The following is a 131,316-nucleotide window of genomic DNA, read 5'->3' as shown; positions in this document are numbered from 1 at the left end:
AAATGAGACATAATATTCAGTAGATGAACAGGTATATAGCACAAATCTGTAGTCCCTAGTTGTGTACTATGTGCCGTCCCTGTTATTAAAGGTTTTGTTATATAGACCATATGTGCTCTTATTTCTACTATTATTATGCTGGTCACTCCATTGAACACAGTGTTTAATCGAGACATGTGCCTATATTAACACACTTATGATGACATAAAATTTGACTACTGTATAGAGGATCCAATCCTAAATTACAAAGAAAAAAATAAATATCCCTAATATATATATATATAATATATTTTGGACTGTCACATGCTCTGTTGTATATAATATATCCTCTTTCTGATTTACATGTATAGTAAGTTCCCCATTCTTTCACACACTCATGCCTTGTATAGGTCTGTAGAAATGGGATTGAAATATCAGCGGCTGTTTAAATCTCGACGGCAGATGTCCAACGGAGGAGATCCCGACAGAGGTAAGTATGTTACCTATCCCTAATTCTCTTACCCCCCTAACCCAAACCCTCCCCCCCTAGTGCCTAACCCTAACCTCCATCCAGGGGTTCCTAAACCTACCCCCCCTCCCCGCACCCTAAACCTAACCCTCCTGGGGGGGTGCCTGACCCTAAGACCCCCGAGGGTACCTAAACCTAACCCCCCCCCCATCCCCGGGCTAAGTGTAATACCTACCCCATCAGCGACGATCGGGATGGCGGGGGTCGGGGTTCCAGCACTGGGATTAACATGGGCATCGGTATTTCGATGCCTATGTTAAATCCCTTGCCGGGATTACACCGCCGGTATTGAGACCACCAGTCTCATAACTACATACTGGTTTGGAGCAGTCTCTATAACTGTGTAATACCCTTAAACATCTCTTCAAATTCTGTTATATAATAAATATCCACTGAATTACTGAATGTCACACAATTCCTCATGCAACACTGCGCTGTATACAATTAATTGCTGTGCCTAACAGTTATATCATCACTGTAGATACTGTAAAAGAACTTAGATAAACTATATCCTGTCATTATTTCCCTCTGGAAACATTCCAATAAGGTAGATTATATCATCATCTACATATACTGTATGTATATATATATATATATATATATATATATATAGTGTGTGTGATATGTAATTTAGAATTGGATTCTCTATACAGTAGTAAATGTTTGTCATCATAGGTGTGTTTAATCAAGAAATGTGCCTGTGTTAATGTTAACACAGTGTGCTCAATACGGTGACCAGCATAATAATAGTAGATATTAGAGAATATATGGTCTATATAACAAAACCTTTAATAACAGGGACGGCACATAATACAGAACTAGGGACAACAGATCTGTGCTATATACCTGTTCATCTACTGAATATTTCGCATCTCATTATTTTTTATATGATACACTTATGAAATAATGTGACAACATAAGGAGTCCGTATGAATATGTGATGAGACCCCTGATACCTCTTTTTAAACATTATTATTTTTTCTTTCTATTTCTGTAATTGTTTTTAAATACTTTGCCATTTTATTAACTCCTGGTGGAGGTTCTTATTTTAATAAGTACTTAATAAAGGTTATTTTTTATGTTGTAATAACACGATTCTTTGACTAGTGCACCACAATACCCGTTTTTGTTTAGCGATGTAAATTTGTAGGTGGTAGCACATCACCAAGACCATATATACTACACAAAAATATACAAGTGGGGATTGTCGAAACGAGCAAGTGCGATAGTCTTTTTTGTTGCTTAGCACCTGCACGTCTGTATGTTTAGAAATACACATCTTACGATACCTACAACCTTAAATATAGCACCTAGATCCTGTGACAAGGTGTATACTTTGCACTCAGAGCTGCGAGGTTATAGCCAACATAATGATTTTCACCTACTTCCCATAACCATTTTTGTCAAAAAAAACAATAAAAAAAAAAAAAAGAGTTAAGGTACACTGGACGCCTTGGTGAACACCCAACCAAATTGGCAACAAGTCATTTCCATGCTGACCAAGTGAATCAACCAGGCCCCCTTAACGAAAGGCAGGTGCATTAGATAAAGGGACACCGGACAATTCCTTGTGTCACTGCATACTGGCAAAGACACCCAATGACCCCTTCCCAACTGGTCAGTCTTGGACCCATGAATTTGGCACAGAACCACTGCATCATCTACAAAAAACTGAAACCAGCAAAGAAGGTGGTCCCCTCCTAGCGGGAGGTATCAACTCCGAAACACTGAAGTCTCCATGAAAAGCAATAACATAGGCCAAACTAAAGAGCAACTTGTACTCTAATATACAAACCTTTGGGAAGGTTGAATCAAACAGGGAAGAAGATGCAAGTCAATTAGATATCAAGAGTCTAGAGGAGCAAAGGCCAACCTGGCCCACCCTTTCAAAGCTTTCTGGACCAGAAAGGCCTTAGTAAGGTCCTCTCTACCCTTTACCTGAAACAAATGAGAGAGCCCAGACAAAATTCTTATTGCCACAGCTCTGAACCTACCAGCCTTGTACAAACTCCAACAAAGGCAAGAATACGTTTACAAAAAACTTTTCTGACCCAGCCGAGTGGTAACTTTGCAATGTCCTCGGAACCAACACTGATGCACTATCCTCTCCATGCCGGCTTGATAACCTGCCAGAGGACGTGGCCAGGTGCTGTGAAACACTCAGCAATTTCAGGTAAGAAAATAATTTCTCTTTTATGCTTTATTTTTCTAAGTCTGATTTGTAACTTGATCTACTGTGTTTTATGCAATGCCCCCTGTATTAGAGCCCCTTATGCAATGCCCCCTGTATTAGAGCCCCTTATGCAGTGCCCTTAGCAATGCCCCTCATGTTGTGCCAAATTATGCAGTGCCCCCCAATAATGCCTCTAGTAGTGCCCCTTATGCAGTGCCCCCAGTAGTGCCCATTACACAGTGCCCCTAGTAGTCCTCCTTATGCTGTGCCCCTTCCCAGTGTAGAACAGGCCCCACTCCCCTGTGCAGTACTTATCTCTCTTCACGCTGGCTGTTGGGCACCACCATCAGCACTCTCGCGTGGATGCTGCCACTGACTGGATCTAACTATCGAAGAGGCTTATTTAGTGTCTGATCTCTTCAGATACCAGCGTTCCCAGTTTTAAATACAGTAAACTCTGCCAGATCGGAGCTGAGAACCGATTGCGGCAGGGGGTGTGGGCCGCACAATCTATTTATTTGTGCCCACACTGTCGGGCCACATAAAATGTAATATTGAGCTGCGTGCGGCCCGCGGGCTGCATGTTTAACATGCCTAATCTATGACAATAGTGAGTTGTATTATAATGCCATTAATCTAATTAATAAATAATTTTATTATTAATCATCTATTTCTTTTTGTGTCATCCCTTATTTAATAATTGCAGCTCATATTTCATGTTTGGGTATGAGGGCGCTTGACCACTTATATCTTTATATGCTGACACTGCCTGTAACAGTCCTGTAATGCTCGGCTCCCATTTCTGGAGAGTAAGTGTCACAATGAAGGTTTGATCTATAAAGCACTTTTCTCAGCGCCGGCAAGCTGGTCCAGACTTATTTTGGCATCCAGTGGGGAATCACAGGGTCACTTGTTGGGTAATGATATACCTGCTGGCAGTATAAACCTAAGTGACCCTGTGATTTCCCACTGGATGCCAAAATAAGTCTGGACCAGCTTGCCAGTTTTCATTACCAATTTGGAATTCTTTACATGTGTCATTCCTGACCAAACCATCTATGTACACCGGGCTCTGAGTTATTGTATACCATCCAGAAGCATTTACGGGAACAGGCATTGCTCCCGCTGTTTCTTTTGCTACATCTACACTCGCGCCCGCTCAGAATGTTGGTGCTTTTATTGACAGGGACGATGTTGGTTTGAGAGATGCTGCCTCTGTGTCTTCCTTTTCAGGGGACAGTGTGGTCGACGCTCACTTGGTCACCTATCCAGCCCATGTAGCCACGTGGGGACTGCGTACATGGGTTAGGACTCGCATACACAAGGGTCGCTATGTTGACATGTTCACCCTCATTGCTAAAACAAAAAAAGTTTTTTGCGGCGGCAAAAGCAAAAGGGGGCATTGGGGTTGAGACCTATAAGTTCTATACCAATTGGCTGTCGGGTTTTTGTGTATATTCTGCCTCCTACCTGAAGACTAGACTGTCTGAATATCTCAATGTTATTCTTTATCTCCACTTGATCCATGGTCTTTTCAGGTCGTCTCGGGGTTTGGTCTGGCGGCAGTATGATGAGGAGTTTTTTAGGAAACAGGATAGAGTATTAACTTTGGATTTGGGCTGCAAAAATGTTGTGGTGTGGATAGAGGTTTCCCAACCCACCCGGATGTCTTCTGACCCAACCTCTGGGCGGCAAGTACAGTCTTCGTTTTGGCACACTGGACACCTGGTCCTCCTCAGACAAAAGGGAAGTTCTACACTTTCAAGAATGGCAACTACACCATGGGGAGCCGTTGTCATCTTCGTCATCTCTGCCTCCGCTGTAATGCAGCTCACCCCAGCAAAGATTGCTCCAGAAGTAGTGGTGGGTCCCCAGCTGCTGCTTTAGTGCCCGCTCCCAAACGCCTTGGGTCTGGGCCCTCTAAGTAAGGCGTTATCTCCGATACGTTTGGATGCCATGTCTAAATGGCTCGAATGGTATCCTTTGTGCGAGGATGCTGAATTTTTGCGTAAGGGGTTTCCAAGGGGTTTCATCTTCCGGTGCCAGTGCATTCAGGGTTCCCCAGGAACCTACATTCTGATTATGATCTTCCCCAAGTTGTCAAAGACAAGGTCATGAAGGAGGTTGGTCTGTGGCGCATGATTGGGCCTTTTTCCGAAACTCCAGTGCAGGGCCTGATTCTTTCACCTGTAGGAGTCATTCCCAAGAAGGCATCAGGTAGTTACCAGCTTATACAGCACTTGTCACACCCTTCTGGGAAATCAGTCAACGATGCCATTGCGTAAGAGGTCTGTTGTGTGTGCTATCAGTCTTCGCTTGAATTAGTCTGCGCTTCTGGAGCTAATTACCTTTTAGCTAAGGTGGATATTTAGTCTGAAGTGAGTATTGCTCACTACTATGTGCTGGACCTTCAGGCTACGATTGTTGCATTCACCTCTGCAGGCTCTCCTCGGAATTTGGGGTGCTGATTGCGCATGACATGACGGAGGGCCCTACCACTTGCTTAGTTTTCTTGTTTATTGAGATCAATACCTCCAAGGGCTGTTGCCCATTGCCGCAAGAAAAAGTTCAGTTTGTAGAATGCCATTCTTCTTGCGCTGGCGTCAGGGAAGGTTATGCTGCGACAGGGTCAATCCTTACTGGGATTGCTGAACTTTGCTTGTAAGGTTATCCCAATGGAGAGGGTCTTTTGTCGGAAGCTGCAATGGGCTTTGGTGGGTTTGCGCTTGCCACATAATTTTTTGCGTCTCTCTGCGGAGCTACAGTTTGGGAGTCCTATTTGTTCGATTTCAACGGGGTGCGCCTCTAGCCTTCCATTCCCCAGCCTAATGCTTGCCTTCAGCTCTTCATGGATGCTGCCGGCTCATCAGGCTTTGGCGCCTTCTAAATGTGGCTTGGTGTTTCTCGGCGTGGCCTGAAGGGGTGGGTGCTGTCAGGCATGAACAAAAACTTGCTCCTCCTTGAATTGTTTCCCATTTAGAGGCTCTCGAGCTGTGGGGTCCTCAATTGAGTGACCGGTCCGTGGTGTTCTGGTGCAATAACCTGGGGGTCGTGCAACAACCAATGCTCATATGCCGGTGCTCCGCCTCCTATCTTGCCTGGTGCTGCACGCTTTGCAGCTTAATATTCTTTTTACAGCTCGGCATGTGCCTGGTGTTGACGACTCTATTGCAGACGCCCTGTCCAGACAGGACTGGGTTAAGTTTCGGTCCTTTGCTCCATCTGCTGCCTTGGTTGGTGACCCTTGTCCATTTCATTGTTGGCAGATTATCGAACCGGCATGGAGGGTCTTGCACGTCGGTCCATGGCTCCTCAGACCTTGAATGCCTATCAAGCTTCTTGGCAACAGTGGGAAACTTTCTCGCAGGGTTGAAGATCGGAAGGTACCTTGCTGCGTTCTCTTATGCTGGCATTTGTTTAATGATGGCAAGTCGCGGGCTTATGTGGCCCAGAGTCTTGTTGTCATTTCACTCTTTTTGCAATTGGCAGAGTGTAGGGATGTTACTAAGGGCTTTTTGATTTAAAAAGGCCCTTAGGGGTTTGTCGCGCTTGCGTCCTGTGGCAGATAATCATCGTCGCCTTACTGGTCCTGACCTGTTATGTTTGCTAGATAGTCTACAAGTTTTGTTCATCCCCCTTTAAAGCATCTCTCTTTCTGCTCGCTTTTGCGGTAGCCTTCCATGGGGCCTTTCACATCAGCGAGCTGGTTGCGTCGTCAAGTTCCACCCCTCCCCAATTGCTGCACTCTCATTATCGATTGCATTACTGGGCTATGCCGAATTCGACAATTCAAACCGACCAGATGGGAAGGAGTCGCTGGGTGTCTCTAAGATCCTGTCCGGAGGAGAGGATTTGTCCTGTACACCTTGCTTCCCTGTAAAATAGATGCCGTCCTCCTCTGGCGGCTGCCTGGCTTATCAATGAGGTTGGTTCTCCTCTCACTAAATTTAAATTCATGTCGGTTTTCCATTGTTGCATCTGACACCTCAGCCTCCCCCCCCCCTCCTCCTCGGAATTCAGCACCCATTCTTCTAGAATTGGTTCCTTGACTTTTGCTACTTCACCAGGTTTTTCCTCACAGGAGATCCAGTCCCAGGGAAGATGGAAGTCCATTGTATATCAGAGATATATATGTGTGGAATCTTGATGCTTTGTCGACTTGAGTGCTTCGGCCAACTAGCCACCTTTTAGGTGGGGATTTTGAAAGATTTTGCCCTGTTTTTTGCCCTGCTTTGGACAATGATTGGCTATTAAAAGAAAACAATAATACATAAATAAAGATACAACAATAAAAGCAAAGAAAGAGAACATGATAGTACAAAACAAAAAGATCGAGCAGGTTTTTGAAGGATTTTACCTCTGGTTAAGTCCCCTTCCCCTTTCTCTGTGATTAGTTACATTTACTCATATATTTGTTTTCTGTGTACTGCAGGTGGTTTCCTGGACTCTAGGCCCATTTGTCTTGTTGCCCACTCTTTTATATTCTGGGCTGCTCAATCCCGCTTTGCATCAGATGCCTCTAGTTTTCCCCGATGGGATAGTGTTAGGTGGTTTGGGCATAGAGGTATGTGTTGGGAGGCTTTGTGTCCTTGTCTACAGACTGCAGCGGACTCATTTGGGCCACCTTGCGTATTAGTGATCCATCTAGGCGGGAATGATTTGTGCCAGCGTACGTCTCAAGAATTGCATCACGCTATTCACGTGATTTGAGGAAGGTGGCGAGGTTTTGGCCTGACTGTTATTGTGTGGTCCGACATTATTGCTAGGAGGTGTGGATATAGTGGGGCCGGGATTGACAAGGCCAGGAATAAGGTTAATAAATGGGTGGCCAGACGAGTATTAGACATGGGAGGTTTGGTGGTGCATCATCCATTAATTAGGGTTCAGGATGCCCATCTTTTCAGAAGAGATGGGGTTCACTTAACAGTGGAGGGGAATGTTTTGTTCCTTAAGAGTATTTTTCTCAGTGTTAGGGGGTTTAAGGAGTTTGGCAGTATTGTGATGGGCCGGTTTCCCTACCAGGAACCATGTGTGTCGGGAAAGAACGGCAGTCTGTAAAGCACCCATCTTCCTGCAGTATGAGTGGTGCACTCCCCTTCAATGCACTGGTTAGGCTGATTTCACCCTACTGGGGTCAGCGGCACCTCTCAACAGAGTGGGCCCAAATAGTGCATTGGCATGGGTGTTGGATACCACCTCACTTGCTTTGAAAGGGAGAGTTGGCCCTTGCAAGTATTTAATTTCACAGTTTCCCTTGACTTGGGATAGTTGACCCTAGTGATTTTAACATGTGGGCGCCAGTTGCTTGCCGTTCTTTCTTCTGCCGCCATACTGATTATTGTACAAATAAATAAAGCTGACCCATTATTTTTGAATGACATATACTTTGTGTCTTTATTTTTAGTTAAGTATGGGTTAAGAAGTTTATGCTTTACATCGATTATCTGTCAATAGGGAGTTTAAAACCGCAATTATAGATGTACCCAGTTACATTGTGGCTAATCGCGCCACAAATGTGCGCACGCATCGCGTCATGTGATTCCCGCGCCTACATACGCTACTGTGATATGCACTGTGATTGCACCATGCACTCATATGTAGGCGCGGGCACAATCGCAGTGCGTGTATCCACTTGAGGGAGCGCGTCTCGCTATTTACCGCGCAGCGGCAAGGATGTAGCTGGGCATATCTGTATCACACCAACAGTACTTTCTGCAGCCAAAATCTGAAGATCTCCCAAAATGGAGACTGACACAGATCCACAAAATGGCCCTCAAACCCACACTCCCAATAACCAGCCATAGTCTAACGCAGTCAACAAACCCGCCTCCCACAAACTCAGAGCCTGATTTAGAGACGGACGCTCTGAAAGAGCGCTCGCTCTGAATCAGGGCGTTTTTTTTTTTTTTTTGGAGCGGCATTGTATCATTGATGTAACCACAAGATTAACCTCAATTAATCTTGCGGCTATGATGTAGCGGTTCCCACCATAGACTTCTATGGGGAATTCTCACCATAGAAGTCTATGGGAGACACAGGCTGGCTGCATTCAGCTAATCAGGGAGCTGCTCCGACGGAGATGCTCCCTGATTGGCTGGCAGCCCCTTCAATGATGGGGCACACGTGTGCCCCGGTCATTTACGCGGAGCAAAGGTATGTGTGCACACATACCTTTGCTGTGTCCGGCATGGATTGTTTTTTTGCGTTTTTTTATTTTAACCCCTGGATTGCCTACTTGGACAAGTGGACGTGATCTACGCATAGGAGAGGTGAGTATATATATATTTTTTTTTGGTACACCCCTATGGATTACTTCGGATACTAGGTGAGTAAGTGTGAGTGTGCATGTATGTTTTATTAAAATTTTACTTTCACAGTGTATGTTTGTTTATTTACGTATTTCTTTAGTTGTGGAACTACAAGTGCCAGCGGGCCCGTAATGCCCCGCATGCTGGTATTTGTGGTTCTCCAAATACCAGCATGCAGGGAAGGCTTGCTGGTACTTGTGGTTCTACAACTAAAAACAATATGGAAACTTTATTTTTACACTATCATCCCGGCACCCACCACCCTAGGGTGCTGGGGATAGCCCCGGGCTATCAGTCTAGGCCTGGGGTGCCCTGGAGAGGGGTACCCCTTTATTGGGGGGGTCCTCAACTCCCCAGGGATCCCCGGCCTGGACTGACTAGTGGTCAGGGATAATGCTTTGGCCGGGGAAACCGGTGAAAGGTTTTCCCTGGCTGTGGCATTATCCCCCCGCTAGAAAGAGTTCGGTGCTGGTTTTGGAATTTTCAGGGGACCCCTACTCATTTTGTCCCCTGATTTTCCAGAACCAGGACCAGCTCAACAAAGCCCTGTGCTGGTTCTTAATATACAGGGGCCCCAACGCATTTTGGCCCCTGTATTTTTAGAACCAGCACAGGCTTTAAAAAGCCTGGGGCTGGTTATGCTTTTGGGGAGGGGGTGCACGTTTTTTTTTTTAAAACACACACAGAAGCCATCACGGATCTCACTGATCTGTGATGGCTTCTCTAAAGCTCGCACCTTTTAATGCTACTCGCATTAAAAGGTGTCAGTTTACATAGTCCTAAACTCGCCTAAACTCGCAAATGCAGTAGCCTCGAGCTGAAAAGTTCGCAGGCTATTGAATTTGCGAGTTTCAGTACAAACTCGCACTTTTTAAAAGTGCGAGAAAGTGCGAGTTTGTACTGTTACTAAAACTGACTACCTATTACATTTGGCCCTCTGTCTCCCATCACTGCACATACGTACACCTGTGTTGTGTTGTGACACTGACCAAAGTACATAGTTTTATTGCAGGTGAGCCTTTGACAAGTTATTTATTTATTTTTTTAAGTCTCCGTTAGAGGGAACATTGAGAAATAAGTGTTGTAGAGCATGCAGTTATTGTATTCCTTTGCATAAGGGTGGAGTTGGGGGTGGGGTAGGGGGCATGGCATTATGGTGAGCTGCATGGGATGGCACCATATAGTACCTCGCTCATCACTTCCTGCACAGAAACTTCCCTGCACGTTGCTTGTTTTAGGTCTCCAGTTGTGATCTAGACTTCTGTATTTGTCAAAGGAAATCCTCCATAACTTATTGCCTTACATCTGTAGAGAACTGTAACTTTATCGGCAACCCCAGTGCTGGTATTTGGAATGCGTGGCGTAAGCAGGAAATACTGTACTTGTTTCATTCTATCGCTGGGCAGTCTGCATGCAAGTTGTGTGTGTGCTCATGGACTTCAATCAGATTCTTGTGTTTGCAATAATTTCACACACGTTCATAGGTGAGTAAACTGTTTACGTTATGATGTCTCATTTTATTTCCTTAAACAGAGTTTTTATCTCGTCCTGGCAGTTGAATGTTTAGTTTGCTTATTTGAGCCTCTTTTTTTTTTTTACTGACTTGCAGTATAGCAAGGGTTAAACTATGTTCTGCATATCTGTAGTACTGTACGTAGCTGTCTCTGAGATATGTAGTTTGACAAGCCGCTCCCTTTTCCGCAGAGTTAGGCCGTTTGCTGTTCCGTCTCTGATCACTCTCTACAAAGATAAACACGTCTCCCTCACCTGTATCCTGCCTCAGACTCCCTACTCCCTACTCCCTGCACACTAGAAAATAACGTCCCACACGCTGCACTGGCTTGCAGACTACAGAATACAGGCTGGGGCCTACTGATGGCCTCGTGCTATAGGCCTGAGCCCAGAGTTTCCCAAACTTCACCATTACAGTCCAGGTTTTAGGGATATCCATGCTTGAGCACAAGTGGCTTAGGGGTCTATTTACGAAGACTCCACAGACCGTGGAGTTTATGCCACTCCTGCTACCGCTGTGAAGCAGGAGCTGCCTACCGTGGGTGTTTACTAATAATAGACCTGGTCTACGGAGACCCGTGCATAGGGAGGAGAGAGGAGGTTTTTTTTTATTTTCAACAAACTTTATTAACAAACCTCTAAAGTGACAGAGCTCAAGTCCTGCTTCTCCAGTGAGGAGTTTGTTATAGCAATACTTAGGCCAGGGGATACTTTGAATAAATGCTCAAATAAGTCAAAGATTTATAGTAGTAATCAATGCACACACTTTAGGGTGTACAGTACATGGCAAACACATATCCCGAAGGCGTACATAGGTGACTAAACCCATAGAAAATAATGTGCACCGTAAATTCTCATTTCAAATGCAAGTACATTATACCCATGATCACATCGGGGAAAGACGGGTAAGGCTAACAGCTTACTGAATGTGATCGGCCAAGTGGGTGTAGGCTGTAGAGAAATACAGATGGACGCCAGCTCCATTAAATCCACAGGGATGTACAGTAGTTACCAACCGGGATGCTGGCATATTGGCGCTGGAATCCCGACAGCAGTTGGAATCCCGGCGCCACAATCTCGACTGCCGACATCCTAAGTATTAGGGTTCGGTTAGGAGTTACGCACTAGGGGGGAGGATTAGTGTTAGGCTGCAGGAGGGGAGGGTTCGCATGCTTACCTTCAAGGTGTCAGGATTCTGACTGCCAGGATGCCGCATTCGGTGTTCTGACCCAATTCATCCACATAGCCGAGAATGAACAGTAAAGCAAAAATTTGCGGAACAGTAAAGCAAAAATCAAGGCGATCCTTTTATTCCATAAGTTGCCATCCATAGCAGGAGGCCTGTAGCTCTGATGTCTCGTTCTCCTCAAGTTTCCCGGTGAGCGGAATGGAAGAGAGCAGGCGACAAAACATAGATACTCACGGTTTATGGCCGACCGTGTGGCCATCTGGGTGGCTGGTCATCAATATGATCTCATAATGTTGGGCCTATGGTTATGTGGAGGCCTGGGGATGTACTCCCGTCCGCCCCATTGTTAATCTGGCCCTGCCCATATTGTGTGCACAGAACTAAGTACAGATGTTGTACGCATCATTGCGACCTGACTCTATCCGTACGTTTGGCTTTAGAGCCGTCTCATTATCCCTTCCACCAGATATATACTACAGTAGGTGCAGAAGGTCCACCTGAGAGCAGGCTCATGTACTGTATGTGTACACACAACACTGCATAGCCCTCACATCTGTCATCGCACCCTAAACGCCCCCTCACTGAGCTTAGCCCAAAGCAAACACCTCTTTACCACCTACAGTAGCTACACCCCAACTACTGAGATGCGTAGGACTGTGCATTCATTGTATTTATGTTCACTCTGGTCTGAATTGTGCGCAGTGCATACACACGCGATATACGGTTTGTTCACAAACCTGTTGGAAATATGTGTGTACAGGTTTGTAGGCCGCCGATTCCTGGCCTCGCATGCTGACCAGCCTTCAAAAGATTCAGACTTACTCAGCTGGACGCAGGGATTAAAGTGGTCCTGGAGAGGTGGTGGGACTCATCTCCCCTGCCGTCTACTCCCCAAACTCCATAAAAACCCCCACCACGCTAGTCTGACAGGCCAAAACAAGTGTGAAAACAGTTCTTTACACGCACACTATTGTGTATAGGAAACGGGAAAGTGATTGGCTGGGGGCTGCCTAGGCTCCAGAAGCTTTTGAGGCTATGACCGTGTGAAACACATTTTAGATGCTTTTTTTTTTTTGCACTCCTCCCATCAGCTGAGACTACAATGTCCTATATCAACAGTGTTATTTTTCTGCCATGTCTCTGAGTTTTTTTTTTATGGGGCGCCCACTAACTAGTCTATGTCATTTGGATGCCTAATGTTTTTTTGCAACCCCTATGTATTGCCTTCGCTTGATTCTTTCCTTACCTATATACTGGTTTCTCTGAAATGAGGGACCTCTGAAGTAATTAAGACTCCTCTCTGTGGGACTTCTGTGCAGGGTCTTGGTAGAGGTGGAACTAGTTCCACCTATCATTAGAGGTAACAGAACGCAGTTCCACCCCATTCCTGTCCACTTTAACCCCTGGCTGGCCGGCACCATCCCACATCGCGACCATTGATCCCAGACTGCAACCTCAGTCGTAGTGCTGTGACCACAGATGGAGCAGGGGGTGTCACCTCCGGCTGCTTTTGCATTTTAACAAGGACAGAGTTGCAAAGTTGCTTGTGTGTGCGGCTTTGCATTCCTGTCCTCTGCTACAGTAAATCAGGGTCTTTCACCACCACCATGTTTTGCCTCCTGTATACAGGTGCAGATATTTCCAGCCCCTGCAAAAATCATTTCAGCCATTGCATAGGAATGCCTATTTAACAAGTAACCCGATTTTACTGCTACATCTGCGAGAACTGTGCTCTAATCGCAACAGAATAAATCCCTGAATTAATACTTTAAAATATGAGAAAAATACTTTCTTTTAAATATTTTATAACTTTTTACAATTGTATCTATTCTGAAGCCATATTCTTTTGTTTTTGTTTTAGTGGAACCAAGACCAATACCTAAAAGCGGTAAGTGCACTATTATCATCCATCTCATTTTTATTGAAAATATAAGTATTAAGAATTCTAATTGACAAAATCAGTAATAAAACAGTATCCGCTTACAGTAATTTGCAGATTGTCAAATACATAATAAACACATAAAGGAACGTGCGCAGATTAAAAAGAATGACTGAAGTTGAACAAAGATCCGGTGATGAAGGTGACCTGTTGTGCACTTCTGAAAAGCTGTCTATGCAAAAATAACAGTTTTTCTGAAGCCATGTTTGTATACAGGCCGGGGAGGAACAGCTCCAGCTTTTAAGTGATACACAATTTTAAGCACATTATTCAATTATAATTTCGTGATGTAGTCAGCATCCTGGTTTATGGGATGCCGACGGTCTAATTACTGTCGCCAGATTCCCGTCAGCAGTCGGGATCTCGGCTCTAGAATACTGACTGCCATCATCCCAAAGGTAAGTATCGGGGGGTTAGGGAAGGGTTAGACACTAAGGAGGGAGGTTAGGGTTAGGCACTAAGGGGGGAGGTTAGGGTTAGGCACCAGGGAGGGTTAGGCACTAAGGATGGAGGTTAGGGTTAGGCACCAGGGAGGGTGAGGCACTAAGGAGGGAGGCTATGGTTAGGCACCAGGGATGGTTAGGGGGGGACAGGGGAGTGTTAGGCACTTAGGGGGGAGGTTAGGGTTAGGCACTAAGGGGGGAGTGTTAGGATTAGGCACTAAGGGGGGAGGTTAGGGTTAGGCACCAGGGAGGGTTAGGCACTAAGGAGGGAGGTTAGTGTTAGGCACCAGGGAGGGTTAGGCACTAAGGAGGGAGGCTAGGGTTAGGCACCAGGGATGGTTAGGGGGGGACAGGGGAGTGTTAGGCACTTAGGGGGGAGGTTAGGGTTAGGCACTAAGGGGGGAGTGTTAGGATTAGGCACTAAGGGGGGAGGTTAGGGTTAGGCACCAGGGAGGGTTAGGCACTAAGGAGGGAGGTTAGGGTTAGGCACCAGGGAGGGTTAGGCACTAAGGGGGGAGGTTAGGGTTAGGCACTGGGGAGGGTTAGGGTTAGGCACTGGGGAGGGTTAGGGTTAAGCACTAAGGAGGGAGGTTAGGGTTAGGCATTAAGGAGGGAGGGTTAGGGTTAGGCATTAAGGAGGGAGGGTTAGGCACCGGGGAGAGAGGGTTAGGGTAGGGAGAGGGGGAGGGTTAGCATACCGAACAACACGTGTCTGTATGCTAGCCCTTTCGGGATGCCGACGTCCGGATTCTGACAGCCTGGACCCCGAGCGCCGGCATCCAGTACCCGACTCATAACTTCTACTAGATACATTTTAAGTAGCTTCTGATTTGTTGCCATGAGGAACACCTCTAGTTTTCCATTCTAGAAGATTTGTTAAATCTCCCCCTCCTCCCCCTTAAACTTCAGGGGTCTTGGCGTACTATTTGCAGATACCTTTTAAAACATGCAAGAAGTAGAGAAATTAATGTGAGAGAAAAGCTATACTCATTGTCTTCAGTTGTTGGAGTATAGTTTTTCTTTTCTTTCTAAATAACGCTCTCTGGGCCTGATTCAGAGCCGGATGCTCGGAAACAGCGCTCGCTCTGAATCAGGGCGTTTTTTTTGGAGCGGCCTCCTGGCCGCTCGCATAGCTGTGGGTGACCACCCACAGCTATAGCGAGCGGCCATGATGATGGTCGCGACCATTGCGACCATCGGGCTTGCGACGAGACCCTTGTGGTAGGGTCTCGTGGCCGCAAGCCCCAGAGAGCTTCTGGCTCAAATTGAGCCGGAAGCTCTCCCACTGACATCACTGGTGATGTCAGTGGGGCCGCCCCCAAACGGTAGGCGTTTTCATGGGAACGCCTCCGTTTGGGCAGACACCCCCCCGGCCTGCCCACCAAAGGGGGCGAGCTGTCACTCAACATCGACAGCTCGCCCCCTTTGGTGCGAGACCCGGAGCGACGGAGTGCCCGTCGCTAGTGCATGCGCTTGCGACCGGGTCTGAATCAGGCCCTCTGTTTCTTATGGTAAATTTAGATGTCATATTACAGTGTAATGATGAGCTGGTGTGTATGACAGTACGTGATCTTACCATTACACAGGTATCTTCTGATTGCACAGAGACCTTTATATATATCTTCCTCCAGCTGCACCTTGTGTGTCCCCAAAGGGGTCTCTCTCTGCCGGTGCAGATTATATATAGAGGTATATAATATATTACATAACCAGCCAATGACTGTGTCAAAAGTCTCATATACTTCAATACCTCTACTGCATTGGTCTAAACCAGGTAATATGACGATGCCCAGGTGATTGGATTAGTTTCAAGCTGGGTACATACTTATACGTTGGCCGATCTTGCGATCCGCGACAATCGCAATGGCCATCGTAATGTACGTACCCCCAAATCCACCCAATTGATTGTTGGATGAATTAGGTGGTCACATCGTCCCATCTGACGTGCTGCACATCACGATGTGACGGATGAGGTGGTGTAGGTACATTAAGTATGTAACTGTTAGAGTCTGTGTTTGTTGTGGACCCGGGGTGGAAACAGGAGTAGACACCGGAACAGGTTTAATGTGAATGTTGGTAAACATGAACAACAAGATAACTAAAGTCCAGTAATAATCAAACTAATAACCGTAGCAGGAGGGAACTATAGTGAGTGGGAATAAACAAATGTCCAGATCAGTGACAGAGATGAATGAGGTTAATCCAGAAAAACTGTAAAAGTGAAGTGGATATGCTGAATAGTGGGAAATCCGGTAACGCTGTGATGATGGCTGAAAGGGAAATCCGGTAATGCTGTGATGATGGCTGAAAGGAGAATCCGGTAATGCTGTGATGATGGCTGAAATGAGAATCCGGTAATGCTGAGATGATGGCTGAAATGAGAATCCAGTAATGCTGAGATGATGGCTGAAATGAGAATCCGGTAATGCTGAGATGATGGCTGAGCAGGAAAGGGTTAACTGAGGAGACAGGTTCAGGCAGGAGTGGGTCTGGTGGAAGGTGCAGGGCAATCTCCAGCGGGGTGCAAGGCAAGGCAGAGCGGTGCAGTCTCTGCAGGAAGCCGGAGGCTGACAAGGAGCTAGGGCAAGCATCGGAGAACAAGACTAGGGTTCAGGAGGGCAGAGAATTCTCTCACAGCTGATGCTGTGAACACATTGCACTGGCAACTACAGGGTGCTCCAAACACCCTTAAGTACCCAGTAACGGAACGTGATAGGCCAGAGAGAGCAGATGACCCACAGACGATTGGCCTGCTATGTCACATGGCCAAAGACAACATGGTGGCGCCCAGACAGCCGTGACGTGGAGACACCACTAGTCTTACCCTTGCCAGGATGACCCAATGCTGGCAGACCTCTGCGTACATGCAATGCCAATCTTAACACACCAGATCCCCTGCCAGTAGGACCGCGCCACAGTGCCCTCACTGGTAAGAACCGCAAACCTCCACGCCGCAAAACCTGGGTCGTGACAGTAACGATATATCGCGTTGTAGTGTGTATAGTGATGTATTATATATCGTTACATTGCATCACTGAGGTGTGTGCCCAGCTTTAGTCTTAGAGACAGGAACCTCACTACTTCCACTCCTCCTCAGACTAAATCATCATATGCCCATTCGCTGATGCAGCTGTCTGTGTCTCACTGTGCTGATTGGAGTCTGTTTGAGCAGCTGTGATTGGTCGCCGGTGCTTTATATACTGACCTGTGACACCCACAGGTTGATGATTATTGTGTTCAGACCAGTCTGTTACTGCTCTTGGTCTAGCCGTGTTCCCGACTGACCCAACTTATCATTCACCGCTCTGCCTGTTCTCTACCTCTCATTTATTAACATTTTCATATATAATACCAACATATTCTGTTGCACTTTGCAATTGGGAGAAAAAGTAATAGAACAGTGTCAAAACAAGACTGGGTAATAACAGACAGACAAAGAGGTAAGAGGGCCCTGCTCACAGGCTCGCAATCTCCTGACCCGGGTTTGTTTATGTCTATTCTGTCTGACCTTTCCCGGCCCAGATTGTTTATTGACTACTCTCTGTTGCTGCCAGCCCTGAGCCTTGCTACAGTAGTTAGCTATTTTGCTCCTTAGTGACCTATACTGACCATTTGGTTACTATGCCGCTAGCCACCTGTCTTTGTACTCCGCTCCTCTGACCTATTCATTGTGCTGTTATTTTGTATCGCTGTGCTCAGTCCTAGGGGTAGATTTACTAAAGGTCAAATTTAATTGATTTCAAAATGATCTAAATCGATCAGCATCGATGTTGTGTTTCTGGGGCTAAATCCCACATTTACTGACACTTTAAAAGCCAAATTTCTTTTTTAAATGTATGTTAGTAAATTTGTGATTTAGCCGCAGAAACACTAATTGAAATAGAATAGATTAAAATCGACCTTTAGTGAACACACCCCCTATAGTAGTATGTTCTGCTCTTATGTATGTATCGTAGTTGTATTGCTGGAATTGGTATGATGTACCACTAGATGGGATGCTGGTAGTCAGAAGACTGACAGCGGCATCCTGATCTTCAAAATCCCGACAGAGGCCGGTAAGTACCCCAACTCTCCCCCTCCCCCTAACACTCTCCCTCTAACCCTCCTTCAGTAGTGCCTAACCTCCCCCCAGTGGTACCTAACCCTGGTATGCAATAGGGAAGCTGACTGCCTAAATACCGGCAGCCGGCTTCCCGATTGTCATATCCCGGCAAGGGTGAAATGCCGGGCGTCTAGATGTAGACGCCTGGCATTTCCCCGATCGTAGCGATGCCGGGCGCCGCGAGCGGACAGCCGTGGGGGGGGGAGGGTTAGGTTTAGGGCTCCCGGGGGGGACTTAGGGTTAGGCACCCCCTCGGGAGGGTTAAGGTTAGGCTAGGGGGAGGGAGGGTTAGGGTTAGGCACCCCCCCGGGGGACTTAGGTTTAGGCAGCGGGGAAGGGGGTGGTTAGGGTTAGGCACTTAGAGGGGGGATTAGGGTTAGGCACTTCGGGGGGAGGTTAGGGTTAGGCACCCCTAAGGAGGGTTAGGGGGGTTAGGTTAGTAGATACTCACCTATCCACGATCGGGATTTCCAGCGCTGTCGAGCTTCCGCTGCCGGGATCTCTGCTGATGTCGGGCTGCCGCTGCCAATTCCCTAACCCTAAACCCCCCCCCCTTCCCGCACTCTAAACCTAACCCTCCCAGGATGATGCCTGACTCTAACCTCAACCTGGCGGTGCTTAACCCTAACCCCCTCTCCCTGCAGCCTAACCCTCCCCTATCCCATTCTGGGGGTCCCTAATTCTAACCCCTCCATCCTCGGGCTAACGCTGGTATACTTACCTTTGGGATGCCGATGTCGGATCCTTTCGGGTTGCGGCGTCGGCTTCCTGATGAGAGTCTGTATACCGACATTCGGCATCCCGTCTGCCGGCATCTTAACCGCATCTCGAATTGCTAACTTGTTTCATACTAATGTAACCCCCACCTCCTTTTATGGACCATAGTCATCAGTGATTGGGTTAATGCAGAGCCCAGGACTATGGGCCTTATTCAGAGGTGGACGGAAAATCCGTCGTCGCTGCATCTTTGTAGGCAGCAAAATTGAGAAGATCTGCTAATGCCGCGGCCGCTGTTTTGTGTACAGAGACGCCCACCGTTGATGTCTCAAATCCGCCGCTTGCATTCAGAGATGCAGCATCAAAGTTCTGAGCAGCCCCACGGTTGCTCAGAATGTCAGTCGAAACTACGATACCGCTGCCAGTACCCTGCAACCCTGGAACAGTCGTGGCACGCATGCTTCTTACTCAGCCCCTTCTTACTCAGCCCTCCTCCGTTATTTCTCACAAATGCCCGCTACCTGTCCATCATTCTGTATCCAAATCCACACTAGGGACGTCGTCTCAAATCCATTGCCGCACATGCGCGGTGTGACTCAGACACATGCACAGTAGAAAAATCATTGGACTATGGAGGCTTTAAAGCAGATTCCACAGTTCCTCCATTTATTCTATATGCTAATAGGACAGAGAAAAGTGTCTTTACTTTGTAGCTGAGAAACTCCAGGCTCATCTCTGTGATATGTCAACAGATTAACCAACAGACATAGTTACAATAATCCTTCCATCATCTATAAATTGTTCCCATAAATACATTTTCCTGTGACTTACCAGACCCATTTCTAACATTGCTATCTATGTGCACCAACACATTTAATTCTAAGTGTATACTGTACGTAAGAGTACCAGGGACTTGGGTACAGAGTAGAGGTTAAGGATATTTATATATTTAGTGATTAGATTATGGGGGATTGTGAGATGTTGGTTATAAAGTGATACTCTTATTGGGGGCATTGTTAAATGTTACTTGATCCAATAATATTTCTAAAATAAGTCCTCATCCAAAATTTATATTGACACATAGTTTAAGTTAAGATATCAAGGAGAGCTATTGTATACACTATATATTTATATTTTGGTGAATTTAATGATAATTTTGCCATATGATTCATAATACACGTTACAAACCCCTTTTTAGTGTCTCTCTTCCATCCAGCGCATGTAATAGTTTATAGGGAATACTTTCTACCCACATATACACTAACCCATAGACACTTCTCCAAGCCACCCATGGTAGATCCCCTCTTTAATCATGAAAAATAGACTTAGGTGGAGGCACCCCCCGCAGAAGTGATAAAAATATAAATAATAGGAATCTCTGTGTGACCTGTCCCCTACACATTAAGCAGGTGAACAGGAGTTAAACTTACATTTCTTTCTTTACTGCACCAGCTTGTTGTGAACTTATACCAGCCACATTACAGTATGTCCTTGGGGCAACCGAGCACCAGTGAGTACATCGTGGACTATGGAAAAAGGGGCTGCTCTAGGTGAATTGAGTGTCTACTGTTCACATTAATGAGCAGAGAGGATCATGGGTTGCAAGCCAGTCCATACGGTATAGTGTAGAGACGACAGCAGCACAGACAGCACGAAACCGCCCCCTCTGCCGGTTTCACTGAGCCTGGGGGATTCTCAACAGAAATTATCTTGAAAGTTTCCAAAAAAAAATCATTGTCACAGTAAGAAACAACTTATAAAGAAGCACAGGATCCATGTAAGATGCAGAAATTGTTATCAGTGTGGTTTTTTTCTATTTGTGTCTTATTTTGAAATATAATTTAAATTAATTGTACTAAGCTATAAATTAAGCAGCAATGCATTTCTTTGAGGAGATTCTTTTTTGTATATTTTTATTATTATTATTATATATATATAATACAGGTTTACATTGTGCCACAGTGCCAAACAAGAGAAAACAGGACATACTGTAGCTAAAACAGGACATACATCTAACCGGATATACATAAAACAGGACATAGATAACAGGGACATACATATATAACAGTAATATACATATAACAGGACATACATGTTACAAGACATATATATAACAGTAACATATAACAGGACATACATGTAACAGGGACATAGAGATGTGTACACATACATCTTACTTCCCTATGTGTTAAACAGCCATTCTAGTTGTGGCATGCCTATATTCTGTGTGTGACTGCGGCTGAAATGCTACGTTAGTGTCACAGCGGCTTTGCCAAGATGCCAGTGTACAGTATGTGATCAGAGGCTGCAAAGAACGGTCTGCAGCAGGTGTTTAATTGCTGGGAGTCTCCCTAGTTGCTCTCCTATGTGCAGTAACATACGGTACCTGTAACTCACTTCACTTGCATGGTGTTGGTCTTAATTGATGTTTTGTTACTGGTCTGTGTTATAAGGGAGCCAGGCCTTCACCTCTTTGTCAGTTATAGCTTCATGCCTTGGTGTAAGCATGCTGATCTGAGTGCCTGGTGAATTCTCTGCACTGCTGGTGTGTTGAATATCTGTGTACTTTCCACTTTGATCCATTGTCTTCTGCTTCCTGCATCACCTGTTAGCTATCATGTTACTTAATATTGGAAAAGTGCAATTTGTTTGCAAGTACTATTATCAAGCTGTCTGTTACAGCTCCAGATGTTTATTTTAAAAAATTAGTTTATTATACAGTCTCATTATACTTGCATTTGTTATTCTGCTAATCCAGCATTAACCCTGTGATTACCTGATTGTATAAACCTCCACTATCCTGTTTTTAAGACCTGGTGGCATCTCAATACCGGTGATAGCATCTCTCTCTATGGGAAAAGGGCAGTTGTTATAGGCAGGATACCTCTGTTGTGTGGTTATAGTAGTTTTATGCAATTGCTCAGGTGTATCATAACACATAGTACTTATTATTTTATTTTATATACAATGTGTCATTTTTAGTTTATACTTCTAAACAGCTTCATGGTAAAAGGTGTATGGACTTGAGCAGGTAGCCAAGTCTGTCTGAAAGGTACCTACCCGGGAACACGTTCCCGGGTAGCCGCCCCTGCAATCGACCAGGATTTTTTCCTGGACTTAAGTCCCGGGAAATTACCCTGCTTCTGTCTGAATGGTGCTACCCGGGAATTTACTACTCCCAGGCAGCACCAAGCAGCTTTTACATGTAGTTGACAGCGCAGAGCGTCCTATAGGACGCTCAGCGCGGCAGCTTTGAGCTGCTGCTTTGAGCTGACAGCGCAGAGCGTCCTATAGGATACTCAGCGCTGCTGCTTTGAGCAGCCAGAGAGGGGATAGGCTAGGAGGAGCAGACGTCAGAGAAGAGGCAGGTAAGCAGAAAAACCCTGCTCTTGTCTGCAAGGGGTCTACCTGGGAATTTCCCGGGTAGACACTGTAGTGTGATAGGGGGGTCTCGACCAAATACCCGGGAATTTGCACAGGAGAAATTCCCGGGTCTGAGCAGGAAATTTCCCGGGTTGTATATCTGAAAGGCGTATAAGTCGGCCGCAGCGGCCATTTTCCCTGTACTGCGCAAACGATGAGAAAATGGCCGCTGACGCAATAATCCAGACGTTTTTACAGCGCTGGACCCCCGCACCGGCGTGGGACTCCGGAACGGTAAGTATATTATAGGTGCAGGGTGGGCGGTGTGAGGCCCGTGTGCCCCACACAACCTGCACCCATTATAGATACGCCCCTGCTTCCAATCATGTGACCTACAAACCGTGGTTTTACATGTTGCATATCTAATCTTCTTTGGGGGTTGCAGTTTATAGACCGGCGGACTAAACGCCACCGGTCTATTTCCCAACAGGAGAAGCCCGACGGGGGACTTAAGATAGGTGTTGAAATACCGACGCCTATCTTAATCCCGTTGGCGGAACGCCAAAGGACGATAGCCAGAATGGGAGGGTTAGGGTTAGGCACCCCCGGGGGTAGGTTAGGGTCAGGCACCCCCCCAGGAGAGTTATGATTAGGGTGTGGGAAGAGGGCATTACTTTTAGTCACCCCGGGGGGGGAGTTTTGGGGTTAGGCACCCCTAAGGGAGGGTTAGGGTACTTACCAACTGGCGTCTGGATCTCCTCTGTCGGGATTTGAAACAGCCGCCCATATTTCATACCGATTCCTTCTTATGTGTTATAAAGTCTAAAAGGACCCTAGTAGAGCGGGTTATTATTTTGCTCCTCTAACAGTTTAATTATGTTACATCTCTACTGGATTGTCTTGTCTAGACCTTAATATCTTTTATTGTACTGTATGTATACTACTGCCTGACTTGTATAACTTATCTCTACAAACACAGATGTTCATGAATCCTAATAGTCCAGTTTCTAAAGGACATCTCTGGACAGACTACTATCTACCTTGCCCCTGAAGAAGTTGATTGAGATGAGTGAAACGCATTAGGCCACATTACCTTTAATCTTGGACTTTGAGATTTATATTTAGACTCTCCATACCTCAGGCAATGGTGGTCTCTTCTGAGGAAACCCCACATTGGACTTTCAGCTGTGAGTGCTAGAGCATTACATGTACACTGGTTGCACATCTGGAGGTCTCTATTGAGGAATATCCGCACTGGACACCTTCATCATCCCCAAACCATTGTCCTGTGATGCCCTATGACTGGCCCCATAAAGAGTTCAGCATGGCTAATCATTCAGACACAGATGTTACACTCCTAACCTATATTGTACGGGTCCCTCCTCTGTTTGCCAGCTGACACAATCAATGACACACAGTTCAAACTAATATTGTTAATAGTAAATAATAGTTTCATTCCAGATAACACTGTATATATGCAATGAGACAGTATATTATCCCTAAATGGGATTTAAAGCCTTATCCCTTACTTACATGTATTCAAACCTTTAATCCAACAAGCATGCAGGATAATTACATTTGGAAATATAATTATATTTATATGAATACTCCTACACATTTGCTGCAGCAGATTTAAAAAATATTCCTACTTTCCAAATGTTGTCCTGGACAGGGCACTACAGGGGGGAAATTTACTAAAGTGTGGGCTTTTAGATGTTGCCCATAGCAACCAATCAGATTCTAGCTATTATCGTTTAGAAGGTGCTAGATAAATGTCATAGAATCTGATTAGTTGCTATGGGCAACATCTACATTTCTAAAAACCCGTACTTTAGTAAATATACCCTTTAATATTCAGAGGCTTGTCGCAATTTACAGTGGATGTGCCCTTATATGACTTGTTTTTACATTTACTTCATTAAGTGATTACTGCACAGAGAGAACTTGAAGCCCACATAAGCGTGTGGTATTATTAGTGACATATAGAGGGAGGCAGGGAGAGACCCAGAGGGGAGGGGATGTTATGAAACTGAGCGTGTAAAAGTCCTGCAGTCATTCTATCTTATTTGCAGCTGCAGGAACACAGGAAGGGATCAAAGGGATCTAATAGAACAGAAAATCTCCCTGCCATGTAAGAACAATGGAAATTCCCCTCCATAATAATTGTTTAAACAAACACATTATCTGTAACAGAACTTATCGCCTGTCTTGACAGATTTAATTAAATATTAAAATACTGTTTATATTTCAGGTATATTCAGTTCCACAACCAGTTTTGTTTGGGGGTTAACTGTTGGTTTATGGAAATGTTAGTGACACCGCAATGTTATTTGATATGCGGTTGTAACCATTGAATATTAACCTAGCTGAAGAGTAGATTTACTACAAATATGCTATGTAATACCAGTCTAATTATTTATTAACAATGTGTATGTATATATAATATGCATTGTATTTCTTTTTAGCTACTTCAATGAGATTGTTTGTGTATTCGGCAACATGTCAAAGTATTACATTACAGTGGTACAATGGGGTCCATTTATCGTTTAATATTTGGGGTGTATTCACTGAAATCACCCGTTTTGGGGGGATTGCCGCAGATATCTCCCTCCATTTCCGCCAGCACTGCAAACCCCCGTAGTATTCCGGAACTTGTTCCCCGCAGTTTACACCATCTGAAGATGGCGTACGCCGCCGCAGCCTGTGGGCTACACATCGCAATACTAGCTGGGAGAGGGTTCAATGGCTGACGCACATGTTGGGTCTGTAGACTGTGCATGCGCAGGAATCCTGGCACACGGGTGAAGGGACCGCTGGCACGGTCTCTTCACTTCCAGCACATCCTCAGGGGCTCAGTAATACATTCAGCCGACATGATTGCATCCTGAATTCATGGGTAGTAATGTCACGCTCAGATCACATTACAAATGTAATCATTAATACATGGGCCACAATATAACATAATACATTTTGCCAAATACATGTAATCTCATTAAAGTAGAGAAAAAAATAAATACAACAGGAGATAAACTTTGCAATGTAACCTGCCCTGTGCTGCTGTGTCACCACCACAAACCTGTACAAAGACCGACTGAGGACTACATTGAATTACAAGAGGAAATACACTGCGTAAAGATTAATGTTTCAGAATAATGAGCAATATTGATACAGCCTACAGCCACGGACAAGGATACATGAAGTGAGAAGGGGAGAACACTACAGGAATCATCTAACACACAGAATCTCACTCGATCCTCAGGACCCCAAACAGTTCATGTTTTCCAGGTCTCCTCACAGAATCGCAAGTAAAATAATTAGCTTCACCTGTGGATCTTTTAAAATTGATCAGTGAGTAATGACTACACCTGTGCACCTGCTGGGTGATCTGGGAAACGTGTCAGTGAATAATGACTACACCTGTGCACCTGCTGGGTGACCTGGGAAACGTGTCAGTGAATAATGACTACACCTGTGCACCTGCTGGGTGACCTGGGAAATGTGTCAGTGAGTAATGACTAGTCCTGTGCACCTGCTGGGTGACCTGGGATATATGTCAGTGAGTAATAACTACACCTGTGCATCTGCTGGGTGATCTGGGAAACGTGTCAGTGAATAATGACTACACCTGTGTACCTGCTGGGTGACCTGGGATATGTGTCAGTGAATAATGACTACACTTGTGCACCTGCTGGGTGACCTGGGATATGTGTCAGTGAATAATGACTACACCTGTGCACCTGCTGGGTGACCTGGGATATGTATCAGTGAGTAATGACTACACCTGTGCACCTGCTGGATGACCTGGGATATGTATCAGTGAGTAATGACTACACCTGTGCACCTGCTGGATGACCTGGGATATGTGCCGGTGAGTAATGACTACACCTGCGCACCTGCCGGGTGACCTGGGACATGTGACCAGTATGGGGTCTGGAGGACTGAGTTTGAGAACCACTGATCTAACGTATAAAATCACGGTGTCTGTAAGATATATCCCTAGCAGGATTAAGCACAGGGGAGTGAGAGGGTTGAGATAAAAAGAGAGGAAAGGATATATAACCTCATACTTATAGTAAGTATGGTTTTACATTAACTCAGGTATAGTATAAATCAGAGCAAATACTGAGTGTAGATCCTAAAGAAAATAACTTTTTGTCTATCTGCAGTGAAACCTATGTGACGTCTTCCTGTCCCAGAGGCCCCTCCCCCTTAACCCTCGCACTGCAGAGTGAGCTCAGAGCCTCGGTCGCTACGGCTTTTGTGATTTCACTCTGCGGGGCGTGGTTCTCTCTGTAAACCCGTCTCACTGACATGTAGTATTTCCTGTACATACATAGCATGTACTGTACATTGTACACCTTCCCACTAATACACAAAGTAATCACACAGCAATAACAACATCTCCTGACCTCATTCACCTGATTTTTTTTTAAAAGAATGTAGAACAGACATTGCCGGGGAAACATCTACAGTATTTCTACATCAGGCGCCCTGTGATATTACACTATAAATAAGAGCAAGTGTGCTTTACATCAGATGTACAGATACATATCCAAATACCACAGTATAGTGTGGCCGTAGTACCTCTCTCTCTCTCCCACCCCCCCCCCCCCACAATGCTTTCTCCTCATTCCACCACTGTCTCGATCAACCCCCCCATCGCCCTCCATCTCTCCTGTGCATCGCTGACACTGCTGGTAGGGGTCAGACAATACTGTTACTACATTCCAACGTGATGACATCATTGTTCTCGGCGGTCGCTTTTATTCTATAGATACCATTTAGCAATTCCTAGTTGGACTGTTTTCTTACACATTACCCAGGTGACTGCAGCTAAGGGCCTTATTCACAGTCAGGCGCAAATGAGCAGCACAGTGCGTCCAAAATAAAGTTGCATATTTGCGCCTTTTCTGTGTTGGTCGCTCTTTATGTACCAAGGTCAGATGCGCCACGGATATGACTGGAGGCGTGATCTCACTGTGAACTGAAAATGCGGAAATGATCAGGACTGAGGACCTCATTCAGAGTCGGTCGAAGTGGCCGCACGGTCGTACGCCACCGATGTTCGCTACACTGCGCATGCGTAAAGTTCGCAATGCGCGTGCGCAAACTAGCCGCTACGATCAGAAATTTCTCTCTCCTTGAACACAGCCAGGTCGGTAGTTTGAGTGACAGATTGCGGCGTTTGTGGGTGGTAACAGGGGAAGGTGCTTGAAAACGGGGGCGTGCCTAATTATGCGAACGGCGTTTTATGGGAGTGCATACGGTTTATGGGAGTGCATAATTAACAAAGTAGTGTCATGGCACACGTGACGGGAGGTTTTTACACTGACATGATCGTAGAGCTTAAGAGAGGGTATGGTCAACCTTAAGCTCTACGACCAGTTCCGATGGTTCCCGATGGTCTCGATTAATCCTTATATGCCCGGAGATGACGTGTAAGGCATACGAGAAGGGGGCGTATTTTTTTACTTCCGGCCGCTTCCTCCCCTTGGTCGGCCAGCTGCCGATCCGATCTTAGGGACGCAACATGCGAGTGCATCATTTGCATATCCGGCCCCTTTTCCTGTACGACCGTGCGGCCGCTTCGACCGACTCTGAATCAGGTCCTCAATGCCCGCTGCTGCCGTCTGTGTACCCATTCCAGTGATTAATTATTATTTGCATAATTCTAACAACTACAAGTGACACAACTACATTGCTAGTGTCCACTGACTGCTGAGGTGTGCGACATTTGTACATCCGAGTGCTTCATCTGCGACTTTCTACATGTGCAAAGCCAATTCCTGTGCAGTTAATGTCGCAGCCAGTGCCGGACTGGCCATCGGCATTTGCCAAAGGGCAGATGGGCCGGTCCAGTGCCAAACCCTGGCCGAGCTGCTTTACGCACGCTCAGGGGGACTGTACATCCCTGGTCACAGCTCTGTGTCTCTAGTACACTGTGAGCGGCTTTTTGCTGCGACGAAGATGCACAATTTAAAGAAAAATACGCTGCGCTACACTACTGTAACATCTTAGCCATGCCGGGTGTCTGGCGCCGTACGGTGTAAAGACACTCGGTGTATGAGGACACATCTGTACAAGGGCAGAACACTCATTTCAGTCATACAGTAGTTGACTTTTTGTGGATCCTGGTAAAGGGGTCCAAGAGGCCAGTGCTAGTGCCACAATGTGTGACATCACGCATCAGGGGGTCATTAGTGACATGGACGGGATCCAGGAGAGTCTCCTGCTCTCCCGAAAGTTCCGGAGGTCCCCCCGAGGTTCTGGGACAGGAAAGCAGTATACTATCATTTCACTAACAAGAATAATTTCAGAAGGGAATTAATTGTGTAAGATACATTGTTAGTTGTATGAAGTTCAGTGTATAAGAGATGGAGGTTGGAAATAAAAAGAGAGAAGAGCAAAAAAAAACCCTTACACATAATAACCCTCGTACAGTTTTACATTAACTGAAATATAGTACAGAGTAGGGCAAATAGCAAACGTTAGTCCTACAGCAAAAAAAAAGTCTGCACAGAAACAAGTCATGTGACGTCTTTGGGTCCCAGAAGCCCGGCCCCCTCCTCTCCACACACTGCAGTGTAACCCCAGAGCCTTAGTGCTGCTAATGATTTCTGTACTTTCACTTTGCACGGTGTCATTTTATCTGTAAGAGGGAGGTGTATGAAGCCTAGGAGAGAGATAGGAAGTGGAGCAGTTGCCCAAAGCAACCAATCAGCTTCTAACTCATTTATCTAGCACAGTCTTTGAAATGACAGGTAAAAGCTGATTGGTTGCTTTGGGCAACTCCTCAACTTTATATCTCCAAGACTTGATACATCTCTCCTCAACCAAATCTAACTACCATACTGTATATTTTCTGTATGTATGTACCCCGTACACTATAAGCCTCCTGGATAATGCACAACAAGCCTCACACAGCATTTAGCCAACATCTCATACACGTTGTCACCGATTCTTTAAGTCTCTTAAGAATGTAGAACAGACATTGCCCAGGGGAGGTGTGAGACGAGGCTCTGCTACTCAGACAGGAAGAGAGATGGAAGCTGTTCTACAACAATCGCAACACATTGAGAATAGGGGGTATAGTTACTAAAGTGCAGGTTTATAGAAGTGGAGATGTTGCCCATAGCAACCAATCAAAGTCTACTAAAAATTTATCTAGCACCTTCTACAAGATAATAGCTAGAATCTGATTGGTCGATACGGACAACATCACCACTTTAGTAAATATACCCCTAGGAATTCATTTAGAGATAGTCGAGATAAATCCCCCCCCCTCTATTTACCCCGTCTACTTACTCCTCCCCTTTTTTCTCACCCCCACCCAATTATCCCTACAGTCATCCTTGGCAGTTTGCCCCCCTTTCTTCCGCCACATTCACCCAGCGGCCACTTCATTTTCACCCGGTGGCCCCTCCACCTCCTACGGCTTCTGGCAACCCCGGGTTCCCGCTTGGTTCACCCGCGCTGTCCGGGTCTGGTCTCCCAACCCTGCCGTCCATTCCCCGTCCACCTACCCCTCCCACTCCTGAAGCAGTGTCTCCTATACTTTTTCTTCACCCGTCTCCTGTATTGCAGGTTCTATGGACTCCGCTCCTATTGCTGGCCATACACCTACACGACCAGCATAAGATCAGATTCATCATACGATTCCCCCGGAGCTCCCAGGCAGTCCCGTACACATGTTTGCTGTTTTTCTTAGCACACAATCTGTCGTAAGATCGATCCAATGTGTCTCACAGGCTCATTAGGGAAACAGTCATTGAAATGACTTGAATTGCTGCACGATGGATCGCATGAACAAAATAAGATACGATGGACAAGATGTCCTGCACATCTGATCATAAGATCCGATTACAGGAGCTCTGGGAGCGCGCATCGGATCTTATCTTACTAATATAATACACGATTTTCACAAGATCCATCTTATGACTCATCGAAAATCGGGAAATCGGCCCGAAATCGTGCAGGAGTATGGCCAGCTTAACTGACAGTATACAGGCTGTTTAAATAATGACCATTTTCACCATCTCAGACCGGGTAAAAAAAAAAAAAAGTCAAAATCCCCTTTGGAAACCCCCCCCTAATGATAAATAACCCTAACATTATTTTTTTTAGAGTTTCAAAAAAAATGACTGGTCAAATTTTTGGTGAAAAATAACCGAAAACATTGAAAACGGGATTAACGTAATGGGTCTCGTATTTCAGGGGGTGATATACGCGTCAAGTGTTTTAAACATTGCACGTGGTTGCAGCAGGCGCTTTTTTAATGATTTTAAAAAGTGCACTTTTACGACATGAAAATATACTTGCACCCAGTTTAGCGTACAACGAATTTACGTGGAACAGTAATTTCCTGGGAGAAAAATACTTTCTATTTTTTAATTTGTAAACATTTTTCATATACGCAAATTACCGCCAACCAACGCAATTTAAGTACCCTAAATACTTTTTATTACGGCCAATAAAAAACACTTCGAAATTATTTTCCGATGTACTGCACGTCAGCCATTTTTGGGGGGTACAGATGCAATTTCCGGCTTGTCCTGAATTTTTTCGCCTGTTTTTGGGGAAAATCTGCCCTGTTTTCAATTTTGTTGGCAAAAATCGGACAATTTCGCTGGCGAAACCTGGCGATTTCGCACCTACTGTAATTTAATTCGGCCCTAGTCTCAAGAATGTAGAACAGACGTTGCCATGGGGAGGTGTGAAACGAGGCTCTGCTACTCCGACAGGAAGAGTGATGGAAGCTGTTCTACAGCAATCGCAACACATTGAGAATAGGGGGTATAGTTACTAAAGTGCAGGTTTTTAGAAGTGGGACTGTTGCCCATAGTAACCAATCAGATCCTACTTATCATTATCTAGCACCTTCTAGAAGATAATAGCTAGAATCTGGTTGCTATGGGCAACATCTCCACTTCTAAAAACTCTCTCTCACTTTAGGTAATATACCCCTAGGAATTAGTTTAGATATAGACTATAGTCAAGATAAAGGATACAGTCATACACATAAATAAAAGCCGTTATTATTATTATCCTTTATTTATATGGCACCACAAGGGGTCCGCGGCGCCTCACGGTACATAAACAGTATGAACAAAACAGAAACAGTTACTTACAGTACAAAACATAGTTACAGTACAGAACATTGCAGGACATGGCCAAGGCTTATAGACTTTGGTGCATCAGCAGTAATAATACCCAAGGGACAGGAAACCAGTATACTATTTATTCTAGGGAATACTATTTATTCTAGGGATGAGCGGTCTGGATTCCACAGAATCTGGACCGCTCCGAACATCGGGGATCCGAGTCCACCCGGGCTGAGGTTCGGGTGTTCCCGCCAACTCGGATCCCCACTACGAGGCTGAACGTCAGCGTCCTGACGTCTGCAAGCTGAGCACTGCTCTGCTTATATTACTGCTGGCAAAGTGACAGTATAGAGGACACTGACTGCACGCTGATGTATGCTGCGCTATACTCTGCTGATTAAGTGGCTGTGCCCAGAGACTAGTGGCTGTGCTGGTAAAGTGACTGTGTAAGGGGGCACACTGACTGCACGCTGATCTATGCTGCGCTATACTGATTAAAGTGTCGAGACTCACAAGTGGCTGTAAAAAAAAAAGTTAAAAGTTTAAAAAGAAAAAGGAAACTTATTTTTTGGTGCTGTACCCCACTGTGTATACAGGCACCATGACTCCATGGACCTTAGCCTTATGTGTATACAAGCACCAGGACTCTTTGGGCAGTAGCTCTCTGTGAATACAAGCACCGTGACTCCTTGGGTCTTAGCAACCAATCAGCTTCTAACTTTCATTTATCTAGCACAGTCTTTGAAATGACAGGTAAAAGCTGATTGGTTGCTCTGGGCAACTCCTCAACTTTATATCTCTCCAAGACTTGATACATCTCCCCTCAAACCAAATCTAACTACCATACTGTGTATTTTCTGTATGTATGTTCCCCGTACACTATAAGCTTCCTGGATAATGCAAAACAAGCATCACACAGCATTTAGCCAACATCTCATACACGTTGTCACTGCTTCTTTAAGTCTCTTAAGAATGTAGAACAGACATTGCCCAGGGGAGGGGTGAGACGAGGCTCTGCTACTCAGACAGGAAGAGAGATGGAAGCTGTTCTACAGCAATCGCAGCACATTGGGAATAGGGGGTATAGTTACTAAAGTGCAGGTTTATAGCAGTGGAGATGTTGCCCATAGCAACCAATCAGATTCTACTTATCATTTATCTAGTTCCTAGATTTTTCAAGAAAGAATCTGAATTTCCTCTTCAGCCATTGGGAGACATGTATCAAACCTTGGAGAGACCTAAAGTACCAACCAATCAGCTTCTACAGTAACTGTCATTACTACTACTGGGGCACTGCATAGGGGGCTACTACTGGGTGCATTATATAAAGGGCGTACTACTGGAAGCACAAGGGGCACTGCACTGGGGGAACACTACTGGGGGCATTGAATAAGCAGGACCACTACAGGGGGCACTGTATAAGGGGCACTGGATAGGGGGGACCACTACCGGGGGCACTGCAAAAGGGATACCACTACTGGGGGCACTGTGTAAGGGGCACTACTGGGGGCCTGCATAGGGGGTACCACTACTGGAGGCACTGTATGAGGGGAACTAATGGGGGGCTGCATAAGGGGGACCACTACTGGGAGTACTGTATAAGGGGCACTACTGGGGGCCTGCATAAGGGGTACCACTACTGGGGGAACTAATGGGGGACTGCATAAGGGGGACCACTACTGGGAGTACTGTAAAAGGGGCACTACTGGGGGCCTGCATAAGGGTGACCACTACTGGGGGGACTGTATAAGGGGCACTGCATTAAGGTGCATATGGAATGGAAAGGAATGTTCAGAGTGACGAGAAAGGGGTGTGTCATGTTGACACACCCCATTTTAACTGGCCACGCCCATTTTTCGACATGCGCGTGCACATTTTCCATTTATACATTTGCTCTGGGCTCCAAATACCAAAGTTACGCCACTGGGTAGCAGTACAGGCGCGGGACATAAATTACTGGTTCTATAGGCTTAATATGTGCCTGGGAGGCAGTCACCTTCTGTTCGGTGAAGTTTATGTGAAACAGACACTAAGGGGTATATTTAGCAATGAAAAAGCAATATAAGCGCTAAATTTTAAGTGGCATCTGTGCAAAAAAAGATAGTCCAATATATACTCTTTTTGAGTGTTTTTTGTGGATGCGGGTTTGCTGTGGAGTGTCTCCGATATTTAGGTAATCTCCAGTCTCTTGGGTATCTTACTTTATCTTTCCCTACTTTGTTTGTACCTTCTGATCGGCAGGTTCTGCTGCTGGTACAATTGTCCATTTCAAATGCAGCATAGGGTCCGGGTGTGGTGGCCTGGGCCACCTGGCTGCTGCGGGCCAACGTTGATGACGTTACTCCAGCAGATGATGAAGCACGTGTTTCCAGCATCCACTTCTAATCTCCGATGCGTTTCGTGCTCTGTCTGCACTTCGATGATTTTTTAGAGCTAGTTACAGTATAACCCAGAGATTCCCAAATGCCGTCCTCAAGGCATTCCAACAGTTCAATGAGCTGAGTATTCATTGGCTGAGAGAGGCGAACCTCCACCTCTCTCAGCCAATGAACCGTTCCCACTATTGACTTCAATGGTGAGAACGGCTAGGTTACTAAAGGGTGCCAGAGATAGCCCCGTGTTATCAGCTCAGGCCTGGGGTGCTCTGGGCAGGTGGAATTTCTTTATTGGGATGGCCTGGGCTGACTAGCGCTCAGGTATAGTGCTTTCGCCGGGGGATCCGGTGAAGGATCCCCTGGCTAAAGCACTATACCTGACCGCTACACCCCCAGCTGTAGAATTACACCCCCGGTAGAAAGTCTGGTACTGGTTTTGGAAAATACGGGGGAACACTATGGGCCTGATTCAGAGCCGGACGCAATTAGCGCTCGCTCGTCCAGAAAATAGGGGTGGCTATTCAAATCAACCGTTCGCTCTTTGCGGTCTGTTCACGCCTCTAGGTCTGAACGAGCGAACAAAACTTGCGGTCGTTTTTTTAAAAAATACGCCCCCTGGCCGCTCGCATTCTACAACATGTCCGCTATTTATTAGATTAATCGAGTACATCGACCAGCGTATGAACTGCTCGCTATTCTTGGGGTTGGCTTTTGCTACCACAATTTTGCAAGCAGTTCTGGCTATAAAATAACCCAGTGACGTGGTCAATGACGCTGCTGTTTTAATTATGCACACCCATAAAACGTCCGTTTTGACCTTTAAGCACGCCTGCGTTCGGATCTCCACTCCCCGTTTTCAAGCACCTTCCCCCGTTATCACCCGCATACGCCTCCTCCTGTCACTCAAATTATCAGGCATTCGCTATTTTGCGAGCACATGAATTTCGACCGCACTGACTGGTTCACGCATGCGTATAACGATCCGTACGCATGCGCAGTTGGGCAAACATCGCTCTGAACGAACGAGTGGCCGCTTACGAGCGGCTCTGAATCAGGCCCTATGTCTTTTGTCTCCCATATTTTCAAAACCAGGACCGGCTCACTGAGCCCAGTGCTGGTTGTACAAAATACTGGGGACCACTACATCTTTTGATCTTTTGTATTTTCACAACCTGGACCGGTTCAGGAAAGTCTGGTGCTGGTTGTGCTTTTAGAGGGGGACCCCAATTTCTTCTTTTTTTTTTTTTTTTTTACATTTTAACACTTTACAACCTTTCTACAAAAAGAAGAATGCACGGATCTCGCTGATCTGTGCATGCATCAGTATAATTCACACCTGCTCATATAACATTTTTTAGAATGAAGCAGGTCTGTTATTTTCGGGGTTTTAAGTTCAATTTTGTGTTCGATTTCCACATGGTCATTCAAAAACGAACAAGAGATCACTATTAAAGTCAACTCAAGTCGAATTCGATTTAGAAAAGGCCTAAAAAAATTGAATTTATAGTAAATGTGGGATTTTTACAGGAATTTCTACATTTTATTGATTCGATTTCAGGTGAGCTAAGTCGAACATAAAATCGAACTTTGATAAATATAGCCCTAAGGGAGGCCATCAGTATTGTGAATGTCATTTGCCTTCCTAATCATAACTTCTTTATCTCACTGCCCTCAAAAAGGTGCTATTAGGACCATTATGTGTCGCACATCATTATTAAGTAAAACAAAAATTGCTCCTTTCCTTCCACCATTGTCAGAATGAATTCCAAATAATAAGTGCTCTTGGTTTTAGTTTTATGTATGTTTACTGCTTTTTATTAGAAATTTGGATGATTCGCATATTATATCGCTGTCAATTCATGCCTATGTTTTGCTGAATGAGCATAAAGCCTGAATTGAATTGATAATGCTCCATAGTAGAAAGACATGCACATGCAATATGCTTACAGTAGATGGTATCTTCCCTCCCATGTTGAAAATCTCTGGTTGTAAAGCTTGATACATACAAATTGCATACAGGTCTGCATAGGTGCATGTATATGCGCAGAGAGAAATGGCGCACTATATGCTCAGACTGGTGTAATGCACTGCACCAGCACTATTATATCTGCTGGCACCGATTCTATCTAGGGAATAATATTATCATTCATCAAAGTTTATTTTCTGGTTAGGGTAACATTAGCCCCTCTGACAATCTATAGCTGTTGCTGACATAGATCTGCTAACACTTAGTAAATTTGTATGATCATATACAGAGAGGGTGGCAGGGCCAGTAGCTAATACAGCAAGCCCCTCCCAACTGTGATAAGCCCCGCCTCATAGGAGCCCTGATCATCTAGTAATGACTATGCTAATCGGGCTGTTTTCGCAAATCAACTGATAAATGTGATATCTTTGTTTCTCAATGGGACATCTATATAAAAAATTCTGGTTTACAGTAACTGAAAAGGGATAGGTTACAAAAAGATGTCTGCGGTTTTGGTCTGATTTGCACTAACGATGTGCAGTTGAGTTTTCCTGATAAACACACACTCCCGAACTTAGGGGTTCCCAATCAAATCGATTCCCAGTTCGGAATCACTTAGGGGAGCTCAGGTTTTGGGTTGCATGTAAATAGGTCCACATTGACCGATTTTAGCTGTTTTTATTTTATTTCCTTTTTTTTTTTAAATCGAGTTTTACCGAATCCAAACGAAAACACTTAAGGTTGGTTTACCAAAACACGATGATGAATTAGAACCAAAACAAAGACACAGGGGTCCGAACACATCACTAATTTACACAAATTTTTTCAATTTTGCAACCGGTAATGTTGGTGGCATATGGGAGTACACCAGAACCTGGTGAATGTAATGTAATACAGTATGTAACAGGTATAAAAAGTTGAGGTAAAACTGTTTCATTTGTCCTGTTTAGGTGAAGAGCATAATCCGTATAACGTTAGTGGTGATCTGGGCCAGTCTACACAATTGAATCGGTCAGGTTCCGTTGATGATGATGTTGTTTGGTTTATTAAAAAAGGAAAAACAGAAGAAATATTTAAAATCGCAGAGTTTAAAAAACATAAATTGGTGATACACGATAAGGAATACAAGAACCGTCTCCAGGCACCGCACAATGGAACAGTATTACATATCCAACATCTCAGGAAAGAGGACAGCGGGATCTACATTGCTCAGGTTACTCACCCAGACCATACAATACACAAAGAATATTTCAACCTCATAGTAAACGGTATGTTTACATATTGTCATGTCTAAAGATTTAAGATGCTGTAGAATAGAGTTTGTGATAGTTGTGATTATTCAGTAGTTGTAATATGCAAGACGTGTTACCGAAATGCAGTATATTTATAGGGCATAGCTTGTACCTTTACCCTGGTGTTGTCATCCAGGGGACATTTCCTGAGCATGCAATCCCAGCTTGCAGACTGATGTTACAGTGCTGCATAGTGACTTAGGTATACTGCATAGCAGAGCCGTAACTAGACATTATGGTGCCCTGTGCCAGAAAGTGCATTGGCGCCCCCCTCATTTTTCAAAGGGACATAATGCACCCAAAAAAGGGCCATGGCTTCATGGGGAAGGGCCAGGGAAGAGATAGGAGAGGCCAGGGGATGCTGGGGATGAAATAAGAGGAAGCTACAAGCAAGAATGATAATAAACAGAAATTTAGCAGGCCCAAACAGTGCCCCCTAACCAGGGGCGTTTCTAGAGAGGAGGGGGCCTGTGTCCAGTCTCCGATACGGGCCCCCTCCTCTCCACCCGGTGGCCGGCAGCACACTGAGCTGTGCGCACCCAGCACCAGAGTTATAGACTCTGGGCACTAGAGTGTGCCCAGAATCTATAGTGTATGTACAGGGCACTGGGAAAATGGCCACGGCTGCCATTTTCCCTGTACTGCGCATGTGCAAATGACGGGAAAATGGCCGCCTCGGCCATTTTACAGTGCCGGAACCCCGCGCTGACGTGGGACTCCGGAGAGGTAAGTAATATTATGGGTGCACCCATTGTAGATACGCCCCTGCCCCTGACCTGTGGTGCCCTGTGCGATGGCACCGGCCGCACTACCCTAGCTACGGCCCTACTGCATAGTTGTAGCTTTGGTGCTGGGGTTGCATGCCTGTAAGACTAGGTTGAAGTGAGGCTATTTTCCAGCCTTTGCCGGCACCAGAGTGAAGGAATTTGAACCCTGAGCAGATTGCCGGTATAAGCAGCTGCTGCATAGTTTCTATAACAGAGGTGCTTGTTTTCCTTCCAGCCTGTAGTTCCACCTCAACATTGAGAGCCAGGCATGGAAGCTGTAAGCTGGAAAAGAACCCGTCCTGCCCACATACATTTGAACTATAACTCTCTTTATACATACTTTGTGCCTGCCCCCTCCAGGATGGGGCAGCCGATCGGGACAGCGGGCACATGGCTCGGCATAGGTAGGTGGTGCAGTGCGTGGTGGCATGTTTATGTCACTGTGGACTTGACCCCAGCTACAGTGCAGATTACCAGCATTTTAAAGCGTGGGGCATGGCTACAATGCAGGACCTGGAGACATGAATGTTCTTCAGGGCAGTTGGGAGCAGCAACAATTCAGGAGCCTTCTGGCTATTTCAGGAGAGTGGTCAAGTACTGTATGCTTTTAAAGAGCCAGGGATTCTATTTACTATATATTGAGAAGAAGTCAGAATCCAACTGTTCTCCCCTCCTCTAAGCTTTTATTGTCAGGACCCTCATTACTTATCCACTTTCCTGGCTTCCACTACTCATTGTCCCATCTCAGTGCTCGCACTTCGTTGGGTACAGGCTTATTGAGTGCACAGCTGCCTTCTCTTTCCTGTGTCCCAGCTCTGCTTCACCATCAAGATACAGGGGGAGATGTATGAAGCTGCTAATTGTCATTTAATTGACCGTGCTAGAAAAATGATTGGTTGCTATGGGGAAATTACTGCCTCACAGCACTGAGGTCATGGGTTCGATTCCCACTATAGCTCTAACTGTGTGGAGTTTGTATATTCTTCCTGTGCTTGCATGGGTTTCCTCCGGGTACTCCGGTTTCCTCCCACACTCCAAAAATATACTGGTAGGTTAATTGGCTTCCAAAAAAACAATTAGCCCTAGTGTGCATTTTGGTAGGGAATTTAGATTGTAAGCTCCATTGGGGCAGGGACTGGTGTGAATGGCTAGATACTCTCTGTAAAGCGCTGCGGAATATGTGTGCGCTATATAAATAACTGGTAATAAAAATAAATCTCTTTCGAAGGTCTGGTACATCTCCCCTATAAAGAGAAGAAGCAGTTATCTGCTGTGCTAGTCTACTCTGTAACAATAAAAGTTTTATCAACATTCATTAGAATATTGACTATAATTAAGTAGCAAAATAATTATAAGCTAGTGGGTGGGAGTCCTATTTTGCATGCAAGGACATCAGCCAGCCCATGAACAACCGAAAGGATTCCCTCTCCCGGGGCTAATTGCAAAACGAAGGCTGTAGGCTTCTGTAGGCAGTGCCATCTACAGATGTTGTAGCTGATTAGGCAGAAGCTTCTGAAAGTGAAACTTGTTGCATACGGGTACATCGCAGCCCCACAGTGTACTGGGGGGGGGGGGTGTTTGTGACTTTTGTCGCACAGGAATTTGTATAACATAAGTTATAAGAGATGGGAATAGAGTAAGAGAGAGGCAGTAACTGTGCATCTTGCTCTGCAAGGGGGGTGGGGGTTTGGCAGGTTAATTTGCAGTGTAAAAATAAAGCTGTCCAGCATTTGTGGGCTACATGCAAAAGCAGCCAGTATTTACCGCACATGCAAAATAAAATTTATGTATTTGCACCCCTTGCATTGCAGCATGGTTTGTCCTGGTTCACAGTTACTTGCTCTCTCACTCTATTCCCAAAGCTCCAGTGTACACTATCAATGTAGTCTTGTCATTTCTGCCGGTGTGAATAGGACACATATTTTCAGCAAAAAAGACTTGGCGCAGCTAAGTCCAAAGGAGACTGACTATTTGACTCGCCATGAGCCACGGTGTAAGGCCACATACAGTATGTTACCTTCAGGTTACTCAGGGTGGACAGTCTATTCATGCTGCCGGGGCCAGGAAATCTGCGTTGGAAGACGCAGACCCTGGCCTCGGTACTCCCACAAAACATTTTGTGGAACAGTCCCAGTCGCCGCCCGCCAAACAGCCGCAGCCTGTCAATTAAGCTGCAGCTTAGGGAGCACTGCATGTAATCACACAGGACCCCCATACTGCCCATGTGCAGAAAGGGTCCTGTGTGTGTGTGTAGGCACCCCGCCATTGGATTTGTACGTAATCCATCGGGTTTGCGTACGGAATCGGTATGATTTACCGCCGGACATGTTGGAATTTTTATGTTGATTGTTTTTTTTGCAAAATCAAACAGGAGAGAAGGAGGCTCAACCATCATGTTGCCTAGGGCCCAGTTGTTATGGATGAAGCCTTCTGCCAGTATCCTAATTTATTAGCCTACTATCAGATGCTAGAGTGAACTGAATTCACCAACTGGCCATTATCTCCAGTCTAAACTAAAAATGTAGTGAATATAGTGTACATAAAACTAAATATTTTGAGGAAAAGTGGACCATTTAGATTGTACACCCAAATACATAAAATATTAGCATATTTAACCCCATTGATGTAACTGGTGTCAAAATGCGTTGTCAGAATTGTGATGCCCCAGTGCGCTTTCTGGTTATGAGTTTGTATTATCTAAAGTAATCTGTATGGGTTGCCTGCCTTTGAAATCCTTGCCTACAGGCAGAGTGAATGGAGATGGGCATGGCTGAAGTCCCAGACATCCTTGTACTCAGACAGCGCAAGAGCACATTGCTGGCTGTCATTTGTAGTGGTAGCTCAGCAAGCAATCAGTACTAGGTGATTGCCACTGTTACGGTCTCTCCTGCACCCCATGCTCCTGTTAACATTATTGTGTATGGACATCAGCTGTAATTTCTGACCATTCTCTGTGCCTGCTTGCCTGTCTGTTGATTATAGTATATCAACCCAGCTATTGATATCTGATTTTATTTCTGTCTGCTCCTTTTCTACTGATTTAAACCATGTACAGATGTGTCCTTATACACTGGGATGAGACACTCTGCGTGGTAGAACGTACCATATTTTCCTTTAAATGTTGCATCTTAGTCGCATTGCCGATGCAGCAAAAAGCCGCTCACCATGTTCCTGAGATGCTAGGCTGTGAATTGAACCGCACAGGAATTGGTTTTACACACATACAAAGGCACAGATGAAGCACAATCAGACTTGGTGTGAGGAAAAGCCGTGGCTGGGGGCATCTGAGCCCTTTTTTCACAGATTCGCACACAGTTGAACAAGTATTGCATACCCTACTGTTCCGTCTATACTAGCAATGCAGTTCTGTCACTCCCAGTCTTTTATTCATGTGAATAAAATGCAAATTTTGAGCAAAAAAAAAATGCTCGGCCAGGTCAGGCCGCACAGGACCTGGGGTGCTTAGAGGGACTGTTTGGCACAACTGAAGCCACAGTATAACAGGACTCCTCTGTATCAGACAGGAATTAGAATAAGACTTTGATTAAGAAATCTCTGTGTCCCTTTAATTATGCATTTGCGTAACCGTTACCTGTCGTCATTGTGTTTCCAGTTTCTATACCAGATCCTGTGTGTGTATCTCTGTATCTATCAGTGACGTGGAGTGAGGTAAATGGCTGGGAAGGAACTGGCTAGTATCAGAGTCAGATTTACAGATACATACTGTATATGAACCCAAGGGTTAATGTGGGCATTATACAAAGGTGCAGCTGTATATAATGCTTGAAATTTGGTGAGCTTTGATCAGTGATGTGCAGAAAAGGTAGAGAGGGGAGGCAGTGCCTCACCTGCCATACACTTTTTACTCCAGAGTTTTGACTATAAAAATGATTGGAATGATACAAAGAAGATATTTATAATATTTTCTTTCATTTTATTATTTTTATAGTCAAAAATGTGGAGTATACCGAAGTATGACAGGAAAGGCTCTGCCTTCACCTGATCGCACATCATATCTATCTATCTATCTATCTATCTATCTATCTATTCTACTGAATCTATCTTATCTATCGTCCCCGGTTCAGGGGTCTGTCTTTTCAGACAAATTTTGATGGGGGTTTCACTATTCTATAGAGCATTGGTTGAGGAAGGTTTAGGTGTATGAACCATTCATCTGTGACAAAAGGTAGCTGAGAAGTCACGATTTTAGTGAAGCAAGTCACAGAAAAAAATCTTGCACCGAGCTGTATAGGAACTGTCCATGGTGCTGAAACAGCAAGAGAGCATCAAAAATTGAGCCAATCAGAGATGACAATGTGCTCTGTTGCTTAGCAGTAACCTAGAGAGGGGAGGGAGTCAGGGACTGAACAGGGTCATGTCTGATGCAGGCAGAAAGTGAGAGACTACCTCCAACAAACCCGTGAAGATGCCCTGATGAAGACACAGGAGCCAAGAGCCAAGGGCGGCATAGCTATCATGAATTTAATAAAAACAAACAGCCATCAGAACACCAACAAATGATTTACATTCGATGGCGGCAAAGATTGGACCACCACCATCAAATGGTAAATACATTACCATTGAAACAAAAATATTGATGGTTAGTAAAGATTCCGATGACAATCATTACACTGAACCTGCAGGCAGATTCCGCCCACCACTCCTCCACTGTGAAGTGCTCCCTCTCCAGAATGATGTTCCTACTTGGCCATACGACTTCGGTGAACAGGAGGCACCTCCCATGTTAGTACATTGTGCAAATGTTTGGCAGCTGGGGTGGGGTGCGCATAGAGACTGCGGAAATACTGCATACATAGGTGCCCTAGTAACAGACATGCAGCTGATGATGCTTATAATAGCTGCAATACTTTTCTCTCATCCTTGATCCTCCTGCCCTACCCATCACATTCCAGTGGTTGAGCCCCAGCCAGCATGGGGTTCGGGGGGGTGGGTGGGGCGCTTGTGATGACACTGGTGAAATGCAGGGGGCAGGAGTGAGATGCAGGAGGTTGTGGTCAGATGCAGGGGACTATTGTAAGACGTAGAAGAGAGAAGCAGGATCCTGTGGTAAGATGCAAGGGGCTGTGGTGATATGCAGGGGGCAGTAGTGAGAAGTAGGAGGCTGTTGAGAGATGCAGGGGACTGTGGTGACATGGTGGTGGTTGTTATGAGATGCAGGTGTGTGTGTATATATACAGTGTGTGTGTGTATATATATATATATATATATATATATACACACACACTGTATATATATATATATATAACAAATATATAGATAAAATATATTTATGCGATCTGCCACGGCTTTGCACGAGAGCATTTTCATCTCACTCCTGGTAAATAAGAGAGATTCCCAGCATATTTTCTGTGTACCTCTAGAGAAGAAAGGATTAAGGTATAGTTTCAGCACGGATGGCTCTGTATAATTGTTAGGGCCTGTTATTTATTTATGCCCAATCAATAAAACTCCCTATGATCTAAAAGCAGCCATTGGACCTAATGTATGACGTGTGCTCAATGCTCACTGGAAATCACTATAAGTTTTCAATCTGACTTCCATGAGTCAAGGTGCTGGGTGACCCATATAAGAGTTTATAAACAGGGAGGCGGATAACTCTGAAAAGGTGCCAAGTTAAGAAATCACATCCCAGTCCAGCCTTCTAACGTTTTAGAACAACACCTTCCATTAACTTCACATTTTCTATCTGTCTCCCCCCCCCACACACCTAAAATACAGCTTGTTTTTGTCTCTGTTTTGTCTTAATGTATTCATGAGAGTGGGCTGCCATTGGGACTCCTTATTCAGAGTGGCAATGGCTGTGCACCCTATGCACAGCAAGTAACGTCCTTATGTAACTATCGCCATCCCATTATCTTTCAATATTGTCTCATGATCAGAAAATACTCCTCACTAAGGGCCCTGATTTAGAGATGGGAGCTATAGCTTCTTCAACGCCCTCCATTGCCGTCCTGAAATGCCAGCAGTGTGACAATCCTGCTGCGGCATTTGGGGCGTTGCGAGTGGTGTTGCAGAACCTAATCTGCACACGCGCAGTGCAGCACAGCAGATGAGATGATGCAGTGAACAACCCATGGGCATTTGCGATCAAGTGTATATATTTTGTGATCCGCACAATATTAATTGTTCCGATCCGTGCTGGGTGATATACAGTATGGTAAGAGGGATCGCATAGTGTGTACCCAGGCTCAGTCTGTAACCTTACGCATTTCGCTGGAAAGCTTTGTGTTGAGCAACACTAAAGAACTTTTTGCACATGCTTCAGTGCACAGTTGAATATGGATCTTAATATACATTTTATAATATGAATTAATGCCTCTCTGCTCTCTACTAATTACAGATAAAGCACCGGATAAAGTATCGGACCAAAATCTCTATTATTATTGTTTCTTTGTGCTACTACTACCCCTCATCTTCGCAGCATTGAAATATAGGGGAAGAATTGGAAAAGGTATTTGCACTATTTTATCATGTACAGGAGCATCCTCATTTATTTATTTCACTGCCTGGATCTGAATTACACAGCACTGAATAGAAAAGGACACTACACCTTACGCGTGTGTTTATTGGTTTCGAATCACAACATCTATTATGTGTGCCCCTCTCCATTGGCTGTAGCCAAAAGATAGAGGCACACATAACAAAATACTAGTATTACTAGTATTGTGTGACTCCATCTCACCCTTAAGGGATGGAAGCGGGTGGACGAGAGGACATGTGACATTGTGAACAGGGTCCTACTGCTGCCATAGTCACATTGTGATGAAAGATGTTCCCATTGCTCTTCTCACCTGACTGGATCAAACCATCTAAAAAGGACAAATGGTGAAGTTGCCCCTTAACAACCAACCAGCCTATTTTTTTAACATGTACTAGATAAATGATGGCTAGACGCTGATTGTGTGTCCTCTTTAGAAGGTTTGATGCAGCTGTCCCTTGCTCATCTGTTTATCATCAGCAGCTATTTGGATGACTTAAGGACCTTAATTATAACAATTTGTTATTGACAGCTTTCCGTAATTTATTCTTGAAAACTGAGAGCACGAGGCAAAACAATGATGTTGAAAACAATGATGAAAACAATGATGATGATGAAAACAATGATGATGATGAAAACAATGATGATAACTTGAGAAGCCCTATTCAGGAAACAGGTAGGACATAATCAGTGGCAAGACGGTGGACAGGAGGCATAAACAGATAATCCATTAGATCAGTGTCTAGGGCCCGGTGGGCACTGAGGGCCTTGTATTACTTTACCCCATTTTCATGTTCATAAGGGAAGGGACCCAACTGGCATGTTATACAAGCATCCCTATCAGGGGATATATCGATGATATTCTTTTGTAAAACTACTTATGTGTGCTTTTTTTCTTGTAACTGATAAAGAAATGAAGGACTGTAAAATTTGGAACATACTATATGATGTATCGTACAATATATTGTTCCAAAGAAGATCATAATGATATATCATATACACCATATAGTGTGTACACCCAATCCATCATTCATCTCGGCGTACCACATGCTGTCCTGTACGGCAGATGGGGTGATGTAATGAATGACGCCATGCAGTTTGTATCCATACATTGTGCTATCGCACACCATATCGTGCAGTGTGTACGGTGCCCACAATGTTTTGTTACATCGCATTATTCCATCACTGGGTTTCACCATCATATGTCATGTACACAGCTCTTCACTGCATTGTATGGTCCATTGTTAAAAGATTATTGGGCTCATTTATCAGCGAGTTTTATCATACGAAACGAGTTTTACAACTAGCTGGGTATGATGAAACTCATTGATAAATGGGTCCCTATATATATTTTTTTCTCTGCTCATCAAAATCCCCATCACACAAACTAACCCAGTGATAAAATCATTAAATACACGAAGAACGTCCATGATGAGGAGCAGTTGGTCTTAAAGTGGAATAATGTGTTTAAAGGACGTTTACTTATCCCCAAAATGTTCAATATTTATAACAACTAGACAACAGCCAAACTACAGATATACATTTGATACTGTAGTTATTAAGGGTAGAAGAGCAGTGGAACCGCTGAGTCAGGCTGATGGGCATACCTGTACTGTAAGGGCTGGGGCGATGTTTTGTTATGTAGCGGGTATTGGATGGGATTTTATAGATGAAGCCAATGTCAGTGGATGAGTATAGGACTTTACACTGGAGCAGATCTCAGTGTGGGTTTAATGATAAAAATAGTTTTATTTATTTATGTCGGTTCAGCTGTCAGGAACAGGCAGCACCTCAGCAGCTCTGAGGGTGGCCGCTGATTGTGCAGAGACGAAGACAAAGCTGTCTCTGTCTCTCAAAAAAAAATATTCGTTGGGCAGGGGGGTTCTGGGTACTCAGAAAGCCCCCCCTGTGTGCGCTAGTGACTCTCCTACAAGAAGAGAAGCCAGCAGCAGGGGCTGGGCATTCCTGAGGATCGGCCATTATTTTTGCGGTTCTGCGTTGAAGAGAGGAGCAAGAAACTGGGGAGGAAGGGGGGGGGAGGCTGCAGGGAGATTCTGATTTTGTTAGGACCACTAATTACATCCTGGTTAGCCAAGGAGAGTCGCCTGTGGCTGCTCTGAGCTCGGCTGCAGGAAGTCTGTCCTCTGATGGGCTGCAGGAAGTCTGTCCTCCGCTGGGCTGCAGGAAGTCTGTCCTCCGCTGGGCTGCAGGAAGTCTGTCCTCCGCTGGGCTGCAGGAAGTCTGTCCTCCGGCATCCGCAGGTGGGCGATCCTGTTAGCTAGCTTGCCAACATCTCTGCAGTCTCGGGAATCCGGCACTTATATTTAATTTGTCCCTGTATGTTTATTGGAAATATCTCAATGGGTAAAATTTACTTTAGAGATGGAGACCTCAGTGGGTGGGTGTCACAATGGCGGCACAATGCGGTAAGCGGGGTAAGCATTGCAGGGGGGTCCCGGGCTGGTAGAGCCCCCTTCCCCCGCTCTGCTGACTATTCTTTCTTGTCACTTTCTCCTCTTTGAGACCCGGCATCATCTTTCTGTGTCTGATCACATAACATCTCCTCCCCATCCCCTGTCCCCTCTGCAGCTGGGCCACCCCTCCCTTCTGACCCCAAGCACCCCAGTCACATACTCCTAAATTTAACCCATCACCTCACCTTACCCCATGTGTAAGGTGCCTGACTACAATGTAAATGATGGTGATGGGTTCGAATCCCAGGTATGACATTATTGAGAAATGTGTGTTATATTAAAGGAGGTTGTAACTGAAGGTGCATATATTCTGCTGTACATAAAACAGACTTCCTACCTGTAAGCTGGGATTAAGTTCTAAGAAATGTGTGATTTAAAATAAAGGATAATGTAACTGTCAAGGAACTCATGAGGGGCATAATTATAATACATTAAATGGCCCGTTAACCATGCCGAAACGCTAGTTTCTGCGTATTTAACTTACTAGGCCATTCACCATCAGGGGTCCGAATAGGATCGCCTGATATTCAGCAAACTCCGAAAACTGTGGGTGGGTGTGACTTTAGTAATGGTACAGACATTTACCTTTATACCAGCATGTCAGGTACTGTATATGCAGATTACTTTGGTGTTTTTGGAACGGTTTGAGAAATCTGAATGGTGGAGAGAAATAACATGTATATTGTTACAGTTCCATTCTTTCAAATGATGTAGTTTTGCAAATTGGTATCAAATGGAATAGAAAGCTACTTGGAAACCACTAGTCAGTTACTAATCTTAATGTTAATTGTTGTCTTACAGAAACATACCAATCAGTAGAGAACAAAAATACAGAAAATACAAAGCATGGTTTACCTGAATTCATCAATATTCATTATATCAGCCAGGTGATCAGGGAACTTTGTGTTCTATAAAAGTATTTATATTTCTATATTTTATTTCTGTATTGCTGGATGCAAAATGCACTCAGGTTTTATATTTCATTCATAGAACATTTTATATTTTCTGCACTGTACATTACACCGATATTAAGGTTATGTAATAGGTTCCGAGATTACAGAACCAGGAGGGGGGGAGGGGGGGGGGGATTTCAGCAAGTTAAACGCTAAATTTATAGCAGTAATCCGTTATAAGGCCTAACCAGCCTTATAACCGATTGACGCTTTAAATTTAGCAGCAAGCTCTCTAAAATCCCACTGGTTCCGTAATCTCGGAACCTATTACATAACCCCTGTTGTCAGTCAAGTACTGGTATGTAATGTAATGCACACAGACGGGAGTAAAACTCACTGAAAATGTTTTTATACTGCAGATAAAGGGAGATCACTATCACAATGAGGATGATTGGCCAGCAGAGGAGGCGGAGTTATTATTGATGGTGAGTTATATGAGGACCATCATGTACAGAAGAGTCCAATTTCTAACAAATGGGGGTCACATTTTATTTTTTGACTTGCCTGCTGGAGGGCTGTAAAGCAGACTATTTTTGTGTTATAACATGCATGCTATGATTAAACTATACTGCACTGCCCTGTGTACAGCACATATGTACATATATACACTGGTTCCAGTCTGATTACTTCTGACCTATAATTGTGTACAGTAATTATTAGCATGCTCCCCGGGAGAAGCCTGGGGAGGAGAAGCTGGTGGGCGGAGTTGGGGGTGGGGCTGGTCGGGCACCTAATTCCCCCCTCGCAGGAATTTGCAGGGAGCGCCGAGTATTTATAAATAGGGGGTGGGGCTCAATGACGAGATTCTCATAGAATAGCGCCATTAGGCCAATCCCCGGTAATATTCCCTAGGAAGTGGGCAGAATGCGGGAGAAGTGCCTACCCTTCCGGGGGTGCAGGGGGTTATCCGAAAAATCGGGAGCCTCCCGCGACCTCGTGTTGGCGCATATCTCTGGAGTGTTTTGGTTTTAGATCTGAATTCATCTTCATGTTTTGGTTTTGTAAAATCGCCTTTACCTGGTTTGGTTCTGTGTTTAAAACAAAAAAAAAACAGCTAAAATCACGTCATCTGGATATGTTTGAAGGAAGAACATGCTCACTTGCAATCCAAGCCCATACTTGCCTACCCTACCGATTCGGCCGGGAGCCTCCCAAAAATCGGGAGCCACTCCCGGAACCCCGGAAAAGCAGGCAAGCCTCCTGGCGGACGCCGACCCATCCAGCTTCCCCCCCCCCCCCCCTGCAAATTACTGTAAAACTTCTGTGGCGGGGGGCGTTAAATCGCGTCATTGCCCCGCCCCCTGCTTCACAATGCCAAAAATCTCGGCATTGTGTAGCGGGGGCGGGGCCAAGATATGCGATTCCGTGTTCACTCCCCCGTCCCCATTGCCGGGTAGTATCCCCAGTCACGCCCCCCTCTACCGCACCATGCCCCACTGCTTGTCAGAGCTGGCTGCCCCCTCCCGGAGGGGACTGCCAGGATGTCGGCAAGCCTGTCCAAACCCCGAGTTCAGTCTTTAAATCAGAGTTCTGAACTGACTGCAGAACTGAACCGGGACTCTGTTTGACTCGGAACCCCTGAATTCAGTTGTTGTTGGTTCTCTGGGAACGGAACCCGCTCATCTCTAATAATTATACCCTAGCAGCCGGTGCTTGATGATGTCATAATCTATCTACAGATGTGATATCATTTATTGGAGAATCATACTTAGGATGCTATGTAAGATCTAATTATTGTGATTTTGTTTCTTTTCCAATACCAATTTTGTGTAATATATTTGGCTGATAATAGCCCATTGAGGCTTCTTTGATTGGTCAATTCCAGTCCTATTTATACACAGGTATAATACTTATTTTAAACATACTGTAAGTTACTGTGTGTATAATAGTTACAGTCATCTCTTTTGTGACTAAACCTCCACACATATGTGATGATTAATGTTTGTGAGTTTATATTTCTGCATCATTAAAAGTTACGTTTTTACTAGAGATGAGCGGGTCCGGTTCTCAGAGAACCGAACCCACCCGAATTTCGGGGATCCAGGGCGATCCGAGCCAAGCTCGGATCTCCCTGCCTGCCCCGGATCCCTCTCCTGAGGCAAAACCTCGCGATCCCGCTGTCTGGTTGCAAGGTTTTGTATTGAGTGGGCTTAACTCTGATTGGCTGAGAGAGTCGTCTGTCACGGCTCTCAGCCAATCAGCGTTAAGCCCATTGAATATGGGCACAGGAAGGAGAAAATGCTGCCGACCCATCCCCAGCTGCCTGATACCGCCAGCACCCCCCGCTGCCGACATCGCCAGCACCCCCTGCTGCCGACCCCCACTGGCAGCATCCCCTGCTGCCAACACCCCTGCTGCCGACACTGCTGGCACCCTGCATTGAGGACACCACCAGCAGCCATGCACTGCCGATACCATCAGGACCCCCACACTGAGGATACCACTGGCACCCCCGCTCTGCCGACACCACTGGCACCCTGCACTGAGGACACTGCTGGCACCCCTGCACTGCTGCCCCACGTACTGGGGACACCGTCAGTGACCCCACACTGCCGACACTGCTGGCACTCCCACACTGAGGACACCACCGGCACCCCTGCACTGCCGACACTGTCAGCACACATGCACTGAGGACACCGCTGGTACCCCTGCTTTGCCAACACCACCGGCACCCTGCACTAAGGACATTGCCAGCACTCGCACACTACTGCCCCACGTATTGAGGACTCTGTCAGCGACCCCGCACTGCTGCCACTCCCACACCCTGAGGGCATCCCGCACAGCCGACACTGTCGGCACTATGCACTTAGGACACTGCCAGGGCCCCCACTCTGCCAACACCACCACACTGCCAAAACTGACGGCATTTCCGCAATGGTAACACCACTGGCACTCTCGCATTGAGGACACCGCCAGAACCCCACACTGCCGACACTACTGTCACAGTAAGTGCACTATTGTTGTATCCAACCCACACTGTATCTGTGTTGGAACTTAGAAGCTGACCTGCCACATGTTAGTGCTGCCCACTGTGTCGCTTAGCTTGGTCAGCCAGCTAGCTGGATGCAACCTTTTGGCCTTAACTAGATGATAAAAATAATATTGTGAGGTGGTCAAAATTGATTGGAAATGACTGGAAATAAATGTTGTTGGTTAATAATACTGTAGGAACAAAACCAAAACCGAAAAACAAAACACGGAGGTGAGGTTTTGGCAAAACCAATTCAGATCCAAAACCAGGGGAGATCCAGATATAAAAACAAAACCAAAACACGAGGGTCGGTGCACATCTCTAGTTTTAACAGAACAATGATTTAAAGAGTGCCCCTAAAGAGTTTCTTCTTTAGATTACTACCTCGTTCATCTTCCCTTTCATGAGTATATATCTCCCAGGTACTCCAAGGGTGGTATCCAATTAACATCACTAAAGAAGAACTTCTAATTGAACACCCACTGAGATCTGCTCCAATTAGCCCCAAAGTGCCACCCGGCACTGATCGTGGATATTTGTGTGTCCTGAAAAATAATCCACGATAAGTGCAGGTTTTTCACCACCTAAATGGCGAAAACATTTGTAGGTCTGCGAGATTATCGTGGGTCCTATGTGTTTTCTGGAGAACTATCCTATTATAATTGTCAAAAATCCCTGTGTAGATTCCCAGGACCTTTGGCAAAGTGGGTTGTGGGAGTTGGCGATTTGTGGAATTTCTAGTAGAGGGGGTGGGGGTTGTCAGTAAACTGGGGGAGAGGAAATGTGTTTGACAAGCCAGTGAGCATTGTGGGGATAGAGGAGTGAGGTGACAGGGCCTCCCTGTAAATCTCTAGTGCGTAAGTTGCTACACGCCTTGCTGCATTATATAATGTACCCAGCATATATTGGGTCACGTTCACATGCTCCTGTTCTTTTCTGTCCCTTCTCCCATTTTATTTAACAGTCTTAGTGTCTTCTTCTTCTTGTAATCTGCCCTGTCCTTACAGTTTGAGATGGAGTTAGTCCTGAGATTCAATGTAGAGGTACCGTATACTGTACCATTCTATATAATGCTTAAAAAGAGCTCACTGAGGACTGTGCATCCATGATCAAAGTAACATGTAATATGTTATTTGAATCTGTGATTCCTACTATACCCCCTCTCAACCTACACTTTAAGTAAACCACCACAACTTCACAGTCCTCATGGAGTCCTTAGCAGTAAACACAAAATCCTCATTGTTCTGTTTGTATCTGGGGTAAATATCCTTGCCTCTCTGCTGTGTTGTGTGAGGGGGTAAAAGCAATTGCAGTTCCGAGAAGGAGAGATGGAGTAGAATCCAAACCCTGCTGTCAAATTATAAGATCAGATAACATTGTGCCTGTTAAAGATCATAACATAAAATATAAATGTTTTCAGGGTACCACAGATACATTATAATAGACACAGCTTATATGATGGTAGGATAAAATGTGAAGGTACTGTACCAGATTACTGCTGTACATGCGGAGTGACAATTACTTATACCAATATGAATATGTATTTATTTGCCACCAGTCTTCACACTTTTGCCCCCATGTGTATCTGCAGACTAAGAGAGCCAGCTCCCCAGAAGTGAATATTGGTAAACTGGGGAAGTGGCAAACAGTGGTAAGTACTGTAGTTGTAACAAAAATAGATAGCACTGATTCACTGCACTTGCCATATCCCTAACTAGTTGGGGGGGGAGGGGGAGGATGTGAGCACATTGTATATTATTATTATCCTTTAATGAAAAGGCATCACAAAGGTTCCACAGCACCTTACAGGGCACATAAACAAGTGAGCGAACAAGAAAACAGTCACTTACAGTACAAAACAATGCAGGACAAGGACATTGCTGCATTAGTGACCAAAACACTCAAATAAGAAGCAAGGCGTTGGCAACCAAGTGTTTCGTGCCGTCGTGGGTAGTTAGGAGCAGGTCATAGCATGAGTTAGGGAAGGCAAAGCACATGAGGGTAGAGGGCCCTACTCATGAGAGCTTACATTCTAAAGGGGAGGGGCAGACAGAGGGGTGACACAGATGGGGTAGACAGTGAGGAAGAAGCATGGAGCAGCAGGTTAGGATGAGAGCTGGAAGGCCTTGATGAAGTAGTGGGACTTGAGAGCCCGTTTAAAGACTTGTAAAGAGGTGTAGAGTCTGATAGGGAGAGGGATAGCATTCCAGAGGTTGGGAGCAGCAAGGGCAAAATCTTGGAGGCAGGAGTGGGAAGTTAACAGTTGGCATGAGAGGCGGCGTGCATTTGTTAAAGAAAGTCGGCGGACAGGTGTGTGAAGTGAGATGAGATCAGAGATGTAAATGGAAGAGAATTGGGTGAGGGCTTTGTAATTAAGTAATTAAGTGTAAGAACCTTGAATCTGGTTCTGAAGTTGAAGGGGAGCCAGTGTTGGGCTTGTAGGAGAGGGGAGGCAGATAATAGAACTTTTGAAGAGGAATATGAGCCAAGCAGCAGCATTGAGGACAGATTGTTGTGGAGAGAGGAGAGAGTCAGGGATGCCAGATAGTAGGATGATACAGTAGTCCAATTTGGAAATGACCAGTGAATGGATAAGGATCTAATGCAAGGCACACACTAAACATTGTGTACCCAGCGTGATGTCACTAGCGGCGTGACCTGGCAGGGTGCCCGCATCGGCAACTGCATTCGGCAGCATGGCCCCCGCTGACAATATCGCCAGTCAGACATGCATGCAGCGATATACTGGCCGATATGGATGATAGATCGTCTAGTGTGTACCAGGTTGAGATAGGCTTCAATTTTCCATCTCAAAAATATTTCCAGGAACAGACCCTGACTAAAATGAGTCAAGCAGTGAGTGGAAGGAAAGCAAGGTGGTAAGGCGGTTGTAAACAATATGCTCAAGGAGGTGAAAAGTAGGAGAGAGAGAGGTCGGTAGTTGGAGTGTGTTTTTTACGAATGAGGAGACAAAGGCATGCTTGAACGCAGAAGGGACAGTCCCTGATGAGAGTAAGAAATTGAGGAGGTGGGCAAGATGGGAACAGGCAGAAGGGGAAAGATAGCTGGAGGAGATGGGAAGGGTTAGGGTCAAGGGGGGAGGTGGTAGGAGATGAAGACTGGATGAGGGCCACTACTTCCTCTCCAAATACAGGGGAGAAGGATGTCAGAGTTGGTAAGATGGATGGGGACGTATGGAGTCATCTTTAGACGTAAAGTAGGTGGTAAAGTCAAGGGCAGAGAGCGAGGAGGGGGTGGGCAGAGGTAGGAGTTGAAAGTCGCGAAGAGACGTTGGGGCTAAGCCTGGGAGATAAGGTTCTTTAAATATGACTGTTTGGAGAGGGAAAGGGCAACAGTAAAAACATACAACATAGAATTCTGCACTAACCAAATACACCATGAACACTCCAAGCTGCACTCTGTATTACAATCAGGGGATGTTATATCCACAAACTGCAATATATATATATATATATATATATATATATATATATATATATATATATATATTAGGGGTGAGCGGGTTCGGTTTTACTCGGATTTACTCGGATCTTTTTATTGGCTATCGCCTATCATGTGTTTTGGATAGCCAATATAATCAATCCGAATTTGCGGTAAAGTGGCGATAAGAACCGAGTAAATCCGAGTAAAACCGAGCCTGCACATCCCTAATATATATATATATATATATATATATATATATATACATTAAGCTGCCCAAAGTCTTCCCCTTGTTGCCATTCCCACACTAGAAATCACTGAAATGTACGTATGACGGTTGCTGCGCTTCCTGTCTGGGCTGTAATCACCCGGCCATACTGTACCTTCTAAACGTAGGACCTCCCCAAAGCCAAGACGGCATTGTTGGATTTTTACACTGGTGCTTGTATAATTAACAATGACATATAATAACACTAATATTTATATACCGTCAGTCATCAAATGATTGTACCTCGGGGGATCTGAATACTCAGGGAACCAGCTGTGCAGAAGAGGAGAGTGATGTATTGGAACAGCAGAGGCAATCAGCGGTAAGTACAGTCGCAACACTCACTCTGCACCATGTACATCATTGTCAGCAGATCTGTGCTCGTATGACTGAGACACGTTACCACTGCTGGTCACTCCTTTGCTGATCACAGGTTGGTAGTAGGACAATCCAGGACACTGCATGTCAGGGAATGCACAATGTGCAGTGACCTGTAGCAACCAGACAACTACTCTCATTGTGGGGTCTATTTACTAAACCTTGGATGGAGATAAAGTACCAGCCAATCAGCTACTAACTGCCATGTCACAGGCTGTGTTTGAAAAATTACAGTTAGGAACTGGCTGGTTGGTACTTTATCTCCGTTCACTTTATCTCCACCCAAGGCTTAGTAAATAGACCCCGGTCTAATTTGGAACTATCATGGCCGCTGAGAAGCACAGACGCCTGAAATTGCAAATGGTCGACAAACTTTTTTTTTATCAATTTAGCCGAACTCTAATCCTAATCCTAAACCTCAGCCTAACCCTAACAATCATGTGTCGACCATTTGCATGTCGACCTTTAAAATTTGTCGACCTAATGCACTGTCAACCATTTACCTGTTGCCCTTTTAACCCTCTCGACCTATTCACTTTCTATCTTCTGGTCTCTATTGACTTTGTATCTTGTTACTGTCTATCGACCATCCGGATACCCTGTCCGCTATATAACACAGTGCTGTCTAGTTAGTAATATATGTATAATATACCACTGGAGTTTACTATACATCTTCATTAATAATGGTGGGGCCACCTGCCTGTGACACAAGCCCCGGTGATACTGTACCTGTAATATATACGTTTACAGTGCAGTATAATCATACATAAATAACCAATATTCTAATATTTGTTTCTCCAGAATGCACCAATGCCAGCAGAGAGGATAAGTGTTGAAGAACAGAGCCCGGTCCATTATGTGTCACATCATAGTCAGAGTAAGGAAATATTTACTATCTGTTGCTGTGATTACTCTGTTCTGTGGGCTGCCGGGATGCAGAAATGTACAGTACACACCACAGTATATTCCTTCAGTTCATGATAAAAGTGAGTGAGTCCTGTAATATGGGCAAAGAATACTGTATACTGTATGCCTTCAGCGCAGGGGCGTACTATAATAAGTGCAGGGTGTGCGGTGCACGCGGGCCCTTGGGTCCAGGGGGGGCCCACACCGCACAACCTACACCCATATTTTTAATACTAATGGTGATTTATGCAGCACTGGTGTAGCCAACGTGGGACTCCAGAGAGGTAAGTGTTGAAGAAAGGAGTGCAGGGTATGCGATCTGGGTCCGCGTAGACCCAGGGGCCCATGTGCACCGCACACCCTGCTCCCATTATAGATGAATGAGGCTCCCTGAGTGGGTGTGCTGGTGCAGCCTTGCACACCCCATGCACATTTTAGGTACTTGCATGTACTAGTATACAGCAAGAATTTGAGACTAACTTTATTCACAGCCCTTTATAGTTCTGTTTCCAATGATTGCTACATAGGAGTATTCTGTTTTATATCTCTCAGCTGTTTTTTTCTTCCATTCCTCAGGCTCACAGGATGCAGAGAGAACAAATATTGCCAACGTTACAGCGCCAGGGTCTACTCCAATAGTGGATCTACTGTCCTGTGACACAGAGGACCCTGATTCTGAAAAAGGTCCTGCAAACATTCCCTGCAAAGCGCAGACACCCGAATGAACTCACATAACTGAATAGGGGATAATAAACTAATATAGGATAAATGCTCTAGTAAAAAACCTGAAACTCGTATTCTAAGTTACTGTATAAGGAACATCACAATACAATAACTATATGTAAGCTGCTTGTAGTGCCTAGCCATTGTCATACTTGTATGTTACAAAAGGATCATAATCCTATATATTAAAAACATAAACCTTCTCATATGTAGGAACAATTCAAATTCGAAATGAGTAGGGGGCGTATTTTCCTGCCCTTCTGCAATGTCCGTTAGACTCTCAAATTTCGGGCAGATACTCCCACATCGGCAAAGAAGAGACTAAATGACACGTGTCCCATTATAATGAGATAGTATAAAGAGATGGGGGAAAGAAATGAATGACTTATCTATAGGGCCACTAAATAAAACGTTTCTCTGCCATATTTTAAATCTCATTATGAGCAGTAAGATTTTCACATTACCTATCAGGGATATCATTTATTTATTTAGTATATTTCTAATTTATTTGGTTATTTATCTATTTAAACTAATTTATTTTCAGTTGGGAATGGGCGCAGTATCAAAATGTGCGATGAAGCTGATTGTTGTCCATCTACCTTATAGTTACCATCTTTATAAGGGTCAGTGTTAGATAAGTATTACGCTCACAGCAGACACAATGTTACAAATCTTTAACAAAACAAGATTCAGGTATTCACCAGGAAATGGTTTCTTTTGAGGAGTTTTTGCCCATTTTGCTGCAAACTGTTCATCAGCCCCTATGTGTATAAGCTTTCTAGGGTATTTATCAAAGCTTAGAGAAAGATAAAGTAACAACCAATCAGCTCCTAAATGTCATTTTTGAAACAGTCTATAACATGTAACAAGTGTTGCAAGAGAATCTGGCCATACTACCCTCCCCCCTTCCTAATTATGTAACACATCCCTGTAGTACATTTATGAGGTGCACCAGAAAGTCTGAGTATGAAATTATGTTATATTTTTTAACACACAAGTTTTATATTAAGAATTTTTAACTGTGCCAGAATACACAACAAACTGCCTCACAGCGCCCCTTGTATAGGCCGGGTGGAACCCTGATAATGAGGTTATATTTTTTAACATACAGTACAAGTTTTATATAAAAAAATTTTTAACTGTACCTGAAGGTCCTGAACACACAACAAACTGCCTCACAGCGCTCCTAGTAATGGCAATTTAATGAAGTTATTTTCTAACACAGTGCCTGAACACACAACACAGTACCTCACAGCGCTCCTAGTAATGGCGATTTAATGAAGTTATTTTCTAACACAGTGCCTGAACATACAACACAATGCCTCACAGCGCTCCTGGTAATGGTACTCTAATTTTTTTTTTGTGCAGTGCTCAAAACAGTGTTTTATTTTAATTTTTATTATAGAGCAAAATGTTTTTATTAGACTTTTACATATGGAAAACCAGAACAAAACATTTTCAAGAACAGACAGGTCAGTCACAAAAAAAAAAATATCAGAGAATACAGATACACTGGAAAAGGTTTAAAACTCTGTAAAACAGCTGGAGAAAACATCAGTGAATCCACAGAAAAACAGAGACCCACAAATATATTAAAAACAGACTATGAATAAATGTTCAAATTAGAACAACGACATCAAGACAATAGGAAAAGGGGAGAGGGGAAGAAAAAAGACTAGAGAGAGAAAAGAAAGAGAACAAGAGAAATGATTGAAGACGCTCCAAATCTGATGCTATATACTAGCGGTGACCAGTCGCAATGTAAAAAGAAAATAGGACAATGGTCACCATACTAAATCACTTGCGTTAGATTTATATATTATCAGTATAAAGCTCGCTAGGCGCTACAAGTAAGGCGTGATTTGTACTTGGCTATTTATTTGTATTGCTGAAGTTCTTATGCTGTATACTCGATCATTAAAATTACGATGTTTAGATATCGTTACTAAACAATTTATTATATTTTAGTTTATGATCTGTTATCCTGTTTTGAGAGTTCATATCGGCATCTACACAGAAGGAGACGGGAAATGGCGCTGGATACATCGCTGAAGAAGTTGGCAGCTGCTGAGAGGGGAAATCTTGGCTCCTCGTTCTCCCCTGTTAAAGTGGCATTAGGGAAACTACAGTAGTTATCTCTCATCTTCCTTAGCTGCTTATGATTATTCTGTGGTTACCAATCTACCCTAGTGACCGATGTCATTGGTTGGACTTGCGCAGAAGTATTATTGTTTACTGCATGGAATGCAAATGGCATATCAGGCCAAGTCTGTCCGCATGGGTCCATCTAATTTTCTCTATTTAAACATATTTTATTGAAACATATGAAGAATTCACAAGGTTATTAGTTACAAAATAAATATGAATATATTTGAAACAGATATAACCTCATATATACTAGCAAAAAAATTGTGAATTTTTATGTTATTTATTTAATTTTTTTTAACTTGTTCCCTACATAATACAATACAATATTATCATCTGAGCTTACCAAATAAATTGAAAATAGGAACAAAGGAAGAGGGAGGTCAGCCTGAGGGGAGAGAGAAAAATAATAACCGGGGTAAAAATAAAATAAAAAAATAAAAAGCGACATTAGTATTGCCCATACTATTAAACCATTTAGATATGTCTGGATATTGAAAAGATCAAATGGAAATATCAAGGGGTATACTGTAGCACTATGTCATACAACATGTTGGAGAAGATACCAGGTCGTATTTTCAAATACTTTGTTTATACCAGTCTGCAATTGTAATGGGAGAGTGAGAAGGTACGGCTTCCCATTTAGTATAGAATCTCCGCTAAAATGCAGAGACCAGATTGGGATCATCTCATCATGCGTTTACACCATCTTATATTGGGTTAGAACTTCATCTCAACCTACCCAATTAGCTTCTACTCTCATCAGTATGGTTATGTGTTACCATGCGTGTTTAATTTTGCTATGTGGGACCTGTACTGCACTACTACTGGTCCCCAAAACTATGGCCAAAAAGAGTGAAAGTTACCCACTCAAAATCGGTGTACCAATCCAGCCGATGTTACCCAACCAACCGTGCCAAACACTAGCCTTTCATATACTGTACTGGTGACTGACACTCACCACAATCACTGCTTGGAAAGATCTGACGGGGTCAAACTGTGAAGCGGTCAATTGACCAGGAAACATGTTGCTATTCTCTGCTGTATATCTTTTAGAACAGGACTTTCATTCCCTTATCCCCGTGATCACATTTTTTGCTGAAACATTTTGCTCAAGTTGTGGTTTTTAAGAATTTATTTATATTGCGTAAAACTGTGTTTTCATTGGCAAAACTGCGCAGTATTGAACTTTCATAATAAAACTTTATATTCATTTATCTAACCGGACCCTTTTATTTATTGGGTCTTATAGTTCTGCATTTAAGTGCTGGTTATAGTAAATATCTTCAACACACCGACGGACATCGGGATAGATAAATGACTGTCCAAAGCTTCATAATTATTCATTAAAGCAGAGTTTCCCATTACAGTCTAGGTTTTAAGAAAATCCAGGCTTGAGCACAGATAGTTAAATCAAATTGACTTGAGGTACTAATTAAGGTGACTTGAGGTACTAATTAAGTCACCTGTGCTCAAGCATGAATATCCTTAAAACCTGGATTGTAATGGCGGCGTTTGGGAAACTCTGCACTAAAGTATTGGAACCAAGAGGACATTACGTTGTTGAGCAACCACTGCAGGACAACGGTTATAGGATTTCCCAGCGCCTACTGTTGTCATTTATATGGTGAGTGTGTCTGATGGTGGCACCTTGGACCTCATTCAGAGGCGGTCGTATGCATCTGATGTTTCCAAACCACGTATGCGTACGGTTAGTTGTGCACATGTGCGTACGGGACCTTGCGATCCAAAATGCTATTGATCGTACGGCTTATGAGCAGGAAGTGGCTTCCGGGAGTTGATTGACATGAAAGGCCGTTTGTGGGTGTTGACAGGGGTGGTGGTCTGAAAACGCAGGCGTGCCTCAGCGTTTTGAGGGCGTTTTAGGGGCGTACATAAATTACCTGCTACGACCGACATAGAAGGCCGGAAGTAGTAAAACGTCACTCTGCGAGCAGGTTAGAGGCCTGGCTGAGCGTATAGCTTGAGGTTGGGTACGTGCTCTCTCAAGCCCCAGAGTACAATCGATACTATCAAATTTTACTGATATTCGGAGTGATGTTTCTATTTTGAGCCATACAATGCAAGCAGCTAATAATCGTTTGTTGTAGCTAACAACACTGCTAATTGGCTTGTAATTGATTCTGCTACGTTTGCATTAGAGAATAATAAGAATAAATATATTACATGGGGATGGCTTATTCTATGCGTTTTTTGTTAATTTTTGGAGTAATTTGCAGATAACACAAGCGGCCGCAACCATCAGAAGAAAATTAACATACAGCGACTGACAATGACTGACAACGATTGACTCGATCGTTAGCTGCTATCACTCGTTAGCTAGAGGAGGTGCATGTATGGGCGTCACTTTTGTTACGACTGACCGGCCGTGCGATCGCTTCCTTTTTCAGTTTTGCGGTCGTTAGGCGTATGACCGAGCGGCCGCTTACGACCGACTCTGAATGAGGTCCCTTATCCCAATGATTATACCTCTATATGGATAAGTGGGAACCCCTTTGTGGCAAAACAAACTGTCCACATCCATTGCATGCGTTACCAACATGAAGATGCCATGCCAAGCGTCTGTGATAAATTAGAGACTGGTTTGTGAGTGAATTATCCCCCAGAAAGTCTCTAGAATTCTGATTCCGCTGACCCGAATCTTTCATCTCTCTGTAGGACACCAAATACAGTATTATCCAGCAGTAGCGTCTGCTGCCTCATTATTTGTCCGTGCTGCAGACCTCTGATGTGCGAGTCGTCTCCCACTTCAAAATAGCTTTATTATTGCACCCAGGTGTGTACGTTCCCTGCTTCATGTAAGCTTGAAGGCTCCTGTATACTAATGGGAAGGAAGATCCACAGTCATTGGCTTCATGGATGTAGGTTCCATGGACAACGATTGTCATGTGTTTTATATGGGTTGGGTATGAAATCCCGGCTGTGGGGATGCCGCTGGTCAGAATACCGACAGTGGCATCCTGACAGCCAGAATCCTGACACCCATAGGGAAGACAGGTAAGTGTTTTCCTAACCCCTACCCTCACCTTCCCTCCCTGGTGCCTAACCTCCCCCCTAGTGCCTAAACCTTACCTCCCTCTCCCTGCACCCTAAAACTAACACCCCCTCCCTGCTGCCTAAACCTAACCTCCCCCCCTAGTGTCTAAACATAACCTCTCCCTCCCTGCACCCTAATCGTAGCCATCCCTCCCCGGTGCCTAACCCTAACCCCGCACCCTAACCTCCCCCTCCCTGCACCCTATTCCTAATTGTCCCTCCCCGGTGCCTAACCCTAACCCCTAACCTCCCCCTAACACCCCGATACTTACCTTCGGGATGTCGGGATTTCGGTACAGGTATTCAGACCAATGGGCATCCCGCATGCCAGGATGCCGACTACATCCGTTTTATATAATGTATCTGGAAGTTGTCATATTATGCCTAGTTGTAACTGGCGCCAAATATACAGTACCAGCAGGTAATAAAATCTCTTGTTGACCATTGAAATAAATTTAATATACTTATTTTTAATTTTTTTGGAGTGCCCTGCAGCCTGCATGGTGATTGATGTTAGATCCCGGTGATCCTTAATTTGTTATGGCTGCGGTAACAGTAAGAGATTATAATGATCAGGTCCATAATTAATAGCTGTGCCCCTAAGGGCCTGCTGCGTCTGTGGGGCTGATTCAGATGTCGGCGCTAATGCAATCACAGAGCCGTGTGAAAATATGTTGCTGCTGTGGCCTCCCGAAAAAGTATTATTATTACGCCCACCGTCGGCTCCGCAGATCCAAGCAAGTGGGCGCAAATACGTAACGGCGGTTGCAGATCTTTCAACAATCAACCATCTGAATAATCCTATGGTCGCGCAGAATGGCCGCAGGCAATAAGACACTGCTGCCGTGTTTTCTGCGTACTGGATCACAGTTGTAGGCTAAGATGCACCCCGTAAATGCCTGTGACACGCCGGCATTTTTGCGGTCACTCCCGTAACCGCCCCAAAGGTCCCTGATTGTCAATCACTAGGCAAACATATCCTCACTGCGAGCGGCATCGCTAAGGTACCTTGTCGCGTGCGCAGTGCATCCGTGACACATGCACAGTCGGCCAGTAATCATTCAACTGCGTAAATATCTGCATCGTGTCCACATCTGAATTAGACCCAGTGTACGCAGCTGCGATGTGAAAACTGCTTCTTTGCAAATCCAAACATCTGCGTAAAAGGTCGTAGCATCTGTCACAGATCATTCGATTGATACAGTCCTGAGCCTATGGTCCCACAGAATGGCCGCAGGAATTGAGATGCACCATATTCCTTGCATACAAAATTACCCTTTGCGAGCCATCGTTATCAAAATTTATTTTCCGCGCCATGTTAAATGTTTTACTTTTTTACCTGCCTGAGGCAGTAACCCTGGCGCGCTGGGTGCTGAGACAGTTTCCTGCTCTGAGATAAATGTGGGCGTTAAATTACAACAGTAGAAATGATACTTACCACCAACTATTACAGACGAGTGTGGATTGAAAGATCTATAGTAACTGGTTAGACAGTCATTAGATCGACACCAGAAGGTTGATGAGGTCAAGAGGTTGCTGGGGCTCAAAAGGGCGACACACAAATGGTTCACAGAAAAAATTCACACATTTTTCTTATTTTAACCTCAATCCTCACCCTAATGCCCCCCTAAATGCCAAATCCCAACCCTCCCCTTCCGCAGCTTAATCCTAACCCTCCGCCAAGTGCCTGACCCTCATGCTCACCCTAACCCTAAAAATACTGAAGAATCATGAAAAACAATGTGTCAACTTTTTCTGTGTCAACCTTGAGTTGAGTTCATACCGACAATTAACTGTCAACCATATGCATGTCGACAGTCTGGTGTAGACCTATTGACTCTCTGTCTAGACACTGTCCATCTGGACAACATTACAGACAAATCTCACCCCAATGACTACAGTATGTGCTGATAACACTTCTTTGTGCCTCTGGACTAGTTATGTTCTAAACTTTTTACCCTACGACGGTCATAGTAGAATTACCAGGTCTCCTTACTTGATTGTGCAATGCGGTAACAATGCTCTCGGCAATTTAGGATGAGACCATTATTGTAACAGCATTGTTTCTACTGGTTCCAAAATTATTTAAAAAAAATAATTGATTTAAATAAAAACATTTTTTTTCTTCTTAAATATCTGATAAATGAAGTTTCTATTAAATATGAATTACATCAGTTGCTTAGCTGAGGATGGAAGGGGGAATTATCCCAAACAGGATAATAAATAAATAATAATTGTATTACATTACTATAATGTGTGCTCCATTTGTCTTGCATCCCTGTACTGTAAGCAGTGCTTGTTTTATATCCGCACTGTATAGTTTCGCAGAATATGTGGGTGCTATTTAAATAGTGATAAAGTTTATTTATTAACGTTTCTTATATAGCGCAGCATATTCCGTTGCGCTTTACAATTGTAAGCATTAATAGAACAAAACTGGGTAATAACAGACAGATATATAGGTAGGAAGGCCCTGCTCGGATGCTTACAATCTATAGGGAAATAGGCATTGATACACAAGGATAGGTGCTATATATTGCATTTTGGTCCAGCCAGAATGCACAGTTTCTTGGTTGGCTGCATGATCCAGTCACACAAGAATGTCGACCAAATGTCATGAGGATGTGAGAGAAAGACGATGTGTTAGATTGTGTGTGGACTGTAAAAGGGGATGTAATTAAATATGGAAGCTATGAAGGTTATGTGGGTGGTTCAGGAATCTGATAAGCTTGTCTGAAGAGGTGAGTTTTCAGGGAACGCTTGAAGGATTGGAGACTAGAGGAAAGTCTTATTGTGCGTGATAAGGAATTCCATAGAGTTGGTGCAGCCCGAAGAAAGTCCTGTAACCGTGAGTGGGAGCAAGTAATGCTTGGGGCTGAGAGAAGCAGATCTTGTGCTGAGCGGAGAGGTCGGGTTGGGAGATATTTTGAAATGAGTGAAGAGATGTATGTTGGTGTGGTTTGGTTAATAGCCTTATGTGTAAGTAAAAGTATTTTATATTGAATACGGTAGAAAACCAGAAGCCAATGGAGGGACTGACAGAGTAATATATAACCCGACCTGCCAGGATATCATAAATGGATTCTTTGCTTGTAAGTACAGTATATTGCTTCTAAGTATATATCTTTAGCATATGTGATTAAAAACTGTATATCAAAATTGTTGTTTATTGTAAATAACACTTAGTTTTGTAGGATATTGGTGACCAGTGGCCTATTCATCAAGCCCTGCTGCTCGGCAGTGGTATCTTAGCATTGAGTAGCAGTGGTGGATACTAAAACACCAGAGCAATTCAACATTGAGCAACTATCGGCCATCTGTGCATGAATCTCTGATCCAAAAACACCTCTACTTCCGTAGCATTGAAACTTAACACTGCAGAGTCTGACTTGGGTTCACACATGTGCCCGAAGATCCCGATGTCTGATGGAGGGAGACGAACAGGAACGTAGGGATCCAAATCGATCCCTCTTCGCAATCCCGGACTCCTTCCCATAGGAAGGGCAATGAGAACGGACGCCCACTAAACACTGCGTCCATTACTGCAATCAAATTTTGGAATTGATGTATTTTCGGAGTTTGAGGCATTGGGAAACAAGGAGGTCCCCATACTAGTGTATGGGAACTAAGGGCCTGGTTCAGCACAGGACGGAATTGCAAAGCTGAACATAAGCAGCTTTGCAATTCTGTCCTTGCAATTATGGTAAAACAGCAGGAGGCGTCATTCTGCTACAGGGATGACCGGTAAGCAGGAGAATTTACCTGTTTAATAATTGGCGCCAACACTCAAGTTTTACAAAAGTACTGTAGGTGAGAATTTATATTTACACACACTATTAAGGATACTATGTTGTCAGACACACGGATTTCCGTAACAGTTGTATTCATATTACTTGTTGGGACGCTAGTTTTACTGTTCACTATTTACTTGATTAATTTGATTTACTTGATTAATTATTATAATAGTTTGTTTGACCAGTTCTGATATGAATTTCATGTTGTACCCAATGGTTTTCTAAGAGCCCCAGGAAAGAGGAGTGCAGGGTCCATGGAAACACTGGCATCAAATTTGATCTAATACCCGTGGAACCTTCGAGATTCTCTTTGACAGCGCCAGGTGTGGACTAGGACAGCGGTTGACTGTGTGTGTGGAAGTGAGAGGCCAGGGAAGACAGCCCAGGTGAGTAGACAGGAAAATGAGCTGATAGCTGCTGCAGGACCTTTAAGGCTATTGTCCTGTCCGGAATCTGTATTTAATGCCAGCGGCTGAACAACTGCCAGATCAAATACCGCCAGTGGAACACCGACGGACCTAATTCTCGACTGGGGCTGGTAAGTATTAATGGTGCCTAACCCTAACTTCCCCCGCTAGTGCCTAACCCTAGCATCCCCATTAGTGCCTATACCGAACCCTCCCGGGGGGGGGGTGCTTAACACTAATCCCCCAAGTGGTGCCTAACCCTAACCCCCATTTCCCTACCCAGTGGCAACAGGATTTCTAGAGGGGGGGTTCCAAAAGCTTAATTGAGTGAGTGTGGCCAGTCCATGAAGAGAGCAGAATCAGTACTTAACCAGTTTTAATAAGCATCTTACGAAGTGTATTATGTGTCATAATTCCAGCATATACAGGACCAGTGATCACAGTAAGCCATTAGATGCGTCAGTAGAGCCATCCTGCCTGAGCTGAATGTTATTATTTTATATGTGGGCACCATTCCAGAGCATGGGAGCAAGTCTGGGAGCCTGGAGGAGCAGCAGAAGAACCTAGCACTGTCATCGACATATATGTACTGTACATATTGGGCTCAATAGCAGTACATCTCTAACAGTGCATGTTTCCAGATCTCCTAGTTGGTGCACAGGTTATTTATTACTGGCTGATACATGTTAAAAGATCTACAGGTGGAGCTAATGATTTCATTTGTGATACTGAGAAGAACATGAAGCACTAGTAAATTTCTATTTCTATTGAGGTCATGGGCTGGGGAGGGGGGTTTCCAGGCAGCCGAAACCCCCCTGCGTTTGCCTATGCTACCCTAACCCTCCTGGGAGGTTGCCTACCCCCAAGTGCCCACGGAGGTCCCTAAAGCTAACCCCCCCCTCCCTCAACCCCCTGCGGCTAGACGCTAAGACACCCGGCTTACCTTCGTTCGGTATGCTCGGTGTCGGGATTTTGTAGTGGGGCTAATGATAGGCGTCGGGATTTCAACAACCATCTTTAGTCCCATGTCTGGCTGTCAGTGTTGGGATATTGGCGGGCGTGATAGCGCAGGGTATCCTGACTGCATCCCCCGTCCTGTCCACATGTAGCCAGTGCAGCAGAGACAACACTGCTCCTGTCAAGGCCTGCCCCATCACCAGATGCGGATAGATGGATGTATCAGACAGGCATCAGGGGCAATAGGCCTAGGGAAACCAAAGCTACAGTAAGCAGCATATGTTAATTGAAAAAGATGATGTAGGGGAGGTGTGTGAGGAAGGAAACATACATCAGTGCTTTCCAGTCTCTTTCTGCAACTGTCACAAACAGACCAGGTTTTAATCATAGCCATGCTTTTAGCACACTGGATTTAACCTACCAAATAAAAAACAAATCATATTTGAAACAAAATTATTTCTGTGCTCCATGGTGGTTATCTTCAGGCCCGCCAAGCCGCGGCGAGCCTGGGTAACAGGGGGTGTGGCCTAATCACTGGGCTGCGCGCTGGGAAGGGGGGGGGCACTCTGAGCCCCCTCAGCCCTGCTCAAAGCTGGGGGTGTGTGATCAGTGTGATCGCTCCCCCCCCACAGGCATAGGAGACTGCTCGTGGCTGCTGCTCAGCAGCCACGAGCAGTCTCCACTGCAGCTCAGCACACGCTATGTGCTGGGCCGTTGTGAGGGAGGGGGGGGGGGCAGCACCGGGCCCCTCAAGAGACCCGGGCCATCAGTACCCGCTCCCCCCCCTGTCGGCGCCCCTGCTTATCCTTAAAAGCTGGAATTTAGGGGGCCTGATTATTATAAACTATTTGGGAGATAATCCTCAAGAACAGCCATTTTCGGGTTATACTCACAAATATTAAGGATCCCCCAGATGTACTATGGAGGGATCACAGCAGATATCTCCGATATGGGGGCTGTGGTCCTGCTGAATTTACCAAGCTCTATAATGTGAACAGTCAGCCGCTGTGGCTCTTGGTTCAGATAGGATAATGCCATCTCTAATGGTGTTATCCAATAGTAGCCTGTGAGTTACTATTTTGTATATGTTTCCGGAGAGGGAGCCTTCGGATCCCTCTCCATCATCCCCCGGTGACGCGTGCGTATTGTACTTCAGGGACCTGGTGAGACTTTACTAATGTTATCATGGAGTTTGGAGGAAAATTACAGGTAATATAAATAACACTGGTCCTGGGATTCAAACCAAAATCTATATGGTCATCACCAACTGTAAACCTGGCAGCCATTCAGCTGAGCCACCTCATGACCAAGTTCATGTTGAGACTTTTACTAATGTTATCATGGAGTCTGGGGGAAAATAACACGTAATATAAATAAGACTGGTCTTGGGGTTCAAACCAGGATCTCCATGGTCATCACCAGCAGTAAACCTGGTAGCCATTCGGCTGAGCCACCACATGACCAAACATATGGGGAGACTTTTACTAATGTTATCATGGAGTCTGGGGAAAAATTACAGGTAATATAAATAACCATGGTCCTGGGATTCAAACAAAGATCTACTGTATATGGTCATCACCAACTGAAATCCTGGTAGCAATTCAGCTGAGCCACATCATGACCAAATTTATGGGGAGACTTTTACTAATGTTATCATGGAGTCTGGAGGAAATTAGAGGTAATATAAATAACACTGGTCTTAGGACTCAAACCAGGATCTCCATGTTCATCACCAGCAGTAATCCAGGCAACCATCTCATGACCAAGTACTGTATATGGTGAGACTTTTACTAATGTTATTATGGAGTCTGGGGGAAAATTACAGGTAATATAAATAACACCGGTCTTGGGGTTCAAACCAGGATCTCCATGGTCATCACCAGCAGTAAACCTGGTAGCCATTCAGCTGAGCCACATCATGACCAAATTTATGGGGAGACTTTTACTAATGTTATCATGGAGTCTGGGGGAAATTAGAGGTAATATAAATAACACTGGTCTTAGGACTCAAACCAGGATCTCCATGTTCATCACCAGCAGTAATCCAGGCAACCATCTCATGACCAAGTACTGTATATGGTGAGACTTTTACTAACGTTATTATGGAGTCTGGGGGAAAATTACAGGTAATATAAATAACACTGGTCTTGGGGTTCAAACCAGGATCTCCATGGTCATCACCAGCAGTAAACCTGGTAGCCATTCAGCTGAGCCACATCATGACCAAATTTATGGGGAGACTTTTACTAATGTTATCATGGAGTCTGGGGGAAATTAGAGGTAATATAAATAACACTGGTCTTAGGACTCAAACCAGGATCTCCATGTTCATCACCAGCAGTAATCCAGGCAACCATCTCATGACCAAGTACTGTATATGGTGAGACTTTTACTAATGTTATTATGGAGTCTGGGGGAAAATTACAGGTAATATAAATGGTTTTAGGTTTCAAACCAGGTTCTCCATGGTCATCACCAGCAATAAACCTGACAGCCATCTAGCTGAGCCACCTCATGACCAAGTATATGGAGAGACTTTTACTAATGTTATCATGGAGTCTGGGGGAAAATTACAGGTAATATAAATATCACTGGTCTTAAGATTCAAACCAGGATCTCCATGGTCACCACCAGCAGTAACCCTGGCAGCCATCCATCTGAGCCACCACATGATCAGGTGTATAATGAGACTTTTACTAATGTTATCATGGAGTCTGGTGGAAAATTATAGGTAATATAAATATCACTGGTCCACGGATTCAAACCAGGATCGCCATGGTCATAACCAACACCAGCAGTAACCCTGGCAGCCATTCAGCTGGACCACCACATGACCAAGCAATTGTGGATACTATTACCAATGTTATCATGCGGGGGGAAAATTACATGTACTATAAAAAAAAACACTGGTCTTTGGATTCAAACCAGGGACCCCACCATTGATATGCATAAATAACCTTGTGAGCCATCTGGTATAACTAGTCGAGTCTTTTCACAATGTCGTTAACCACTCAGCTGCTATTTTACAGGCACTAAGATAAAACGAAGCCAAACAAGATTCTCACTATGCTGCATATAGAGGATCTTTTCTGATAGCTCACTGACATTCAGACCGAGGGCCAAACTGGCTCAGTGTACTTATACCCATGTACTGTACTTTGTTCACTGCAATTGAGGAGTCTCCATGGTCATCACCAGCAGTAATCCAGGCAAACAGCCAGCTGAGCCACCACATGACCAAGTATATGGGGAGACTTTTACTAATATTATCAGGCAGTCTGGGGAAAAATTAAAACTAATATAAATAACACCGGTCCTGGGATTCAAACCAGGATCACCATGGTCATCACCAGAAGTAACTCTGGCAGCCATCAGCTGAGCCACCACATGACCAAGTACATAGCGAGACTTTACTAATGTTACAATGGAGTCAAGGGGAAAATTACAGGTAAAATAAATAACTTTAGTCTTAGAATTCAAACCAGGATTTCCATGGTCTTCACCAGCAGTAATCCTGGCAGCCATTCAGTTGAGCCACCTCATGACCAAGTACATGGTGAGAATTTTACCAATGTTATCATGGAGTCTGGGGGAAAATTACAGGCAATATAAATTACACTGGTCCTGGGATTCAAACTTTACTGCTAGGCCAGTGAGTCACCCTATACTGCTGATCAGCAGAGAGATTTTTCTCAATGTCTTATACCATTAAGCTAGAATTTTGCCAATGTCATCTATCTGCCATATAAGGCAGTAACAGTGAAGTCACCATCCCCGGGAATAAGCAGGGACTCTACCATTACTGTCCCTAGAGCACATTGCTGCTAGCCCATGGAGCTGACCTGTGCTTTGGGAAGAGAGGACACCTCATCAGGCAGCATCCAAAGCATCAAAGAAATCTGAGCAATATACAAGTTTTCAAACTCTTATGCTCCTTACACACGGAGCGATCAGACAACGATAACGATATCGCCGTCTGATCGTCCTGTGCCCTCTTGGTGTGCTGGATGATCGATATCGATCATCCAGCACACCACCAACTTACCAACGACTAGCGATCAATGATCGCGGGTCCCTATAGTAATCTGGTCAATATCGACCAAGTTGACCTGCATGCACGGGCGATGGACAATATCGCTATCGTCCATACATGTCCACGAATTGCAGGTTGTTGGTGGGTTGGAAGGGCCAACCCACCAACATTATCGTTCAAATCGTTCAGTTTTATCATACCGTGTGTACGCAGCTTTAGTTGCTTTCAGTAGACACCTGCAGTATACTGAGCCATCATGCTCACTACAATAACAAGGGGTATATTTACTAAATTGATTTAAAATAAATATAAATCAATCAACACCGATGTGTTTCTGGGGCTAAATCACAGATTTAATAACACTTTTAAAAACAAATATTGTCAGTAAATGTGTGATTTAGCCCCAGAAACATAACAATTAAATCGCTTTTTGCTTAAAATAAACCTTAAATAAATATACCTACAGGTTTGTTTGAAGATACAAACCTCAAACTTTTCAAATGTAGTGGACAAGGCACATGAGTATTAGTTCGCTGAGTTATTTGGGGACCTACATAGTGAGAGTGACTTTTCTCAGTGTCATCAATCAGTATAATGCAACAGTAATAAACAATAAGACTAAGGGCCGTATTCAATTAGAAGCGAAAAGCCATTTTCCACGAAAAATGTATTGCCGATCGTGGCTTTTCGCGTGGTCGTAACTTATCTCCAAATTCAATTCCAGACAGTTTTCGCCTGCGCGGAAAGTCAATGCAATGTAATAGGCGAAAAATATTCGCCTCTGAATAGCAGGTAAGTGCAATATATTTCTTTTGGGGTGCAAACAAGGGGAACCCACTCAGAATCCTTGGGACAGCGCCGGAAAGGATAACTGTGTCAAAAAATCCAGGGAAAAAACATAAGAACACCCCAAAAAAGTACTTTCATTTTTGGGGTGAAAAAGTACAAAGTGGGCGGACAAGCATAAAAACTAGCGAAATAGCCTTCTTAGGGGTCTGCAAGGATGGGTCAGGTGTTTTTAGGATTGCAGGTGGAGGCAACAGGTGCATTTTTAAATTTTTTGTAAACTTCACCTTAGAGACTTTAAAAGATGCTAGTACAAATTTTCAAGCACCCCAAATTTGACAGGAGAACTTATTTTCACCAAAAAATACAGCTTAATGCCATTCTTCACCACTTTTACAAGGACGCTAATAACAAGGATTTTAAACCACTTCAGTACCCCAAATAGTTGTAATAGGGCTATTGGAACACTTCTACATTGACCCCCAATGTTTGTGCATCTTTTTGGGGGGGTTCAGACTGATTCCCCCAATTCTGACAGTACTTTCTACCTGTTCCGCATTCGCCGCTTGGCATTTTCGCTCGGTTAGTAATTGAATAGGGCGGAAAAACGGGGACGCGCATGATAAGTTTTTGCATCCAAAACATGCGATGTAGGCAAAAAGTTGGGTAGGCGGAACTTTTTCGCGGAGGCAAAACTAATTGAATATGGCCCTATGTTGGCATTTGAACCCCAGACTCCTCAATTGCAGTAAGTAAAGCAGATGGGGATTAGTGCACTGAGGGCCTGATTCAGACCCGCTCGCGAGCGCATAGCGCTCGCAAGCAGATTGATGGTGGGTCATCGCGCACGCGCGGCATGCACACCGCGCATGAGTGAGCCCCGGAGCGAGTGAGAAATCACTCACTCCGGGACTCGCTACAAGATGGGGCAGCTGTCGATGTTGATCAACAGCTCATGGAGGGGGGGTGGCTGCACAAACTAAGGTGTTCCCAAAGGAACGCCTGCCTTTTGTGGGCGCCCCTACTGACATCACTAGTGATGTTAGTAGTGGACTTCCTGCTCTATTAGAGCAAGAAGTCCACTCGGGCTTGCGAGACCTGAGACCCTACCACAGGGTCTCCTCGCAAGCCCGATGGTCGCGATAATCGCGACCATTGCCAGTCCGCACGCACACGCTGAGGGAGAAGACTCCTATCTATCTATATCCAGTGGTGTATTTCCCCGCTGTAACACCCGGTGCAGGGAGGGCTGATGTGGCCCCGCAGACAGTGGTTGTGGCCTCATGGGCAGGGGGTGTGCTCTCATGACCCGAACCCCCTTTGTTATCACTCCGGGGGGGGGGGCCTGAAGGTGTGGCATACACACCACCTCTACACTCCTCAGTCCACCTCTCATCAAATACCCTCTACACCAATACTCAGTGCAATATAGAACCAGTAGGGAGGTATTTATAGTGGAGAGACATAAAGCAGTCACTAATCAGCTGCTGGGGTTTATGTGTCATGCAGTGTGGAGAAGTGACCCAGTGGGGAAGTAGCCCATAAAAATCAATCCGTTTCTACTGTAGTTATCATTTTCAAGTACAATCTGTAAATGATAGGTAGAAGGTGCTTGGTTGCCAGGGCAGCTTTTCCACTGGGCAACTGCTCGGCTCTGTGATTAATAAACCCCCAATTTAAAAAAGGAGCTGAATGACGACTGCTTCATCCCTCTGCCACTGCAGCACACGGATGATGGCTTTGCAGGTCTCAGGGATGATGAGACCCAAAGCTTGAGGAGAAATGAGGGATCTAAACTTGAGATCAGCCAGTGGACCTGCCAGTAGCCAAGAAGCGTAGAGGTGCCACCAGTCTCTCCTCAGCAGGGATGGCCCTCCGTAACCTGGTGTCACCAGACACAGCAACTCCTGGGAGGTGGCATCATCCCTCCGCAGGAAATTCCTGAAGTTATCAGGATTTTTCTCCCGAATCTCCAGGAGCAAAGGCGTATGAGACATGGAGTGTCTGCATCAGCCACCCCTTGGACCAGCAGGCCCTCTCAATTCTTCTCTTCTTGTGAGCCTTCCTGGGTATCAGGGAGTGATGCCACAATGACAGCGTAGGCAGCCACAGCTTGAAAGCGATAAGAATCCATAACTTCCAGAGCACAAAAGCACTTTGCAGAGCTAAGCAAATCAAAGCAGAGCAGTAAGCTATGTAGAGCGTTCAGCAGGTAAACATAGCCTCAGCAAACACGAAGCAGAGCAGCTATGTAGAGTGTTGATCAGTAGCCTCAGCAAACACAAAGCAATACTGCACAGAGAAAATGGTGTTTTCCCTACTTCCTCTTTATTACAGCACAGCCCACTGTCCATTGTACAACCCATTATTCTAATTTCCAGGGGATCCAAATAATGGTTGTTCTAGTGTATACATGAGCATTGATAAATCATATACTACCAAACGATATGATATATCATTCGGTCGTTCACAAGAGTGCAATGTTTCTAGTTCTGGGCTCAAGGTAAATCATCTGTAAAGTCGATTGTCGGTCGCTAAAGTGTGTACTCAGCTTTAGTATGCAGGATATATGGCATCTGCACAGTACTACTTCTCCCACTCTGCATGCTGGATTTTTTACATCTGTTGCTCTATTCTCCATGTAAAAGTTGGTGACATTATTATTGCATGCTGTAATTTGGACCATCATTGTGTTGCAATCCAGTTGGAGATAGTTTTCGGTCCAGAGGTTTCCTTGGATCTAGACCTCAGGCCTAGAGCTTCTGATGTGGTAGATTGGGGCAATCAGACATGCCAGGATATCAAAGCTGGATTCTTTCCTTGTACGGTAAGCATATAGCTTCTAAGTATCTTTGCTATATGTTATTTAAAACTGTATATATTTAAAATAAATTAAACATTTGTCAAATTCATTTTACTTATTGTTGTTAACGTAACGCTAGTTTCAGTGTTTACTATTACTTGGTTAGTCAGTTATAATAGATTGTATAACAAGTTATGAAATCAGACAGTACTTGTCTATATTTCTCCTCTCTGGGAGAAGCCACATGAAGAGGCGCAACTGACCACTTTGGTGGTGGGGACGGGCAGCAATTCACGTCATTTTAGCCCCGCCCACTCCCTATGGACCTGCAATTCCCAGCATTATCTCCCCATCCTGTGTCATTCCACTGCACATCTTCCCTACTGCTATTCTGCTAATAGGTTATGAGACCAGCAGCCAAAAGCTAATAGGTACAGACTCCAACTAACGCAAGTGGGATCTGAACCCAGGCTGTCACCGTGCACGAATCCTGCTGCCAAAAGGCCAGATACCCCTGGTGTGGAACAAGTCAATAAGATACTGTAAATAAAGTTGCAAACAACATGGAGTAAGAGGATCTGAGTGAGGACAGACAGACCGTTATTAACCTGTATAAGAGAAATGTACAGTGCAGGGATCCGCATGAGTGTTATAAAGCTGACAGTTGCAGTAAACTATGTTACATTAAAATTGCCATGGAGATGCCGTTAAAGTAAGAGAAGTTATGAAAGTTCCTAGCAACCCTGGTGATAATCCAAGCTCAGAAGAAGTAGAAAGAGCTACTGTATGGGTACATAGCATTCCCGCTATGCTTTTCAGCGGGGCGCCGAATCCTGCCCTGTTTCTAAAGGGTAAAAAGCACCCTGCCCTCTGGTGCGGCGCCCTGCTGAAACAGACTGGGGGGTTCTGTCCCCTCCCACGGAGCGCAGTGTCCCGTGATCCATTCACCGTGACCGGAACGCTTGGGGGATGCCCGGCATGTCCATAAGTCTTGGGCACGCCCCCAAGAGTGTCGAAAAGGGGATGCATAATAAAGAATCGTCCCATTTTCATTGGCCACGTCCCCTTTTTGGGTGCGGGCGCGCCTTTGGCACTCATAGAAGTTCCCTTTCTCTAGGTCCGGCGCCCAGCCTTCCGCCGGACCTAGAGTGAACACTAGGTACAATTGGTCTAGCTGTGGAATCACACACTTATTCCATCATCCATAGTAAAGTGACTGCACATGAAGAGAATACATAAGAGGGGAGCGCTCTGCGGTATTGTATTGTAGTAGGCTCTAGATAACTGTTGGATGAATAAAATTGATAGCCATAGTGGTCTGTGTGTTATTGTCAAATGGTGTATGTGTACGATGCAGTAGTGATGATATGAGTATGGTGTATTTATAATCAGCACTTTGTGTCTGATCAGGGTTGGTGGACACTGTGAATCTGCTGTTTGTCGGACTCCCAGACTCTTAATATCAAACTGTAGGCCGGGTATTTTGAAGTTGAACAAAAAGTTCTGTGTGAGGATGGTCCTACTAGCAAGGTCTTCTCGTCAGGTGGGCAAAAATTGTAGGCAGATTGTTGATATAAAGTGCTCCTAAATACTCCCAAATTGTGGGAGTGCTATCAGGTAGGCAATAACTTTGAGCAGAATGTTGGTATGTGGTCCTGTGGTGTATGTATATTGAGGAGTCCCTAGTATGCACTACTGTATTCCCAATAAGGGTTGGATAGGAAGTTTCCCTTTGTTTCAGCACATCAGTACCTTTGATATAAGATGCATAATGTTGCGAAAAGATGGATTTTTGCGTCCACATGGGCATAACTGCACAGGATACATAATTGGTATAAACATGTAACTTGCCCTTTTGTTGACTTGGTTGTAATGTTACTCATATGTGAAGGATGACAAGCCTTTGAACATAGAGTGCAGAGAAGTTAGGAAGTTCTGCGTTCCTGCTTCAGTTATAATTGTGTCAAAGTGTATATTTCACATAAGATAGATGACCCTGGAAATTACCGGCCATTTGACCAGGCTCTGATAAAATAAGTTGTTAATGTCTGTGGTTTCCTCACTTGAAGCAGGGATCAAAGAGTGGAGTTTGGTTATAAGGCTTACAGCCCAAGGAGAGACAGACCGACCAGCCAGGTATCAAATCTTTCCCCTAGCCATCTTTAAAAAGTGTCCAGTTCTGTGGACACAGGCCTAATCTCTGAGCTCAAACAGGATGGAGTGAGCAATGATTAATTAAATGATCTAACCCCTACTCAAGTGACCAAGAAACCCTGTGTTTCAGTCACCTAAGCAATGGAAGGGTTAAACTACCCCAAGGGAGAGAAGTGACCCAGAGCTGCCTGGAGAAACAGGCATAAAACTGTAACCGACTTCTGGGTCAGCGTTCATTTCTCAGGGGCTATCGTGTGGTACAGATTGATTCAGAGTTCGTCACTAGGGACTGCCCCTGTCCCCAAATCACTTAAGACAAAAAGTGTGGTTTGTTTCTTCCCTTTTATTTTATTTCTGAAATTGTAAGTAACTTGTGTGCAACCTTTTATTTAATATTATTATAATCTTGTAACTTTTTGTAACTAAGCTTTGAAAGTATTCTTGAATTAAAACATTAATTCTAGTTCTGGAACTGTGTTTTTATGACCCAAGGCCTAACTTGGCCCATGTTACCTATTTCTCTAAGTTTGTATGCAGGTGAGAGCAAAAGCTCACCTTATGCTGAAGTATTAAAATTACTTTTGCTGGTGGCAGCTTTAAGGTTAATTTAACCACGTGTGCTGAGTTAACTTGTAAAAGCCACGGGCGGCGATTCTCAGATTGGCGTATCTGGAGAGGTCGGCTGGAGGTCCAGGGTGGTGTAATGCGGACACAATAGTGCAGATAATAGGTAAGATAGATTGAAATTCTGCTGGTCCCCTTGTCCCTTTTAGCTTTGTAGTCCGGAGGCTGGTGGGTGCTAAGCTAAGCTTAGACAGCATACAGCATGACAATTTTGAATATTTTATTAGGGACTAACTGTACAAATACAAGTGAAGTATCAGATGATAACAGTTCAGAATACTAAGTTAAAATGGACCAATCCAATGTTCAAATGGTATGTGGGTAACTCTGCAAATGGCATTTGAAGATAAAAGATTAATTAGAAGAATTAACTTGAGGATCACATTGTATGCAACTAAACTAAGTGCATGTAAGAGCATGCACGAGTATATAGACAGAATATAACCCATCTCTCAGCAAGTGACTTCAGTGGGCATCATAATAGATGATGAGGAGGTTACAATGGCAATGCTGCAAAATATTATGCAAGTATGACTTGCTGGTAGTAGCATTAGAGATATGTACTATGAAGCTAACCACAGAGACTGCATGTACTAAATTATTGCAGTTTCAAGAATGTATACCTACAGAAACATACACTGAAAATTCTGTCCCACTGTTACGCTGTGCTCTGGAAAAGTAAATAACGTGTTATTTTATTATCTATTGTCACTGACTAAGGAAACTTAATATTGTATGCAGCAAAAATGTATTTTTAAAAACATAGAGCAGAAACTGCTAAACTTTTATTTCTAAGCTTACCATTGCAGTAAAAAAAAAATCCTAACTTTAACATTACTGTATATAATGATACAAATGAGGATGAGCATTTTTATCATTTAGTAAAAATAAAGACTTAAATTTACATTTTACAAACATGTCAGTGACTCTATAAAAAGAACAGAGTATGTTATTGGTAGTATCACAGGAGGCGGGGTACCAGCCCCTGTTTCTAAGACAGATGTACTAAACGACCAGTGTAATGTGTTATACAGTGAAATAAGGACACCTGTACTGTGGATAGGCATGAATCCACTTATCTTACTCCTGCTTTCTGAAGGTAAGAAACCGATTTTTTTCCCTTAATCAATGTTATATCTGTATTCTCACAGTGATTACAGCAGCTACAGACTACAAAACAGCAAATCATTACTACATAGACCAAATAAAGGCTCAAACTGAATACATGTCACTACGTGTTATTCAGTACAGTATAAATAAATAGTACAGGTTGAGTCTCCCATATCCAAAATATTTGGGACCAGGGGTATTTTGGATAACGGAATATTCCGTATTTTGGAATAATTGCATACCATAATGAAATATCTTGGGAATGGGACCCCAATATACACACAGAATGTATTTATGTGTTATATACACCTTATATACACAGCCTGCAGGTAATTGTATACTATATTTTCAATAATTTTGTGGCTCAAGCAAAGTTTGTGTACATACATGAAATTCATTTATGTTTCATATACACCTTATACACACAGCCTGCAGGTAATTTTATACTATATTTGTAATAATTTGTGCCTTAGACAAAGTTTGTGTACATTGATCCATCAAAAATCAATGGTTTCATTATCTCAGTCATGCTGAAAATATTCCGTATTTCGGAATATTCCATATTTCGGAATATTTGGATATGGGAGACTCAACCTGTACTAGTAAAATATATACTCGAAGACATGTCAGAGGTCTATGACATGTTATTCATGTATTGTAATGTGATTAATACCAACAAATTCAGGTTGTAGATTGTGGCACCAGTTTACAAAAATGATGAAAATCCCCATAAAGTCAGGTTTCATAGGCAATGGTGTTTTTAACTATATAACTTTTCTAAATCTCCTCATATTACAATATGAATAATTAACTTTGTTGGGGTCCCGATACTTACATGTAGCTGGGATCCTGATGCTCACCTACCTTCTGTGCTGTTTGGATCTCACCAGAGCAGACTCATCACCATTATATATTGGGCACTAGAGATTACGTAGCACAGGACGATCTTACAGATATACTGTACATCAAAGGGATGAACCTAAAGACATGCTTACAATAGACATGAATACCATGGTATAGTATAAATATAACAACACATACATGGATAGTCATGAATAGAAATGACACATGTATGAGTGCCGTGTGTGTCAGGAACATACAGCAGAAGATTCAGCATCAGGTACATGATGTCAGGGGAAGCCGACGGACATAATCCCGACCGCTGGCTTCCCGGCTGTCTAATCCCAGCAAGTGTCTAATGACAGGCGTTGAAATCCCGACGCCTGTCATTAGATCAACGCTGGGAGCCCGACACCCGGCTTACCGATCGAAGGCGCGCCGGGCGCGGACAGCTACTGGGGGGAGGGGTTAGGTTAGGGGTTCCCGGGGGGGGGCTTAGGGTCAGGCACCCCCCAGGGAGGTTAGGGTTAGGCTAGGGGAAGAGGGGTTAGGGTCAGGCACCCCCGTGGGACACTTAGGGTCAGGCTGCGGGGAAGGGGGGGTTAGGTTTAGGCACTTGGGGGGAAGGTTAGGGTTAGGCACCCCTAAGGGAGGGTTAGGGGGTACAATTAGGTTAGTTTATACTAGGGGTGTACACCGGCCACTTTTCGTGTTTTGGTTTTGGATCTGGATCTTTCTTCGTGTTTTGGATCTGGATTGGTTTTGCCAAAACCACCCTTCCGTGTTTTGGGTTCTGGGTTTTGTGTTTTGGATCTGTATTTTTTTGAAAAAAAGCATAAAAACAGCTAAAATCACAGAATTTGTAGGTTTTTTTGCTCCTATGCTATTATTAACCTCAATAACCTTAATTTCCACTCATTTCCAGTCTATTCTGAACACCTCACACCTCACAATAGTGTTTTTATGTCCAAAAGGTTGCACCGAGGTAGCTGGATGACTATGCTAAGCGACACGAGTGGGCGGCACAAACACGTGACCCATCTAGGCGTGATACTGCAGTGGCAGACAGGATGGCAGTTTGAAAAACTAGGCCCCAAACTGTACATAATGCAAAGAAAAAAAAGAGGTGCAAGATGGAATTGTCCTTGGGCCCTCCCACCCACCCTTATGTTGTATAAACAGGACATGCACACTTTAACAAACCAATCATTTCAGCGCCAGGGTCTGCCACACAACTGTGGCTGAAATGATTGGTTCGTTTGGACCCCCACAAAACAAGCTGGCAATTAATGTGTCCCTGCACAAACTGGCTCTACGGAGGCAAGATGTCATCCTCATCCACCGATTCCTCACCCTCTTCAGTGTGTACATCCTCATCCTCACAAAGTATTAACTCGTCCCCACTTGAATCCACCACCACAGGTCCCTCTGTACCTTCTGGAGGCTGGTCTCCCTGGAAGAGCTGATAATTCATTTTGATGAACATCATCTTCTCCACATTCTGTGGAAGCAACCTCCTACGCCTTTCGCTGACAAGGTTCCCGGCTGCACTAAACACTCTTTCGGAGTACACACTGGAGGGGGGGCAACTCAGGTAAAATAGAGCCAGTTTGTACAGGAGCCTCCAAATTGCCTCTTTTTCCTGCCAGTACAGGTATGGACTGTCTGACATGCCTACTTGGATGCTGTCACCGATGTAATCCTCCACCATTCTGTCAATGGTGACAGTATCATATGCAGTGACAGTAGACATGTCAGAAATTGTTGCCAGGTCCTTCAGTCCAGACCAGATGTCCAAACTTGGTCCTGCCTGCCCTGCATCACCGCCAGCGGGTTGCTTAGGACACCTAAGTTTTTTCCTGGCAGCCCCAGTTGCGGGAGAAAATGAAGAAGGAGCTGTTGACGTGTCACGTTCCACTTCAGCTGACAGTGTGTTCACCAGCAGGTCTTTGCACCTCTGCAGGCTTGTGTCGGCCGGAAAGAGAGACACCACATAGGCTTTAAACCTAGGATCGAGCACGGTGGCCAAAATGTAGTGGTCTGATTTCAACAGATTGACCACCCTGGAATCCTGGCAAAGCGAATGAAGGGCTTCATCCACAAGTCCCACATGCCGAGCGGAATCGCTCCGTATTAGCTCCTCCTTCACTTTCTCCAGCTGCTTCTGCAAAAGCCTGATGAGGGGAATGACCTGACTCAAGCTGGCAGTGTCTGAACTGACTTCACGTGTGGCAAGTTCGAAGGGCTGGAGAACCTTGCACAACACGGAAATCATTCTCCACTGCGCTTGAGTCAGGTGCATACCCCCTCCTTTGCCTATGTCATAGGTGGATGTATAGGCTTGTATGGCCTTTTGCTGCTCCTCCATCCTCTGAAGCATATAGAGGGTTGAGTTCCACCGCGTCACAACCTCTTGCTTCAGGTGATGGCGGGGCAGGTTCAAGAGTGTTTGCTGGCGCTCCAGTCTTCGGCACGCAGTCGCTGAATGGCAAAAGTGGCCAGAAATTTTTCGGGCCTTCCAAAGCATCTCCTGCACACCCCTGTCGCTTTTCAGAAAATTCTGCACCACCAAGTTTATTGTGTGAGCAAAACATGGGACGTGCTGGAATTTGCCCAGATGTAATGCCCGCACAATATTGGTGGCGTTGTCAGATATCACAAATCCCCAGGAGAGTCTAAGTGGGGTAAGCCACTGGGCGATGATTTCCCTCAGTTTCTCTAAGAGGTTGTCGGCGGTGTGCCTCTTACTGAAACCGATGATACACAGCGTAGCCTGCCTTGTAACGAGCTGGCGTTTCTGAGATGCTGCTACTGGTGACGCTGCTGCTGTTGCTGCGTAAGGTGATACATCTACCCAGTGGGCTGTCACAGTCATATAGTCCTTAGTCTGCCCTGTTCCACTTGTCCACATGTCCGTGGTTAAGTGGACATTGTGTACAACGGCATTTTTCAGGACACTGAGGACACTTTTTCTGACGTTTCTGTACAGTCTCGGTATCGCCTGCCTAGTGAAGTGGAATCTAGACGGGATTTGGAACCGGGGACACACTACCTCCATCAATTGTCTAAATCCCACTGCACTAATGGCGGATACCGGACGCACGTCTAACACCAACATAGCAGTCAAGGCCTCAGTTATAGGTTTTGCTTCAGGATGACTGCTGTCGTACTTCATCCTCCTCGCTAAGGACTGTTGGAGGGTCAATTGTTTAGTAAAAGTAGTGGTGTTCCTACTTCCTCTCTGGGATGATGAACGACTCCCAGCAGCAGCAACAGCAGCAGCGGCAGGAGTAGGCGTAGCAATGCAGGATCCTCCGGAGGAATCCCGGATAGGAGAGTCAGTCATGACGAGGAGGGAGTTGACGGTGTGGTTTGCAGGCGCTTGGATACAACAGGACAACGGGATTTAGGTGTCCCTGGACTGCTTACGGTCTTAGCCAAAGTTTCTGAACTTGACAGTAACTTTTTATGAACGCGCTGCAGGTGCCGTATAAGGGAGGATGTTCCTAGGTGGTTGACGTCCCTACCCCTACTTATTTCACCTTTACATATGGTACATATGGCAAGACAGTTGTTGTCCGGATTTGGATAGAAATATTGCCAGACCAAAGAGGTGGAATGTTTGGTCTTCTGCCCAGGCATGACCGTGATGGGCTTTTTCATCCCACGGACAACAACAGTCTCCCCCGGAGCCTATTTTAAACAAACCACATCACCATCAGAATCCTCCTCGCCAACTTCCTCCTCAGCGCCAGCTACACCAGTATCCTCATCCTGTTGTACTTCAACAGTGACATCTTCAATTTGCATATCAGCAAGTGGACTGTGGGTGCTCCTTTCAGCACTTGCAGGGGGCGTGCAAATGGTGGAAAGAGTCACCTGTTCCCGTCCAGTGCTGGGAAGGTCAGGCATCGCAACCACCACCACACTTGGACTCTCCTTGGGGATTTGTGATATCTTCTTAGAAAGCACAGTTCTTCGCTGTGTTTTTGCCAGCTTAACTCTTTTGATTTTTTTAGTGGGAGGAGGGCTTCCATCGTCATGTAAAGCTGAACCACTAGTCATGAACATACTAGGGATCGACCTTAGCCGTTCCTTGCCACTCCGTGTCGTAAATGGCATATTGGCAAGTTTACGTTTCTCTTCAGCTGATTTAAATGTTTTTTTCAAGGTCATTTTCCTGAACTTTGTCATTTGGGATTGTATGTGCCCTCTACTATGATATTGGGCATCGGCCTTGGCAGATGACGTTGATGGCATGTTATCGTCTATGTCATGACTAGTGGCAGCAGCTTCAGCACTAGGAGGAAGTGGTTCTTGATCTTTCTCTATTTTATTTTTATCGGAGAAAGTTTGGTCCTCCATTTATGTTATATCGATTTGATATATACGTGCGGCTAAACACAGAAAATATTTTTTTATTTTTGCTGGAGAGTAGTGCACTTTGTGGGTTACACCAGCATTTAAGAAATGAGCCAGCCGGCTCTTTACTTATGGGACACAGGCGCACGCTTGGCGCTGCTCCTTTGCTGATGCACGTGCGGCTACTGCACACACAATTCACAAACACAGAAAATATATATTTTTTTGGTTTGGACTGGAGTGTACTTTGGGGGTTACAGTACCCTTTAATGGTCAAGCCAGCTGGCCCTTTACTTATGACACAGGCGCACGCTTGGCACTACTTTGTTGATGCACGTGCGGCTACTGCGCACACAATTCACAAACACAGAAAATAATTTTTTTTTTGGTTTGGACTGGAGTGTACTTTGGGGGTTACAGCACTCTTTAACGGTCAAGCCAGCCGGCCCTTTACTTATGACACAGGCGCACGCTTGGCACTACTTTGTTGATGCACGTGCGGCTACTGTGCACACAATTCACAAACACAGAAAATATTTTTTTTTTTGGTTTGGACTGGAGTGTACTTTGGGGGTTACAGCACCCTTTAATGGTCAAGCCAGCCGGCCCTTTACTTATGACACAGGCGCACGCTTGGCACTACTTTGTTGATGCACGTGCGGCTACTGCGCACACAATTCACAAACACAGAAAATAATATTTTTTTTGGTTTGGACTGGAGTGTACTTTGGGGGTTACAGCACCCTTTAACGGTCAAGCCAGCTGGCCCTTTACTTATGACACAGGCGCACGCTTGGCACTACTTTGTTGATGCACGTGCGGCTACTGCGCACACAATTCACAAACACAGAAAATAATTTTTTTTTTGGTTTGGACTGGAGTTTACTTTGGGGGTTACAGCACCTTTTAACAGTCAAGCCAGCCGGCTCTTTACTTATGAAACAGGCGCACGCTTGGCACTACTTTGTTGATGCACGTGCGGCTACTGCGCACACAATTCACAAACACAGAAAATATATTATTTTTTAGCACTTGGGGGGAGCACCCCTGATGGACAGAGCACCCCCTGGACAACACTACAGCACCCCTTTAGGACTGGGACACTGCACAGGACTTTGGAGTGGACACAGCCCCTATGGAGAACTGACTGCACAACACAGTCCAGCCAGCCCCTATGGACTTTGAAGTAGTGGACACAGCCCCTATTAACAACAGCAGCACAGCACAACACTGCCAGCCCCTATGGACTTTGAAGTAGTGGACAACAGCAGCACTACACTACACTACACTACACAGCCCAGCCAGCCCTAACTCCCACCCTCCCTCTTCACTGTCCACAGCCGAGTGAGAAAATGGCGCCGACGCGGGTACCTTATATAGGATCCAAAACCCGCGAGACTCGGAAGGCGGGATGATGACGTTTTGCCTCGATTTCAGATCCGAGTCAGGCGGGAAAAGTCGAGCATGACTCGGATCGGACTCAGATCGGGGTGGCTCGGGGGGGTTCGGATTTCAGAAATCCGAACCCGCTCACCCCTAGTTTATACTTACCTTTGGACGTTCGGGATCTTCACCCCTGCCTAGCTTCCTCTGTCGGGATTTGAACCGCCGGCCGCATCATAAATCATATTGTTTCCGACGTCAGGGCCGTATAAGGTGGACACACACAAAACATTAATTTATTTGTTTGTTTGTTTCCTTTAAATGCACAATATTATAAGTGCGTGTTCTGTTGTAATATCTCCTTATATGTGATGTTTAAATGGTATGACAAAAGGTATATTATGTGAATGCTTCAGTCGTATATGTTTTATATGCATATATAACATATCATAAATTTAAAAAATTATTTTATTTATACACACATTAATCACAATAAACACTCCTCATTACAGTTGTATACAGCGATTGCACGATTGCACCAATACTGTTAATTACATTGCTGGAATTTATTGCATGTCTCTACACGTTTCTTGCATGCTGTATCACTATTATGTGTCGATAGCTATGTACTGTAGTTGTGTATCTAGTACAGTGATATCATCTATAAAATTCTGACAATACTCACCCATAGTTGCTCCCATTGGCCGCACACAGCACTGTGAGTAACTCTAATGGGTAACTTGTTCTGCAGAGAAAAGAGATGTAAAGTCGCACCAGAAAATTCAATTTCAATTTAATCATTATAACTATAATAGAGAAAAAAACACAATAACATAAATATTTGATATATTACTATACTATGTACAGTATACATTAATGGGGGTGCTGCACCAACCCCGAAATCCAACCAATTTTTAAAGGAAAAAAGAAGGTTTATAGTGGAACGCACATTTTCTCTTGTAATGGTAATTCTATATAAACACATCACTTTTATTAATCCATTAAAATCAGTTATTCAGTGAGATATTTAAATACAAATAGTAGAGTGTCAAAAATAAAATAAATGAAGTGTTTAAAATACCACTGTGTACGTACCTACTAAATATATAGTAACTACCGACCTGCCCCGTCTTCGCGCAAAAGCAATTTTGAATGGACATCAATAGTGTTTTATAACCAAGCTCTTAAGATTTCCTTGTAGATGATATTAGTCATTTCCCTCCTGACGTCAACACGAAAAGATTTAGCTTTGATGTGACACGCAAAAGGGCCACGTAACGTCGGCCATGAGAAAAACATAATAGGAACGGTAAAAAAAAGGGAAAAACTGAATTTTTTAATCAGGGCTTCCATCAATATAAATGGAGAAACCAGATAATACGTATCAATCTCTACATGGTATAATATAAAGTCCATCGTTGTGATATATCTGTAACGGTTTAGGCAGCGTCAGCCAAGAAAGCGCTCGGACGTCCGTTTTTCCATTGACTTGTTTTACTAAAATCATAACTGCCTGACAGAGCCGTAACTAGACTTTTTGGTGCCCTGTGCCAGAAAGAGCATAGGCACCCCCCTCATTTTTCAAAGGGACATAATGCACCCAAAAAAGGGCCATGGCTTCATGGGGAAGGGCCAGGGAAGAGATAGGGGAGGCCAGGAGATGCTGTGGATAAATAGGGACATAATATAGTGCACCTGATGGGGAAGGGCCAGGGAAGAGATAGGAGAGGCCAGGAGATGCTGGGGATGAAATAAGAGGAAGCTACAAGCAAGAATGATAATAAACAGAAATGTGACAGGTCCAAACAGCGCCCCCTGACCTGTGGTGCCCTGTGCGATGGCACCGGCCGCTCTACCCTAGCTACGGCCCTGCTGCCCGGCCGCCTTTTATCATACATTAATGTTACATACACCTAAATCTTCCTCCACACATGCTCTATAGAATAGTGACAACCGCATCAAAATCCGTCCAGTGGTTCCCGAGATTAGCCCGAACACACAGACAGACGCCTATCAGGGACTTTATTATATACTATGTATAGATGAATTATTTTTTTTTTACAGTCAGAATTTACTAATAAGGTATCAAATATATATATACATACGCTCTTTAATGGTATCATAGATCATTATAGAGAGTATTTTTAGCAGATATTAATTTATATATATATAAACATATATATACACACACACTGTATATATATATATATATATATATATATATATACATACACACACATACACGCACATATATAACAGAAAATGTAATGCAGTACAGTGTAATATATTTATTTATGGAATATTTGCAGTTAGCAAGATTCTTTATTCAAGTTTTAATAGATCATTTCCAACTCAGTTCAACTTTGCTTAGTGTATACTAAGTTTTGTAATTAATGTTCCAATATTCATTGTTCTGTAGTTATATATTAGCATGTAGATGACCCATATGTTAACAAGCACATTTACAATTATGATCGTTATACCCTAATGTTATTTGGACTGCGGGATGCTGTATGTAGCAATCACTGTGGCAGTGTATGGATTCCAAATTATCATATTATCTCCAGAAAGATATTTGATAATCTTCCATTTGGTATAAAAAACAAATAAGTGCACATAGAAGACCTGGTGCTGTAGCGCATACAATATCATGGCTGCTATATTAACTGTTCGTGTGTTACAAATATATTTAAATATAATCAAGCAAGTCTGTCTTTTGTTTCTAAACTCAATACAAATATACATTTATACATGAATCATACAACTGTGGCGAAAATGTTCCAGAATATAACAACATGATATCCTTCTAAATAAATAATAATGTTATTAGTGGTCTAGTGGTACACAGTGTAACCCACAACGTGTTTTGCTTGCATGCAGTACCTTTTTCTACCACCAGATGTCATATTCTAGCAATCAATGTGTGCGTGCACTGTAGTTAGCATTTAAATGAATGGAAAATCTGCATTATAAATCAGAACTGCCTCATAATACCAAACCATCACAAGCACTATGTTGTAGGTCCCGGGGTAATGAAAAAACTGGGACTCATGGGGTGGAAAATTTGCTCCCATAGTGGTCCCAGTATTATGGACACAGATACCTAAGATACAGCTCTTAAAATACTAATAAATAAATAATAAATTTATTGAAATAAAACACTCCCGGAAAACACCCTCATTCCCCATTGTGTTATATATGTATATATCTATCTACTATATAAAAGCGAAAATTTGTCCTTCTGTCCTTCTATACAAATCCACAGTTTACAAGCCAAGATCGTGAAATTTTACATACGAGTGTATTAAAACATGGCCGAGGCAACTAAAAAATTTGAAATCGAAATTAATTACTGTTAATTTTTAATTAATGAAAAAACACAATTTTTGCTGTACGCTCATTGTGGGACCTCATGGCATATTACCCATATGTGGGGCCTCGGAGCGAGCATTTTGTGTTGTCATGTTTTGTCATGATCTTAATGTTTATTATCGAAGAGAGCTTTAGCAGGCTTTCCCAGCATTCTCAGCTGTCTGACTATACCAAATTACGCAACAACATTGACTTCTTTCTTCGAACTGTGTCAAAATTATGACTTTGCAAGGACCCTGCTATACTGTGAGCTGCCATAATATTACACATGGAATGCTTCTCAAAAAGTTTTTATGCACAGAAAACAGAGAGTCACTGTAGATGGTCATCCTGGTATCAGAGCAACAGAAGCTCTTGGCCGTGTTTACACTGTACATCCGACACATTTTGAATGCTTCTATCTCCGAAGTTTGCTTTACACCATTACAGGTCCTACTTCCTTCGTAGATCTTTGGACTGTTGATGGGTAAGTTTGTCACACTTTTCATGAGGCCTGCCTAAGGACAGGTTTGTAGGAGGATGATGTGTAAACAAACATTCTTAAAATCCCGGCCAATGCCGGGTACTCCAGCTAGTTATAAATATAATAGAGATGTGCGCGGACCCCTGTGTTTTGTTTTTGCATCTGGATTAATCTTTGTGATTTGGTTTTGCAAAACCACCCTCAAATGATTTGGTTATGGATTCGGATAAAAATCAATAAAAATTAATTAAAAAATCGATAAAAACAGCTAAAATATCCGAATCCAAAATCTGAGTTCTGTTTTTAAATCCGAGTTCTGAACCAGCAACAGATCTGACCAGGGAGTCGGTTCGAACCGTGTCACAAACGTAAATCCGAACTTTGACCCATTTCTACTCGGAATCCTTAAATTCAGGTATGTTCAGATTTCAGAAAGCCAGACCTGCACATCTCTAAAATATAACTAAGCAAATTTTCGTATTTCATATTGTACTTCAATTAGATAATTAGTCAAGAATAAAAATGAATGAACTGCGCTAGGTATGCCTATACAGCTGCTCAATTAAAAAACATCAAGTATGGAAAGGGAAAACGAGCGCTTGTTAAAACTAGATCAGGGAAAACAAAAAAAATGAAACAATAAAAAAAAAAAAATTATATGGACAAACAAACAAACAAATGAACAAACATAAAACACTGAAACCATATGTTTAAGCTCTTTTAGGAAAAATTGATGGCAGGTCCAAGCAAGCGTGCAGTGGTATGTTAAATCCAATGCGACCTAGCTGTCCCTACCTTAATCTGTGGCTTCTAGTGCTGGCAGCGTGTTGAATTGCCTGCACTGCACAGGAAGCTGCACAAACTGTAAGTGGGGTAGCAGTGGTTGTGAGCGTCCATGATGATGGTCGCGATGGATCCTTGAAAAAGTACCTAGGCAGGTACGAAACGCGTTGGACCCCTGAGATAGTGTGGAGGAAGAACAGTGGAGCATTACTGGACTACAACTTGACGATCTTCCTGACTTGTTGACGTCATCCTGTGCCGCTGCTCACAACCACCGCTACCCCACTTACACTTTGTGCAGCTTCCTGTGCAGTGCAGGCAATTCAACACGCTGCCAGCACTAGAAGCCACAGATTAAGGTAGGGACAGCTAGGTCGCATTGGATTTAACATACCACTGCACGCTTGCTTGGACCTGCCATCAATTTTTCCTAAAAGAGCTTAAACATATGGTTTCAGTGTTTTATGTTTGTTCATTTGTTTGTTTGCTTGTCCATATAATTTTTTTTTTTTTTTTTTATTGTTTCATTTTTTTTGTTTTCCCTGATCTAGTTTTAACAAGCGCTCGTTTTCCCTTTCCTTCAATTAGATAATGTTTGGGTTTTTTTTATCCATTCGGATGACAGTAAACTCACAAGCTGCAGAATACAGGGTCTCATTCAGACCCGTTCGCGAGCGCTGTACGCTTGCAAGCAGGTCGATGGTGCCCAAGTGCGCATGCGCACGACGGAGGGAGCTCCGTCGTGCGCATGCGCGAGACCCGGCGAGCGACGGGGAAACCGTCGCTCCAGGTCTCGCACCAAAGGGGGCGTGCTGTCGATGGTGAGTGACAGCACGCCCCCTTTGATGGGCGTGCCGGGGCCGTGGCTGCCCAGACGGAGGCATTCCCATGGGAACGCCTATCGTCTAGGTCCGGCCCCACTGACATCACTAGTGATGTCAGTGGGAGTGATTTTGGCTCTGATAGAGCCAAAATTACTCCAGGGCTTGCGGCAGACGAACCCTACCGCAAGGGTCTCGTCGCAAGGCCGAAGGTTATCGCGACCATCATCATGGACGCTTGCATAAGCTGTGGGTGGTAACCCACAGCTATGCGAGCGTCCAAAAGGCCGTTTCGCAATTAAAAAAAACACACCCTGATTCAGAGCAGGCGCTCGTTCAGAGCGTCCGGCTCTGAATCAGGCCCACAGATCACTGTTATTCTGTGTCATGTCTTTGTACTGCGTTACGCCCACCTCTGTAGCAGGCCCTATGTGATAGTATTTTATATCACTGCATTCAGATTGCCTTTATAGACAAATAGGAATAACATGTATTAGTGCTATACACAAGTGACCAATAAAAACCCCCCAACTATTTAAAACGTAACGCTGGACTTTTATTTTGCAGCGATTGCTGCTCAGAAGGTCATTTACCAGCCTCAGGACTCTAACGTCACCACCGGGATCATCTGTGTGTCTAATACAGTGCTCGGAGATGGGACGGACATCTCCTGGTACCGAAAGAGCTGGAGAACAGGGGAAGCTCCTCTACGTGTAACGTCTTGTGCGAAGGATAATAATATACACAAATACACCTGTGACAATTCCCATTCCATGGCTAAACTGGAGATATACAACATAAAGCCTGATGATTCCCGCATTTATTTCTGTATATTACGCTGGAGAGATAGATCACAACGAATCGGCAATGGCATCACTCTACTTGCCGGAGGTACTGTGAGATATTGTACAGTATATTCATGACCATGAGCTAAACACTCCACAAGAGGTGCATGCACCTGGCTAGGGAACCCCTCTGCAGGGAATCCTGTTATACACCAAACGCCTGGTTCTGTGTCAGACGCAAAGTGCACGCAGCAGCAGCATCACATGGCGGCCGCCCATCTGCGGGTTATTGAAAATGCTGCTTCAAAATAATTCCCTAGTGTATCTCCGGTCAGCCCAATGTGCAGAGACTGAGACGCCCACTTTTAGCGCCCGTGCGCACCGTTATACCAGTCACTGGCCACACCCGCACAGCACTATGTACATTTCCTGCTCATCTCACAATAGGCCATTGGTCATTTTTAGCCCCAGGCTAATTTGGCCCTTAATCAGGCCCTGTAAGGATGTATTGCCCAGGGAGGTGTTATGGTGTTGTGGGTGCATAGTCCATTTTCACTGTTATCCATGTGGTTCTATCACATTTGGAGGGAGATGTATCAAACCTCTGGGAGAGATAAAGTGGCCCAAAACAACCAATCAGCTTCTGCCTTTTTGAAGACTGTGTTAGATAAATGAAAGTTAGAAGCTGATTGGTTTCTTTGCACAACTTCTGAACGGTATCCCTCTCCATGGCTTGGTACATCTCCCCATAATCATGTGTGCAATCCGATCAGAAGTCACTGCTACCAAACAGGCTGATATCAGCAAAATGCCCTCACCATAAAGCATATGGGTATTAGGCCTTTATAAACCTCATTAGCACAGCGTAGTATATTTAACAGTTCCACCATCTGTTGTTCCCAGACAGCTCCACACCCAGCAGCTCAGTCCATCTCCTGGCTCCTGCCCAGCCTCCTCTTCCTAACACCACTGTACAACTGGCCTGTGTGGTACGTGGGGCTCGTCAGACAGTCCATGTAACCTGGAACATCTCTGGGACACATCACAGGGGCAGGATCATCTCTATGGAGGAGCCAGGTGGGACCTGGACTTTCCTGAGCCTCATCTCACTTCCCAGAGACACCTGGGGCCATGGGGAGCCCGTAACCTGTGACGTCTGGTTTTCTTCCTCTCCTGTCAGCGTCCACTGGGAAATACCAGAGAGAGGTAACACTCCTGCACGTGGACATATTTACAAAATTTTGGGCGCAAAAACCTGGAATGCTGTATACACCTTTTATTCTTGGGGCAAGGAAGCTCAGATTACTCTTGTAGGACAAGCTATGGAATATATTCATTTCCCTTGTGTGTAACTTGTAATCTTACGGTATAAGGCCCCATACACTGGTACACATACACTGGTGGCGCAATGAGACTACACCACACATAAAGATATGGCGGAAAGTCCCTCACAATAGCCAATTACTCTGTCCACTTTCCAAGTCCCTGAAGCAATGCTAGTGACAGAACCGCCATAATGTCTGTGCACGCATTGCAGAACACAACGCTGCCATCCAGTGGTGGGATTATCATGAAGAATGGCAAACTACTGACAAGGCATTTCTAATTATTACCTCCGTGATCACTTGAAGCTGGCTTGTGTGCCCATGGCATTCCCACAGAAAGGATCTGTTCCATTCAGTGACGGATTTTACCTAGGTGGATTTTACCCCACCCAATAAAATCCACCACCTCAGTGAGCCAGTTGAAGTCCGTGACTGCACTGGCTACACTGTGACTGGAGGGGGCTTCCCATTGGAAGCGCCACCTGCCAGTCACACACAGGACAGGCAGCCCCACGGGGAGGTGTCTCCTCCCCCTGGGACTGCCAGTCTGGGCTGTGATTAGCAGAGAGCAGCTTCCAGTGGAAGCCACTGCTCTGCCTTTTGGGTAGCCCTACACGGTTTCTCGGGGCTGCAGTTAATGTAGCCCCTAGATGCCAGTGTTATGCGCATGCGCTGCGCCACCGCTGCTCATGCTCCGGTCCCGGCGCCTGCCAGATCTATTGCGCAAGCGCCTGGCCAGACCAGCCAGCAGCAGCGGCAGTCCCCCTCAATTAAGAGGTCAGAAGCCGCTGCTGGTTCCATTTGTGCGCATGGACGCTGCCCAGGAACACCCATTTCGCTGAAAGAGCGCTCCAAACACCATCGGTTTGCACATGCCTGCTGCGGCGCAGGCTCGTTAACCAATTAATTTTTTCCAGCGCGTGCGCAGGGTATAGACGTCCGTGAGATCCGTCCGTGTTTCCGATGTGGTCCGAGTCAGAATCAGGCGCACTATGTTCATGACAATCGGCGTTTGGTGCGCACAGTGATGTAATGTGATCATTTCCTAGGTGAGCCGCGCCCTGAAGTTACCCCGACCTGTGGCAGCTACGAGATATTTGCCCTGACTGTGATTTCTCTCCTGCTGTTGACTCTGTCTGGTCACCTTGTCTGGACTTTCCAGCGACCAGGTAAACATGATTAGAGCACACCTGTACAGCCATCACCACATGTATGCAGGACCTAGGTACATATGTGACATCTGGAAACAGTTGTTATGTGACTTTCCCAGCAGTTGTTCTACAGTATATTCTGTAAATGGCCCCTATGCTATGTGCAGCCATATAGTCACCAGGCCTGTAATTATGGAAAGGTCACATGTGGTAATAGCGCCCACTGGTGGCCCATTATTTAATACAGCTTTCATTTTACACATATCTGTATGTCTGCTGAGGGTTGGGGGCTGGGTGAAACACCCAGGGGTGCCGAGAGGGGGAGGGGTACTAATCACACGGGCCTGGGCTTGCTGGAAGGGCCCGGCGGGGGCCCGGGTCCGGCACTGCTTTCCGCCCCCTCTTACATCACAACATATATAGGGGCCTATTTAGCAATTAATATTTGTGAGATATCCCCCGGAAACACTAGTTTTTGGGGCGGGTTCCCCAAATGTATGTGTACCCCCGTCTTCGAGTGTTAAAGTAGCCCCAATAGGAACTATGGGGCTGCTTTCTTGCTGAATTCCCCAAGCTCTGGTGCGCACCACTACCTACGCATGCGCGGTCAGCAGACTACACATGTGCAGCAGCGTGACGTCCCCCGGAAACTGGACGTAACTGGACTTTACTTTTATACATCACAGGGACAGGCCGCCTAATCCTGGATGTGATCAGTGATATATCCAGGTGGTACTCAGGCCCTGATTCAGAGCCGGACGCTCTGACAGAGCGCACGCTCTGAATCAGGGCCGTCCTTCCTAATTTTAGAGCGGCCTTCTGGCCGCTCGCATAGTTGTGGGTGACCACCCACAGCTATAGCTAGCGGCCAAAAAGATGGTCGTGATGGTCAAGACCATCGCGACCATCAGGCTTGCGATGAGACCCTTGTGGTAGGGTCTCATTGCCGCAAGCCCTGAGTGCTTTCGGCTCTATCAGAGCCGAGAGCACTCCCACTGACATCACTTGTGATGTCAGTGGGGCCGGCCCCAGACGGTAGGCGTTCCCATGGGAACGCCTCCGTCTGGGCAGCAACGCCCTTGGCACGCCCACCAAAGGGGGCGTGCTGTCACTCACCATTGACAGCACGCCCCCTTTGTAGCGAGACCCATAGCGACGGCTTTGCCGTTGCTATCTGGGTCTCCCGCATGCGCACGACGGAGCCGCCTCCGTCGTGCGCATGCGCACTGGGCTAACATTGACCCGCTTGCGAGCGCTCAGCACTCACGAGCGGGTCTGAATTAGGCCCTCAGTTTGTAATTGCTGCAAATAGCGGGGATAAAAAATATAATTAGAGGGTCAAAAACCTAATAAAAAAACCTAGGAGGATAATGCAATACATGTATATATTCAGTATATGGTTTTATATTTCAGATAACAAAACTCAAGCCTCCAAATACAAGGACTCTATGACTGAGGTAAATATATTTATCTGTGCTTTCAGACATGGCACATATGACAGTAAAGAGCAGACTAAACTTTAAACTTTAAACTCTGAAGCTGGGTACACACCTTTGCGATTACTCTTTCGATGCGATGGTTCAATCGACTTCACTCCCAATCGGAAGGCCGACCACAGTGCCGATAAGCACATACACACCTATACAATAATACTGCCGGCCTTCAATCCCCGACTGCCAAAACATCGTAAGAAAATTACTGTACCACCCACAGAGATGGTACTGCTGCTTGTGTGGCATTGCAGGAACGGACAAAGGTGCGTACAAGCTGCACTTTTGGTCTGATCTGGCCCAGTCAATTGGGATATATAATAAACTACACATAAGATGCGCTCCTTCGATCCGACAAGTTTTCTTCCGACAAAATACACCCTTGCGATATCGTATGAATGGGTCGAAATCGAAAGAACTGCCCAACGATTGTATTGGGGTGTACCCAGCTCAAGACATTCTTTTCTAATTTACACGATGATACAATATGTATGTATATGGTTTCAGTTTCCTGATTACACATACTGCATATGCTGTAAAATTAAGGGGTCTATGTACTAAGCCTTGGAGAGAGATAAAGTGGACGGAGATAAAGTACCAACCAATCAGCTCCTAACTGTCATGTTACAGGCTGTGTTTGAAAAATGAGTTAGGGGCTGATTGGTTGTTACGTTATCTCCATCCACTTTATCTCTCTCCAAGGCTTAGTACATAGACCCCTACATTTTGTGACTATCCCCCTTGCATAAGTATCATTAGTTAAACTACAAATATATATCATAAAGGGAGTGGGCCACATCCCATCCACCTCCCAGCATAGAGGATGATTCCAGCTCTTTGTAGCAGTTAGCCTGGGTGGAAATACAGAAGCACAATGCATTGTGTGCTGATGAGGGCGGCCCATGATTACATATGAGCTGGAGCTGACCAATCACCCGCAGCCGCCTCAGACACACTGTAAATCATATGCAGTCTCTGTGGCTATAAAACACTGTTACTGTCTAATACAGGTAGAGGGCAAACAAATGGAGACATCTGTGTAAGTTAGTGACCCCACGCACAATGAGAGCAGGAGCGCCACAAACATGTGTTGTCTCATGCATTAACTAAGCAAGTTACTTCCCTGGTGGCCTACAGTATAATTATGGGGGTCTATTTACTAAGCCTTGGATGGAGATAAAGTAAACAGAGATAAAGGCCCAATCAATCAGCTCCTAACAGTCATTTTTCAAACACAGCCTGTGACATGGCAGATAGGAGTTGATTGGTTGGGACTTTGTCTCCATTAATTTTATCTCCATCCAAGGCTTAGTAAATAGGCCCCACTACTGCTACAAGAGGAGATCTCTGGGACATTGAAAGCAGGGTGATTGTGAGGGTGTACCTGTATGTGTCAGGAGCTTAGGAGGCCAATACAGATCAACCTGCTTAATGGTCTACAACCTGCTTAATGGTCTAAGGTGAAGTCAGGATAGAACTGTGAAGGAAAAAATAAATAATCGCCAAAGTGCAGCGGTAGTTGAGCAATTGAAGATCAGTGACTATATATTGCAACCTACAGTGTGCTCTGTATCATAACCAATGGTCCAATGAGAGCTGCACATAGCAGGACATCACAGTCAGGTTGCTGTACATAAACCACTCATCACAACAGGTAATGCACATTGGCGAGGTCAGTGGTTCAATGGGCACGGGCAATGTACTAGGAGCTGACAAAGTCAGTTTTCCTTAGCAACCACCATGTTCTTGCACACGTGGCACCAATGTAAAGAACTGACAGGTCCTGAGTGATTGTTTCTAGCAGTGAGTTTTCTGGTGGTTCAGTAAGGCTGTTGGTCGGGGCATTGGTGCTGATTGCTCCCTGGAGGGAACGACTTGGCTGGGGACACTGGACTTCATTCAGAGTCGGTCGAAGCGGCTGCACGGTCATACGCAGCCGATGTTCGCTGATCTGCGCATGCGTACAGTTCGCAATGCGCGTGCGCAAACTAGCGGCTACGACCAGAGATTTCTCTCTCCTTGAACACCGCCAGGTTGGTAGTTTGAGTGACAGATTGCGGCGTTAGTGGGTGGTAACAGGGGAAGGTGCTTGAAAACGGGGGTGTGGAGATCCGAACGCAGGTGTGCCTCATTATGCGAACGGCGTTTTATGGGAGTGCATAATTAACAAAGTAGTGTCATGGCACACGTGACAGGGGAGGTTTTACACTGACATGATCGTAGAGCTTAAGAGAGGGTAAGGTCAACCTTTAGCTCTACGACCAGTTCCAATGGCATACGATGCTCGCGATTAATCCTTATGTAGCCGGAGATGACGTGTTATGCGTACGAGATGTGGGCGTATTTTTAGCGATCCGACCGCATCCACCCCTTGGTCGGCCAGCTAACGATCCGACCTTAGGGACGCAACATGCGTGTGCATCATTTGCATATCCGGCCCCTTTTTCTATACGACCGTGCGGCCGCTTCGACCGACTCTGAATGAAGTCCACACTGTGTGTCCCACCAGGCTGTTTAGTCCTGAGATTAAGGTGGAAATGGTTGGAAAATGCAGAACCATGAGGGATTAAGCATAAATCCATGGGTTGGAAAAGAACATACATAAAGGGTTGAAATTGATGAATGTTCAAACAATAACAACTATATGATGCATCGACATAGAGACTTTGCTCGTGCAAGGCTCATTAGGTGTGGGGGCCTTACGGCTGCATACAGGTGAGGCCTCTTAGGGGCATATGTATCACACCCTGCATTTTTAATGCCGTTGAGAATATTGCCTATAATTGCAATGCGGTAATGTAAATTACAGTACTTCTTTCAGTTATCATCCTTCAGGCACCGGCCAAGAGTTTGCCGGATTAACCCTTGAACATTCCTGCTCCTGTTGAAGTATGGAGTGTACTACTGCGCAGTCTCCATGATGTTCCTTTAGGGAGGCATCAGTACCTAAGCAAGATGGCCACCATTTGGTCTTCTGTGCATACACAGCGCCATCTTGTAACTGTGTTAGAGTTCCACAATACGGACATGTTCCACTTAGCTCCACTGGGACCCTACAACATATCCACTGCATACCTGCTGTCACCGCTTCTACATCCAGAGGGTGTAAGATATAGTTGGATATTTGGTCACCAGTAAAAACTGGGTACTCACTGGAATGCCCCACGATCTTGCAGTGGTCCAATACGATGTAACGATATATCGTGCCTGCGTACACACCGCAGGATCCACTGTACGATGACACAAAATATCATTGCAGAATTAATGATACCGCACCACATCGTACATCCCATCATCCCATCTGACACGCGGCACATCGGATGGGACGAAGCATTGTATGGTGTGTGTAAATGATAGATTGAGTGTACACACTATACAATGGTCTTGCAGACTGGTCACAGGTCACAAGACTGGCCAGTATATCGTGTAGTGTGTACCCAGCTTAAGTCTTCACCCTGTATCTCTGCAAGTACTCGGTATCAGTTATTCCCAGCAGGGATCTGACTACAGAAATCTCCTGCCTGACTTTCCCAGTAACAGGAAGGTACTAAAGCAGAGGTGCAGTGGCTTCAGATGGTTCATGTGAGGTTCTGGTTTTGTTGTGGGCCCGGGGTGGTAAAAGGAGCAGATGCTGAAGCTGATTTAAAAATAAACGTGGAGTTTTTAATGAGTGGCTTAACAGACATGAATGTGGCAAAACAAAAAGTCCGGGTATAGCACTAAAGTGCACTTGGTGAACTGTATTGAGACAATGGGAAAAAGTCCAGGTAGTGATAACAGAAAGTAGTCCAGTAATCCAGGTTTTGTGAGGCAGAAATGATTTGCAGGCTGAAGTGAATTTGCAGGGAAAAACCAAGTGGAGGCAGGGTGCAGGGTAACAGCTGACACAGGTACTCAGGCAAGGGAGAGGTAATGGAGGAGGCAGGAGAATCCAGCGGGGCTGGAACAGGCAGGGTGAAGCAGGCTAGGCGATGATCCCAACAGACAGGTGAATGAGCACAGGAACGCTCTCTCTCAGCTCTCGCTGAGAAACACGTTGCACTGAAAGGAAGCTCTGCACTCCCTTAAATCCCCAGTGCCGGACTGTGACTGGCCAGAGAGAGCATGTGACACACCAGGATAGGGCGACTAGGTCACATGACCGGAGGCAAGATGGCGGTGCCCATGCCAGAGCGGAACGGAAGCACCATCAGGCCTAACCAGACCAGAGTGACAGTATGCCCGCACAGGACTACGCGTAGCCAATGCACCCCGCCAGACGCCCCTCACCATAGCGTCCTCACAGGTAATACCTGCCAGCCGGCGTGCCGAAAATCCCTGGTCTTGACAGTTCACAGTATTACCTAATTGAGGATAGCAATATGGTGGACAACAAACACAGAGGACTTCATTCAGAGTCGGTCGAAGCGGCCGCACGGTCGTACGCAGCCGATGTTCGCTAAACTGCGCATGCGTACAGTTCGCAATGCGTGTGCGCAAACTAGCGGCTACGATCAGAAATTTCTCTCTCCTTGAACACAGCCAGGTCGGTAGTTTGAGTGACAGAATGAGGCGTTTGTGGGTGGTAACAGGGGAAGGTGCTTGAAAACGGGGGAGTGGAGATCCGAACGCAGGCGTGCCCTCATTTTGCGAACGGCGTTTTATGGGAGTGCATAATTAACAAAGTAGTGTCATGGCCCATGTGACAGGGGAGGTTTTTACACTGACATGATCGTAGAGCTTAAGAGAAGGTAAGGTCAACCTTTAGCTCTACGACCAGTTCCGATGGCTTTCGATACTCGCGATTAATCCTTATGTAGCCGGAGATGACGTGCTATGCGTACGACATGTGGGCGTATTTTTAGCGGTCCGACCGCATTCACCCCTTGGTCGGCCAGCTAACGATCCGACCTTAGGGACGCAACATGCGTGTGCATCATTAGCATATCCGGCCCCTTTTTCTGTACGACCGTGCGGCCACTTTGACCGACTCTTAATGAGGTCCAGAATCCTGTGGAATTGTTATCTGTGGCACGAGGCCAAGCCCCTATGACTCGTGGCAGGACCCCTATATGCGTGGCCACGCCCCGTTTCAAACTCAGAAACAATATTTTGTGAGCAGGGCCTTCCTACCTCTACTGTATGTCTGTTATTACCCAGTTTTATTCTATTAATGTTTCCAATTGTGAAGCGCAACGGAATATGTCCAGATAGTGTTTTTTATTTCAACATTTCAAATCTTTATTGCACCTTCTATAATATGACGGTATATTTATATTTCGCTATTTCTACACTCCTGATTGTAATTTAATTATACGAAATAAAAGTTATATTTTATTACCTTTCATGTGCGCCATATACAGCTCTCTCTCTCCCTTTTGTAATACTCTCTATAAGAAACTGTTAATAAATAAAATTCTAGTGATAAATAAGTGGTTTTGATTTATATTTCAGGAGGGGATTGTGTATGCGCAGCTGGATAATCATCATCTCACCGGAGCCAAAAAAGTGGCCACCTAATCAGGATATCCCAAACAACTAATCTTACGTTAAATACAATTGGTTTAGATCTTGTGACGTTATATTGGCTTTTTTTTTTATAATAAAGAGTTGGTTGATGGTACAGTATGTTTCTTTTAATTGGCACTGTACTATATAAACACCCCTGCTTGTCACCTAGCCCTAACTTTTACATGACATCTGATTGTAAAAATCATAACACTGCCCCGCCCACACCGCAACCAAATCCACCAATGGCATGTCTGTCGGTCAGGATACCACACCCATTTTCTGAGGAGAACCATCATTGCGTGCTCATTAAACAATGCAGGTCTCATTCTGTGTTCAGAGTTGGCTGCCCTAGCTGTCACCACTACCAATGCACGCTTGCGGCAGCCTTGTCCTTGGTCTGAAATCAGCCGGACGTCTGTGTACCCTGATATGCGTCTCAGGAGCATCTCAACTTTCGGCTGTGGGTGTAACTGAAGTCTCCTATCAGGCGGGGACTGATGTGAATGACACATATTCTCTGTGTGACGCTGTGTAATTGGTGGCGTTATATAAATAAACGATAATGATATTATTAATACAAATTTACTCCACACATGCAAGATTCACAAGAACAGTAAGTGCTCAGTGTCACACATTTACTGTGCAATAAAGAGCGGGATTGATAAATGAGATACAGGGAGTATCCCCAGTAGTGCAGCCCATGTAGTGCCCCCAATAGTGCGGGGGGCGCACTATTGGGGGCACTACATGGGCTGCACTACTGGGGGCACTACAGGGGCCGCACTATTGGGGGCACTACCTGGGCGGCACTACAGGGGGCATTACAGGGGCTGCACTACTGGGGGCACTACAGGGGCCGTACTACAGGGGGCGCATTACTGGGGGCACTACAGGTGCCGCACTATTGGGGGCACTACAGGGGCTGCACTACAGGGGGCATTACAGGGGCGGCACTACAGGGGGTATTACAGGGGCTGCACAACTGGGGGCACTACAGGGGCTGCATTACTGGGGGCACTACAGGGGCGGCACTACAGGGGCGGCACTACAGGGGCATTACAGGGGCTACACTACTGTGGGCATTACAGGGGGCGCATTACTGGGGGCACTACAGGGGCCGCACTACAGGGAACATTACAGGGGCTGCACTACTGGATGCACTACAGGGGCCGCACTATTGGGGGCAATACAGGGGCCACACTACTGGGAGCACTACAGGGGGCATTACAGGGGCCACACTATTGGGGGCACTACTGGGGGCACTACAGGGGCCGCACTATTGGGGGCACTACAGGAGCCGAACTACTGGGTCACTACAGGGGGCATTACAGGGGCCACACTATAGGGGGCGTTACAGGGGCTGCATTACTGGGGGCACTACAGGGGTCATTGCAGGGGCCATATTACTGGGGGCACTACAGGGGGCGCACTACTGGGGCACTACATGGGCCGCACTACAGGGCCTTACTATTGGGGACACTACAGGGGCAGCACTACTGGGAGCATCATATGGGGTACTACAGGGGCCTTACTATTGGGTGCATTACAGGGGCCTTTACTACTGGGGGCACTGCAGGGGGCACTACTACAGGGGTCATTGCTTTTAGGGGAATTATTACTGCTGGGAGCACTGCGTAAGGGGCACCATTACAGTGGGCATTGCATAAGGGGCACCATTACAAGTGGGCATTTAGTGTTTTAGGGGAACTACTACTGTGGGCATTGTGTAAGATCTAAGTTAGGAGGGGGCCTTAAAATGTTGCTATGGGCCCCAAAAAGTTCTAGTTACACCCCTGATACTGTGTCTGTGTGTGTATATATGTATATATATATATATATATATATATATATATACTGTGTGTGTATATATATACAGGTTGAGTCTCCCATATCCAAAATGCTTGGGACCAAGGATAGTTTGGATATCGGAATATTCCGTATTTTGGAATAATTGCATACCATATTGAAATGTCTTAGGAATAGGGCCCAAATCTAAACACAGAATGCATTTATGAATCATATACACCTTATACACACAGCCTGAAGGTAATTTTATACAATATTTTTAATAATTTTGTGGCTCAAACAAAGTTTGTGTACATACATGAAATTAATTTATGTTTCATATACACCTTATACACACAGCCTATAAGTAATTTTATACTTTATATTTAATAATTGTGTGCCTTAATAAAGTTTGTGTACATTGATCCATCAAAAATCAAAAGTTTCACTATCTCAGTCATGCTAAAAATATTCCGTATTTCGGAATATTTGGATATGGGAGACTCAACCTGTATATATATATATATATATATATATACACACACACACTAGGGGTGAGCGGGTTCGGATTTCTGAAATCCGAACCCCCCCGAGCCCCCCGATCCGAGGCCGATCCGAGTCAGGCTCGACTTTACCCGCCTGACTCGGATCTGAAATCGAGGCAAAACGTCATCATCCCGCCTTCCGGGTCTCGCTGGTTTTGGATCCTATATAAGGTACCCGCGTCGGCGCCATTTTCTCACTCGGCTGTGGACAGTGAAGAGGGAAGGTGGGAGTTAGGGCTGGTTGGGCTGTGTAGTGTAGTGTAGTGCAGAGTAGTGTTGTGCTGTGCTGTGCTGCGCTGTGCTGCTGTTGTCCATAGGGGCTGTGTCCACTACTTCAAAGTCCATAGGGGCTGGCTGTGTTGTGCTGTGCTGCTGTTGTCCATAGGGGCTGGCTGGACTGTGTTGTGCAGTCAGTTGTCCATAGGGGCTGTGTCCACTCCAAAGTCCTGTGCAGTGTCCCAGTCCTAAAGGGGTGCTGTAGTGTTGTCCAGGGGGTGCACTGTCCGTCAGGGGTGCTCCCCCAAGTGGTAAAAAAAAATATTTTTTTTCTGTGTTTGTGAATTGTGTGCTCTGTGGCTGCACGTGCATCAACAAAGGAGCAGCGCCAAGCGTGCGCCTGTGTCCCATTAGTAAAGGGCCGGCTGGCTTGTCCGTTAAAGGGCGCTGTAACCCCCAAAGTACACTCCAAACAAAAAAAATATATATTTTCTGTGTTTGTGAATTGTGTGCGCAGTAGCCGGACGTGCATCAACAAAGTAGTGCCAAACGTGCGCCTGTGTCATAAGTAAAGGGCCGGCTGGCTTGACCGTTAAAGGGTGCTGTAACCCCCAAAGTACACTCCAAACCAAATAAAAAAATATTTTCTGTGTTTGTGAAATGTGTGCGCAGTAGCCGCACGTGCATCAACAAAGTAGCGCCAAGCGTGCGCCTGTGTCATAAGTAAAGGGCCGGCTGGCTTGTCCGTTAAAGGGTGCTGTAACCCCCAAAGTATACTCCAAACAAAAAAATATATATTTTCTGTGTTTGTGAATTGTGTGCGCAGTAGCCGCACGTGCATCAACAAAGTAGTGCCAAACGTGCGCCTGTGTCATAAGTAAAGGGCCGGCTGGCTTGACCGTTAAAGGGTGCTGTAACCCCCAAAGTACACTCCAAACCAAATAAAAAAATATTTTCTGTGTTTGTGAATTGTGTGCGCAGTAGCCACACGTGCATCAACAAAGTAGTGCCAAGCGTGCGCCTGTGTCATAAGTAAAGGGCCGGCTGGCTTGACCGTTAAAGGGTGCTGTAACCCCCAAAGTACACTCCAAACCAAATAAAAAAATATTTTCTGTGTTTGTGAATTGTGTGCGCAGTAGCCACACGTGCATCAACAAAGTAGTGCCAAGCGTGCGCCTGTGTCATAAGTAAAGGGCCGGCTGGCTTGACCGTTAAAGGGTGCTGTAACCCCCAAAGTACACTCCAAACCAAATAAAAAAATATTTTCTGTGTTTGTGAATTGTGTGCGCAGTAGCCGCACGTGCATCAACAAAGTAGTGCCAAGCATGCGCCTGTGTCATAAGTAAAGGGCCGGCTGGCTTGACCGTTAAAGGGTGCTGTAACCCCCAAAGTACACTCCAAACCAAATAAAAAAATATTTTCTGTGTTTGTGACATGTGTGCGCAGTAGCCGCACGTGCATCAACAAAGTAGAGCCAAGCGTGCGCCTGTGTCATAAGTAAAGGCCGGCTGGCTTGACCATTAAAGGGTGCTGTAACCCCCAAAGTACACTCCAAACCAAATAAAAAAATATTTTCTGTGTTTGTGAATTGTGTGCGCAGTAGCCACACGTGCATCAACAAAGTAGTGCCAAACGTGCGCCTGTGTCATAAGTAAAGGGCCGGCTGGCTTGACCGTTAAAGGGTGCTGTAACCCCCAAAGTACACTCCAAACCAAATAAAAAAATATTTTCTGTGTTTGTGAATTGTGTGCGCAGTAGCCGCACGTGCATCAACAAAGGAGCAGCGCCAAGCGTGCGCCTGTGTCATAAGTAAAGGGCCGGCGGCCATTGAATTAAAGGGAGCTGTAACCCCCAAAGTACACTCCAAACAAAATAAAAAAATATTTTCTGTGTTTGTGACATGTGTGCGCAGTAGCCACACGTGCATCAACAAAGTAGTGCCAAGTGTGCGCCTGTGTCATAAGGAAAGGGCCGGCTGGCTTGACCGTTAAAGGGTGCTGTAACCCCCAAAGTACACTCCAAACAAAATAAAAAAATATTTTCTGTGTTTGTGAATTGTGTGCACTGTGGCTGCACGTGCATCAACAAAGGAGCAGCGCCAAGCGTGCGCCTGTGTCCCATAAGTAAAGAGCTGGCTGGCTCATTTCTTAAAGGGTGGTGTAACCCACAAAGTGCACTACTCTCCAGCAAAAATAAAAAAATATTTTCTGTGTTTGTGTGCGCCTTAGCCGCACATATATATCAATATAACATAAATGGAGGACCAAACTTTCTCTGATAAAAATAAAATAGGGAAAGATCAAGAACCACTTTTCCTAGTGCTGTTGCTGCTGCTGGGAGTTGTTCATCATCCCAGAGAGGAAGTAGGAACACCACTACTTTTACTAAACAATTGACCCTCCAACAGTCCCTAGCGATGAGGATGAAGTACGACAGCAGTCATCCTGAAGCAAAACGTATAACTGAGGCCTTGACTGCTATGTTGGTGTTAGACGTGCGTCCGGTATCCGCCATTAGTGCAGTGGGATTTAGACAATTGATGGAGGTAGTGTGTCCCCGGTTCCAAATCCCGTCTAGATTCCACCTGCATCCTCAAAGCAGCAGTGACAAGCGTGTGTCTGTCTGTTAAAGGGTGGTGTAACCCTCAAAGTGCGCTCCACAAACAATAAAAAAATTCTTCTTTTTTTTTCTCTTTGTGAAATGTGTGGGCTGTAGCCGCACCTGCATCCTTAAAGCAGCAGCGACAAGCGTGCGTCTGTCTGTTAAAGGGTGGTGTAACCCTCAAAGTGCGCTCCACAAACAATAAAAAAAAATTTCTTTTTTTTTCTGTCTTTGTGAATTGTGTGGGCTGTAGCCGCACTTGCATCCTCAAAGCAGCAGCGCCAAGCGTGCGCCTGTGTCATAAGCCAAGGGCCGGTTTGGACATCTGGTCCGGACTGAAGGACGTGCCAACAATTTCTGACAAGTCTACTGTCACTGCATATGATACTGTCCTCAAAGCAGCAGTGACAAGCGTGCGTCTGTCTGTTAAAGGGTGGTGTAACCCTCAAAGTGCGCTCCACAAACAATAAAAAAATTCTTCTTTTTCCTGTCTTTGTGAATTGTGTGGGCTGTAGCCGCACCTGCATCCTCAAACCAGCAGCGACAAGCGTGCGTCTGTCTGTTAAAGGGTGGTGTAGCCCTCAAAGTGCGCTCCACAAACAATAAAAAAATTCTTCTTTTTTTTCCTGTCTTTGTGAATTGTGTGGGCTGTAGCCGCACCTGCATCCTCAAAGCAGCAGCGACAAGCGTGCGTCTGTCTGTTTACATCGGTGACAACATCCAAGTAGGCATGTCAGACAGTCCGTACATGTACTGGCAGGAAAAAGAGGCAATTTGGAGGCCCCTGTACAAACTGGCTCTATTTTACCTGAGTTGCCCCCCCTCCAGTGTGCACTCCGAAAGAGTGTTTAGTGCAGCCGGGAACCTTGTCAGCAAAAGGCGTAGGAGGTTGCTTCCACAAATGTGGAGAAGATGATGTTCATAAAAATGAATTATCAACTTTTCCAGGGAGACCAGCCTCCAGAACGTACAGAGGGACCTGTGGTGGTGGATTCCAGCTGGGACGAATTAATACTCTGTGAGGATGAGGATGTACACAACACTGAAGAGGGTGAGGAATCGGTGAATGAGGAGGATGAGGATGACATCTTGCCTCCGTAGAGCCAGTTTGTGCAGGGCCAGATTAATTGCCAGCTTGTTTTGTGGGGGCCCAAACGAACCAATCATTTCAGCCACAGTCGTGTGGCAGACCCTGGCGCTGAAATGATTGGTTTGTTAAAGTGTGCATGTCCTGTTTATACAACATAAGGGTGGGTGGGAGGGCCCAAGGACAATTCCATCTTGCACCTCTGTGAGGTGTGAGGTGTTCAGAATAGACTGGAAATTAGTGGAAATTAAGGTTATTGAGGTTAATAATTGCATAGGAGCATAAAAACCCACAAATTCTGTGATTTTTAGCTGTTTTTATGCTTTTTTTCAAAAAAATACAGATCCAAAACACAAAACCCAGAACCCAAAACACGGAAGGATGGTTTTGGCAAAACCAATCCAGATCCAAAACACGAAGAAAGATCCAGATCCAAAACCAAAACACAAAACACGAAAAGTGGCTGGTGCACACCCCTAATTTGTACCACTGAGTAAGTGAGAAACCGATGCTCTTGGGCCCAGGATCACGTCACCAGCTAATGTTAGCTGGGTCTATGCAGGTTCATAGGCACCCACCAAGCTACTGTACTAGTGGATGTTCTGTCACCCAACTCTTTCCAAATAGGATGAAGAATGTAATGTCCCCATCAGTCCTCCTCTGTCTGAACAGATATTTTGTACACACAGGGGCTCATTCTGAGTCAGACGTAGCGGATATTTTGTACACACAGGGGCTCATTCTGAGTCAGATGAAGCAGATATTTTGTACACACAGGGGCTCATTCTCAGTCAGACGTAGCGGATATTTTGTACACACAGGGGCTCATTCTGAGTCAGACGAAGCGGATATTTTGTACACACGGGCTCATTCTGAGTCAGACGGATCTTGTTGCACGGAGGAAAATACCGAGCATTAGCATATAAAGCGTATGCGCAGATGTGAATTTAAGAATTTTTCTATCTCTCCATCCTATTCTGGTCGGATGGATCTTTGTAGCATCTTCCTTTCCATGAAATGGGTGGTTTGGGGAGGGAACTGGGTGGTAACAATGCAATTGCGTGGAACTGTTCTGCCCTGTGGGAGTGCTGTGGGCATCTAGCCAGTGTTCCGTGTGATTCTCAGTCATGTGTATGGGGAAGGGAAGCCTGTTACTGATGGATCTCGTGCACCTAGCATGGGGCTGGTGCACGTGCCGATGCTAATGATGATGGTTGCAGCTGTGGATGCAAAAACAGTAGGCGGAGCTGCTTCTCACATACAGTAAAGCTGCATGGATCCTAATATTAGTCCTATGGAAACTCGCATTACAGCCACTTTGTGTATGACTCAGAATGATCCCCAAATTACATAACTGCATTTATCTACCTCATGTAATCTACTAGTAGCAGAGGACATCTATACCCCCATTGTACTACCCCAATGTGCACCCTTGTGGAGCAGAATACTGGCATGAACTGGTAGGCCAATGATAGGTTCTGGGAGAACACACAAAACAACTTTCTGGCACTTTTCACTTTGTATCACAAGAAGCATCGGTGTGAGACATGTCACAGGAAAGTCATTAATGTGCGTCACAGAAACACTAAGCTTCAGTATTACTCATATTACCTGAGGACACTGGAATTACAACTTTCCCGTTCTCTGACTGGGTGCCCAGATGATGAAATTGCTCATGTTTTCAAAGAAACGCGTCAGTCTTGAAAGCTGTGTTTATTACCAGCATCAGTTATTACATTAGACCAAAAGATCAGTCTGCAGTGTGTGTCCTACATATGGCCAGGGCCATCAAGATCAGTGATGGGACCGATACTGGGAGGGGGGATGGCCAATTCAAGGAAATCTGGACTTCACCCTCCCAAAATTTTAATTTAAAAATTGCAGTGCTTGCAGGGAAGGGCTCTAATCCAAAGAAGGGGGAGTGATAAGTGTGATTGCCCCCCCCCAAATATTGTAAATAAACCTGTATATAAAAAGTGTATCAGTAAGGTGGTCACGAGGAAGAGGCTTGGCTGTAATAGCTGATGGAAACTGTAATTCAGGTAATAATGAGTCTATTTTAGGACCATATTTACTGCTTTTAGGTTAACACTCACATGTATCTTAAATAACAGGAAGCTGTGTTCACGTCCAGGGTCGCCATGGATACAACCACAGGCGGGTACCTATTTTCTATATGACCATGGAAAGTAGCGGTGAGTCACAAGTTGGTCACCCAGTTAGTTATATGTATTAAGTTTTAACACACCATGAGATTTATGTATTGTTTTCTTAATAGTACATCTTAATAAATAATTAGTGCTGACTGGTTCTATTGTCTCCCTTTTTAATTCTTTTCTTTTTGGGGTTCCAGTTATCCCCTGTTTGTATTAGAAGCAGCAGCCAGCTCTGTGGGTCTTAGTTATTATAGTGTTATGTAATATATTGGCTTACATTGATGGGTAGCGCCTGATATTTTCCTATATTTTTTAACATCAATCCTCTTTTATGTAATCTCACTCTAAGAGCCGGTACACACTAAACGATGTCTAGCGTGTACTGACCTCATTAGGCCGACATCGGCAAGTGCATACACAATTGCCGATGCCAGCAGTGACGGAATGACAGTGGCGGTGGAATGGCCCTTGCGGACGATATTGGCCAAATCATTCATAATATCGTCTAGTATGTACCCAGCATTAGTAACAGAATATCAATTGTGTCTGCAACTATGCTCCTTACACACTTACCAAGGTAGGCCCCAGCTCCAATCAGCTCCTTCCATTAGTCTGTGCAAACGCCACCAACGGACCCTGCAAATCATAGCACTGTGGTGGGAAACCAGTATCACCCGGGGAGCGTTTCCTCACCGAATAGGTGTTTGCACTGCGCCCTGATAAACGACCCAGGTGTTCAGGTCACTAGAGGTCACTTAGGTTGTTCTTATGGAATCTACTTTCTACTTGTGGAATATTTCTTATGTGAAGATCAATGCACAGTTATATCATGGAACAGTACATATCTGCCCGTCTTGTTCTGTGATCCTTGTGTGAGAGGGGAACATTTCTATAAGTTACAAACAACACAATAAGGAATTGAAGCCATCAAATAATACTTAACATTTATCTAGTGCATTAATATTGGTAACATTACTGCTTAATATTTAATGAGAATAAAATATATGTAACATGAAAGGCCTGATTTAGCGTTGGCCACAAAAACAGCGGCTAAACATACGTAGAACAACGTGGCTACATACTGTAATTGCACATGCGTACTTTGAATTGTATAGATGCGGACAACTCATTATCTAGTGTATAGATCAGTGATTTTTAACCGGTGGTCCACCCCCCCTCCCATCACCTCCCACAAATGCTCACTTCCTGCCAATCACAGTTTGATCGCAGTGGAGACTTCGCACGCTGCGATGCATACAAATGTGCATGCAACAATCGCCCAATTGCGTACGGAAACGCAGCTGCAATCGGTAATGGATGAGGCCCTGTGTATGTATATCAGAGATATCGGCTACGGTCCTGTTGAATTGTTGATTTGCACAAGCTCCGAATGCTAAACATGTTGACATGCTGTGTGTCGACCATGTTGACATGGTAGCTGCCGACCAATCATACCACACCCATCCTCATTATATAACTGTATCAAACACTCTCAGAGAACACCAGGCTTCAAATATTGTATAAATAAAAATAGGGTAATTTAGAACACTTTGAAGTCAGTTAGTTTAGAAAATATTGGTTTGATCCTTGACCATAACTTTATCATTTTATGAAAGAGATTATTTACAGACACTAAGATCAGCCATGTGGACCAGAGTTACTCCAAGCTTCACTAATCTGGTTTTGGGAGAAAAACTTTATTTGGAACAACAACAAGGAGCAGTGAAGCCGCTCGCTGTCACCGCGCCGGAGCAATGATGAATTGCTTTGGTAGCCGCGGCAAGTCAGAATGTTAATTATCGGGGTCCCGATAATTAACATCATGAATAGGCCCCATAATATTAATCTATAACATCAATAAAACTATAAATAGCTATAGTGCAATCTTTTGGGATAAGAGTTGATTTCCTTTATTAATGCTAGTTAACATAAATGTTATATATATGTATTTAGAATATCTCCATGGCCACTGTAAATTCCCAATCTGCCCCTGTGTGTTACTGTACATAATGCTGTATAATGTCTCTTACAGTATGTAGTCCATCAATAGAGCCTTGTGACATCACAGCATGTTCTGCAGCATTGTGATGTCACAGGGGCAGCTGATCAGAGTTGTCCAAAGCACCTGACCATACAAAGCACCATTGAGTGTGAGTCTAGTAGTGGAGGAGGAAGGACACAACACTTTGATTGAGTCTAGTAGTGGAGGAGGAAGGACACAACACTTTGATTGAGGGATGTTTCCTCAATTCAGGCCGAATGGCCACAGAACGATGTCCGCTGCGAAAGCAATTGATAAGTTCTCTTCGGAACGACGAGACCCAGGATTCCTGCGCTCGTTTCCAAGAGTTCAGACCTCCGGTCCGGTAAGTTGTGCTCATTAATATTATTTTCCTGTTCTTTCTTATTTATTCATCACAAAAAAAAAATTTCTGCATCTGTAACCTGGGCAGGATCTCACGCCATAGACCTACTGATAGATATTCAGGACTTCATTCAGAGTCGGTCGAAGCGGCCGCACGGTCGTACGCAGCCGATGTTCGCTAAACTGCGCATGCGTACAGTTCGCAGTGCGCGTGCGCAAATTAGCGGCTACAATAAAAAATTTCTCTCTCCTTGAACACCGCCAGGTCGGTAGTTTGAGTGACAGATTGCGGCGTTAGTTGGTGGTAACATGGGAAGGTGCTTGAAAACGGGGGTGTGGAGATCCGAACGCAGGCGTGCCTCATTATGCGAACGGCGTTTTATGGGAGTGCATAATTAACAAAGTAGTGTCATGGCACACGTGACATGGGAGGTTTTTACACTGACATGATCGTAGAGCTTAAGAGAAGGTAAGGTCAACCTTTAGCTCTACGACCAGTTCCGATGGTATACGATGCTCGCGATTAATCCTTATATAGCCGGAGATGACGTGCTATGCGTACGAGATGTACTTTTAGCGATCCGACCGCATCCTCCCCTTGGTCGGCCAGCTAACGATCCGACCTTAGGGACGCAACATGCGTGTGCATCATTAGCATATCCGGCCCCTTTTTCTATACAACCGTGTGGCCGCTTCGACCGACTCTGAATAAAGTCCTCAGTCCTTACCAAGAGAAGGGATTCGGGAAAAGGTCATACAGTAACAATGGCAAGCCAGAAAGCCACTACAACCTTTAGTTAGCAGTGAGCACAACTATATAGTACACTATGTATAATTATGTATAGCATACGCTCAGGTCTGGCATCAATAACTGGCAGATACCTGGTCTCATAGCTACCATGGTCCTAACTGGTGGCATCATACAGCTTGTGCAGCTAGACTGTCACTAGGGCAGATAAAAATCCTGATGAGTTGTAGCAAGTTACATTGTCATGGTGACACCGTGCTGGTCACCTACCTGTGTTCTGCTGTACAGTGTATTTATTATTATGGTAACTGTGTCCTTGTGTTACAGGTTTCTCAGTTACATCGGAGAACCACAGGATGTCCATCACACCTGGAGGTCATTGGTCACCCTGTGAGGCTAAACCCGAGGACACAGGGTATAAAACCAAATAGCCTGAAGGTACCTCATCCCGCAGCAGGCGAGGCACTGAGGTTACCTAGGATACAGGTAATTATCTCACATTCTGGCTTTGTACACTATTATAATTGCCAACTATCCCGAATTTCAGGTCCCGAGTCCCAGCTTTCAATGATTTGTCCCTGATATGTCGCTGTTACTAGTTAGAATTGAGCAAGTGAGGGCAGACAACAGTACCATCAGCAGCTGTAATCAGGGGCATTTCTATAGTGGGTGCAAGGTGTGTGGGGGGCACACGGGCCCCTGGGACCCGGGGGGCCTACACCGCACACCCTGCACCCAAACTTTGTAATACTTACTTCTCCGAGGTCCCACATTGGCGGGAGAGGCGCTACACAGGATGCCTGGAAAATGGCCGCCGTGGCCATTTTCCCAACATTTTGCGCATACGCAGTAGGGAAATCACCAGGAAAATGGCTGCCGCGACATTTTTCCAGTGTCCTGTGCATGTGCAGTAGACTCCGGGCACAGACTAGTGCTCGGAGTCTACTGAACCTGTCAGTGCACCGCGGCCACCGGTGAGAGAGAAGGGGACACCAGACGGTGAGTGAACATGGGCCTCCTCCTCTCTATATACGCCCCTGGCTGTAATGTATTATATAGCAGCGTGGAGGGAAGAAGGAACTCATCCCAGGCAGCCAGGACACCAGACGACATAGAGAGGACATTATGTGGTCATGGTCACTCAGTGCAGGTCATACACCGCTCTCATATGGAGACAGTTATTACTGAGGCAGTAACCATGTGCTTGTGTTACAGGCTAATAACTCAGGCATGTCACAGCCCAGGAATCAGCCAGGCGTGGCAGGAACTGGTCCCAAGAACATCAAACATCCCGGAACCCAAACCTGCAACACTGGCCCGAAGTATCCTCGCCCGGCACTCAGAGGATTACTGCCTGTTCCTGTGATAGAGGTCATTATTTTACATTCCTACTAATTGTGTCGCATTATAATTGCCATCTATCCCTAATTTCAGGGATAATCCCAGATTTCAATGATTTTTCCCTGAAAATGTCCCTGTTTTTATGCACTGACCAATTGATTAGTATTCAGTAAATGACAAAAAAAATTACATTAAAACTGAAATGAGACGTCACATTGTCAGGGTCACTCAGTGCAGGACATAACCCATATGGAGAGTATATTAGTAAGGCAGTAACTATGTGCTTACATTGCAGCTGTCGGACGCAGGATTCCGCACCACCAAAAGCCGGCATGACCTGATGGTAACTGGGCATTCTATACAGCTGGGAGAGAAACACCAGTGCCCAGTTACTACCGCCGCCAGCTCCAGGATTCCTCAGCCCCCTGGGCATGAGATGAGGGGCTTCCCTGTCACTCAGGTAATTATTTTACATTCCTACTAATTGTGCCCCATTATTATTATTGCCAATTATCTCTAATTTCAGGGATAATCCCAGATTTCAATGATTTGTCCCTGAAAATGTCCCTGTTTTTATGTACTAACCAAATGATTAGTATTCAGTAAATACCACAAAATTACATTATGGGGTCTAGTTACTAAGCAGTGTTGGGAGACAGAGTGAAAATTTATAAGTCTGTGATAAGGTGCCAGCCAATCAGCTCCCAACTGTCATTTTTCAAACACAGCCTGTGAGATGACAGTTGGGAGCTGATTGGCTGGCACCTTATCACAGACTTATCACTTTTCACTCTGTCTCCTAACACTGCTTAGTAACTAGACCCCTATAGCTGGTACCAGTGGAGGCTCTAGAGGTGGGGCTGCAGCGCAGTCCAAATTCAAATAGAGGAGCCACACCAACTGCCACCCCAAATGCTGCCAAACATTGCCAACTGGGACTCACTGGCAGTTGGTGTGGCTCCCCTATTTGAATATTGGACTGTGCTACAGCCTCACCTCTGGAGCCACCACTGGCTGTAACCAATACAAAGGTCAGGCTTTTGAACGACTCCCCCGGCCTAACCGTTGTGACACACAGCCAGAAAGCCGGATGGCAGAGATGAGACGTCACATTGTCAGGGTCACTCAGTGCAGGACATAACCCATTATCATATGGAGAGTATATTAGTAAGACAGGAACTATGGGCCTGATTCAGACCCACTCGCGAGCGGCTGTCCACTCGCAAGTGGGTCGATGGTCTGCACTGAGCATGCGCACGACGGAGGGAGCTCCGTCGTGCGCATGCGCCAGACACGACGAGCGAAGGACTTTCCTTCGCTCGTTGTGTCCGATCAAAGGGGGCGTGCTGTCAATGTTGATTGACAGCACGCCCCCTTTGGTGGGCGTGCCGGGGGCGTGCCTCCCTGACGGGGGCGTTCCCACGGGAACGCCTCCCGTCAGAAGCCGGCCCACTGACATCACTAGTGATGTCAGTGGGAGTGATTTTGGCTCTGATAGAGCCAAAATCACTCCGGAGCTTGCGGTTGAAAACCTCAACCGCAGGCTCCGGCTCGCAATTTCGATGGTCGCGATGGTCACGACCATCGCGGCCATCAAAATGCACGCTCGTATAGCCTGTGGGTGGTGACCCACAGCTATACGAGCGTCCAGGAGGACGCTCCATGAAAATGGAGCCCGGCCCTCATGCAGAGCGTGCGCTCTGCTCAGAGCGTACGGCTCTGAATGAGGGCCTATGTGCTTACATTGCAGCTGTCTAATGCAGGATTCTGCACCACCAAAAGCCGGCATGACCTGATGGTAACTGGGCATTCTATACAGCTGGGAGAGAAACACCAGCGCCCAGTTACTACCGTCGCCAGCTCCAGGATTCCTCAGCCCCCTGGGCGCGAGATGAGGAGCTTCCCTGTCACTCAGGTAATTCTTTTACATTCCTACTAATTGTGCCCCATTATTATTATTGCCAACTATCTCTAATTTCAGGGACAGTCCCAGGTATCAGAGGTTTGTCCCTGTTTCATAGTTGTAATTGGCCGAGTGGTCACTACGATGCTGATTCCTACATCTGGAATAGAAGTTACATATGTAGAAGGGTTTTCTCATATAAGGGATGATTCTGAGATGCATGTACTGTAGTTGCTGGCAGCCATATTTATTACCCTATGCTAATGCGAGAGTCGGTAGGCCTAACCCGGGGGATCCTCCATAAAGCCGTGCTGCCTATTTGTGTTACACCCTCTATGTGAGAGTCCGTCTTTCCCCTACACTGTGATAACCTGAGCAGGAAGGTATTGTCACCAGGGAAACTGTGCTAATATAATAATACTGTGTCTTACACTGCGCTGTTTTCATTGTACAGGACAGACGCGCTGCAACATCAGCCTGCACTCAGCGCTCCGGGAGCAGATTCCCACCCATCACATATAATGGAAGACGCTGAGGACGCAAGAATTCCAATAACATCTGGAAACATCTTTATTATATATATATATATTTAAAAAAAAAAAAACATCTTGAAGACATCTTTATTTTATATATATATTTAAAAAAAATCTAATTAAAAAAAATTAACATCAAGTCTGGGTGTTATACTGTGTCCATTATATGATACATACAACCAAAAGGCATGTGAGCTCAGGCCTAGAAATATTACATGGCTGCAACCCATTGAAGAAGTTTCAGTGATTGAAGAAGCCTTATGTCATGTACTAGACATTTATGGCTACATAGTGTGGTTATAGCAGGCCATATAATATATTGGTATGATAGTGCACTGGATGTGATCACAGGTAGGGCCGGCTGTTATGTTGAAGCCTTATGTCATGTACTAGACATTTATGGCTACATAGTGTGGTTATAGCAGGCCATATAATATATTGGTATGATAGTGCACTGGGTGTGTTTACAGGTAGGGCCGGCTGTTATGTTGAAGCCTTATATCATGTACTAGACATTTAGGGCTACATAGTGTGGTTATAGCAGGCCATATAATATATTGGTATGATAGTGCACTGGGTGTGGTTACAGGTAGGGCCGGCTGTTATGTTGAAGCCTTATATCATGTACTAGACATTTAGGGCTGCATAGCGTGGTTACAGCAGTCTATTTAATATATTGGTATGATAGTGCACTGGGTGGGGTCAGCTGTTATGTTGAAGCCTTATATCATGTACTAGACATTTAGGTCTACATAGTGTGGGTATAGCAGGCCATATAATATATTGGTATGATACTGCACTGGGTGTGGTTACAGGTAGGGCCGGCTGTTATGTTGAAGCCTTATATCATGTACTAGACATTTAGGGCTGCATAACTTGGTTACAGGAGTCTATTTAATATAGTGGTATTAGGGGTGAGCGGGTTCGGATTTCTGAAATCCGAACCCCCCCAAGCCCCCCCGAGCCCCCCCGATCCGAGGCTGATCCGAGTCAGGCTCGACTTTTCCCGCCTGACTCGGATCTGAAATCGAGGCAAAACGTCATCATCCCACCTTCCGAGTCTCGCGGGTTTTGGAACCTATATAAGGTACCCGCGTCGGCGCCATTTTCTCACTCGGCTGTGGACAGTGAAGAGGGAGGGTGGGAGTTAGGGCTGGCTGGGCTGTGTAGTGTAGTGTAGTGTAGTGCAGAGTAGTGTTGTGCTGTGCTGTGCTGCTGTTGTCCACTACTTCAAAGTCCATAGGGGCTGGCTGTGTTGTGCTGTGCTGCTGTTGTTAATAGGGGCTGTGTCCACTACTTCAAAGTCCATAGGGGCTGGCTGGACTGTGTTGTGCAGTCAGTTCTCCATAGGGGCTGTGTCCACTCCAAAGTCCTGTGCAGTGTCCCAGTCCTAAAGGGGTGCTGTAGTGTTGTCCAGGGGCTGCTCTGTCCATCAGGGGTGCTCCCCCCAAGTGCTAAAAAAATAATATTTTTTGTGTGTTTGTGAATTGTGTGCGCAGTAGCCGCACGTGCATCAACAAAGTAGTGCCAAGCGTGCGCCTGTGTCATAAGTAAAGGGCCGGCTGGCTTGACCGTTAAAGGGTGCTGTAACCCCCAAAGTACACTCCAGTCCAAACCAAAAAAAAAAATATTTTCTGTGTTTGTGAATTGTGTGCGCAGTACCCGCACGTGCATCAACAAAGTAGTGCCAAGCGTGCGCCTGTGTCATAAGTAAAGGGCCGGCTGGCTTGACCGTTAAAGGGTGCTGTAACCCCCAAAGTACACTCCAGTCCAAACCAAAAAAATATATATTTTCTGTGTTTGTGAATTGTGTGCGCAGTAGCCGCACGTGCATCAACAAAGTAGTGCCAAGCGTGCGCCTGTGTCATAAGTAAAGGGCCAGCTGGCTTGACCGTTAAAGGGTGCTGTAACCCCCAAAGTACACTCCAGTCCAAACCAAAAAAAAAATAATTTTCTGTGTTTGTGAATTGTGTGCGCAGTAGCCGCACGTGCATCAACAAAGTAGTGCCAAGCGTGCGCCTGTGTCATAAATAAAGGGCCGGCTGGCTTGACCGTTAAAGGGTGCTGTAACCCCCAAAGTACACTCCAGTCCAAACCAAAAAAATATATATTTTCTGTGTTTGTGAATTGTGTGCGCAGTAGCCGCACGTGCATCAACAAAGTAGTGCCAAGCGTGCGCCTGTGTCATAAGTAAAGGGGCGGCTGGCTTGACCGTTAAAGGGTGCTGTAACCCCCAAAGTACACTCCAGTTCAAACCAAAAAAATAATATTTTTTGTGTGTTTGTGAATTGTGTGCGCAGTAGCCGCATGTGCATCAACAAAGTAGTGCCAAGCGTGCGCCTGTGTCATAAGTAAAGGGCCGGCTGGCTTGACCGTTAAAGGGTGCTGTAACCCCCAAAGTACACTCCAGTTCAAACCAAAAACAAAATATTTTCTGTGTTTAGCCGCAAGTATATCTCAAATCGATATAACATAAATGGAGGACCAAACTTTCTCCGATAAAAATAAAATAGAGAAAGATCAAGAACCACTTCCTCCTAGTGCTGAAGCTGCTGCCACTAGTCATGACATAGACGATAACATGCCATCAACGTCGTCTGCCAAGGCCGATGCCCAATGTCATAGTAGAGGGCACATACAATCCCAAATGACAAAGTTCAGGAAAATGACCTTGAAAAAAACATTTAAATCAGCTGAAGAGAAACGTAAACTTGCCAATATGCCATTTACGACACGGAGTGGCAAGGAACGGCTAAGGTCGATCCCTAGTATGTTCATGACTAGTGGTTCAGCTTCACATGACGATGGAAGCCCTCCTCCCACTAAAAAAATCAAAAGAGTTAAGCTGGCAAAAGCACAGCGAAGAACTGTGCTTTCTAAGAAGATATCACAAATCCCCAAGGAGAGTCCAAGTGTGGTGGTGGTTGCGATGCCTGACCTTCCCAGCACTGGACGGGAAGAGGTGGCTCTTTCCACCATTTGCACGCCCCCTGCAAGTGCTGAAAGGAGCACCCACAGTCCACTTGCTGATATGCAAATTGAAGATGTCACTGTTGAAGTACAACAGGATGAGGATACTGGTGTAGCTGGCGCTGAGGAGGAAGTTGGCGAGGAGGATTCTGATGGTGATGTGGTTTGTTTAAATCAGGCTCCGGGGGAGACAGTTGTTGTCCGTGGGATGAAAAAGCCCATCACGGTCATGCCTGGGCAGAAGACCAAACATTCCACCTCTTTGGTCTGGCAATATTTCTATCCAAATCCGGACAACAACTGTCTTGCCATATGTACCTTATGTAATGGTGGAATAAGTAGGGGTAGGGACGTTAACCACCTAGGAACATCCTCCCTTATACGGCACCTGCAGCGCGTTCATAATAAGTTACTGTCAAGTTCAGAAACTTTGGCTAAGACCGTAAGCAGTCCAGGGACACCTAAATCCCGTTGTCCTGTTGTATCCAAGCGCCTGCAAACCACACCGTCAACTCCCTCCTCGTCAATTTCCTCCTTAGTCAGGATCGGAAGTAGTCCTGCAGGCCATGTCACTGGCATGACTGACTCTCCTATCCCGGATTCCTCCGGAGGATCCTGCATTGCTACGCCTCCTGCTGCCGCTGCTGCTGTTGCTGCTGCTGGGAGTCATTCATCATCCCAGAGAGGAAGTAGGAACACCACTACTTTTACTAAACAACTGACCCTCCAACAGTCCTTAGCGAGGAGGATGAAGTACGACAGCAGTCATCCTGAAGCAAAACGTATAACTGAGGCCTTGACTGCTATGTTGGTGTTAGACGTGCATCCGGTATCCGCCATTAGTGCAGTGGGATTTAGACAATTGATGGAGGTAGTGTGTCCCCGGTTCCAAATCCCGTCTAGATTCCACTTCACTAGGCAGGCGATACCGAGACTGTACAGAAACGTTAGAAAAAGTGTCCTCAGTGTCCTGAAAAATGCCGTTGTACCCAATGTCCACTTAACCACGGACATGTGGACAAGTGGAACAGGGCAGACTAAGGACTATATGACTGTGACAGCCCACTGGGTAGATGTATCACCTTACGCAGCAACAGCAGCAGCGTCACCAGTCGCAGCATCTCAGAAACGCCAGCTCGTTCCAAGGCAGGCTACGCTGTGTATCACCGGTTTCAGTAAGAGGCACACCGCTGACATCCTCTTAGAGAAACTGAGGGAAATCATCGCCCAGTGGCTTACCCCACTTAGACTCTCCTGGGGATTTGTGATATCTGACAACGCCACCAATATTGTGCGGGCATTACATCTGGGCAAATTCCAGTACGTCCCATGTTTTGCTCACACAATAAACTTGGTGGTGCAGAATTTTCTGAAAAGCGACAGGGGCATGCAGGAGACGCTTTGGGTGGCCCGAAAAATTTCTGGCCACTTTTGCCATTCAGCGACTGCGTGCCAAAGACTGGAGCGCCAGCAAACACTCTTGAACCTGCCCCGCCATCACCTGAAGCAAGAGGTTGTGACGCGGTGGAACTCAACCCTCTATATGCTTCAGAGGATGGAGGAGCAGCAAAAGGCCATTCAAGCCTATACATCCACCTATGACATAGGCAAAGGAGGGGGTATGCACCTGACTCAAGCGCAGTGGAGAATGATTTCCGTGTTGTGCAAGGTTCTCCAGCCCTTCGAACTTGCCACACGTGAAGTCAGTTCAGACACTGCCAGCTTGAGTCAGGTCATTCCCCTCATCAGGCTTTTGCAGAAGCAGCTGGAGAAAGTGAAGGAGGAGCTAAGACGGAGCGATTCCGCTCGGCATGTGGGACTTGTGGATGAAGCCCTTCATTCGCTTTGCCAGGATTCCAGGGTGGTCAATCTGTTGAAATCAGACCACTACATTTTGGCCACCGTGCTCGATCCTAGGTTTAAAGCCTATGTGGTGTCTCTCTTTCCGGCCGACACAAGCCTGCAGAGGTGCAAAGACCTGCTGGTGAACACACTGTCAGCTGAAGCGGAACGTGACACGTCAACAGCTCCTTCTTCATTTTCTCCCGCAACTGGGGCTGCCAGGAAAAAACTTAGGTATCCTAAGCAACCCGCTGGCGGTGATGCAGGGCAGGCAGGACCAAGTTTGGACATCTGGTCCGGACTGAAGGACCTGGCAACAATTTCTGACATGTCTACTGTCACTGCATATGATACTGTCACCATTGACAGAATGGTGGAGGATTACATCGGTGACAGCATCCAAGTAGGCATGTCAGACAGTCCATACCTGTACTGGCAGGAAAAAGAGGCAATTTGGAGGCCCCTGTACAAACTTGCTCTATTTTACCTGAGTTGCCCCCCCTCCAGTGTGTACTCCGAAAGAGTGTTTAGTGCAGCCGGGAACCTTGTCAGCGAAAGGCGTAGGAGGTTGCTTTCACAGAATGTGGAGAAGATGATGTTCATCAAAATGAATTATCGGCTCTTCCAGGGAGACCAGCCTCCAGAACATACAGAGGGACCTGTGGTGGTGGATTCAAGTGGGGACGAGTTAATACTTTGTGAGGATGAGGATGTACACACTGAAGAGGGTGAGGAATCGGTGGACGAGGAGGATGAGGATGACATCTTGCCTCCGTAGAGCCAGTTTGTGCAGGGACAGATTAATTGCCAGCTTGTTTTGTGTGGGCCCAAACGAACCAATCATTTCAGCCACAGTTGTGTGGCAGACCCTGGCGCTGAAATGATTGGTTTGTTAAAGTGTGCATGTCCTGTTTATACAACATAAGGGTGGGTGGGAGGGCCCAAGGACAATTCCATCTTGCACCTCTTTTTTTTCTTTGCATTATGTACAGTTTGGGGCCTAGTTTTTCAAACTGCCATCCTGTCTGCCACTGCAGTATCACGCCTAGATGGGTCACGTGTTTGTGCCGCCCACTCGTGTCGCTTAGCATAGTCATCCAGCTACCTTGGTGCAACCTTTTGGACATAAAAACACTATTGTGAGGTGTGAGGTGTTCAGAATAGACTGGAAATTAGTGGAAATTAAGGTTATTGAGGTTAATAATAGCATAGGAGCAGAAAAACCTACAAATTCTGTGATTTTAGCTGTTTTTATGCTTTTTTTCAAAAAAATACAGATCCAAAACACAAAACCCAGAACCCAAAACACGGAAGGGTGGTTTTGGCAAAACCAATCCAGATCCAAAACCCGAAGAAAGATCCAGATCCAAAACCAAAACACAAAACACGAAAAGTGGCCGGTGCACACCCCTAATTGGTATGATAGTGCACTGGGTCGGGTCGGCTGTTATGTTGAAGCCTTATATCATGTACTAGACATTTAGGGCTACATAGTGTGGGTATAGCAGGCCATATAATATATTGGTATGATAGTGCACTGGGTGTGTTTACAGGTAGGGCCGGCTGTTATGTTGAAGCCTTATATCATGTACTAGATATTTAGGGCTGCATAGCATGGTTACAGCAGTCTATTTAATATATTGGTATGATAGTGCACTGGGTGGGGTCAGCTGTTATGTTGAAGCCTTATATCATGTACTAGACATTTAGGGCTACATAGTGTGGGTATAGCAGGCCATATAATATATTGGTATGATAGTGCACTGGGTGTGGTTACAGGCAGGGCCGGCTGTTATGTTGAAGCCTTATATCATGTATTAGACATTTAGGGCTACATAGTGTGGGTATAGCAGGCCATATAATATATTGGTATTATAGTGCACTGGGTGTGGTTACAGGTAGGGCCGGCTGTTATGTTGAAGCCTTATATCATGTACAAGACATTTAGGGCTGCATAGCATGGTTACAGCAGGCTATATAATATATTGGTATGATAGTGCACTGGGTGTGATCACAGGTAGGATCAGCTGTTACCGTATGTTGAAGCCTTATATCATATATTAGACATTTAGGGCTGCATAGCGTGGTTATAGCAGGCCATATAATATATTGGTATGATAGTGCACTGGGTGTGGTTACAGGTAGAGCCGGCTGTTATGTTGAAGCCTTATATCATGTACTAGACATTTAGGGCTGCATATCATGGTTACAGCAGGCTATATAATATACTGCATGTGGTCACAGGCAGGGCTGGCTGAGTATCCCCAAATTGTTTCTGTATTGAAGAGGCGTGGGTTAAATTCCCTTTCTCCCTTCTAGAAACTGGTGTCTGGTACTATAGAAGACCGAGGAAATTGAAGAAGATTTAGGATATTTACAGCTTAAAATATTACAAAAGTCTTATATAAGTAAAGTTACATTATTATTATGGGCTCTATTTACTACAATCTGCATTTTGAATGCAGATTATAGTGTGATATTACCGACTGAATTCGCATTGCGAATTCAGGCAATATCACAGGGATTTACTACAAATCCCTTGCAGAGACAGAGGACCTGATTCAGAGCCGGACGCTATTTGCGGACGCTCGTTCAGTAAAAGGGGGTGGCTATTTAAATTGACCGTTCGCTCTTTGCGGTCTGTTGACGCCTCTATGTCTGAACGAGCGAACAAAACATGCGCTCACTATTTTGGAAAAAACGCCCCCTGGCCACTCGCATCATACGTCATCTCCGCTATTTATTTGATTAATCGAGTACATCGTAAGGCGTATGAACTGCTCGCAGTGCTTGTGGTTGGATTTTCCTACCGCAATCATACGAGCAGTTCAGGCTAAAAGACAACCAAGTGACGTGGTCAATGACGCTGCTTTGTTAATTATGCACACCCTTAAAATGCCCGTTTTGACCGTTTGGCACGCCTGCGTTCGGCACGCCTGCATTGTTAAGCCCCTCCCCCCATCGGTAAGCCACACCCCCTGTGATTGTGACACCCCCCCTCCTTTAATTACAATTACCTGCAGTGATGGGGCTCCGGTGATGTCCTCCGTGGCTCCGGTCAGCTGACATCCCATGCTGCACTGGGACTCGGTCAGGTGACGACCGAGCGCCAGTGCAGCATGGGAGACCAGCTGACTAGAGGGAGGACATCACCTGGAGCCCCGATCACCGGTCCCTGAACTCAGGTAAGTTTTTTTTTACTTTTTTTTTTTCTTTTTTATATTGTATCAGCGTGTGGTCTGTTTAGACCACACAGCTGATCACTGGGGCCGGCTCCAGGCTCTGCTCTGCCCATTAGAGTGGAGCAGGAGTCTGGTAACCGGGGAAGACTCTGGATAACGCCACCTGCAGGTTATTATCACAGGGCTTTCCCCGGTATTTTTTAACAATTTATTTTTAGTAACTTTGGCCAGATCACATTTCCCATTACAATTATGGGAAATGCGATCTGCTTACTAAAAATAAGTGAAAATTAGGGGTTGGAGTAGAATTTTACGAATTCTACTCCAATTGCCCTTTAGTAACTTTAGGTGATACTAAAATAATGTGAAAATGGTGTGAAAACACAAAACACCCCTTTTCACATTATTTTAGTAAAAATAATGTTAATAAATACAGCCCTATGTGAGATCTGTGCCCATGCTGTATTTTCCCAGTCAGAGTGATGATAAGATATGTAATAATTGACATGAATTACAAGGATTAATAAATCCTCTCAGACCGGCCATTGCTTCCAGTATTGTGAGTAGTTACAGACATCTCACTTGCCAATATTTGCCGAATGGACTCAAAAATGTTACAATAAATTGGACACTATGGGGCTGCTGCTGTGCAAGATGAGAACAGGTGCAAGTTACGACCAAAACAATGCGGCAAAGTCAACGAATATATTTGCTCATATGCTGAGATCCAGCGGTGTTTGCATAGTGGTCCTGCAAGTATCAGTAGCAAATGCTTCCACAGTGCCCACATTGCACACGGCTTCCCCGACATGCCACACAGGCATTTCATGTTCAGCATCATTTGATAGATCCTCCTTCATACAACAGAACAAGCACCTAGTGTATCTGGTGTATGCACGATGCATGGAAAAAAAAATTCAAGCTGAGCGGCCTGTACTGATAGGGGAGGGCTGAGGGGGCCCCACAGACAGCCATAAATAAACTTTTTGGTGGCCTGGGCCAGAAAGAGCATTGGCATCTCCCACCCCCCCATTTTCAAATAGGGACATAAGATGAGCCTCAAAAATAGGGGTGTGGCCTCATGGGCTGCCATCAGAAATTGTGGGGCAGAAAGCTCCATGTGAAAGGTGTCTGACTGCCAAGTAAGAGATGATGGGTTTGAGTCCCGGGTATGACAGTATTTTGAAATGTGAATGTTAAATAAAGGTGGCCAGATGGAAGGGGGAATGGATCAGGGAGGAGATAAGGAAGCCCAGGAGATGCAGGGGGTAAAAAAAAGGAAACTACAAGTGAGACTGGCAATAGATGCTGCTGCTTGCGTTCCTGTGTACACCTCTGGTTCAGGCTCACAACCTTTGCCACAATGAGACACGTATCTGATCCCACTGTGCAGTGACTGAGGCTCTGTAGCATGCCTGCATCTCCCGGTACAGCCCTGGCTAAGATCTATGCTGTACACAATGAGACACATATCTGATCCCACTGAGCAGTGACTGAGGCTCTGTAGTATGCCGGCATCTCCCAGTACAGCCCTGGCTAACATCTATGCTGTACACAGTGAGACACATATCTGATCCCACTGTGCAGTGACTGAGGGCCTGATTCAGTTGAGCGCTCGCAAGCGGGTTGATGTTGCCCAACTCCGTCGTGTGCATGCACGAGACCTGAATAACGACGGCCAAGCCGTCGTTAAGGGTCTCGCACCAAAGGGGGCGTGCTGTCGATGGTGATTGACAGCACGCCCCCTTTGGTGGGCATACCGGGGGCGTGGCTGCCCAGACGGAGGCGTTCCCATGGGAACGCCTACCGTCTGGGGCCGGCCCCACTGACATCACTAGTGATAGAGCCAAAAGCACTCCAAGGCTTGCGGCAGCGAGACCCTACCGCAAGGGTCTCGTCGCAAACCCGATGGTCGCGATGGTCTTGACCATCGCGACCATCATTTTGGCCGCTCGCTATAGCTGTGGGTGGTCACCCACAGCTATGCGAGCGGCCAGGAGGCCGCTCCAAAAAGTAGGAGGGATGGCCCTGATTCAGAGCGAGCGCTCTGTCAGAGCGTCCGGCTCTGAATCAGGGCCTTAGGCTCTGCAGCATGCCGGCATCTCCCGGTACAGCTCTGGCTAAGATCTATGCTGTGCACAGGGGACAGAGACATGGCTGCAGCTCTTCTTGTCTTCCTGTAGAATAGGCCTATAGGTAAAGAAGGTCGCCCCTGTAGTCCAATCTCACACTATGGCATCTAATAACCATTTAACAACACTGTAATTGTGGGAAATATGTTACTGAGCTCTATGTATTTATATACTGAGCATAGGAAGAGAGAAGATGTGGTATGACATTTACACACCGCGGCTAGTACACAGGGGATGGTCACATGCGGTCATCACACTTTTCCATCTAACAATCAGGCTCGTTATGTCCACAGGATGGATGAACAGTTACATAACTTTACTGACAGGAACTCACCTCAGTAACAGATATATAAGCTTGTAATACCACAGACATATAAATATCTGTCACATACTTTAGAGATATATATTTTTTTACCTTTTATTTTACATGGTATATGCCAAGTCTTACACAATGGATGGAGTCATGTGACTGGGATACTACTAACACCTACACACTACAGGCATACTTGCCCGGGTAAGAAAAGCAGGAGGGTGGTGATGGGCGGCGGGGCTTGGTTATATGCATCGTTAAGCCCCGCCCCCTCACGGTAAATTGCCAGGATTGCATCAAATTTAAATAGGGGGCGGGGCCAAATTAAGCCCCGCACTCTACACGGAGACCCGCGATCGCCGTGGAAATGCTCCCCATTCTGCTCACTTCACTATGAAGTGGGCAGAAAGTCAAGAGAAATGCCTAGCCTTCTGGGGATGCGGGGGGTTACCCGAAAAATCAGGAGCCTCCCGCGAATTCCGAGAGGGTAGGCATGTATGACTACAGAGCTGATACTGAAGTGGGAGTACAGCACTAGAGAGCAGTAACTGTGCACCTGGGTAACACCAGCAGAGGGGCAGATGTAACATGTGCAGAGAGATGTAGATCTGGGAGAGACGTGTCCTAACTCAAATCTGTAATAATAAAGCTGTTCAGCATGTTTGGGCTACATGCAAATGCAGCCAGTATTTACCCTGCATGCACACATAATAAATGTATTTGCTCCCCTTGCATTGCGGCATAGTTTGTCCACGTGCACAGTTTCTTTCTTTACTCCCAGCTCAGAATCAGGCCATATGTGTGTTTATACTGACATCTTTTATGTATGACTGATATATGAGTAGTAAGTCTGGTTATTTTGTAGATCTGGCTCGAAACCCTTGGATATGACTGACATGTGTAGGAAACGAGGTACTTGATAATACTTTGGCTCATGGCTATGAACTGGAGCTTAGGTACACTAGTGACAGTGTAGGAACCACAGAGTTGGGATATGCAAGGATTCTGGGCTGGAAACCGGAGTGAACAGAAGAGGTCCACTGGGCGACCCCACGCCGCGTGACCTGTGAGGGCCAGTAAGACCAGGAATATACTCCAGGAACAAGTATCCCCATATTCAATTCCAAATCGGCAAAAACTTGACCAGGCAAAACGCAAACAGGCGAAAAGTCATGTCGTTTTTTGGGGAAATCAGCCTGACACCCCCCAAAAGATGCACTGACATGGGGGTTCACTATGGGTACCCCCAATTAGCCCTGCTGAAGGTATTTGGGGCCTTTGAATGGTCTCAATAGGCGCTATTTAGCGTCTTTGGTGACAGTGGTGAAGAATACCATTTATTCATTTTCTGGGTGGAAAATAAGTAGTCCCATCAAATTTGGGGTACATGAAAATGGGTGCAAGGATATTTTAAAGTTGCTAAAGTAAAGAATTAAAAAGCGCCAAAAAACGCACCTTCAGCAAACACCTGCAATCCAAAAAACACCTCCCCCATTCTTCCAGACCCCCCAAAGGCTATTTCACTAGTTTTTGATTTTGTACCCCCACTTTGATTTTTTTTAACCCAAAAAGTGCTTTTTTGGGGTTTCTTTTGGGGCTTTTTTCACGTTTTTTTGACGCAACATGCGTCAAAGGGGTGTAAAAAGGGTTTAGGGGGGTTGCCGCAATTTTGCACCCCAAAACCCAGATTCTGCACTTTTTTCCGTCGGGTATTCATAGGCAAAACTTTTCCGCTGGTTACAAGGCGCAAACTTTTTGCACCAGCGAAGAGTCGGACAAATTGAATACGGGGATAAATGGAATCGGAGAAAATGACATCATCAGCGACAAAGTATCGCTGAAACTGACTTTTTGCTTCTAATTGAATTCGGCTCTGAGAGTCGGGATTAGTAATACAGCTTACTGGACACCTCAGTGCACAGACTGTATACCTCACACTGTTCCCTAAGCCCTGGAACCAGCACCCCTCTCTGTACCAGCCCAAGACAATAGCATATAGGGCCTGATTCAGAGCCAGACGCTATTTGCGGACGGGCGTTCTGAAAAAGGGTCCGGATATTTAAATTGAGCGCTCGCTCTTTGCGGTCTGTTGACGCCTCTATGTCTGAACGAGCGAACGAAACATGCGCTCGCTATTTTGTAAAGACGCCCCCTGGCCGCTCGCATCATATGTCATCTCTGCTATTTATTTGATTAATCGAGTACATCGAAAGGCGTATGAACTGCTCACTATTCTTGTGGTAGCATTTTCCTACCGCAATCATGCGAGCAGTTCAGGCTAAAAGATAACCAAGTGACGTGGTCGATGACGCTGCTTTGTTAATTATGCACACCCTTAAAACGCCTGTTTTGACCGTTTGGCACGCCTGCGTTCGGATCTCCACTCCCCGTTTTCAAGCACCTTCCCCTGTTACCACCCACAAACGCCTCATCCTGTCACTCAAATTACCAGGCATTCGCTATTTTGCGAGCACACGATTTCCGACCGCACTGACTGGTTCGCGCATGCGCATTACAACCCATACGCATGCGCAGAACATCGCTCGGAGCGAACGAGCGGCCGCTTCTGAGCGGCTCTGAATCAGGCCCATAGTGCAGGGAAACCAGTACAAGTCAGCACAATAATATAAGCTGATAACCTGTACAACCACTAAGCATAAAGCATAAGCAACTTGCATGCAGATAGGTAATAGTACACAGCTCCAGATGGCAGACAGTATACAGTACTTGCTGACTGAAGTCGAGTGGTTGGAGCAGGTCTGTGTGCAGCGCGTGTGCTGCGACGCTGACAGGTAACAGAGCACAGCGGCAGATGGAAGACAGTTCTGTGTGCAGCGTGGAAGCTGGGGCACTAGCAGGTGATGTTACATAGCGGCAGATGAAGAGCTGATGGTAGTAGCTCACTAGCTGACTGCAGTGGAAGTAGCAAGTCAGTAATCAGCATGGAAGCTGCGATCCCGGCAGGTGACGATACTCAGCACAGATGGTAAATAGTGTAATAGAGGGGTCTATTTACTAAGCCTTGGCGAGAGATAAAGTTGATGGAGATAAAGTATCAACCAATCAGCTCCTGTCACTGTACAGGCTGTGTTTGAAAAATGACAGTTAGGAGCTGATTGGTTGGTACTTTATCTCCGTAAACTTTCTCTCTCTCCAAGGCTTAGTAAATATAGCCCAGTCTCAGAAGACACGATCACAGGATACAGGAGTAAAAGCCCCCCACACACGGTACGATTTTTTAATCGATTTGCCCATTTTTGATCAATTGGAACAACAAATCGTTTAAAAAGTGCCGTGTGTGGGGATGATAACGATGTGATGCGCGCTCCCGCTGTCGTTGATCGTGCTCGCTGATCTCTTGAACATGCAGAAAGATCTTGTCCTGTCTTTCAAGATTTGGCACACAGCGTTCCGATGAATGATGTGATGGACGATGAACGATTTGTCGTCACTTTTCCTGGCTACTCCTCTCCACTATTTTGTGCCAGCCAATGGGGAGACAGAAGATGTATCGTGAGGTTGTTTGCCGCCAAACGATATATCGTTAACGATTTACAGTCGTTAATGACCCATCTATATCGTTTGTACAATCGTTCCACGTGTAGGCACAATATAGTTTGTCCGGGAGTGTTCAGGAGTGCAAGAAAAATCGTGAACAAGATTGGATCACTACAGAAATTGTAGCATTTGTACCCCTGGAGCCTAGTCCTATCCTGGGAAGGAAACACGTTGTTCAAGCAATGGGTTGCTCACAGGAACTGCTTTAAATAGCATGTGATCAGCGGCCATTGGTCCAGCTGACCAGGTGAGCACACAGGTGCAGTCAGTTAATCACAGGGAGGTGTTCCTGGGAGGTCTTGGAGACAGAAATGGATGAATAGTTTATAAGGTATCTAAGACCCTTATTCCTGACAAAGAGCATCTGAGCATAAAAGTCACATTCAAATGTTCAAACACAAAATGAATTTAAAAAATATGATTATTGTTTTTTAGCCAAACACCTCACTGATGCTCATCGTAACGTGTCTCACTAATACCCCTTTTACACCAGAGCTAAAACCCGGGTTATTGCAGGGTTAACCCGGGCAACTCCCTGGTGTAAAAGAGGTGAGGGTTGGATCGCCGGGTCGAGTGACCCGGCAATCCAACCCAGGTAAATAGCAGGGTTTAACACGGGAGTAACCCGTGAAACCCTGCTGTGTGTACGGTGCACTCCGGGTCTTGATGACCTGCAGTGTGCCGCAAGCCGGGCGATTGGTCTGGCTTCAGTGGCGCTTGGAGATGACGTCATCTCCAAGCGTCCACTTTCACGCCGGAAAAGCCGGGTCTATGCAGACCCGACTGCGGTGTGAGTGGCGCCGACTCGGGAATATCCCGAGTCGGCGCCGGCTAAATTCCGGGTCTGATCCGGAGAGGAACCCTGTTCCAACTCCGGGTCAGACCCGGAATTTTGGTGGAAAAGGGGTATATAATGCTGGTGAGTGTTAGAATCAGTAATAATATAACCTAGACATAGGTTACCTGCTGCTGCTTCCCTAGGCACAGAGCAATATTCACAGACATTGTTGTGTGATTGCCCCCATAGAGGCAACTGAGATCACCAAAGTCGAAATTGAACTGGCAACAGCAATGACGGCTACATGGCCGATGCTGAGACACAAACACAGGGGCTGTAGCTGCCGGCAGTCGTGGCAACCTGATCTATTACTTTAGGCTAATGGGAGAATCTGTTCAACCAAGTGGGTGTTGATGCATGTGCAACTGTGCAAGTAGAAACGCTGCAACCATCATAATTAGTATCGGCACATGCATCAGCCCAATGCAAGGTACAAGAAAAACAGCTGATACAGGCTTCCCTACCGCATACGCATGACTCCTAATCACACTGAGCAATCCCATTTGTTAGGGCGGATCTGTGCGATTGCATTGTTCTCGGACAGACAGTTTCCATCTGATGGAGAATATGCAAAGATGCCTAAAATAGGTTCTGCACGTGCGCTGTATGCAAAACTCGCCACTTGCGTCTTTAGAAGGAGATCCGAGGAACTTAGAGTCAGCCCCAAGACCCCCAAGCAGCTGATGGTATTCCTCTAGCCC

The 131,316-nt window shown here is 45.2% G+C and overlaps 2 protein-coding genes across 4 annotated transcripts; both read left to right on the top strand.

Annotated features, from left to right (window-relative positions):
* The first annotated feature begins 10,153 nt into the window (after positions 1-10,153).
* LOC148522290 (uncharacterized) lies at positions 10,154-59,686 on the top strand. Of its 3 annotated transcripts, XM_088474173.1 has the most exons (11): positions 10,154-10,473; positions 13,552-13,578; positions 36,647-36,964; positions 44,117-44,227; positions 44,787-44,930; positions 47,530-47,615; positions 48,041-48,106; positions 52,244-52,303; positions 54,588-54,683; positions 55,541-55,616; positions 56,222-59,686. In XM_088474173.1, exons 1-11 carry the CDS (start codon positions 10,401-10,403, stop codon positions 56,368-56,370), a joined length of 1,206 nt encoding a protein of 401 aa, XP_088330299.1. In that variant the 5' UTR covers positions 10,154-10,400; the 3' UTR covers positions 56,371-59,686. The 3 variants fall into 3 exon arrangements, 2 of the variants coding, with proteins under 2 accessions (XP_088330299.1, XP_088330300.1); XM_088474174.1 differs by lacking the exon at positions 36,647-36,964; XR_015878764.1 differs by lacking the exons at positions 36,647-36,964; positions 44,117-44,227; positions 44,787-44,930; ... (4 more) ...; positions 55,541-55,616; positions 56,222-59,686 and adding an exon at positions 23,234-25,182.
* Positions 59,687-73,960: 14,274 nt separating this feature from the next.
* LOC148522289 (uncharacterized) lies at positions 73,961-100,512 on the top strand. The gene is made up of 8 exons (XM_088474154.1): positions 73,961-74,050; positions 74,252-74,374; positions 75,824-75,893; positions 90,830-91,153; positions 91,951-92,253; positions 93,422-93,541; positions 94,937-94,980; positions 100,447-100,512. The coding sequence occupies exons 1-8, from the start codon at positions 73,961-73,963 to the stop codon at positions 100,510-100,512; spliced, it is 1,140 nt and encodes a 379-aa protein (XP_088330280.1).
* Positions 100,513-131,316: the final 30,804 nt, after the last annotated feature.

Source organism: Taudactylus pleione, unplaced genomic scaffold (assembly GCF_031769625.1).
Source record: "Taudactylus pleione unplaced genomic scaffold, aTauple2 ptg000148l, whole genome shotgun sequence".
In the NCBI taxonomy this organism is placed as follows: Eukaryota; Metazoa; Chordata; class Amphibia; order Anura; family Myobatrachidae; genus Taudactylus; species Taudactylus pleione.
The sequence above is the reverse complement of the archived record's forward strand: the minus strand, read 5'-3'. Positions and strand labels throughout refer to the sequence as shown.

Excerpts from the sequence above, each read along its gene's own strand:
- LOC148522290 (XM_088474173.1), top strand. The coding sequence starts at position 10,401 with ATGCAAGTTGTGTGTGTGCTCATGGACTTCAATCAGATTCTTGTGTTT. Across the intron at positions 48,107-52,243 it reads AGGCGGAGTTATTATTGATG|ACTAAGAGAGCCAGCTCCCC; the intron begins GTGAGTTATATG and ends GTGTATCTGCAG. Across the intron at positions 54,684-55,540 it reads AACAGCAGAGGCAATCAGCG|AATGCACCAATGCCAGCAGA; the intron begins GTAAGTACAGTC and ends TTGTTTCTCCAG.
- LOC148522289 (XM_088474154.1), top strand. The coding sequence starts at position 73,961 with ATGAGCATTGATAAATCATATACTACCAAACGATATGATATATCATTC. Across the intron at positions 75,894-90,829 it reads TAGCAAGGTCTTCTCGTCAG|CGATTGCTGCTCAGAAGGTC; the intron begins GTGGGCAAAAAT and ends TTTATTTTGCAG. Across the intron at positions 91,154-91,950 it reads CATCACTCTACTTGCCGGAG|ACAGCTCCACACCCAGCAGC; the intron begins GTACTGTGAGAT and ends TGTTGTTCCCAG.